This window comes from Coloeus monedula (genome assembly GCF_965178545.1).
Source record: "Coloeus monedula genome assembly, chromosome: Z".
NCBI classification, from domain to species: Eukaryota; Metazoa; Chordata; class Aves; order Passeriformes; family Corvidae; genus Coloeus; species Coloeus monedula.
The window spans coordinates 62,153,821-62,297,999 of NC_138822.1; the positions used below are offsets into that span (position 1 = coordinate 62,153,821).

The 144,179-nt window shown below is 40.5% G+C and overlaps 2 protein-coding genes across 2 annotated transcripts; both read left to right on the top strand.

The window, feature by feature from the left end:
* The first annotated feature begins 22,115 nt into the window (after positions 1 to 22,115).
* TENT2 (terminal nucleotidyltransferase 2) lies at positions 22,116 to 63,034 on the top strand. The gene is made up of 15 exons (XM_082302005.1): positions 22,116 to 22,229; positions 23,810 to 24,001; positions 24,615 to 24,752; positions 25,985 to 26,237; positions 27,298 to 27,412; positions 27,525 to 27,616; positions 28,266 to 28,332; positions 33,834 to 33,903; positions 37,468 to 37,544; positions 40,762 to 40,890; positions 43,053 to 43,096; positions 49,009 to 49,145; positions 55,586 to 55,677; positions 60,343 to 60,422; positions 61,893 to 63,034. The coding sequence occupies exons 2-15, from the start codon at positions 23,847 to 23,849 to the stop codon at positions 61,965 to 61,967; spliced, it is 1,524 nt and encodes a 507-aa protein (XP_082158131.1). The 5' UTR covers positions 22,116 to 22,229; positions 23,810 to 23,846; the 3' UTR covers positions 61,968 to 63,034.
* A 3,602-nt stretch (positions 63,035 to 66,636) lies between these two features.
* Positions 66,637 to 113,907, top strand: CMYA5 (cardiomyopathy associated 5). Its single transcript, XM_082301227.1, has 13 exons — positions 66,637 to 66,876; positions 74,566 to 85,711; positions 88,474 to 88,569; positions 89,227 to 89,460; positions 91,256 to 91,278; positions 93,660 to 93,781; positions 97,773 to 97,922; positions 98,907 to 99,053; positions 102,419 to 102,563; positions 110,317 to 110,450; positions 111,239 to 111,338; positions 112,297 to 112,473; positions 113,312 to 113,907. The coding sequence occupies exons 1-13, from the start codon at positions 66,713 to 66,715 to the stop codon at positions 113,562 to 113,564; spliced, it is 12,891 nt and encodes a 4,296-aa protein (XP_082157353.1). The 5' UTR covers positions 66,637 to 66,712; the 3' UTR covers positions 113,565 to 113,907.
* Positions 113,908 to 144,179: the final 30,272 nt, after the last annotated feature.

The window sequence follows — 144,179 nt, forward strand, 5'->3', positions numbered from 1 at the left end:
ACATAACTCAGTAAAAACTACTTCAGATCTCAAGTGGCCCATTAAGATCCATTGTAAGAGACATGGGCACCATTTACATTCAGATGTGAGGTTATCTTAGAGAATCTAGTGTTCAGTGCTCATTTCACAAAATTCAGCCAAAATAGACCATTATATAATCATTACTTCAGCACCTGTGTCTTTTTCATGAAAACTTCTGAAAGATCCTGTGAATTTTACTATCATGCATAGCCAGACATGCTGAGCTGTGCAGTGCTTCTGAGAACCATGAGTACCTAGAATTCAAATCAGCAGGACACCACCTATTCCCAAGCACTGCTAACTGTTTCCTCATAGAAACCAGTTCCTCCATATGTCTAGATGTAGAAAAGGGACATACACTTGATCGCTAAAAAAAGCACTTGGAAATCAGTATGCAGAAGCTGAATGTAAATTAATCCAACAGAAGTGTTCTTGTCTAATTGCAGGTTAACTTCTTAGTCACACACAGTCAGTGAAAACCCCAGTGCAAAATCACAGGTATTCTGGTTAAAGCCAATCATCCAAATATCTGCTTAGGACCCCAGTTTGCTGCATACAGTCATTTGAAAACAGAGATACACAGCACGTATTATTGCATATGCTTATTTTTGTAAGCATGAAAAGTACCCTAGGACACCTGCCATGGCTGCGTATTCCACAGTAAGTCATACTGGAGAAAACACTGTTTTCTCCAATATCACACAGTACATTCTTTTAGAATTTTGTACAGGCAAGCCAGGGCTAGCAGTCTGTTGGAAATTAACAGGCCTAAGAAGTAGGAATTGTGAGAATACATGTCAAAGATGATTTATTTCACCAATACTTCACTGTAAAGTGTTGACCATTTAAAGCTCATTCCTCAGTTTTCAAAACTCAAAGAAGATCTCATCATATGTCCTATTACAAGAAGAGTTTCAAGATTGACTGTGGATCCAAGACTACAGCATACTATTTACAGAATAAGTAGTTTAAAAGCATTTTACAAACCCGAATTCTATACTCAGCAATATTACCTAGTACAGTTTGGGCTTAGGGATTTTGTTTGTTTGGGTTTGGCTTTGGTGTTGTTTTGTTTTACTACAAAATACACTATTCAAAGGGGAAAAAATAACATTTCTCAATAAGCTGAGATTCAAGCTAGTGAGCAATCACAAAAAACCTTTCCAGACCTGAGCTTCAAGGCTGAGGATCAAAGTTCAACACGGGTAGATCTGAGTTCAGACCTTTTTGAACATTTCCCACCAGAATAAACAGACACTGCTGTAGTAAAAGGTAGCTCTATCCTACCTGTAGTGGCCCTTCCCTTGTGCACACCCCTGTATTTGCAGTCAGCTAGGTTACAGTACTGACATAGTTCACTGCACAAACATGGGTGCTGTAGCAGACAAGTGGAAGAAGCAGTGCTTGACTTCTGTGGTTCCCACCATTTCGTGGCAGGATCTGTGAAAATTTAACAATCAGGATGTTGGCAAAGAGCACAGCCACAAACATCAACAAAACAGGCCTGTGAATCATTTGCATGTATGTGGAGGAAGAAGAAAAACCTGAAGGAGCTATGTATTTCAAGTTTTCCTCTCCTGTTACAGCAAATGAGTGATGCAGTCTGCTTAAGTTAGCTAACTTGATAACTGTAACTAAAAAAACCCAAAATCATGACTAGTTACTGCAAATGTCAAAATATGCTTGTATCTGGCAATCCACCATCATCTATTGCATGTTTAAACAGTATCTTTCTAGACTAATTTTTTAACAATGACTGACATTCATCACTACTTGCCACCAAAGAAGTGTATCAGAGTGCATTCTGTTGCCAGAAGCATGACTGTGATGCAGTTCCCAAAAATCAATATAGTATTGAAACACAGTTCCATTACTTCACAGAATGGAGTAATGCCACTACCAGGACACTGTGTAGACAAAACAGAGCTCAACACTGCATAGTGCAAGGCCCAGGTAGAATAAACCCACAGCTCCCTCTAGCCTCTTCTCCCCTCTAATCTTTCTGTCCTGAACACAATACTAATTTTGATGGCTCTCACATGGCTGAGCCTTGGGAAATTTTAAAAACTTTATACAGAATGGGGAAAAGAAGCCTACCATCAAAACTGGATATAAAAGCAGATTTTTCACAATGCAATACTTTCACACCCATTACACCTTACGTTTAAGACTGAATATATCTGAAAAAGCCTTGCAGGAAAAACAGCACAAAACCCTGAACTAGAAAGCATGCTCTTCGAAATTTTTTTTACAGAAAGCTTTCACCTAAGTAGGGCTTTTAAATAGGGCATTTAAATACATGTTTCATGGTATCTTTAAAAAAGAAGAAAAAAAAAAAAGAAGAGGTGGATTCTGGGTTTTTCTCCACTTTAAAAAATACAGAATACTTTGTTTCTTTGTTCACTGTCACAGTTACCTGCTATTAACACTATAACTACACACATGGAAAAGCCTGAGATTCTTCTTCAATGCAAGACTGTCTCTGATACAAAGTGCACATTGTTAAAACACAGGCATATAGATACAAACTCATTCAAGGTCCTTTCCAGACCTAGTCTCAGCCTGGCTGGGTATCAATACACCACGCTGGTTTCCTTACTAAGCATCTCTTAACTTGTAACTTTTGAACTAGCAGAGACCTTGGTCCTTGGTAATTACTTTAGGCCTCAACAGCTTCAAAATTACCTATAAATCTAAAGGTGAAGAAGAACTAAGTTCTAACCTGGTTTAAGTATCTGTAATGTTTAGATGGTCAGTGATCTGGAATACATTGGAAAACCATAGCCTCAACTAAAATGATGTCCAAGGCAATCAGAATATATACTAATCAGAAACGACTGGTAAATTAGTGTTACATCATAAGGTAATGCTCTTCTCTGAAGTACACTAATGTCTAGACACAGATTTGAAAAGCAATGATTTAAAGAGTGACTAGCTAAGACATTTAAATCAAATTAGTTTTAAAAGACAAACATATTTAATAAATGTTTTGCAACAAAAATTCCCATTAAAATGGTATCTAAATTCTACTTAAAACTTTTACTAACTAGCAGGCAGAAATACTCTGCTTACCTCTAGTTAAGTGTCATTGCCTTCCCTGATCAGAAGTGCTGACCTGTTACAGAATTACAAGCCATTGCAATCTCTGTGGCTCCAAGACTCTGTATTTTCTCAGATTTTGGCTCAACATCTAATTGAGCCCTGCAAAGATAATGGTTACTGTGGTAGGGCAAGCACTGTTTGGGAAAAAGAAATCACAAGAACACACACACACAAAGAACACACACACATCTGATGTTTGCCTTGAAGCACTGAGAATAAAAATTATCTCAACATGATGAATGGGAAGGACTTAAATGTTTCTTTTCAGCAGAGTTAGGATTTTTCCTAAAGGCTTGGCCTATAAAATCCTAATAATGTATGGAAGTACCAAACCAGATTAATTGAAACCGTAAGTCATTACAAATACCTTCTCTAGATCAGCAATCATACCCTCATGATGATCACGACACTCATTTATGTGTTGCCAGGCCAGAAGATCTGGTTCAGATTTCTCATGCTTGTTTTGCAGTCATAAAATGACTGTGACCGAATATAATTTAAGCATGGTAGAGGTCTACACATATTGTTGCCTGAAAAGTAGTTTATTAACCATTTCAGGCTGATTTACATACAGTCTGTCTTGGTATCTATACATTACTAATTCTTTACAGATAATCAAGTTTTGTTGGTGTTATCAGTAGAACTTGTTAAGACTCTCCATTCTGCTACAGAAGACAACATAAAGTATTTTGCTGCCATTGCTTTCACACAATAGGCATCTTGTTTTACCTCTGAGACAGCAAGATGGCCAGGACTTGCAGTAATGCTGAACTAGTGCCAAGATGCTACACTTTCTGCTCTACTATCTGCAGTATTTGTGTCAGAGGAGCACAGCTGATGAAAGTGTTGCTAAAACAAAGTTTTGGGAAAGCTACCATCAAGTCTTGTGGAAGGAAAACAGGTTAAAGAATTTGAGCCTAGACAAATTCAATGATCAGTAATGCTTCTGGCTCTCAACAGCTTTATAGTGTTCATGTCCTGCAACGCAGATCCAGAAAGCAAACAAACATTTCAGGACCAGGCTGCAGTTTGTCCTGTTTAAAGAAATGGGTTTGACTAACTCCACATACTTCAAACAGTGTAAGAGCTAGGAGTGGATCAACCAGCTGCAGATTACCAAAAATTAAAATACTTATTTCTAAGCAAGTACAGCACCAAAAAATATACCCTAAGATACTAATCTTTCTCAATAATCTCCAGCCATTTTAAGAACCCTAGTATTCTAATTCTGCCATCTCAAACTGACACATTTCATAACCACCTTTATGAAGATAACATACTAAATATAGTCCAACAAAACTGAAGATGAAGCCTTTATAAAGACACCTTAATTAACATGACATGACAGAGATGAGCACATCTTACAGAAGCTTTTACCTTGTAATTCCTTATAATCCAGCATGAGTGATGGGAAAAGCAAGTAGCAAATTTAGATATTTATCCACAGCCATCATGTAAAGGCCACCATGTAGAGAAATTATGGAGAGACTACCCATTAATAAATCAGGAATTTATACTTGAGATTATGTCTAACAGGACATGAATGTCTGCATCCCTACCAGAATTCACAGCTGTGCAGCTTCCCCACTGTGTCTGGCAAGAAGTGTATTCATTCCAGCCTAAACAACAACTGCATCACAGTCCACTAACAAAATCTCTACTTTCCCTGCTCACAGGTCGAAGTACAAGCAGTACCAGTGACAACAAAAATATGGCAATGGTTCCAGTTTTAACAGTACTTACCTGGTCAATGCATACAACAGCTGAAACTGCCAATATAAATCCTGAGTATGCTTTAGAGCTGTTTCTTGAGGATTTTTAATGCAATCAGACTTCTGCTCAAAGAAGACTGATTGTGCAGTACTGACAATGAATACATGAATACATGTTATCAACCAGGACAGAACATAGTTTTTACAGAAAATTCATGTTTCCCTATTAAAGAATGCTATATTGTAGCTGGTCAACCCAACAAAAGGTTGTCCACTATGGTTATACCACTCAACAGTAACTATTGATAGGAACTTTTCTTCATGCAACAGGAATGAGGAACTGGGAGAAGTCAGACAGACTGGCAGATAGAGAAACAAAACTGGACATTCTATGTGTCTGGCCTATATAATCCAAAGGGCTTGGTTCACTTACCTTCCCCTGTGAGACGAGAGACACCCACAGACATACAGAATACAGCAGTATGAAAGTGTCATGAACTACTCTACAGACCATTTCTCTAGTTTCAAGTTGCCCAAAAAAATGTTTAATAGCAGCATGGCCCAGAGCCCAGTTACTCACCAGCTGGTTTCCATCACATACCCAGTGCATAATTACCTGGCTTGCCTGATGGTATTCCACGTGCCAAACAGTCTGAACTACACCAGCAAAACAGTGAATTCTTCATTATATGAAATCAGACTAAGAAAGCCACTGCTGGTTTGGCAAGCCAGCTTCCCCACCCCAAATTTTCTGTGTTCTAACCATTGAAATAGGTAAACTCTCCACCAGCCAGGTACTACAAGATCACTCTACAAGCTTACACAGCATAGGAGTTTCCATTAAGTACTGCATATAATACACAGACCCTCATGTGACCCAGGTACATTGAATTATCAATGATTTTGCAACTTTCTTCTAGAACACTCAATTTTTAGACCTTAGTAGATTATAGAGTATCAACTGCTGAATTAAAAGGCCAGTGCACCTTGGTGTAGAAATACTCTGAAATCCATAGGCACTTGCATTTAGAAATTAATAAAAAACAGCTACTGAATCAAGACCTGTGCTCTGAACAGTAACAAACGTCTGATATGCAACCACAGATCCACTAAGTGGGTGCTGGCCCTGGCTTGGGTGTGCTCACTCAGATTTAGAGAGATGGGGGCTTACCAGTTACACATTCCTACATTTCAGGGTCTATTGTCCCTTTTAGAAGATGATCTGCAAAGGAATTCTATATTGCAATACCCCAATGTATACTGTCTAAAATGTCTTTAAGGTATTTGCTAGTAAATTTCGTCTTCTTGACCTTAATGTACCAAGATACTACTCAAGTCATCAACAACTGTGGTTCTTAAGATTATTTCAACTCTCTAGAGATAGGGATTTGTACTGTTTATTAAGAAGCTATGACACTAAAACACCAGCAGAACTGGAGTTCTGGAGACAGAATGTTTGCTCCTCTTCAACAGTTCCCTGGATTTGTAATATGATACACTTAACTCGAATATCTACAAACACAGTATTGATTTTAAATAAATGAGAGGGTTTCCATTATTTTAATTTCACATAATCCTATGTCTGACTAGCAGTTTTAGGTATATATCAAAAAATTATAATATCATTTAGCCTTTTGACAGAGTTTTGAAACATCATTTTCTTGGATATGTAGACAGCTGCAAGTCTGAGTTTATTCTCTTTGAATTTTTTTAATGGAAGAGAAGACACCAGAAAAATAAAAACTAGCCTAAGGAGTAAGGAGTCATTCCTTCCTACATCTTGTACTGCGACCCACAGTGATAGGGCAGAGATAAGGATGCAGCTGTTATCACCACACATGCAAGGAAGTTAATAAATTGAAGAATCCAAGTGTCCTAGACAGCTTGAGGAAACAGACATCTGTAACTCCCATACTAATATGCCAGTTTCACATCCTAATTCCTAAGTGACCAAAACACAAAGGACATGATTTGTAACTTTTGTAGACTTTGAACTACTGTCATAAAATCTAACTAAAACAGTGTCTTTTTAATGCTCTGAAAATCTGCCTTCAGCTTGCAGTTTGCCAGATCATACCAGGTTTCTGTTGCTTTGGAACATGTATGAGTTCCATTCCACTATCAGATAAGCTCGGCAGCATGGATTATTTTTTCATATCACTATACAAATTCCTAAGGATACGACTGTGCAAAGTTTTCATAGGCATCTATGTCGCTTTTTTATCTACCAATTTCTATGAGATCTGACTAATTTTACAGATTTTATTCCTTCTCATTTCACTAAACCCTCAAGCGGATTCCCCAGTTTACTAGGGAACCTGCTGTGAAGCCGATTTCCTTAGAGCCTTCTTCAATTTATTGAGAAATTCACACGTTGTTCGATATTCTCGGAAGACTCCAGAAGAGTGAAAGCGAGCCTTCGCTGTTCTGGAATTTCCCCCTAGCGCACTGAGTTTAAACCACTCGTTCTCAGGTCTGAACATCGCCTAACAACCCAGAAAAGGTCCTCACGGTGGGGAACTGGGAGCCGAGACGGCTCTTCCAGAATTCCGATGTGGCTACTACGGCGGAGACAAACCTCTGCAGATCGTGGTGCGCCCCTCACGGATCGCGCTGCTCTCCCCTCACCGGGCTGATGCACGGCACCGACTGCAGCAGGATTCCTGCTGCTGGCGCACCCCACCAGTGAGACCCCTCGGCTCCGTGCGCATCCAGCAGCGCCCACAGCTCCGCGGGCAGCCGCTCCCACCCCCAGCCCCGGCACCAGCCCGGCGGCCCCCGCGACATCCTTACCCCATGGCGGCCGGCAGCGCCTGGCACCGGTGGTGCCGCGTCCCCGGGGCGCTCCTCGCCGCGCCGGCAGCTCTGCAGCCCCGTGGCAGCGGGGGCCGCTGCTCTGGGCTCGCCGCAGCTGCCGGGGGCCGAACGGGGCCGCCCGCGCCCTAGGGAGCGCCCCCCGCGGGCCGGGCTCCCATGGCCACCGGCTCCGCCGGGCGCCCGCAGGCAGCGGCTCCGGGCCCCGGGCGGGCGGCAGCGGCGACTTCGGGGGCTGACGGATCCCCTCCTGCAGGAGAACGGGGAGGCGCTCGCCTTCTCTGCGAAAGGCTGGCGGCGGCTGCGGCGCTTCTCGCCGGGACGTGCGCGGCCGCGGAGGGCTCTGTGTGCCTCAGAGGCGGAGCGGGATGGGGCAGGCGGTGCGCACAGAGCTCCACGCCACCGCTCCCCCTAGCACGGCCGCCAGCAGCGTGGCGGGCACGGATGCATTTTCCCCAGAAGGCAGAGCGAGCCGTGGCACCGGCGCTGGCATCGGACTCCCGACAAGAGGCCGCTACCGACGAGCTGCGGCCGCGCGTCGCCCGCGGGCACCGGGGCGCCGCGTTCCCCCGATCCGCCCGCCCGCCCACCCCCGGCTGCGGAGATGCGGGGCGCCGCTCCTCCTTCCCGCGGCGGCGGGCCCGCTCCTCGCCGTCACGCCTTCTTCTGCAGCGAACGGGCGGGCATCGTCCTGGGGCGCGGCGGATCGGTCACTGACAGCGAGCGGCGGGAGGGGCTGCCGCCGTCGAGCCCGCGCTGTTCTGCGGCGGGGCCACGGGCTCAGCCCCGCCAGTGGGACAGAGGGAGGGAGCGATGGCCGCTTCAGGCGGTGCCCGGCTGCTCCGGCGCCACCGAGCCGCTGCTTGCGCCCGCTCGCATCCCCCGCCTCCGCCTCACACCTCCGCCACCGCCCGCTCGTCCCCTCGCGGCGGGCAGGCGCAGCCGCCGCGCGGAGCCCGCTCCTCCGTCCCGCTCCTCCTTCCCGGGGAACGGGAAGGGAAGAGGCGAGAGGAGCGGAGTGGAGCCGCGCCCTGCCCTACAGCCCCGCGCCGCACGCAGCCAGCGAGCTCCTGCCCGCGGCGGCACCTGCCCGCTCTGCCTCCATCCTCCGCCCGGGGAGCTTTAAATAGAACACGTCACCGCGCTCCCCTACGCACCGACGTCACGCCCCGCTCCCGGCGCTGACGTCACCGGGGTGCGGAGGATGATGTCAGAGTGGTTCACGCCGCCGGAAGCTCTTCTATAATAGGGAACGGCGGCGGGGGGGGGAGCGGAGCGGGGAGGGCTCGGGGAGCTGGCGGCGCCCGGGCCGCCTCCTCCCGCCCCCGGCCCCTGCGGCGCCGTCTCCACGGCAACGCCGCGCCCGGCGGCTCGGGCCGGTGTCACGGAGTCACGAGCGAAGGCGGCGCGGAGCCCGCTCTGGAACGTGGCTGCTGCAACTCCCCAGCCCTCTGCCTTACCACAACACGGGCCCGCGTCCCTCTGCTCTGCGGACATTCTGCAGACACTCAACACAGACAGCGTTACCGGAAAAACGAGGAAGAAACACGGCAGCCATTCTAAAACTGTCCCCCCAAAAATGCAGATTCCAGCACATCCACGCTAGTACTATCGCAAAGAAAGAGCCAGCACTGTAAGCTGGATAGGACCTACAATATTTGGCTCAGCTCTTCAGTTGCGCCATGCAAACAGCATGCTTCTAATCCATCAGAGTTGCCCAAGCTCCAGCACCACGTATTATCTTGCAGGGATATACCTCATCTTAGGTTCTGCAAATACTTCCATTAACTCCCTGAGATTCCCTAAATTTGTAAACATTAGGTTTAATTGCTCCAATACACTGCCAGGGATATTGGGATGCCCCAGGTGGAACACGCTGCTTGCAAGGATGTCTTTCAGTATTTTCATGGTATTTTCTGCTTAAGTGAGGTTGTAGCTACCAGAGACTTATTAAACTACAGTGAGCATAAGAGGAAGATATTGATACAACACTAGATGCCAATCTCCACATAAAAATTGAAGAAGCCCGGAGTACTACCAATGTATATTACAGACTTGTAAAGCACGACAAAAACAGCCATGTTAAAGATGTTGCTTTAACAAAGGGTTGTTTGTCCTCTCATAGAACCTCTACTACTTGGGACCAAGTGTATCCCAGGAAGAGTCTGGAATAAAAGACAGCTAAAGCTGTCACCTAACAATCTGATTTCCCAGAGTCAGGGTGCATATTTCCAAAAGTTAATTTACAGATGCATGTTTTACAGACTCTTGTTTCAACATTTTGACCTCTAAAAGTAATCAGCCATGGGAAAAGCAAGGATGAGAAATTAAGGCAAACCTCTTCCAATCACAATCAACCATAAGAAACCCAGCATGAATCATTACTATGGGAGTAGCAGCAAGGCATACTGCCTCCTGAGGCAGAAAAAACCAGCTTCCTCAGTTGCCCATTTCTCATTTCCCACACACCACCTCATAAGCTACAGCAAAGGCACTGAGCTAAAAAAACTTTAGTCTGAGTGGCAACAGTCTAAGGTTAGTTGTGTGCAATGCTCAGAACCTGCATAGTTACAATGAGGCTGCGTTACTTAGCTGGATGGCAATTGCTGTGGTTGGGCTTCACCTGCTAGCTCTGAAATATGAAGTTCTATGTATTTTCCACTAAAAATCAAATCATGTGTACAGGCTTCCATCATAACACCAAGGTATTCTCTGGTGTTGGAGTCGGGGTGGGGGGGTGAAGATGAAGTTCCACAACAGCTCCTTCTTCTATATCATTAGAGTGAAAAAGATCAAAATTAATGCAGACTAGGCAAGCGCAAACAAGTAGCTTATATGTACATATTCATTCATTTAGGAGTCTATATTCATTAGCTTCTAAAAGTCTGAAATGATACTCTGCATGCAGTAATGACAGGTCAACAGCAAGGAAACTAAGGCTTTAATTTCACATATGAATAACTGTTGCATCAGCTTTAGTCTTTCAGCTCAAGCTCACACAGTAATGCAAATGCTTTAGTATTTCATTACGTTCACAGTTTTTTGTTTAGATATCACAAAGATGATTCCATCTGCCTCTGCATTTCACCTTGTTCACATATTTGTCTTGCATGAAGTATACTTTCTACAGCATGGGTACAAACCCAGAAATCCCCAAGAATGAAGATAAAAGAGAAAAATATAAAAGAAGCCAAATACACACTGAACCCTGGGGTGTGTTCACTTGAGAATCAGAGGTGTGAACAGAATCATGGGCAAAGAAACATGTGGAATACCAAGACTGTCCTTATTGGCTTGTGAAATAAATGACCTGTATATTTCATGCTCTTCTATAAGTAATAAAATATGAGTACTGGGAAAGATAAGATCCTGAGTAGGGGAACAGAGCCCTAGGGACAAAGAAAGCTTCACTCCAAGAAAATCTGATGATTCATCTTTTTTTTTCATTCTTAATTCTTCACTTAAACAGTGTTTATCTATTAACACATATAAGTGTAGACAGTCCACCTAATTGATTACTTCTCTTCCATATTTATTGTTACATTTCCTCCAGTTCTGACAGGTTTCTCTAAGATTTAAGCTTTGTCTCAATTACACCCTTTTATAATTTTGATTAGTTTCCAGGTTGATTTTGTTGAGTTAACATTATTTGTCTTGTGGGGAAAGTCTCTGTTTATACTTGCCAGGCTTACTGAAATCCCTTTTCTGTCTTGCCATTCCCTAAATTAATATATGATACAAAAACATGGTGATCTATGTCAGCTAAGGTGGAACTGTACATACAGATACAAAGTAAGCAAGGTGATTAATCATAGATATTAACAGGAGAAATACACAGTCACCTCATCTTGAAGCCTGAAGTGCTAAAACATGGAGAATTTTAACGGTGATAACAAGATTTTCAGCTCTAAGTTAGTTGTTTTGGGGTTTTTCCCCTGCTATTTTAGAACACTTCTTTGTCTAGAGCACTTTGATGGAGGCAGACTTGAGCAAGCTTGGAAACCATCAGCAGCTCAGTGCCTGCTCCTTTGCAAAAATACCAAGTAATCCAACAATCAAATAAGAGATGGATGGCTTCAGGCAAGGCAAAGCACAGGGTGGTGCAGGAGAAAGAGTGTTATTTTGCAGCACTGAAGTAGCATATTCCTGGCGTGTATATTCATAGCCAGCTATTGAGCTGCCAAACCCTGTTCTGATACCCTTGCCCAGGATGGCCAACCAGTTGGGACAACACCTGTAAACTTGGCAGGAGTTATCGGTATCTCTTAAAGGAATGCTACTTTGAGTCTCTTGGTGGGATACCTGTAGATGGAAAAAAACCCTAGATGGCTGTGCTGTCTGAATCTCAAGCCTCCTCTCAATCAACATGGCCACTATCCTGCTCAAAGTCCTGGAAGAGCAGCAGTACAGAGCTGGAACATCAAGAAGCACTACAAAGGTCTGCATTTTGCCTAATTTTGCATGGTACCTGTTTTTCTCCATGTAAAACCAGATCTGTACCAGTTGATTGCACACTGGCTAGGAGCTACCATTCCCATGGAATAGACAAGGGAATCCCATTCAACTATATTAAGCAGTGAAAAGTTTTGAACTGCAATTGTTTGTTCAGGTCTAGTTGACACATTCAAAACAAAGGAATCCTAGCTGCACCAAAACCAGAAAGAAACTCTTAGAGGGTTGTTTAGGCAACCTTGGAGCAATTATGTGAGAATAGAAAATTAAAATTGGCTTGTTCGGTTCATGAAAGTAAAATCCAATATGTCATATTATTATGCTCTCCAAATATTTTGGGTGAGGTTAATACAAGCAAGGGAGCAAAAAGTGCTATTAAAGGGCAAAAGAATTAACAAGCATAAACCTTCTATAAATGTTTTTTCTGGTACTCCGAAGGTTGTTGCTCTTCAAGAAGCTCATAGCTTCAGGAGTAGCTTCCCTAAACAAGGACTGGGTGCAAAAGAAGCAATGACTGAAAAGTAATCACAGATGGCAGCCATCACTGACTCCATGTGGAAGAAAATACAGGTAACTAAGGACATAGGTATCTTCGCTAGAGCAGCTCACAGCCTGCAGATACGACTTCTTCCACAGCTCTCGGCTGGGGTACCACTGCTCCTCCCTTACATCAGCGATTTTGTTCTGTTTGTTTGTACTCTTTGTTCAGTACCAGGTGAGTTTAAATTCCACAATCTCTAAGGAAATCAAGGATGTTTATTCCTGTTGAAGGTGCGGGAGCCAGCACCTCACACTTGCCTCACTTCTCATCCATTGGTGCTATTTAGTGTCTCTTCCCTCCTCCTACTCCTTTATATCTTCTCCTTGCCCTCTTTTCTCCTGTCTAATCACAAATTTCCCTCCCCACACACAGGATTCTTTCAGTGAGTGGGATCACTTCTCCATCATTTTCCCTTGCAGGATCTGCATTTAATATGTAAGTGGAGAAAAGAGGGGAGGAGAGTAAATGTCATCCTCTTCCCTGAGCCCAAGGTTTTTGTCCGCATTTTCATCAGTCTAGAAAAAACTTCACTCTTACATCAGGTGGGCTTGGAGGGATTCTGGACCAATTTTACAACCGCTATTTTTTCTCCTGGAATAGATGAAGAAACATAAGTGTTACCTTATATTCAAGTAAATGTGGTACTCTCAAACTAAGACTAGATTTAATTTTGAAAGCAACTGTATGACATAATTCCCTGAGATGCCTTATGGTCCAATATTTCTAAACTCTGTCCTGTTGCCAGTGAATGCTAATTTTCCAGCACCCACTTCCAACATTTCATTGTCTTGCCACCAGAAATGTATTGCACATCTCCTACACAGCTCTGTAGCAGTACACCCCTACTGGAATTTTTAAAAGATACTGATCCCTGACTAATGCTTTTATTTCTTACTTAGGTTTATCAGTGGCTGTTATTTCCTCCAATGCTTTTTCTGACCATACAGAAAGCACAGTTTATGCCACTAGACTGATTATGTCAACTTGTCATTTCTGTTTTATTACACCAAGCTTACCTAGAGATATCACTCAGCTTTGGTTTTGCAGTTTCAGCTGAAGATTATAAAAATATTGTAAAATAAACAGTGTGTTTTTTACATGTGAGTGCTAAGAGAGTATGTATGAGAAGGAGGGAGGAGTGGGGGGAAGGCGTTTTTAAGATTTAGTTTACTTCTCATTATCCTGCTCTGATTTTTTCAGTTAATATCCTTAAGTTGAGTCTATTTTGCCCACGATGGTATTTGGTGAGTGACTTCTTCCAGTTCTTATCTCAACTTATGAACCTTTGTTGTATTTTCTCTCCCCTGACCAGATGAGAAATGGAGTGGTAAAATGGCTTTGGTGGGTGCCTGACATCCAGACAGGGTCAGCCCACTACAGATACTTGCTTGCACATTTGTAGCCTTTTTTTTTTCAGCTATCTAGGAAATAATTGCCAATGAAAATTGTAGATATAAAGATCTACTTTATCTGAACATCCTGCTCACCTGTTTTAATGTTTATACATTCTAGAAGTACATTGACTATTACACAAACAGTACTGACAAAACTGCTACCAGCAGTTTGAGAAAGAAAAACTGCATGATGATGCTTATTTTAACATTATTCTCATGGTGCATCCTTTTACTTATGCTATTTTGATTGCAATCTTCCAAACTTTATTGAATGTACTAAAAACTTTATTTGCAAGTGTGCCCTCTCCTGAAACAGGTCCTCCCAAACATTATATGAACCTCTGTGATGGACAGAGGAGTTTTCTGAGCAGTTTCCACACCTTTCCAATTACCATACTCAAGCTGCTAGCTTGCTGGCAGGTCTCTCAATTTCAATTTTCTAATGTTCAACGTCTGTGCATTCCTTGCATATCATTTGAGAATAGCCAATTAAAAGAAGACATAACCGCACATAAACCTGCCCCTTTATCTGGCAGATGCAGGAATTCTGAATTGGGTGAAAGAATATTCAGATTTGTAGCCTAATGCAAGCTTTGCAGAGGTTTGATACTGCTCACCAAGTTGTTGGGAAGGAAACTGGAGGGGAAGGAGAAAGAGATATGTTCTGTGAAGTAAAATATGAACTGCTGGAGGGAAGAAGATGCATTTGCAAATCACAAATGTTTTATTTTCACACCTTGTTGAAGAGTGTACCACTATGCTGGTTAAATTGAAGTATACTGAAGTTACTGTTTTCAGTTTACCTCTTGTAGATTAATTCTGTTTTCTAAGATTTAGTTCTTCATGTGATGATACTTTGAAATGTGATGGCCATACTGTGAAATTCTAACTCAGAAGATGTGCATTTTAATTCCTTGGCCAATAAGTTAGCCATAGTATTATTTTCTAGATACAACTCATACAGTTACTTTAATATAAGAGTGCCAGATAGAATCAGCCACAGCTAATATCTGATTTCTGATGTTTGCTGAGTAGCCAGTGCCATTAATATGTATTGTAAGTAGCACTCAATATAATTAGAATTCACATAAAAAAAGGACACCTATATAGAGTTGGATAAAGGGGAAGTAATTAAAACCATAGTATTCTACCTGCCTAAAGGTGTAGAGTTAAGGCTTCCATGGCAACCTTAACTCTGTATTTCCTGCCTTTAGTGATTTCAAAAGCTCAGCTTTACCTCTTCCTTTAATACAGTATTTCACACTGAATACTTTCACGAATAGAATGGTTATTCTGAAACCTGATGTTTCTAGAACTCCTAATACTAACCCAGTTTGCACAGCAACAATTATAAATTATTCAGAAAAACTGTACTGATACACAAAGCCTGAACTTGCCTCAAGCTGGTGTAATGTATTATGGATATGTGGTAGCCTCTTCATAGATAAGGTGCTGGCAGCTTCCCTTTGGATCTCTGTTTCATTTCCTCTCTGACACTGGCTGAAGAAGTATCTGGCCTGAAAAACACTATATTAAAACTGAAGACGAGAAGGAACATGCCTGCAAAAATAAATTGGGAAAAATTATTTTATTTGAATTACGACTCATGAAAAAACATTTGCAAGTGCGCCTTGCAAAAAATGGTGGTTGTGAATATAAGCAGCACTGTGGATTACTGTTCAAAATTGTTCCAGTTTGGAACTTCTAACTTTTGCTTAGACTTCTGTAACTTATTTCAGGAAGTTTGTATGGGCACAGATATATATGTCCATCTCTTGGCTACCTGCATTTTAACATGAGCGTCAACTTTTATGGCTTACTAGTAACATAAATGCTATCAACTTGAGAGAGGCACCTGGTTTTCAGAGCCAAAGTACATAGGACCAAATCTTTATAGCATGCTTTTCTTAAATGGTTATTAAAAACTGTATCTTCAGTTATTCCTATTGTAAGTCTTCATTTAAAAGTTTTGAAGAAAACATATATATACATACTGCAAAGTTTAAGGTAATCTTTGGCCTTTTTAACAAAAATGTTCTGATTTCTTGAGCGAAACTCCTAAACACTAGTACATTTTATTTCAAAGCTTTTATGGTACAGGAAAATGCTATTCATTCATCAATGTCTATAAGTATCTGACTGGCCAAGACAATGGAGCCAGGCTTTTCTCAGTTGTGCCAAGCAATAGAACAAGAGGCATACACAGGAAATTCCACCTGAACACGAGGAAGACCTTTACTGTGTGGGTGACTGAGCACTGGAACAGATTGACCAGAGAGGGTGTAGACTCTCTCTCACTGGAGATATTCAAGCACCATCTGGACACAGTCCTGTGAAATGTGCTCTGGGATGACCCTGCTGGAGCAGGGAGGTTGGACCACAGGACCCATTGTGGTCCCTCCCAGCCTAACCCGTTCTGTGATCTGCCAAATGTATTTGAAATTTGGCAAATTTTAGAATAGCTTTTGTGTAAGTAGACATGTAATACTCAGAATATTAATATCATTAACAATCTGCTCCATGGGGGTAAGATTAGGATTAAGGAATTTCTTAGTTGATAGGTACACTCTTTGAAAACAAAGCCACTATATAAAGGGTTTTTTTTCATAAAATACTGTCATCATTTACATCCAAGTGACAAAATTTAGTTATTAAACATAAACAAGCTCATGAATCAAATAAAACTGAGCATTCAGATGCATTTTCCACAAACAAGTAAGTGACCGAAACTGGAGATAAAAACCTGAAAGACAGTAAAGAAATATAATACAAGAGAATTTATGTTAGCCACGAACAGATAGCTCTTGCACCCTACTCAGACTCTGGCAGTGCACACAGGAGACGTTAGGAAAGCAGAGCACAGGTAGGAAGTCATATTTTATTTACTAATTCACAGCAGGACCTTCCCAATTTGTTCAAGTCTCAGTATGCTCATTGAGAAGTCATAAATTCTAAGTGCATGCTTAGATGTATCAATTTTAAATCAAATATAAAATAGAGATAATACTTACTTTATTAAATGTTTAATTCAGGAGAGAAAAAAAATTGTATCTGTCTGCCCAGCAGTTTGGGGATGTTACTATATGCGTGAAGATAAGTTGATGGGTACATATTGCCTCCAGATCCTAACCTGAAGTCAATTTCTTTCAACTACTTATAAAAACTGGGCAACAGTGGATTATCTACTAGACCTTTGTAGCAACAAGAAAATTCCTATTTAAATCTTAACCCTCAGAAACTGACATGTCAGGCATGTCCTTCGAAAGCTTAACTGACTAGTTTAGGGCACAAATGAATATCCTTCTAAGGGTACAATGGGTTAATACAAAACTAAGTGGAAAAACCCCCAGTTTTGTAGAACTGTGCAGAATAAATGGCATTATCCACTGTTTTCAATCAAAATTCATGACCCTGTGTATTAATTTTAAGACATGGCTTTCTTCACATGAGAGAGAAAAGATTAAAGTTTAGGAAAACTTAGACCTTCCTTTAAAACACTTGCATTTAAAGGAGTGTAATTACAAAATTTACAGAAACAAAGCACTGAAGTAATAAAATGACTACCAATTACTCATTAATCTAACCAGAGCAGAGCATTAACTGTATATCCTAACAACTTAACTCTTATCAAATGCATATAGTACATTTTCAACAGTAATCTAAACGGTGCACTACAAAATACTCATCTGAAAAAGATACAGGGATAATTCATATGTATACATCCCAAATAAAGATAACCATAAGTACATATTTTGCTATAAGTCATTATTATAGCTTTATTAAATCTGTATTTTATCTGGATTTTACAATTTAAAGCTGGAATTCACAGATTTAACATACATGTTTGCAGAGTTCTCTCACTTTTTCATTTTGATACTAATTATGCCTATGATATTAATTACATTTAATAAATTAGGTAGTGTATATTATGGGATATCTATATGCATATAAAATTAGCATACTGTATGTAATAAATATATCAACTGATCTCTCACTTAAAAAGCACTAAAGAAAGCATATAAAGGCATACATGAGTATCACTGAATGTGGCTGAAAGTTGAACATCAGAACTAGAATGCTGCACAGTGGGGAAAAAATACTGCATTTGTGTAATTAATTATTAATTTTTCATTCAGCATTTACTTGTTAAAGTTCTGAATCTTGCTTTTAATGCCTTTGTGCCTTTTAAATACTGTTTTCTAATGTACATCAACTTATGGTCTTTGTATTATTATTAAAATCTTGTACTGTTTTCCTGGGGAAAGCTGCTTTTTCTCTGGTACACAAAATTTGGTTTAGAACTAAGTCTCTGATTTGGCTTCAGTCCCAGAATATCCTGATTTCTAAATGAAATGCAAAGCATTTCATATGGATATCATGACTAAAAAGCTTCAGTCTTCACAGTGGATCCTGCACTGTTTTAATCCCTGTTACAGTGCCATTCATTTCATTGCAGTTACATTTTTAAATTTTAATATATGGGCATATATTTTTATTTAAAAGATGTGGTCTCAGTATCAAATATGAAAAAGGGGTACTTAGAATGAAGCTTTGTATTGACATAAGTTTCATTATTTCAGAACTGGTCCCGGAGACTAACAACATTATAAATGATCATATATTATGGTGGTTTTTAAACTTAAAAAAAGTTTCAAGTACTTGAAATATTCTCCCAGTAGGGAAAGGGTATACGTACACACATTTTTCATCACTCTTAATGCATGCAGTAGTATAGGTGCTCTTTAATAAGGCTGTTTGCTATGGTAAAGCAGACTCTAACCATGCACCTGTTCAAGTTCCCATAGACGTTGTCAGGTACCAAGAGGCAAAGAAGAGAGTCTGTAGACTTTTTGAAGATTAAGCAAAGATTTCCATAGATGAATTGGGTTTTATTCTTCATTTTTTCCTCCTTGAACTACTGACAACTGAGATGCTTTGATCAAACTTTCCATCACTATTTACCTTCAGAGACTAAGTAGCTGGAGCACTTCAGCTCCAAAAGTTTCAGGAAATTGCAAAAAGCACCAAATAGGGAGTTTAATGCTGCATAATGGTTTTCATTCTATGCGAGAGATTGCAGATGGCTCATCAGAGTTCTCTTTGTCAATTACTTCTGGAAACCACTCTCATATTATGGGGGAGCTGGGTTTTTTAGGATCAGAACTAAGTATAATTTGTAGTTTATAGAGGCTTTAGACTCTGCTTCTATTATAGATCACAATTTTCCTTCATTGATCATTCAGTTTCATTGCTGTTGTTCAAATAAATTATTTTTAGAAATAGTACCATTTTTATTCTAATGCAAGCATCTTTTAAGGCAGAAACACAAGACTAGTCCTAGTGCCTTTCTGTTTGGGGGAATCTGTTGGAATCACTAGTGCAAGTTCTCAAATTCTTTGTTGTATGTTGTTCAGTTGAGTATCTCTTGACCAGCGGTCTGATTCCCAGCTAAAACCAGGAGTAAGGCTTTGTATGTCTTTTCTAACAGAAGAGTATCTGTAAACTGTCTGAGATCACTGTCAGGGTCAGGAAGAAAGACAGCACATATTGAAAAAATAGAACAGCTCTCAGCACATCAAAGCACAGAGATTTGTCTCAGAAGGCTGTTGGCAATTTGTAAAATGTCAGGTTATTTCAGGTGCCTCACTGAAATGTGTAACTATGTTGACAAGCGAATGCAGGTAAGACATGGGAAAAAATCCTTCAGAGTGAACAGTCTGTGCCAAAAAAAAAAAAAAAAAAAAAGGTTACTTAGTATCTAGATTGATGCAAACACAAAATCAGCGTACCTTGTGCCAAGGAGCAGAGGAATGAGAGACCAGGAAAAAACACAGCAATGCAAGTTACTTCAATCAGTAAAGATCAGTAAAGGCATTCCTAAATATTTTTTTTCTTTCTTTTCTTTCTTTTTTTTTTCATTTCTGGTGTATAAAAAGATGTTGATTTTTAATACTCTGCTATAAACACTGCCTGCTGCCAAGTATATTGACTGTATTAGGTTAGATTTATTGTAGGCCCCATGGCAAATATGAGAAACCTAGAAGCATGACATGCTTTTGTTTAATGGATAGATTATGGTGAGAAGAGTGGTCAAATGGTCTGGAGGACAACATCTGAATGGGGCATACAGGGAACTGCAGCTGTAAGGAGTTGTATCGCTGACTTCTAACAGTTATGACACAAAGTTTCTACCTTGAGCAGAAGTAGAAAGTTAAGTCTTGATTCCAAATGAATAGCCCAGAAAGATTGTCATGGTTTAATCTCATCTGGCAACCAAGCACCACACAGCCACTTCCTCACTTCCCCACTAGCAGGATCTGTGATAAAATCAGAAGGGTAGAAGTTAAAAAACATGGGTTGAGATACAGACAGTTTAATAGAGAAAGCAAAAGCTGTGCACGCAAGCAAAGCAAAATAAGGAATTTATTCACTACTTCCCATAGACAGGCATGTGTTCAGCCATCCCCAAGAGTGCTGGATTCCATCACAAGTCACGGTTACTTAGGACGGCAAACAGTATAATTACAAATACCCCCCTCTTCTTCCTTCTTCCTCCCGGTTTATATACTGGGAATGATGTCACATGGTCTGGAATATCCCTTTAGCCAGTTTGGATCACTGTCTGGCTGTGTCTCATCTCAGCCTCCCAAGCAGCCCCAGTCCCCTCCCCAGAATAAAAAGTTCTTAAGGGGAATTTCTTTGTGGCTAAACTTTGCTTTGCATATTCATTCCCAGTATGCCATTAGGATTTGTCTCTCATAAATGTAATGCTAACCATAGCCACAAACTGACCCTTATATGAAGATCCCATATCATAGCCAAGATGATAAAGTCCTTTCACAACCCAAACTTTCCCTTGTCAGTCCATTTGCAGTCCCACTTCACTAGGCCTCTGTGTTTTGTCTCCTTATCTATTAAGTCTCTCTGTGAGTAGCCAGAGCCTTAAACCATAACAACTCCAGCTGTGGCTGCTCTCAGCTGAGAAAGCCCTCAAGTCAGAGTTTTGAAGTTGAGCAAGCCTTCAACTTACCCCTTTCCTCTCAAATGTGGGAGTTTCAACAGTGTGTGTGTATGCACAAACTCACTGTTTCAGTACCTGCTCATACCAAGAGCTCACTTATGGTAAGTGCTCTCCCTGAGAAGGAGTCACATTAAAGAGGACATTGAGGTGCTGGAGTGTGTCCAGTGATGGGCAACAAAGCCAGTTGAAAGGACTAGCAAATGTGTCATATGAGGACTAGCTGGGGGAGCTCGGTGTGTTTAGTCTCAAGAAGAGGAGGCTCAAGGGGGACCTTTTCGCTCTTAGAGCTCCCTGAGAGGAAGGTGCCAGGTGGGGAGCTGGTCTCTCCTACGGTGCCCCAGACTACAGGAAATGGCCTTAAGCTGAGACAGGGAAGATTCAGGTTGCATGTCAAAAATTTTTTCTGCATTATTAGTGTGGTCAAGCATTGGAATAGATTGCCTAAAGAGGTAATTGAATCACCTTGAGATGTTCTTCAGGTGTTTGGATCTGGTGCTGAGTGATAGTTTAGTAGTTTAGGGGTTAGTGCTGGATGGATGGTTGATGGACTGCATGATCTTAACATCTTTTCCAGCACTGATGATTCTATGATTCTACGATTTTGCTTCTGTCATCCTTCAGGGACCAAGCATGTCAATCTGTTTGTGACCTCCGATTAACCCTAGCATGCCTACAATCCATGTTGGCCAAATCCTAATTCATTTAGCCAAATACAATACTTCGGACACACTTCTGAACAGTAGCTCAATTACAGTCGGCCAGTAATTACAGAAAGCAAACCAGCCGCACTGTCATGTCTCTTTCGGCGCCCGCCAGGACCAGGCGTCGGCAGAGCGCTGTGCCTGTCACGGCCGCCTCTCACTCGTCCCTCACGGAGGCCGCTCGAGCGCCCTCCCTGCGTCCGGAGCCGCCCCGCGCATGCGTCCCGCCGCACCGCTAGGGGGCGTGAGCCTGGAAGGCGGCCGCTAAGTGGCCCAGGAGCGGGTGGAGGGAGCGCTTCCTGCGGCGGTCCGGCCGCTTCCTGCCGCTTCCTGTCGCTTCCCGTCGCTTCCTGCGGCGTCTCTGCATCCGGGGGACGGGGACGGTGCTCAGCTGCAGGAACTGGTCTCCGTTGCCCACTCCGCACGGTGCTTCCCGCAGGCCCGTCCCGCCTGCCTCCTCTCAGGCCCTGCGTGAGTGTCCTGTGGGGGTCCCGCGTGGACGTGACAGGGAGCAGCGCCAGGGGGTTGGGCTCTGGCCCCAGGGGTGGCGGTGGCCCCGGACGCCTCTCCCGTCACTGGGGCCGGGGGCTGTTGGGCCTCCGTGCGCGCGGGCTTACCTGCACGGTTCACTTGTGTGACTCTGTGGGAAGCACACGCTTGTTTGGAAACAGTGCCCACGGGGACAAAGGTACCTGAACTGTAAGTTACGAAACTGCTTAAGAGAGCCTGGCAATTCCTGGCGAGGTAAACAGTGCTGAAAGTCGCTGTAAAGGTCGTTGTCACTATTGTGAGCCAGCTGTGTTACTGCATTGTTTCGGGTTGGGAAAGGTAACTCCTCCATTCTTCTCTTCCTGATGTTTACAGCTTCCAAGGCTAAACCGAACTTGTGTTTCTTCTGCGCCTAGCTCTTATTCTCATTCATCGTTCTGTTGCCAGCTAATTGTATCCATAAACTGCTTATGTGTACGGTATGCTGTGGAGAGTGCCTGGTCTCCTCAGAGGGGGCGGATAAGGCATGTTAACAGTTGTTCTGTCTACTAGAAAAGGAAAAGTTTGGACAGAACATAAATGCTCATTCAGACTAAATGTCAAGTAACTTTCTTTTTATGCAACTCGGTGTCATTTCTTTGGCAGAACTGAAAGTGAAGATCCATTAATGCATAATGCTTCCCCTCACCCACCCCATCAAACGGGAAAAAAAAAAAAGGGAAGAACTGTAATAGCTTTTTCATGGAGCTAATGCAGCAATGTCCATGTATTTACTATTCACTACTGTGGGTTGTCATCACAGGAAATAAAGAGCAAAGCCAAACCCAACCACATAAACTCCTCATTATTCATTTTCCTATGCTCTGTGCTAATGCTGCCTGCAGTGATAGAGCTATCTGGCCAGTTGCCCAGAATCAATTTTTGATTTAACAGATAGTAAACCAACATTTTTCTATGACAGAATCTATTCAGTTAAATAATACTATATGGGTATGATATTCTTAAAGCATGCTTAGATTAGTTGCAAGTGGTGTCATCATTTGGCTGATTTTTTACATGTCATGTCATGAAAAAATACTAACTTCATGAGATAACGTGTAGTTCATTATTAGCTGCATCTTCATGCTCTTATGAGGTAGTCAGGAATTTCTTTCCATATATTGTGAACCTCATTGTGGAATATTTGAACTATGAAACAAATTCTACTGTTACATGGTACTTTTCCCTGAGATTAAAACTTTTATATCTTGTGACATTTAATTTTTCTAAAATTAAATGTAAAATTGTGGGGACTAAATAAAAATTCACTTTTAAACATAAATAAAGTAAGCAGTAATTAGACTTCAGAGTATACAGTATTTTTATTTAGTGTTTTGTACTGAAAGGCAATAAAAGCTACCCTGTGATCACCATGCTCTTAAGCAATTCCTGGAAGTATATTCTAGATTACTTCAATTTTTAAACTACGATCTTAAAAGGTAACCTATAAAGTATTTCTTTTTACCTGATTTCAATTTCTTTCTTTCTTTCTTTCTTTCTTTCTTTTTTTTTTTTTACTGTAGATAAAAGAATACATGTTCACTTCAAGTAGAAAGGAGCATGTTCCCAAATTCTTCCAACTTGGGTCGTCCACCATTCCCTCCAAAGTACCAACAACAGAGTACTTTTTTCACTAAACTTCCTCTAAATTTACCTCCTAGTCTTCTTTCTCACCAGCAAATTATCGTTCCTCCGATTCATTTTCGCACTGCAGTGTAAGTACAGTAAGATTTGATAGCAGGGGTTGGGTCTGAAAGAAATATTTCTGTTTATGGACGATGGTTTTCACTGTTTTTAACATTGAACTGCATTGAATGTCACAAAACATGAAGATGTCAAACGTATAAAAAAGAGCTGTGGCATTTCTCTTACGGACCTGCAAATCTTAATGCTCGCCTGCATTGGGCATAATGCATGAGATGCCATTGCACTGATTAGAGCTGTTAATCCACAGTTCATTTTTAAAGCTCTTCAATTGTATTTGTTTATTGGGGAGCACAGAGAGGAGATGAGAAGGGGAAGAAAAGTTTATTCTTGGGTCTATATTTCAAGACACCATTGTGTTCTTTAGGCTTTTGAATTTAACATCTTTAAGTTAATTTTTTTGATAACCCCTTCTTACACATATGCTGTCAAGAATGACCATTTTCTGTTTTTAATGAAATACATATTATAAACTGAAATATGTCTTCATTTTGAATAGAAAGATGTATTACTTCTAAGAAAAAAAAATGACAGGACTTGTAGAGTTTAATATTCAGTTAACAAAAACTACCAACTTATAAAAAGCATCTTGGTTATCTTATGAATAATAGTTATGGACTGTAGTCTTTCTAGAGCCCTTTTGAGTGGGAACATTGAAGCTACTCCAGCTGTTACTCCGGTAGTTACACTGCAACCAGTGACTTATGGAAGTGTCAGTCCAGTGTCTACATCAGATGCCGTGACATCATTTCAAGGAAGAAAGTAAGTTATTTGTATATATCTGACTACTACTGGTTATAATGTACCCATTGTGAAGCTCGTCTGTTACCAATTTCTTATGCAATTTGAGTTGTGTTAGAAATTGTGATACTGAATACTTTTTTGTTTTTGATGGAAACAGGCCATGTATTGGCTCTTTAAAGCATTATACCTGTTTTTGATAATCTTTGTACTCATAAGTGACTTCCTGTACCTAGTTTTCCTCCTCCAACAGCTGTAGCCTTGCAGAAGTGATTTAAGTGATTTATTGTAATACTGCAATGGATTGCAGTCCGTGTGGGATTGACTTTAAGAAGGTTTGTGTCAATGAATGTTTTTTTCCTGTTAATTTGTCAAGTTAAGGGTAGAGTGCACCCTCAAGGTTTTATGGGAATTTTCATGTTTTCCTGATGATACATGAGGTGTTTTTCCTTCTTTTCTTAATTATGTGAGTATTATTTTTCAAATACAAAGTGTTAAATTCAAGCATGTATAAATTCTCTTTTTTAAAGACGATTTTATGGAAACCTAATTTTTGTTGTTTTTTAAAAAAAATTAACTTGAATTTACGTTACTACCTTTGATATTTTAGTTACCACAGAAAGGGAAATTTTACATACATGTAGGATTTTATTTTCCCTTAATGCTTTAGAAAAAAAACCCTGTTCTCTTTATCAGTTCAGATATACTAGTTGATAAGTGTTTCTATAGTTCTGGGAATCAGCTGATTGGAAGGAGGTTCTATGTAGTCTGTCTTCAGTACTATCTCCTGTATGTTATTTCTGTACCAAATCTAACATGAAAAAATACGCACAACCAAATAGATGCTATTAAGTTACAGTTGAGTATGTAATTATTCCATGAACTAAGGAAATTCCTGGTTTCATACTGCATGCATCTTTTCCTTTTGAGAAGCTGTGCTGTGTTGGGAGATTTGCAGTCAATTTAACCAAACTTGTCATTTGGGTTTCAGTTGGTTAGTGCAGATGCTTGCCTTAAAGAATTGCATCAATCCAATTCTAGGCTAGCTTCATTTCTGCAATTTTATGTTCTCTTTTCCCATTCCAGGTTTGTTTCACTTAGTACCTAGGATAGGCATGACTGTTCTGTAGCACACTTGGGCTTAGCGAAGTAGTTACGTCATTAAGTCTTAATATTTAAACTTTGTAGAAGTGGTCTTTTAATCATAAGTTGGAGCTTGTAAACTAGAGGAATTACACAGTGTCTCTCTCTAGGAGACAAAGTCAACAAAGCATTCCAGATGATGCCAAACGGCAGCGGATTCATTCACATGATTCTGACACAACTGTAGTTAACCAAGCAGTGCCTTTACCAGAACGTAGACGCTCCTTCCCATCACCAATTTCGATTCAGTCTCCGGTGTTGCATGCACATGGCTCACCAGCTTTAATTGGATGTGTCCCTCCTTTGCAAGATAATTTGTTTCCAGACCCTGCAGGAACCAGGCTCCCTGTTGCCAAGGATGAGGTAATTGCTTTCTGTGCCTGTGCTTTACTTCTGGCTTCTGAGTAGGCAGAATCCAGAGGTGCTGTGGGAGACGACAAAAATTTCTACAAGGATTTGTAACAGTGTCATGGGATATCTATTGCTAAGCTGCCATTAGAAGGAATATCAATAAGTGTAGCAGCCACTGTGGTTCTATATCACCTCCTTGTCTGTGCTTGGGTTTGAAGTATTTTTGTGGGGACAGGGGAAGTCAGGGTATTGTTTCCTTGTGTTGTTTGATTTCCATCCTGATGTCAGGCTCTACTAAGTAAAAATTGGAGAAATAGTCCATTTCTCACATGAAATGAGGTGGGGAGAATCCTGACTGAAAAAACCCCACCATAGTAATATGAGAGAAGCCCATTCTGAATAAATGCAGTATTTGGCCTCTAAAGATGTTCTCTGCCTTATTTCAAGAAAGCATAAAAGTTGCTGTCATAGCTGTTCTGGAATATAGAAGAGAATGGAATGTAGTTTAGAACTGTTTCTTGTTCTGCACGAACATGACAGAAGGGTTTGGGTTTTTTTAATATAAATATGCCTGTTTGTTATAGAATGTAACAGTGTTGTGAAAGGAGAACAGTTAATACCTCCTTCCAACAAAGAGCAGACTTCTTCTTTAACAGTTTTTGTGGGATGAAAAAGAAAGCTAATTTAAATCAGTTTTTATAATAAGCTTTTTTCCTCCTGTTACTGGCAGGCAAACTGTTGACATTAAAGTCAGCAGATGATGTCTCTGGTCTTTCCAGTTATTCCCTGAAAGGCTGCATGTACTGATGATGCAGAAATTATTTTCTGTGGTTTGACATTTTATAACAAATGGAACAAATTTAAATTTAAAAACTTAGCAGAAATTTCTTCTAGGGAATTATTCATTGTGAATTTAAGTGTAGTAAAACTGTAGACAATGGAGTAGGCCATGTGAAATGGTGCTGAGTTTTGCATAAAAAAATCCAACTTTCTCTGTTTCATGTAATTGCATCTCTGACCAGAAAGAACGTTCACTTTGCTATGTCTTTACTTTTTGTATGTGTGTGTCCAGTTAAGTCAACAGATTTTGGAGTTGTTTCAAGTGTGTCGGCAACAGGCCTCTGATTTGGACAGAAAAGAGCTCTGCAGAACTGAACTCCAGAGAGAAATTCAGCTAATTTTTCCACGTATGTTTAGAATTTGATTACTTAGTATCAGTTTGAATGCTCTTCCAGTTCGCGATTCTTCCTTCCTCTCAAACTGTAATATGTCACATTTTCTGTTACTCTTCTGTTACAGAGAGCAGACTTTTTTTGGTTGGATCCTCACTGAATGGATTTGGAACTCGTACTAGTGACGGTGATTTGTGCCTGGTGGTTAAAGAAGAACCAGTAAGTAATTTAAAACATACATAGTTAAACATAGGTTTTATGTGTGGGCTATTAAAAGGCTGGATCCTGAAATGATAAAGAAGTGCTCAAATCTTTTTGATTTAATAACACAGTTTTGCACTCATAATAGCTACAAACTACTTTTTAAATCTTTACCTTCAATTCATAAGTGAAAAAATACAGCAAAAGGAAAGAGGAGGAAGAAAATTGTTTAGAGAATTCTTTTAAATGCAGAAACAACTTGTAATAAGTAAAGTTTCTTATATTGTTGTTTAGATTCATAGCTACCAATTTTAGTGATCAGGCATTTAGTATTTAATATCTGGAATATTTTCAGTGAAAAAAAATGTTATGAGTAGAAATGAAGTTAAAGGAAAAGGATATCTACAGGAAATTTAAATAGACCATAATCTTGAAAGAATTGCAGTGTCATTTAAAGGGCAAAAGAGGACATTTTTGTGTAAGTGGGACTAGGTTTTCATCTAGGTCTGCGATTTTTAAATGTATATGTAGGCTGTAGAACGTGTTAGTGTACATGTTCATGTCTTATTCTGAGAACTAATTTCATTTTGAAAGGAAAGCATGCTTACTTTGAACATTTAAATGAGAGATATCAATTCTTTTCATTAATTTTAATACCACATTTCAGGTGAATCAGAAGACTGAAGCGAGACGTATACTCAGCTTAGTCCAAAAACTCTTCAGTACTAAACTTTGTAAGTTACTGTCTAAAGTGAGGTGGTAAGATTATTGGCCATTCTGGAAGAAGTATTGATGCACAATTGCAACTAATATATGTAATTGCATCTTGTCTAGGTTCTAATCACAGTACTCTTTGAAGAAAAGCTATAAATATTTAGTGATGTTACTCGATGCTGATCAATGGTAATCAGAAAAACAGTTTTTCTTGAAAACTAGTGGACTTCAATAACGTGTAATATCTCAGATGACTTTTGAATTGTGGAACACAATGAGAAGGGAGTAGATTTCTGTTTGGGAAACCTCTGTTAGTAAACTCTTGCTAATATCTTAGATTGCAGTGTCTTCCTGTGAAAAATACTCTTAAAAATTTGTAAAATAAGATGTCACTCACAGTAGACTGTATAGAATTGATTTTTTTCTTTTGAGAAGTAATTAACTTAGGTGCCTAATGAAGAAAGTAATAAATGTTGACAGTACCAGTACACACACACATAAAACATGTAAATTCACAGTTTTTATAGGTTGTTGTTTAGACTCCCTTCAGATTAAGAATTCACATGGGCAGTTCTTGACTTAAATGTGAAAACCTTCTACTTCAAAGCGGCTTTTGTATCATCCTTTGAATTATAAAATACCCTGACATTTACTGATATCAATGACTTTATCACCCTTCATCCCAGACCTGTGATAGAATCTTTGATGCTACTCCTTATAGTGATGTTCTGAACGGTCCTGCAGTGCTAAAAGGAACAAACTGTAAATTTAAATGCAGACTTCAAAATTTCTTCATTGGCAAGCATGCATGCACAGATTTTAACAGCTCACTTTGAAGAAAGACTTGATAGATCTATTGCTGAATAGGCATCTGATATTTAGTGCTTATATACTGTATATTGACATTTGTGTAAGTCTGAAAATTATTCTGGGTTTGTCTGTGGTGCAGCTCTCTCCAGTGCTTTCTGATAGCACAGTGATAAAATAGGTGTGTTTTCAGGGATCAGAAAGGGAGCTTCTAAATAAGCAATCTTTTTCAAGAGCTTTTGTTCTGTGACAGAGCGTTAGACAAAATCGAGTCAGAAAGGTATGATGGTCATGTGCAAGTGATCCCCAAAGGTATTTGTGCCTTTGCCTGTTTTTTTATGCTTTCGTAATTCTCTGTTACCTTTCAAGTGCATTTGGTCAGCTTGATTTAATCAAAATGTTCTGTGGAAGGTAAGGCAGGACAAAGCACTGGTGAGATTACCATTCCTGTCAGGCGCTCTTAGTTGTGGTGTGTAGACCTTCTCTTCAGAATCTTGAAGATTCTGTGGCATTAATTCCTATACCTAGCAGTCTGTCCTGTGTCTGTGTATGGATGTTTTGTGAATACAACTAACAGGCAAAAATTGTTTGAAAATGTTTGGAACAAAAAGGCTTTGGCACATGGGTCTTTCCATTTAGATTTAGCTAATTTACAAGCTGTAGCTCAACTCTGCCAAGGTTTAGTACTTCTGAAACAAGAGATGTCCTGGTTTCAGCTGAGATAGTTAATTTTCTTAGTAGCTGGTACAGTACTGTAATTTGGATTTAATATGAAAAGAACGTTGGTAACACTCTGAAGTTTCAGTTGTTGCTCAGTAGTGCTTACTATAAATCAAGGACAGCCTGTCTACCTAAAATGTATGAATCTGCTTCTGATAATTATTTTCAAGTTTTATGCTGCCCTGTTAGCATTTATGATGCTATCCTATAATTTTAAGGTAATACCTCTTTGACAATATTAGTTAAGTATTTCTTTCTTCTGTAGAAGAGAGACTGCAGCATGTTCTCAACAAGTGTGTGAGCAGTCAAAAAACTTATTGTTGCTTCACATGAGAGAACGGAAATAAACATAGTTTGGGCCAAGCATGAAAGCTAGCAAAGTGTGTGCCAAGATGTAAGAGAAACAACAGGAGGGAGAAAATATAAGATGCTGTTTGAAATTAAGTTCTTGCTCTGGTTTTATGAAAGAGTTAAAGGACAAAAAGAAATAAGGAGGATGTTTGTGGCATAGGTAAAGTTTTAGAGCTGTTTTACCTTTTTCCAGATCAGTTCAGAAACTTGGGAGTTTTTTCTGTCTGTGCCTCTCATAACAACTCCCTCTTTGTTCTTGCACTCTGCAGTTTTGCTGTGCATTCCAGTATAAGGACAGTAAGCATGTGATTCTGTGCTTATTTCACCTTAATTTTATGATTGATAAATGAAGAAGCATTCCAAGTGCAAATTAGATCACTCTCTTTCACGATTTGTTTTGTCTTCAGAACGTTAAGTGCTATCTCTTTTGTCCTTGTTATAGAGTTGAATGTGATTTCTAGATTAGTAGGTTTGGGAGGTGGATTCAAAATTTGTATAGCTTATTTCAGTTTCAGATTTGTAAATGGTTAACAAGTGTGAGCAAGAAATTTTAGTCCATCAGATTCTAAATCTTTTAGCAGAGCCTTTTCTGTGTTGTCATTCTACATCTAGAATACCAGCTGAAGTGAAAATGTGTTCTCTTCTGAATAGTCTAATCACAGAGAAAAGTGGGAGAAAGCTTCAGGTATTTTATTCACTGTTTTTGTGGGGTGTGTTAGTCTTAAAGGTATGTATTGTGTTTCTCCTAGAGAAGAGAGATGTAGGGATAGCAAATACATGATCCGTATCAAAGGATAGCTGATCATGTGTAACTTCTTGGCTTATTTGTTCAGGTACCTGTAGATGTATTTTTTTAGAAGATTGGCTGACATTCCCAGAACTATATGCTGAAGTCAATGTCTTTAGAAATGTGAAGCATTAATTTGGGGTGATAACTGAAGAGGTTACATCTAAACTGCTGAGAGTAAATGTCAGACTGATTCCTCACTTCAGATTCATCTGTGTGGGATTTGTTTGAAAAACACCTTGGTAGTGTTAGGTTGACAGGTATTTACTGTCTACATAAATAACAAAGAGGTGCAGTAGAGTTGAGACTAGGGTATCAGAGTGGAATCTGCCTAATAGTGGTCAAGTGGGAAATGTGTAACAGCTGGGACAAGCAAAGGAATTTGAACTCAACTGAATGACTTTGAAGGACTGTGCAGGTTGTTGAGTGAATTCCAAAAAATCAGCAATTATTTCATCCTGTGGTGGGTTGTACCTTTCTAGATTCTTCATGAATGTGGATTCAAACTCCTGTGTTGCCCAGTTTCTCCTTCTATAGTATAACCCAATCAATGAGAGCAGGCTACGTGCCCAGGATGCCAAAGATCTTTTTGGCATATACCATGTTTGGGATTAATATTCTGTACAATTTCTTAATCTTTCATTCTGTAAAAGAAGAGAGAGAATTAAGCTGTTCAGTCTGAAATTCTGAATGAATAAGTTACATATGAACCAGTGCTTAGTCTTCTTTGAAGCCATTATATTCTTCTTTTCTAAGCTGTAGTGGTGTCCGTGACCTTTTCATAGACATGCCCAAAAGTGGGGAGCAACTGTATAGATTTCTTTTCATATATTTTGATGTAGCCCTCTGGTCATAGCTTCCATTATCACACAGTCAGTTTACTAAGGCACTTACTCAACCTGTATGTATTTCAGAATTCCACATCCTCTATTTGTGACTATTTCTTCCCAGTATGTATGTATAAGCTACAATATAGATTCTGCTAACAGCCTCATTGGTCCGAGCCAAGAAAGAGGATACCAGCAGGAAGTCTCTGCCTTCTAACTTCCTCTTTGCTGTTCTAACTTCCTCCTTGCTTTTTACCACCCTGTGAAACAGATTGGGTTTATGTTTTGGGCTGTATCTTTTTTTCTTAGCCACCTAATTTGACACAAGCATCCATCAAGTGTAGGGAGGCATTTGCAGACAAGGATGTGTTTGGAAGTGGATTGTCGCTAGAATGAGTTCAGTTAATTTCTGAAGAGCATTGGTAAGGGTCATAGTGAGGAAAGTTGAATTGCTATGGCATACAGAAAGACATCCACTGTTGTCTACCATGTGCTAGTGTATTGGGAATCTTTGTCATAAATTTGGTAGTGAAAGGAAAGTAGTCAGAGATGCAAACTCTCACTTTAAAAATGTTCTGGGGATGCTGGAGGAGAGATGCCTGGATGTGTCTGAAGGTTCAGCTAGAGGCAATGCTTGTGTAAAGTTTGTAGTCAGTGAACATGAATTGAAGTTACTTATTTAAGATTCTCCCATTAACATCAGTAAATTAGTAAGATTTTCTTTTGTTCTGAGTGCCAGTCTGTGTGTTGCTTAGGCTTGTACAGAGCATTAAAATCCAGATAAAAGATTGCCTCTGGTCAAATTGTCTGGACGTGCATATCCATAAAACAGTTTCAGAAAGTCTCAAAAAAAAAAAAAAGAAAAAAAAGAGAAGTTTGTTTTAATTGAGTATTTCCCAGCAGTGTTCCACAAAATCTGAATTTGTCATCCAAAAGCAATGGAGATGATGCTGTTTAATCAAGGTGGCTGTTCAGCTGATAGAAGTACCTTGTTGCTTTCTCTGGGGGGAAAGAAATAATTAGAGTTTATTCAAGGTTATTTTTAGTCTGTATTACTTGTACTGTGCATGCTTATTAATGCTAATCTGAGGTTAATTTGTAGAAACAATGGGAAAATGTATGATGTTGGATATGGACAAATACAACTGGTCCTAGATTTGGCAACACAAGTAATTACTAAAATCATGCTTTTTGCCCAAATTCATGTCATGTAACCTACAGGCTATACTTTTCTTTCTTTTCCATTACTTTCTTGGGCACAGTATTCATTCAGGATTATGGGAAACTGCTGAATATACGCTGAGGTATTATGAAGTATAGGGAAATCACAACAATATGGCTGATGCAACAGTTTTGGGGAGCCAAGTGTGGAGGGTGCATTTGGTGGCTTTTTGTGAGCGGCTGAGCTTAGTATGTGTGAGTTTGGACGGTCTAGCATTGAGCCTATGTATGTATACTGTGTAGATAATCATCTGATAATCATAACCAATGTGGATTTATTGCATGTGCTATTACTATTAAAGAAAAGGCAGATAAAGGTTATCCCATCTTTGATAGAAAGCATTGTCCTGTTTTCAGTAGCATTTCCTGATACGTACTTTGTCATTCAAATGAACAGTTCTGCAAACAAGTTTTAAGCCTATCACTAGCCCATCCTGGTTGGATATGTTCTTGCTCCTTTATTGTTGTACCTTAATTATAACTATTCAGGATTTCTATTACAAGTACTGTTCCATGAAAGGATTGTAGTACTGCATTCCTTATGTTCAAATTTCTGGAATGTATTTCCCACAGAAAACTATGTGTTCTACTTTCTTCTCTAATGTTTTGTGTGGGGGGCATTTCACATGCTTTCCTAGGTTGTTTTTTTTTTGCTACAGTTGCTAAAGTTTACTTAGTTTAGCACAACTCTGCTAAATATAATAAGCTGCTATTTGCTATAAATCAGTCTATAAGATTGTATTACAGGATATTTTACTAAGATCTGCATCTTGCATGAAACTTAATTGCATGTTTTTCTCCATTTCAGCAAGCTACATTGAGCGACCTCAGCTGATCAGAGCAAAAGTGCCAATAGTAAAATTCAGGGATAAAGTCAGGCAAGTATTCTCTTCAGCATAATCTTTTAGACTTTGACATGGGAAAGTGTTCTATAGATGTACTGCCCTTAGGAGTAATCCCACTGTTATGTGTGTTTATTTGTGTGGTGCCATAGTTGTATTGCAGATTTGTAGATCTAACATGCAGTGGTAGTCAGCTTATTGCGTTGATGGTCTGAAGTACCTCTTGTGGTTGAGATGCTTTTTTGATTCCTGTGATGTGAATTAGAAGCAGTACATCACATATTTTTGTGGGCTTTTTGTACATAGTGGACTCCAAGTTGACAAATGGTTGGACAGAAAACCAGTGGTAGGAAGAAAACTGTTGTGAAATAGAATTTTGCTTGCTGTGCAGACATAACTATTGAGCTATACAAACAACACTGAAACAGACTAGTTTGTGATTATGTTTTCTTGTATTCATTGTCTATTCATTATGAAGACATGAGAATAATTTAGAGGGATGTGCTAGGATAGAGAATGATGTATTTCGTATTGTGTATGATGAAAATACCTGACAGAGGAAAAAGTCTTGCAAAGGACTGAAATGTGTTGACAGTCTGAGTAATATTCATATCTTCCTCTGTTCATTGGCTTAGTTTTGTAAAACTGATATGTATTAGCTTCCTATAGTAACGTAGTTTCATTCTTCTTTGTAGATTGGACTTTGAACAACTTTAATGTAGCTGTCTTAACCTGTCTATATGGTTCTGAAATTTTACAGACCTGTATCTGTATTTTAAAAACAAATACGCCTACTTTTCTGGCCTCTCCTTATGAAAGCATATCACAACATGTTTTTATGACGATTTAACTTTATCATCGTAAGGTTCCTGCCCTGATAAAACTAAATCAGTCATGTTCACAAAACGAACTAATCTATATCATCAATTTAACTTTCTGTTTCATCTGAGATGATACACACTTGTTGGGTTTTTTGCTTTATACTTTTTTCTTCATTTACACCCAATGCCATATTTACATGAGTATACTTGCCTACCTTTTAAAAATTTGAATGTTTTTTACTTTCTCTTCTAACAGTACAGAAGGTTGTTTCTTCCATGCTTTCTGAAAGTTTGATACTTGTCAAGCGTTATATGGATTAGCTACATATAACAATGCTAGTCTTTTTGTATATAAATGAAATGATAAATTCCTGGCACAAATATTGAATGAGTTATGGGATTGTAACAATATTTTTTTCCCAATTTAAAAGGAGAAAATAAACTTTAAAAAGAAACCTTAAGTATGGAACTGGATGGAAGTGATTGTGTGAGAAGATTGAAGTTGTTTTGTAAGCACTTACAGTCCATAGTACAGTCACTTTTTAAAAAAAAAGTCATGATAATTATATACCTTACAGATAGGATTTAAAGAACTCTTTATTTCCCACTAAATCAAAGTATGATTGTCTGAGACTAGAAGCAGCACATTATATTTTTGCAGAGTAAAACCCAGTATTTTTCACCATCTGGTTTTCTGTATTGCTTTTGTGGAAGAGAGGAGTGGTGGGGAATGTAATGATTTTGGGTTAGGATTTTTTTTTTTTAATTGTTGTTTGTTTTTGTTTTGTTTTCTGTCTTTACAGTTATCTTTCTCTTACATAACCTGTCATCTCCATCCATGTTTTGTCTTTTTGTTTAAGCATTTGTCTCTTTCCAGTCTCTTACTGGCCTCTTGCCTTTTGTAGGCTCAGGTGTACGACGAATGCGTACTCATGCATTTTTTCAGAGAGGTCTTGAAAAATTGATTGGCTATCCTGTACCCAGGGCCTGACTAGGCCTGACTTTGCCAAAATTGGAAACTAAACATTACAAGCTTCCTGTAAAAGCTAGTTTTTTGATGCTCAGCTGCTGAGAGAAGGTGGTTGAATTCAGTGGGTGTTATCTCTGTCTGGAGATCCACATTCTAATGTGTTACCAGTGGTCCATATATACCTGCAAATGGCGGTTGCCCCTTACTTTGGTTTGGTGAATGAGGAAGCATTCAGTTTGTATTTGTTCTCTTTTATTTTACTAAAACTTGGGAGTTTATAGTGCTGTAAAAGTAAGGGAAGATCCATTGCACTTAAAGACTTACCATTTTTGTTTTGGTAGTCTTTCCCAGGAAATTATTTTAATGCTGGCTCTGCTTCCCAACAAGCCTTTGATCAAATATCTTTATACTACAGAAGATACGAAACCTTCCTCTTCTGCTACAATTGATGTGCAGTTGATTCTTTTCCTCTCCTTTTGTGCTTTTTAGTAGAACTTGAGTCCCAGCAGTACTAACCCTTTTTCACTTGCACTACTGCAACAGCTATTAAAACATGCATAGTAAAGTGCAAAATAACTGCAATAGAGCTTGCTTCAATCAGCATCTGGTAAATAGTCCTCTTGTTAATTTGGATTAATTGGAATTACACATGCAATCTGACATTTTTTTATTACATTTGCACATGCAGTTAATATTCTTATGGGTGTTCATGCTTATATTTACAACTGTGAAGTGGTAGCTGAAGCTTGTTTATTTCCTGTACTTTTATGTACTATATTCTTAAAACATAAAAAAGGCCCTGCTTGATACTAACTCAGGTTTAAAATTATGCAATGGTGGTTTTGATGCAAAGAATGTTTTAATGTAAAAAAATGTTTAAAAGATGTAAAAAATGTTAAATGTTCAAAATATGCAAAAAATTTCTTATAGACCTCAAATTATTGTCTTTTACCAAATTTAATGAACTTCGGGTCCATGTTCCCTTATATAGTCAAGAAAATCCTAAGAAGTATTTGAGCAAACAAGTGCTATGTGAATGCAGCTTGTGCATGTAAAATGGAAGTAGCTATATATCACAGACAACTCCTTCTTTATCTAATAATAAGCTCTTCTTGTTGTGAGTTAGTGTTGCTGTGGCTTATTTACCATGAATGCAATATAATTTCTTGAGTTCTGTGAGTAGTTAGGCTCTATATGCAGTAGGAGATTCAAACTTGGGGGCAGGTTGTGTTGTAAATAAGGCAGTTAGTGCTTGTTTGCCTTATTTAACCTTAACAGAATGAAAATTATCAAAACTGTTTTATTGCAAAACATGCAGTGTTTACTCAGAATTGATTTTATTCTGAAGTACTGATTCTCTCTTATTGTCATTGCAGAAATGCCTCTTACCTTCTAACCTCTTCCTGTTCTCTTTCTCAGTTCATTGGCATAATTTCTTAAACTAATACCTCAGAGAATCCTTCCTGGTATCAAAACTTACCTGTAGTAAATAATGTAAATCATATTTAGTTGGGAGAAAGATTTGGTAAAAATTAAAAAAGGTATGTTAAGTTGTCCTAAAGTCTAAATTTGTATCTACATGTATTCTTCATGTAAAACAGCAATTACATTTTTATAACAAAGGAGTTCAAGTTTATAAGTGGCTCAGGTGATATAAACAAAATGATAGGAATCATGGCATTTAAAGCTCTGAAGAACGTTTCTAGGGCTTTATATTAAAATTATATTTCTCCATATCTGTCACATAGTAGTAGTAAACATTCAGAAATTGAATACCATGATGCTTAATTTTTTTTTCCTCCCTAATAGCAATGTGGATTTCGACTTGAATGTAAACAATGTTATAGGTATAAGAAATACATTCCTTCTGAGAACCTATGCATTCAGTAAGTTTTTATTTTATCTTCTTATTTCTTTAAACTTTGCTTTTTGTGTTTGTATTTTGGTATTGATTTGCTATGAACATATAATTTAATACATGGTATTACTATGTATATATTTACTTCTTTAGCTACATTAAGCAGGTTTAAGATAAGTTCTTGTTGCTCATTCTAAATATGTGGAGAAAACAGCTAGGTATGTTTTTAATTGAATATTATAATACTCAGAAGATAACAAAGATTCTTCATATTAAGGTTCACGTATCTACTATAAGGGCTACTTCAGGTATTCTGCATATAACAAGATCATGATAGTAATGGTCATCTAGTGGTAGAATCTCCAGTTTATTTTTTTTCCTTACAGCCAATGACAGCCAATTACTCATGGCTGATAGCCAGCTGTGTCTGTATGCTGTTGCAGAGACTTTCCTTGGAAAATTCAAAATACTGCTTCAGTATTTATACTAATCCCAAATCAAAATTGGATTGTGTCTGCTCAGGAGTTTGCATTTTAGGGAGAGATTGTGAAACAGCCTTGTGAAAGGAAAGTAATAAGAACAGCGCTCCTAGTGGTAAATTAAGGTTTTCTTTCTTAGCATTGCAATGTCATTTGGCAGTTAAATACATAAAGGAGCGTGCCTCAGGCTATTTCTTTAGGGCATTTGCATTTGTTCCTTTACCACCTTCTTCAGTTCTTGCATAAAGGAATTTCTTTCTACTTAGGGTAGGCAATTACCAATAGAAGCTGTCTTCACTAGTTAATTTTTACTACTGTTTCAGTCAGACTAGTTTGTGTTCCATATTTGTGTTACTAGGAGAGTCTACAACTTGTCCTGGGTCAGTTGGTTAACTGTGACTTCTTCATACATTCAGGAAGTTGTATGACTGGAAAAGGATTTGCTTCCAAGTTTAAAAATATTAGGAAGTAATCATTGTCATTTACAATTGCGGAAGAGCAGTCACTCCACTAGGTCTAATGTTGATATAATTGTTCATAGCTTCTGTCACAGATTGTCGTTACTGTTCTCAGAAAATCACTGTAGGGCACACAAGTCCAGATGTGAAAAGAGCAGTGGAAGCAGTCCTAGTATCCCACCTTTTCTTCTGTTCTGCTGTGGTGCTCACTTTTATAAGGCCAGCAAAATTAACTTCATGTTTCCTGATGAAGGCTAAATAATATTTTCTTGAGGTCAAGGAGTGAGTTAGTAGTGAAGGGAGACTTGTGATTGAAAATATTATCTTCTCAGTGTTCTGGACCTTTCTAAATGTATCAGGCATACAGCTTGTCTGTCTTGTCTTCCTTGGACCAGAAAACTCAGGTGACATAAGGCAAACAAAACTAAATGAAAGCTTTTATCAGACTATCTCTTTCCATACCTTTATAAGTTGTATCAGCAAGGGTAGATAGCCTTATATGTATTAGCCTGCTCAGTTAAATGTGTAGTTGAAGGGCTTCAGTTTGCAGGGGGAAAAAAAATTACCAAATTACCTCAAATGTGGAAGATGCATTGGTCTATTTTCCATTAGAACAAATGAGATGCTCAGGCAAATAAGGGACTAATTATCTTAGTGAACATGATTAAAAAACTAAAACTCCAAATATTTCTGTGGATGCTCTTCAGTCTGTTTTGAAGTTAACTCTTCTGTGTTGGTGCATGGGTGCTCTAGAAAACATCGAGGAGGATGAGGCAAGGTGAAACAAAAATGTCCAGAGGAAGTGTGGGTAGATTAGAAGGTGAAGTCTGAGCTGTTACCAGTGGTTTGTTGAAGGAGGCAGGTCTGTGATTAATCAGCAATTTTTGCTAGATATTTTTCAGTTAGTGGAAGCTGGACTTTTTAGCTTTGTGCAAATAACATTACTGAGCATTTTCTTGAGGGGTAGCTGGTATCAGAGTACCAGACAAAGTTTACTGGTCATATTGCACAGTAACTTTATTTTATACAGATTGCAGGCACTAGCAGACAGAATTTAATATCTCAAAATGAGGTCAACTAAAAAAAGATCTTTTCTACTGTGACACACAAAGTAGTTGTGTTTGAAACTGGAGCCTATTTACATTTTTCTCTCACGAAAAAATGCTATTTTAATTAATGCATCTTCATATGGTACAGTACTTTTTTGGCATCTCACAATTAGTGTACTAAATTTTATTTTTTTGGTTCAACCACTGGTGAACAATGTCATGAATAAGGTGATTAGGGATAAGGAGTTTGATTGTTTCCAAAAGGTCTTCCAGATCTAGTAGGACACTGATTGTGAGAAGAGTACCGGTTACATGGGCATGTGTGCTGAACTACTCTGAACATGTTGTGAAAAAATTGTTCTTGCTAGTTTTACAGAATAACAGAGAGCACCCCAACTGGTGCAGTTGTAGGATGTCTTTTGTCCTCATGTCCTGATGAGCAGAATACAAAGCTTTGTAAAATTATGTCAGGTTAGAAAGATACTCCAGAATGTATAAGCTTTTAAGGCACTGTAAGGCACTTGACTGAACTGATGATCTGCATAGCTGCAAATAATAAATTAAGTATGCTACAGAGTCTACAGAGTCCCAGGAGTTTGTGGTGAGTGACATCTACCTAGAGTAGATTAATACCTTAATTAGAAGGCTATCTATATTCATCAGAAATTCAGATGATGATGCCTGGAATATGCCTGTTATTTATGTCTTTCCTCATGAAATGCATATGTATTGATTTAAAGAGATACTGTATCTAACATGTCATCTACATAAAAAGCTATTGAGGACAAGGCCAATTTAAAATTTATGTTTGTATGCAGGGATTACTGCTCTCACGTATCCTGATGTAAACTTAAGAATCAGCTATCCTCCAACCACAGGAATACTTTTCCTGTTAGTATAGCCTAAATAAAAAAATAACATAGGGTCTGTCCTGGCAGCAAGTTAATTCAGGGGAGATTAGTACCATAACTGGAGAGACCTTAGAAGTAGAAAGTGACTTTGCAAATCTCCTGGTATACATCTTGTAATGTGTCTGTGGATCTTACCACTCAAAAGACTGTTTTCAAATGCAAATTATTTTGTTTCGATTTTTATAGGATGGATAGTAATTCTAGAATAACTAAGTAAATTCTATAAAATATCTGCAAAAGGTAACCTTAGAATACAAAACTACCATGTTGATCAAGTAGGAGCAAATGTTGATTAATTGCTGTCTAGTTAAATGTAATTTTTTTGAGATGTGTTTATTTTACTTGCAGTTGAGAATCGAGTTCGTCCATTAGTACTTGTTGTTAAGAAGTGGGCAAGTTTTCGTGAGATAAATGATGCCAGTCGTGGTACTTTAAACAGCTATAGTCTTGTCTTGATGGTTTTGCACTATTTACAGAGTAAGTATTTTTTACATGTTGAAACTGTCCCTTTTAAGTTCATACTTGTGTAGTTTTCCTCTTTAATAAAATAAGCAGTAGTCATCTTCTACACAGAAATATTTAAAAATAAAATGAGTTTGCTCCCATTTCCTTAGTGTTGCATTTAACAAGTGGACCTCTCTTTGGAGGCAGAGTTATCAGCTTTAAAAAGGTTTGAAAAAAAAAAAAGTAACTGCTGGACACTGTATAGCTATAAAATAAACTCAAGTACTAGTTCACAAAAATGCATAAGGACATTTGCTGTAATCATCTGTGGCAGCTGCCACAGCTGTCTAAGGAAGGGTAAGAAAAGATTCAAATAATCCTTTTCATACAAAACTCTGATCAGTCAGCTGTCTGGGGAAGATCAGCATTCCACAAACAAAAGAGGAGCCTTCTACCTGTGCTTCCTCAGCCTTTTCTGTGGGGAAAAAAAAAGGGCCAAAAAAAAAAAAAAACCTGCCTGCGATGTGGCCTTGTACACTGTACATGCATCTAAGCACCAGATTTTGAGGTTCTGATGTTTTATTCACACAGTTTTTAAGCTTTTTTCCCTGCTATATGCAGGGTATATGATCCTGAAAGCCTGTGTCCTAGAACTTCTAACAGTGTTTTTGTTGATGATACTGTGGAGGGAAAAAAAGAACACCTTTCTTTTGCACGAGTGTCCCTGCCTTCACTATGCAAATTTCTTTTCTATACTACTTAAATAATTTCCATATTCTTATTCTTGTGTGGATGTCTTTGGACCCAAGTTTAGTGTGGCTTGAGTTTATTTTGTAGATACATCAGTATCTTGTACATGAACTTTCTTCCAGATAATATGGCTAACTAATTTGTACAGTAAGAAAAGGAAACTCATAGGGCAAATGCAAGTGGGAAGTGGTAATTTTCCCCCTGCCATCCATCCTCTTAGTAAAGCTTAGCAAAGCATACACACCTGGGTACAATACCTTGGTTGCTCAGATTTTGTTGCCTTTTAATTTACTGTGGTGGAGATCTGGAAATTATCCAAGATGTTGCAGAAATATGACCTCTTTCATATTTCTCAACACCCACAGGAAAAAAAAAAAGTTATAGAAGCAGCTGTGATAATTTTCTTAGCAGTCCTAACAGTGTATTCTACTCTTTGAAGACACCCCAAGCACATTCTGAGAACTCTGCTGTTCTTAGTCCCTCTGGAAACAGGATTCTGTAACATCTCTTCTCCTGTAAGACCTTTTTGAAGGGTGAACTAAGTCCCAAGTCCAAGACATATGTACTGAATTTATTTATTATTTTCCCTAGTGAATGATGTAGACCAATTTCTTAAACCATGCTGAAGATGTGATGGTAAAGCTTTAGTTTGAGGAGTGCTCTGACAGTTCTGTAGCTGCTTCAGTAGGATGTGAATACTTTTGGATTTTGGTCTATCTATACGACCATCTAATCTGGGTGATTTTTTTTTGTCTCTAATTTATGTTGTTCAATAGATGAACTCCCAATCCATGATTTTCATAAAAGTGACAAATATTTAGATAATTTTGTGTTTGTTAGTATCATTAATGACTGCATGATCTTCCTAACATGTATGCTGTTCAGCAGACCAGCTAACATTATTAGACCATATTTATGTATTTTATGGGGATTTTGCTAGCAATGCCTATAAGTGTGTTGGGCATTTTTTTTAATAGGTTACATTTGGAGACTCAGTATGTAATACTTGGCAGCTGAAAAACAGATGCTCTTGCAGTAACTGTAGACTTGTTCATAGAATTGTATTAGATGTAAGGAAAAAAAGATGAGTGAAGCTCTGATTTTTCATTTAGGGAATCTAGATAATTTTCCTATAGCCATGAGTTAATATGAATTTCAGAAATAAAGCTGTACCCAGCTGCTGTAGAAATTTTATGCCTTTTACATATAGTAGTATCTTGGTAAGACCTTTCATTAGCTGAATAAAGTTCCTGTAGTACTGTATAGTACAAAATACAGTAATAGAAATGTTTGCTGAATAACTTGTTTTACAAAATGCATGAAAGTGAAGTTCTTGATAAATGTTTTTAAGATAGAATTTTGATGCAACTCTTTGATGTAGTTGATACGATATTGTTTCCTGTGAATTACATGAATCACAGCAACTTTAAACTTTTTTTTTATAGCCTTACCTGAACCCATCCTTCCATCCCTCCAAAAAAATTACCCAGTAAGTGTTTCTTATGGATTTACTACATCATGTATGTGTGTGACCCTGCTTATCTAAATACGTGAATTCTTTAATGTCTCTAATGGATTAAGTTGAAGACAGTCTGTAGGTCAGGTCATTGATATGATAAACCTAAGTGTGAAAGGGATTATTTGCTGCTTTTGATAATTTCTTTAATGAAAATTCTGTTACATGTGAGAAGATTTCACACACAGTTAGAAGAAAGTTCTAATGAAAACCACTGACCTAATTCTCTTTATGCTGGCTTGGAAATATCCCTGTGTCAGCTGTAACTTTCTGGTTCCTATTTATCAATGTGTTAAGTAGTGCTTTTTCATTCTGCTCTGGTGCTTCAGAATTCCCTACACTCCCACACCTGTTGAGTTGCGTGATATTTCTGTGTGCAGAAAGTAAGTGGTACATGTTTACTAAAGAAACTTGAGCCATCACAAAATTTGACTTCAGTCCTACAAGAAAACACCTTTTTGTGTCTTTGCTATTATAGTCAGATCATACTCTGTTCATTTCTGGAGAACAAGGAATCAGTATGCTTTGGTGCCTCCAGGGTTAGGAGTGTTATTAGTGAGATTTAATCTAAGAAAAATTATCTAGAAGTAAGAACTGCCCTCCTAAATATTTGTCTGTGCACAAAAGTGCTATTTGCTGAATAGTTCTATGCTGTAATTTATTTACAGAAATTCCTTGGTTCCTTCCTCCTTACCTGTCTTCATATCTGTCACTTAAAATTTTTCTTTATTCATAGTTGACATAGTTTGGTGTTCCTGTCTACTTCTGGGGGTTCTTTACTGGTTGCTGACAATTGTGCAAACCTAGTATCAGAAAGCCTGTCTGTCTTCTGCATGTGTTTCCCGTGATGCTGAAATGGGAATATTTAACAACACTGAACGTCAGGGAGAAAATACTGTGGTGTCAGCCATTTTGGGTAATTAAGATAATTGAGAGGCAGAAGAAAGCATTGAGCAATAATTCACTGCAGTTTTATTTCTGTGTTGTATATCTGCTTAGGAATACCTGTGCTATATTTTTATGGCCTTTATTTTTTCCTCTAATTTTCTTATGGTACTCTATACCTTCTAGTTTCTTCATTGGGAGTGCTGGAAAGCATTTGAAACCATCTTTCATTTCTTGTACACTTAGCTTTATCTGATAGATTTTTGAATTGCTAAATTTGCTAATTACATTTCCTTAAAGCTTGTGTGCTGTAGTGTTCCAAGTTTTGTGTAGCATGTTACTTAGAAAAAAGTGTTAAGAACTGGCAACTTTTGATTCCTCTGTATTTATAATGCAGACATTTATATTTGTAGTGTTCGGACTGTGTAAAGGCCTTCAGAACACTATACAAATATTAATGCCTTAAATCATTAAAGCAAACATATACAATACCATAAGCTGAAAAATCTAATGAATCTGCATGCAAAATTTTATCTTGTGTTGTGTGAAAATGGTAAATCACTTGCAGGTGAGCACAGCTGTAAGAATTGCATTTTTGCCATGTTCTGATATAGATTTTATTTTTGGTTTTTTTGTTCTTGTTAGTTATCTTATATTTGGAGAATGGACTAAATATTCTAGGATTGCTAACAAAATATTTTATACATGCTTACTACAAAACCAATTGCGAGTATATTTTTGGTCTGCTGTCTCCATTAGGAATATAATTAAATGTTGAAAAATTGTGAAACTTAAAATTTCTGAATACTGGTATTTCAAAGGAATTTAAAAATGCAGCAAAACAATTTTGGTCTTGTGGCTTGGAGTAATAATTAAAAAGTACAGGCAAATTTCAGTATCAAAAGAAACCATGTTTTTCTTGTGGTTGTAGCTGGTCAGAGTTGTCTCCACCCTAAAACTACACAAGCATACTCCATCTCCCCTACATACACCTATCCACAGTTTTTCAAAATCCAATCTGCAGCCTGAAAATACTTCTGTGATCTGGAGGAAGCTGCTTGTCTTAAAATGTTGGTACCATATAGGAGTGACATGCTTACATTGTGGAGGAAACAAAAGACAGATTCTGTGTCTCCGTATATCCCTACTGCAAATGTGAAGGGTGGGAAGTCCTGGAAAGCCACCAGATTTTCCCACTTTTGCATTCTATTGCCATGGGGGAGTTTCCAACCGGCACTAAGCTGATGTGTTTTGCAACCACTAGTTTAGAGGGAGTATCAGACCACATCAGATGTGGGGTTGTATTCTGGGGCTTCCCTTGCCCCCTAGCCAGATAAGGTAGATGACAGTAGCCCACAAAGTGTGTTCATCATTTTTGAAGTCTGTATAGTATGTGCCTCCAAGTCAGGACTTCATGGATAAGCTCTAGAAAACCTGTGATCGCTTAAGCCATTATGGCTGGTGAACATTGCTGTCACTGGGACTCAGAAGGAAACTTGTGCCTGACTCTCCAGTGTTCAGGAAATCTGGTGTATTAGTTTAAATCAAGATGGAATTGGATTTCCATGGGTGCTCTGGATGGTGAACTTCAAGGACTCTAGCATAAGCACATTTTTGTTTCTGCTGCCTCAGCTTTGTATCATGTCTTGCAAAGGGTGGGGCAGAAGGTGGGATGGTGCTTAACGTGGGAGTCAGTCCTTGGAAAGACACCATTTGCTTCACACTAATTTGCACTTTTGAAAAATATAAACATGAGTTAAATATTCATTTTTAGGACTGGGGAAAAGGGTATTTTATGTGTGTGAATATACAAAAATGTCACGACACTATGCTGACTCACCCACCAAATTTTTTTGAATGAAGAATTGTGTACATTCAGAGTTAAACTCACTGTACATCAAGATATTCAAATATAAATTTTATTTTGATGTACAGACATGTTCCTTTCCAGTAGGTAAGGTGGAATGAGCATACTTAAAAGCATTATGTCGCTTGAACATGAAGCATGTTGCTGAATATTGATGTTTCTTGAAAAATCAGCCAGTCAAGGTAAAGATTAGAGATTCAGCAAAAAAGGAAAAAGACGTTGGGGTCCCTTTTTCTGGGATATCTTAAAATAATGGAGAGCTCATTCATATTTGTTGCTCAATCAGATCCTGAATCCAGTTTCTGTCTTTTAAGATGGCTTGAGGCAAAGACACCATAAGCAAAATAGGGACTAGTTTTAATAGAAGCTGAATTTTTTGCCTGCTAGAGCAATTTAAGAAAAGAAAATGTACTTTGAAGGATGTTTTGTAATTCCATTTTTTTTAGCAACCTCACCTATCTGCAAAATCTGTAAGCTGTATCTTGTCTTGTTTATCTAGTTCTTCCCTGAGTCCCTCTAACAGGAAGAAAAACACTGTTATCCTCGTTTTAAAACAGGTGAATGGAGCTAAGTTGAAGCTAGAGGATTATCATGAGTTGTCTGTGGCAAAGCCAAAAAAAGTCTAGGTATCCCATAGCTGGTCTGACCTCTTGTTCACTGGACACTGAGTCATTGCTTCATTAAGAAATGATCTCCAATTACATTGTTGGTTATTGAATTATTGAATATTGGTATATCTTGACAGGAGTTTTCACTAAATCTTGCTAATTTGAAGTAGTAATTAATTTGGTTTTACATGTAAAACTTTTTAATATGGTAATAGCAACTTCTTACACAACACGTTTTCTGTATTTCAGAAAGATAAAACACTGGGTTTTGCCTTCTCTGTGGGGTGATCAGCAACCGACAGTGCTTAAAAAATAAATCTATAAGAGTATCACAAACATGTGATTTAACATTGTTTTAGTTACCTTTAATGAAAAGCAGTATCAGTTATGCCTTCTATTTTGCAATACTGAGTTGTCTTTTTAAGAGCCATTTTCATAGTGACGTAACTACTAAACCAAGTGGAAATGAGAATTATTTATGTATGTCTCTTAAGCTAGGGGGTTGGGGGTTGTTAGTTACTGTAGACTGTAACCTGCGTTTTTACTACAGCACATGTCTAGAATAATATGCATGTATTTTCTGGTAAGCAAAAGCCTTTCTGAATAAGGAAACCTTTGATTTGTCTGATATCTTACTGCCTGCCAGTAAAAAAAAGCTTGTTTTTATGAAAAATAATGAAGTGTAACTTTTTAGCTGCTGAGGATGTCAACCTCAGTGTGATGGCAGAATTTTCTTGCAGTTGAGAAGTTCTCAGGCATTCAAATATGCAAAGTGTAAAAAAATTGATATTTACTACTGCCTCCAAACGTTTACTTACTAGTCTTAGTAGACATCTGTTGTAGTAATTTCATTGCACTTCTTCTCTGTATTTTTTGTAGGTCAATGGCCCATTTTCTTCTTCCTTTCCCCTCCTCCTTTGTATCTTTCCTCATCAGCTGGTATACTGCTAATTCTAAATTCAATTCTTCTGACTCCTTAGCTTTCTGTGGGGATGGGCAAGGAGTGACTTCCACTGTAGTACCTTTCTGATTAACTTTAGGGTTAAAACTGTATATACTGTGTGGCATAGGAACAACTGTTCCCTTTTTAGATCTTCATATACTGCATATCTGCTTTTTATGTCTGTGTTTCCATTGTTTTGGTGTCTTCTGATGAACTATAAGCTGTTAAATTCTGAGCTCTTCTAATTAAAATAATGTTTGATGTATAGCATTATATCATATGAGATCAACCATTGAAATTTTTATCTCTAGAAGAATGGCTTTTTTTCCCCAAAAGATGTTGCACAAGGTTCCAGGAAGTTTTTGCTGGAGCTGGCAGAAGAGGATGGGAGTCTCAAGCTTTCCAGTCCTACTGGTTTTATCACTAACAGTACTTTTCTCAGAGGAAGCAGTGCCAGCTGTGGACGTGGAAATAATACTACACTGTGTAGTGCTTCTAGTGCTATTCTAGTACTATAAAATTTGAATCATGCCTGATACTATTCTTAAAAATAACAAACAAATGGGTGGAGAGGGGAAAGGAGATACAGTAATGAGTGAACAGGTTCCTAAATTTACATAAATGTTTTTCTTTATGTGAACGTATAGTTTGTTCCTGTGTATCTTGAGTTCATTTTCAGTAAAATACACAACATAGCTGTAAAACGGTGTTAAAACCAGGTATTAGCAAGTTATAAAAATTATTTCTGTAGCAAGAGGAGGTATGTTTTCTTCTATGTCTCCCGGTCTATCATAAGAACCTAAAGTATGCAATGGACACTGAAACGGCAGGGCAGTTCTAAACCCATGTTTATTTAGTCATGTATAGATTCCTTTTTAAGGTGGCAGTAGTAGTTTGCTTCTTTTCATCACAAACCTGATTTTCCTTACCCCATCATACCCACCCTCTACCCTCACAGAAAAGCGTACTTCAGCTGAAGTGTAGTGTTCTGTGTATTGTATAACTTCACAGCTGGGCTTTTTTTTCATTCTTCGCTAGAGGAAGTGCTACCTGCAGTCTTCATGCTTATTACGTGGGAGGATGCAGGTTGATTTTATAGCCAGTGGGTTTCCTATGCAGTTTTTAACTCTATACTGTGGGAGCAATGTCAGGCCTGCCCTCTGGATTATTTCTGTACTTCAGTTCAGGTATGGGAAATTGACAATAGGTGCGTTAACTTCACATACATTTTTTTCCGCTGAACTGCAGTCAGCTCAGTGCAGGCTACCTTACTCAGCTTTTGCTTTTGTGGTTTTAGATGCAAGTCCAGTCAAAGATTCTCCCATGTTAAAGTTTTTTAGTAAACAGAGGTCAAGGAATAATCTTGTATGCTCCTGTGCAAGATGATTCTACCTGAGTTCAGGGGGAATAAGTAGTATTTAGTGGGGCAGAAGAAAAATAGTCCTTGGCTTGTAAGTTGTCCTTGAAATTCTAATAAGCAAACAATAGGCAGCTTTCTTACTGTGAAAAATACATGCATCTGGGTTAAGGCTGTCTCTGTGTATATAATACATATATATACACTCTGATTTTATTTTGACAGGAATGTTTTGATCCTGCTATGCAGTTGCATCTTGTTCATCAAGCTCCACGTACCATTCCTCCTTACATCTCAAAAAATGGATCAAGCCTTGGAGATTTGCTAATAGGCTTCTTCAAATATTATGCCACAGAATTTGAGTAAGTAATTAAGCTCATCTTAGTGGTTTAGAAGATATGAAACTTTGATTCCTTCTATTCAATATAGCAACACTTCATAACCCTTGAAGAGAAAGAAAAGCAGCAATGCAGGAGTGGTAACTGAGAGAGAGGAAATAAGTGGAAAGGCTAAATGACAACAAGAATGCTGGTAAAGTGTCCGATGTCTTCTGCTTAGCTAGGCATTCTTTCCTGTAAAATAGCTGCCAAAAGTTAGAGAGCTTTGTCCTTTAAAAATTGCTGGGTTTTGTTATACAGTTACATTATTCTATAACTGCCTATCCATGTGTGAGAAAGATCTGTTCTTAGTTGTCATTTAAGGTATCAGTTGTGATATGAATTATTTGTACCTTAAGGGCTGTGCTTGTCTTTTGTCACCCTGAGTCAATGGAGGTAACTGGCTAGGTGGCTCCTTACTTCAGCCAGAATGTACATCTGTATAGGCTTCACCTAGTGAAGAGTTCTCCCATGTGTAGTTGTGGCACTCACATTATTGGTTTGCTAGAATCTGAGTTTAATTTTGACATCTGGACTTATATAAGAGGAGAAGCTAAAGTTGTGAGGGCCTCTGAGAAAGTCTTAAGTTACAACTGTTTTGCTGAATTGTTACTCATTATTTTTGAATTTCTTAGAAAAAAATGCTTGTTCATATAAAATATCAAATAGTTGTATCTCAATCAGCTTAAAGATGTTCGAAATAACTTCTGAGACAGTTGGTTCATGCATGTTGCTGTCTTGTATTTGTGCATCATCTCCATTTCTTGGAAGGAGAACAAAACATACAATTGGATACTCGTAATTTTGGAAGTGTTCATATTTTACTTTAATATAAGAAGTGAAAGACCATAAAATCATTAAAACATTTCTGGGGTGTGCATCACATGTGAAATATGTAATCTAAATCCCTATGGCCTTTAGTAATGCATGAACCAGCTGCATCTTGTGCATGCATAAGGCTGACAGAGATTTTCACATAAGAGATTGTCTTTCAATGATCTCTGCAGATAAGAGAATGGTCTTTTGTCTTAAATGTTTGTTCTGAGTACATGTCTTTTCAGCTGACAAGGTGATGTTTGCTAAAGAGGCAAATGACAAGACACTGCTGGAGGATAAACTCAGGTTCTTAATTTATGTGGGCCACTAAATGAATCTTTTACTACTTGACTGTACAACAAACTTAATCTTCTCATATATGAAAGTAAATATCATTTCCACTAAGGAGTTTGCTGGTTCGCCTGTGCAAAGTAACAGAGATGATATTTTCTCTAATTGCAGGAAAAATCTAATTTGACTTCTTGGGTTTGGGTGCTTGAGAACATAGTCAAGACCAGATTTCTGCCTAAGCTGGTGGCTGGTCCAGAGTGACCTCATTTTTGTCTGCTATTAGACAGGATATGCGAAGACATATGCAGACCAAAAATTCTGCAGTATCACTGTTTGAACTGATATTTGGCAATCCCTAAATACTATTTTTGTGATGATTATAAACCAGGAAAAAATACTACCTAAATTTATTCATAGGTGCACAGAGGAGCTTCTGGGTAAACAAAGCTCAAAAAATTATATAGTGACAATAGAATAGTTGCTAATGTCAAGGGAAGAAAATGTTTCAAAAAAACAACTGAATAAAAAGAATACCTGGCTTGTTCTTCCATTATTGAGCATTTATTAAGTATTTAAACATTTCTGTGATACTGGTGATACTCTGTTAAAAAAAAAAAAAAAGAAAAAAATACCAGTAAAAATAGCCATTAGAATTCCTATGTTGAAAATGCTGCTACTTAGCTGAGAAGTGATTTAAGGAAATGATGCACTTAATGCAGCAGTCTATATTATTTTTGACTCTTTCTGCTACGCTTTCTGAAATAAAATTTAGTCAGTTGTACTCTTTATCTTGTGTTTCCCTGACAACTATAAATCCTGTTTGAAAGAAATAGGGTTGGTAGTAACATTCCATATAGTTTTATTGTCTGGTGAAGACAAATTAGTGCACCATAGGGAGGAATATGAACGTGGTACTTAAAATGTTTTGTGTCTGTGACAGTCAGCCAGCGCAAGCAAAAGTAGCGTCATAGTAGCCACAGGATCTGTTATCTTTGCTTTGAAGTTGCTGATGGAAACAACGGTACAAATGAGAATGAGGGTAAGAATTAAATACATAGAATCACAGAGTCATAGAATATGCTGAGTTGGAAGGGACCCATCAGGATCAGCTGAAGTCCAGCTCCGGGCCCTGCATGGGATCATCCCTGAGAATCACACCATGTGCCTGAGAGCATTGTCCAAACACTTCTTGAACTCTGTCAGGCTGGTGCCATGACCACTTCCCTAGGGATCCTGTTCCAGTGCCCAATCACTCTCTGGGTGAAAAATATTTTCCTAATATCCAACCTAAACCTTTCCTGACTCAGCTTCATGCCATTACCTTGAGTCCTGTCACTGGTCATGAGAGTGAAGAGATCAGTGTCTGCCCCTCCTCTTCCCCTCATGACGAAGTTGTGGACTGCAGTGAGGTCTGTCCTCAGTCTCCTCCAGGCTGAACAGACCGAGTGACCACAGCCACTCCTCCTAAGGCTTCACCTCAAGGCCCTTCATGATCCTTGTGTCCCTCCTTTGGGCACTCTCCAATAGCTTTGTATCTCTCTTACACTGTGGCACCCAAAGCTGCCCTCAGCACTTGAGATGAGGCTGCCCCAGTGCAGAGCAGAGCAGGACAGTCCCCTCCCTTGCCCGGCTGGCGATGCTGTGCCTGATGCCCCACAGGACATGGGTGGGCCTCCTGCCTGCCAGGGCACTGCTGACTCATGTTCACTTGTGAATACACACAACACAGGGCTCTCTTAGTTCCGCCTTTCGTGGAAGAACTAGTATTTTACTCCAGAGTATATTGAATATTTTCTTTGTAGTAAGTAGTTTTTTCAGTGTTTGTTTTCCCTGTGAAACATTTACTAGTGTCTTTATGCACCGAAATTTTGAGATTCTGTTTCAGACACTGTGACTGTTAAATTAGGCTATATTTATATAATCTGTACTGGGCCACTGAACTTTCCCTATTAGACTTTCACATGTTTGATGAAAAGATTATTACAGTGTGAGACTTCAATTTTTGTAAAAGTGATTTTTGTAGGCTCCTATATGTGGAGTAGGATGCACTACCAGATTTGATATACAGGAACCGTTTTGCTGAATGAACAGCATGCCACCAAGAATGATCAGATCATGTGTGAAGATCATAATTTCAAACAGAATAAGTAATTGAAGCCACCTACCTAGAATGTTTAACTACTGATCTATTTTACATGTAATGGTCAGGAAGATAAGAGAAGGTGGAGACTTAATGTTAAACTTCTCCCTCACTCTAGCAAAGGCCATTAGGTATTTCAGTTAAAATCTGTGGTTTATTTTACTTGGTGTAGGACAGGATGGGTTGAAAGAGTACAGCAAAGGAAGAAACAGGAGCTTTGCATCCTGTGCAGTCATGCATAAGTCCTTGTGCTGTGTTGATTTTCCCTTATGCTTTTAAACGGTTTTGATGTTTCAGAGAATTCTTTATTGCCATGTATTTATACAGCACCCTTTCCACAGTCCTATTCTAGGGTTTTCAGTGTGTCCATGAGAAGTAATTTTTATATTCCTTCATCCCTGTCCCCAAAGAAATGGGGTTTGGAAATTGCAGCATGCACTGGAATAACACACCATATATGCCAAAGCTTGTTTTGTCTTTATGGTTGTAAAATTATCTTGCCATAAGAGTTTAAGTCTGTGTAATGTTTCTTATGATACAGCTGGCTATGGTTATGACTTCATTTTAACTTTAACTATTTAAAATTGTCCACTGATTACGCAGTGACTCTGATCAGGTGAAAAATTGTAGATGTTCTCTAAAGCAAGTATTTGGAAACATGTTTACCAGCCCATCTCAAGGAGGTGTCTGATTTCATCTCTGCAACTTTGAATGAAGGCAGCAGGTTTTCACTTGGCTGTCTCCTTACAAAGTGAGACCTTGAAGCAAGGTGTTGCTCCCCTGTATTCCTTTGTGATTACTTCCCTTAAATTTACTGTTGCAAGTTAAGTAGCAGTTGTTTAAGATGACTGATTTGTATTTGGTGGATGTGGTAAAAGCTTTGGTTACATTTTAATGACAAAATATAAAATTGCAGTGAAAAGTTGCTTGCAGCTCTTTTCATGATAGAATTGGTCAGGTAATAAAGGGATCATTTTTAATACTGTGTTGAATCAAATATGTTTGCAACTTGTACCCATCTTATTGTGTTTATACAAGTGGCTTTGATTAGTAAGAATGCTCTGGAAAAGATAAGCTTTTTATTCTGTTCGTACTGTAGTCATGCACACACCTGAAAACGCCTAGTCTCTTTCTTTCAAATACTTGCCTTTGCCATGAAGCTCACATACCTAGTGCAGTCAGTGACAGCAGAAATAACTGATAATTGAAATAGCTGTTTAAATGGCATTGTTAACTTAGGGATTGAAAATGTGTACAGGGAGAATATCTGCTTTATGTTGGCAACAATTAAGTTGCTATATGCAAGCCAAAGTGGTTAAAATTGACACACAAATAATTTGCTATTCATAATTAATTTCTAATTCAGTATGATCTTGGTACCAAGACAGTTTTGGGAGACTGGCAGATAAGAGTTGTTTTCAAATTTAAATTTCAAATTTAAATAAAAGGCTTTTAAATTTCAAATTTAAATAAAAGGCTTTTTAAACAGCAAGAAATGCCACTTTTTTGTTGCTTTTTACTTAACCAGTGTGTTATAAATGCATTTATTTTTTGCTGAGGGATCAAGTATAGCCTAGGAAAAAAAGAATTCAAGAGAAGAATTACTGTTTCAAGTGAAGGACATGTCTTCTAGACTCTCCCCCAGCTCCACTGGCCTTCTTTGGACAAACTTCAGGACCTCAGTGTGTTTCTTGTAATAAGGGGCCAAAAACTGAACACAGGATTCAAGGTGTGGCCTTACTGGTGCGCACAAGGGGGGCAATCACTGCCTGGTCCTGCTGGCCACACTGTTGCTGATCCAGGCCAGGATGCCATTGGCCCTCTTGGCCACCTGGGCACACCCTGGCCCACGTTCAGTTGCTGTCACCAGCACTCCCAGGTCCTTTTCCTGTGGGCAGCTTTGCAGCCACTCTGCCCCAGCCTGTGGCACTGCCTGGGGTTGTTGTGACCCAAAAGCAGGACCTGGCACTGGGCCTTGTTGAACCTCACACCATCGGCCTCAGCCCATGATCCAGCCTGTCCAGATCCCTCTGCAGAGCCTTCCTGCCCTCCAGCAGATCAGCACTCCCACCCAGCTTGGTGTCACCTGCAAACTGACCGAGGGTGCACTCGATCCCCTCATTCAGGTAACCAGCTGGATGTTAACTCCACAAATCACCAGTCTCTGGGCCCAGCCATCCATTTTATCCAGTGAACAGTGCACTTGTTGACACTATCAGCTGCCAGTTTCTCCAGGATAATGCTGTGGGAGATGGTGTCAAAGGCTTTATTAAAGTCCATGCAGACTACATCCACAGCCCTTCCCTTACTCACTGTGAGGCTGGTCAGTCAGGATGTGCCTTTCACAAACCCCTGCTGGCTGGGCCCAGTCTCCTGACTGTCCTGCATGTGGCACATGATGGCATGCAGGATAAGCTGCTCTCTTAAGTTAAGAGCAGCTGAAAGGTGGCTGAGTAGATAAGAACATAAAACTGGAAGTGGTTTTTTTGGCTTCCATTATGTTTGGCATATTGTTGTGCCAAGCATCATAAAGATGGTGGCACGTCATAAAGACTGCCCTGTAATCTGCCTGCTGTTCCTGTTTAAATGTGATAATTTCCTGGTTTTGTTATTGTAAATCTGCCTGCAAAAGATGGTAGAGAGTTGTACTTGCAGATCTAAATTCAGCGTATATGAAGTGTTGAAACTTTCTAGTAATAGGTTCCTTGCACAGGAAGGCCTATGAGCAAGTTATTTCTACATATCTTCATACTATTATTTTTTAATGGAATGCAGTATGTGACTTTTCTGCACTTATTCCTTGCATTCCTTTCCTTCACAGAAAATTAGGAAAGATGTGAGTCTGTAATTTCTTTTGAACTTAGAAATAAATGCAGGTGACGATGAAAATTTAGTTTGACATTGTTAGTTGAAAAAATTATTTCATTGTGAACATATGTTACTCATGGATACCTGTGATGCTCTGTTTTGGAGATGTTTTTTGTACTTGAACTTCTGTTAGTGGAAAAATTTGCTTGTTTCCTACCCATGATGTTAAACTGAATTACTCATTATTATAAAATACTGTGTTATCCAGGCTTATGACACTGCAATTTGGCAATTTTTTTCATGTAAACTGATAGTTTGAATTTAGAACTAAGAGTTAAAATTTCTTGCAAATTGTTTTCCTTTTCTCTAGTTGGAGCCATCAGATGATTTCAGTTCGTGAGGCCAAGGCTATTGCAAGACCTGATGGTATTGAATGGAGAAACAAATTTATTTGTGTAGAAGGTAAAATGTGAAGCTGCATTATGATTTTTAACTGTTATGGCATTAAATACTTAAATCTATCAATTAGGCTTTACCTTGGTTGTGTTTTGAGAAATATATTGCATGTGTGCATTATGTAGAGAAGGAATTTTAACCAATGTAAATGGTTTGTTAACAGTCCCGTCAAAAACATTTGAGATGGAAGCCTTAAGATCTATAGGGTTTAAAAATAGTACTCCTGACCTTTTCTTCAAGAGCACTCATTGCCCTGTTACTTTTGGAACAGGGATTAGAACTTTGATAAGGAATGGCCTTTATGCCAGTAGTGTGTGTTTTTCTGCTCCACAAAAATAGTTGTCAGTTTTGCCAAGTTTGAACTTCTGAAAAAATACAGTAAGCACATACTCAGATTACTCTCAAAGAATATTCTTTGTTCTAGAACTGCTCTGGCATTGCAAGTCCTAGCAGTGACCAGGTTATGTGTATGTTGATGCCCTTGTGGGTACTATTTTTGGCTGGCTAGTGAACGTAGACTTTGTGCAGACACTGCATGATGCCTTCCAGAACTGGAGGGTAAACCCAGGCTACCTGTTGGAGTTGCAGGTCTCAGGTGTCTCAGTGCAGAACTGAGCAGAAGCACTATATGGAAGGTGAGCAGGTAAGCTTATATAGGAGGTGAAGCTTGCACTAAGGAAAGAGATGATAGACCAAGAGAAGGATCGAGATGTTAAGAGAATGAGAAGAGAGGCAAGGAAGAGACTGAGAGTTGCTGTGTAACTGGAAACAGTTGTCATAAAAGGAGAGGTTGCCTGGACCCTGACTGCAAATGAATGGAGGCTATTAGGATAAGGATATCAAGGGCTGAAATCTCAGGATGAAATAGGAATACAACTTGAACAGGAGACAAATGGTATGGGGAAAGTTCTTAGACACTGGGAAGATTTTGCTGGGGGAGGAGGAGAATAAGGCAGAAGTCCTGTGGCTGAACAGACATCCTTCAAGATTGCTGAGGTTTAGAGTTGGGATATGTATGTACTTTCCTGCATTTGTGCTGCTCTGTGCAGAGAATCAGCTTCAGTTCAACTTCACCTGAACTTGGTTATTCTGTGGCCCAGAACTCACCAACTTGGCCGTAGTCCTATGAATGTCAGTGTGAAGCCATATGATGGGATTCTTGTTCTTTATTTGACCCTTTTTGGAAAAATCAACAGTTATAGGAGAAGAAGAACGTACTGAAATATGGTTGCACTGGACTCTGTAGTCTTAGAGTTGAGAAATGTGAGAATTAGAGCATCTGCACAGCTGAAATGATTCAGGATAGTGTAGTGAGGCATTGCCAAGGCTCTGGTCTGAATGTGGGAGGTGGGAATGCTGGGCAGCTATGTTTGCTGCTGTCACGTGATGCTGATCCACTGGGTTGCTGGGGGCTGTGTGTTTCAAGCTCTCAAGTATTTTATGACATTACAAAGTGGTTGAATAATTAGGCTATCTTTCTGCCAGGCTGGAAAATGGAATAAACATGAACATACAAAATAGACACTCTAGATTTTGCATTTAATGGTCTTGATTACATATAGCTTTTCCTTAATGCATTTTTGTTTGAGCTATTAAAAAAGGCAAAATTATCTGTACGTGACACATCTGATTCCTTCCTTGGTTCAAGACTTAGTGGGTTTAGCCTCACATACCAAGTTTTTACTTCTAATTTGGGAGGGATGAATAAGATTTCCTACTTTAACTCAAAGTAGACTTCATGTTTATAACAGCTGTTAAGCTGAACTAGGTTAACAAAGTATGTAGATAAATTTCTGTGTACTTGAGAAGATTTCAAAAGTTAGCTAAACATGCCAATAGATTCTGTTTTCCAAGTATTGTCAAATTTTCCTGTTTGCAGAATAGAATTTCAGTAATTGGTACTATTGCATATATTTTTAAATATCTAAAATATATTTGCTGATAGATAACACAAGTCTGGGTTTTTTTTAATATTCTCATCTCTCTGTGTGAACAAAATAACTTATAATAAACTCTTACTATCTTGACGGTTAGAAAATGTGGTAGTATAAAGAGTAGCTGATTGTAAAATTAATCTTGCTGTGCTTTGGGGAATCAGTTTGTCTTTTGACAGTCAGTAAATATGCAGAAAGGTTAAGGGGAGATGTAAGTTAGCTTTTGTGACCGGAATGCCTTTTTTCCACTGATGGTTTCAGAAGATTGCACTGTTCAGCCCTTGTTGCTTTAAAATATAGATATATCCTGATTCAACATAAAGGTCCTTGCATTAAAAAAGCAGTTACCATCACATTTATGATACACAAATGAAATACTTAACTTCTTCACATAGTAAGTGACACGGAGTTCTTAATTATATTTGATCACTCTCCCAAATAATGGGACTGACATTAGAGGACTGTGTATGGTATTATTTGATTGCCAGTTTTTGTTCTAAACTGAAAGTATGATGCATTCTAAAGGAAATCTGCCTGTAACTGTCAACTGAAAACTAGGTAGTTTGAAGAGAATCCTTTCAGAAAACTGCTAAATACAACATTTATTGTATGAAAAAATTTCTTTGTGAATTTAAATAGCTAGCAGAAATAAAAACCTAATGCCATGGAGCATGTTCCAAATTTGAAATGCCAGTCTCCATAAAGGCACAAGCCTTTCTGGTGTCTGTGTAATGCTTTGTTTTACTATACATCCCTATCTGAATAAAAGTAATTCATAACCAACTAGACAAAAAAAAATCTACCTGATCTAACAAATACATCTGTGGTTCTGTGGCCCTTAAGGACTTGCATACATTCTACCAGTGTGAAATACAGAATGTTACTCATTCTCAGGTTTCTTATACTAGGTTCTCTACTAAGGAAGAAAAGACTATAAAACCTCTTTTGTAGCACATTAATACATAGTACCTGCATCATAATTTTTTAGTATCAATTGCTTTAATGTTGTCAACCTTATCAGTAGCAAGAAGTACTTTTTTAATCTTGCAATTTCAAAAGTTCCAAACTATTAAGTATGTTAGGATGAAAAGGGGGGGAAAGATCACATTAATTAGTAGTCAGCTAGAAAGTAAAACCCCCAAATGGTCAACTTCTGAACAAACATTGCAGAATAGGTATGAAGTGATAAAATATATTTTACAGCAGTTAATATGTCTTATATAAAAATTTATAGTAAATATTTTGCTATATTCTCAGTATTTCACTGAGAAGCTGTTGAATGAGGTGAATCTAAAGTGAATAGTTCCAAGATTCTCATGTGTAATAAATTTCAAAATATTTTAATATGCAAAATCCTAGTCTGATATGTTATCACAGACTGTTGAGCTGTAGCAGGTAATTACTGCTGCATAAATGCAGCACCATCATAGTGTGCTTCAATAGATAATAACCTGAGTTTATTATGAATTACATATCCTTAGAGCATTTATAGAATCATAGATTGGAAGGGACTTTAAATATTATCTTTCACTAGACCAGTTTGCTCAGAGCCCCATCCAACCAGGCCTTGAGCACTTCCAGGGATGGGGCATCCACAACTTCTCTGAGCAACTCTTCCAGTGCCTCACCACCTTCACAGTAAAGAATTTTTCCTAATACCTAGTCCAAGCTTGCCCTTTTTAGTTTAAAGCTATTCCACCTGGTCCTAGCACTACATGCTCTTGTGGAAAGTCCCTCTCCAGCTCTCCTGTAGGCCCCTTTTAAGTACTGGAAGGTGCTATGAGATCTTCCCTAAGCCTTCTCTCTGGATAGACTACCCCCAACTCTGTCAGTCTGTCCTCATAGGAGAGGTGCCCCAGCCATCTGACCATTTTTGTGTCCTCCTCTGGACTCACTCCATGTCCTTCCCGTGCTGGGACCCCAGAGCTGGATGCAGCACTGCAGGTGGGGTCTCAGCAGAGCAGAGCAGAGGGGCAGAATCCCCTCCCTGGCCCTGCTGGCCGCGCTGCTTTGGATGCAGCCCAGGACACGTTTGGCTCTCTGGGCTCTGAGTGCCCATGGCTGGGTCATGTCCAGCCTCTCACCCACCAGCACCTCCAAGTCCTTCTGGGCAGGGCTGCTCACAGTGACTCTCCCAGTCTGTAATCTGTCTGGGACTGTCCTGACCCAGATGCAGCAACCTTGCACTTAGACTTGCTGAACTTTCACGAGATCCTCATGGGCCCACTTCTCGAGTTTGTCCAGGTCCCTCTGGATGGCATCCTGTCTTGTTGTGTCAGCTGCACTGCTCAGCTTTGTGTCATCTTCAGACTCCCTGAGGATGTGCTCCATTGAGGGATTCAGGGCATTCAGAGAATTCAGGGTTTGGGGCTTTTTTTTTTTTTTTTTTTTGCTTCTGTTTTTGCTTTTTTCCTCTTTTTTCTTTTTTTTTTTTTTTTCCTTTTTTCATTTTATTGGTTTGTTTGTTTTGTGTTGGGTTTTTCTGGGTTGTTATTTTGTTATTTATTTTTTGTTGTTGTGGGGGGATTGTTTTGTTTTGTTGGTTGGTTTAGTTTGGTTTTGGTTTGGGTTTTTTTTTGGATAAATGTTATGTAGAAAGTAAGCTTGAGAACCAAAGAGGAATTGGCTACTTAAAACACTTTTGGGAAGCAATGATATGCTTGACCCTACTTGGTTGGTGGAGACAACCTAACTCTAGATTTTTTACCAGTTTTCATGTTTGCATTTGATCTTGCAGAGCCCTTTGATGGGACAAATACTGCTAGAGCTGTACATGAGAAACAGAAGTTTGATACGATCAGAGTTGAATTTGCACAGGTAAAAAGTACATCTCATGTAATTTTTCTGGTCACTTTGTTTTTCAAGATAGTTACACAAATGCTAGTCATTAAACCTGCCTGTTTTATGCTTTTTATTATAAGTAATAAAAAGGTGTGTTATTAAAAATATTGTGGAAAATCATTTCATAAGAGTATTCATTAATGTCTGCCATTAAACTTCAGGAATACACTGAAATGGGTACCCGAAATAGTAAAAAACTCTCTTAGATTTTCTTGTGTGTGTAAAATTCTAACAGTGGTTAATAGCTTTAAAATTACGTCTTCATTCATTGTTTATTCCTACATGAATTTGACTGGTAATAGATAATGTTTTATACTTCTTACTATCCCTTTTTTTAATAAATATCACCACCAAAATAATGGGGGTTTTCTGATTTTTGATAACTTATTTAAATAGGTACTTTTCTTTAGGGAGACCACATTCATAATTTTAGAATATGAGTAGATCAAACAGGAACTTCCACTGTTCAAGTCAGAGGAGGAAAAGACACTTTGAAACAAGGAAAAATTGAGACCTTAGTTAAACATCCTTTTTCTGAAAATATTTGCTACCAACTCTCTTTTATGCTTGTCTCCTATCATAGGCATTGCACTGGAATTGCAACTCAAATTCTTGTTTTCTGAGATCTCTGACTATTTGTTATGTAGTTATGACTAGGGATTAGTACATAGAACTGGCTTCCAGCTTTAACTGGTTAAGACTCGCCTATTAAGCTGTCCGTGAAAGTTCATGTTTACTCCAGTTACTCAAGTCTTCAGGTATCTTGAAGGCTTCTCCAGCAAAAAGTAATTCAATGCCAGATACTTGTAATAGAGCAAATACTGTAAGAGATACTTTAGTCAAAAAAGGGTAACATTTTCTTTGTAATTCTGCTCAGAAATGTTTGTTATTCTTTTTTTAACCATGTTAGCATACAAAATACTGAATGTTTCACATACTTTTACATAAAATAGTTGATTTTGTGAATCTGCTAAAGTCACGTTTACAAAGTGGTTTAGGCTCTCACTGTACTGTGAAATCAGAGTGAACTTCTCTTTTCAGAGTTTTCAGTTAACAAAATTTGTTTCAAATCTCTGTGGTTTTCTTAAAAATGCAAAAGCACATGTTTGATCCTAGCTGTCTGGAAACAATATAAGAGAGTGATAGAGTCCTGAAAAAATGTCCTTTTTACCAGGTACTGTAAGAATGACAGTTGCTCTAAAAGTGCAAGTACTTTTTAATATCTTGCATTTTGGGTACCTTTTGGATTTTACTTCCCTTAAAAAATCCCAAAAACAAATGAACCAAAAAAAAAATCTTAACCCACAAACTTTCTTTTCAAGAAGGGGAAAAATATCAACCTTAATTTTGTGGAGCTGTGATGCTTATTGCTTACAAGAGTATTTAAGTTTTAATGGCAAACATTATATAGCTGTTTTTTAAGAACCTTGTGGTTTTTTTCCTCAGGCTTGGCGGTTATTACGAGACAAGAAAGACCTGAACTGTATATTACCTTTAAAAGCAGCCAAACAGAAAAGATAACCAGCTTCTTTCGTTTTCCCTTTTTTTTTTTGGATCCTGCTGAAGTAAAGAACAGTGTCAAAATCAGGAGGCACTTACCCCACGGTTTTTACAACCTGTTTTTCTCTGTAAACTTTTGTTAAGGAAATGTTTATAAGGATGGGGCATATTTTATTATCAGTATTTGTTAATACAGCTGTTCATTCAAAGATACGTTTTCTGAAAATGTTTGCGTTGTTGACTTCTAGAAGAAACTCAGAGCAAACAACAAGAATACATCTATTTTAAGGAAAGTATGGGGATATATGGACTTGCTTCTTGCGTGATCTGTGTAACCATTAATTTAGTCAGATTTAACCATGAAACAGACATTCAAAGTTAAACCATGTGCAAATCTGACTACATCCTTAAGACACTGTGCACTACCAACTTCTTGATGAACAGGGAGCCTGTGCTTTACATCTGCTTAATTGCAGTAAGCACTTCTGTTCAAGTTAGCACTTTCCAGTTTTATTTCACTTTTACTTGGAATAACAAGCAACTGTTTATGAAAATCAAGATAGATTATGGTTGGTAGTATTCTGAATGTCAAGAACTATAATCTAAACTGGAATTTTCAAGCAACAGTTGTACTATGAAGAAGTTGAAATAAAAAAACTCGATTCAATGCACATAAATGTTTCACATGCACACAGAGTAGGCAGGAAAATTTTTAGTGCTTCCTTTTACATATCTGAAGTAGTAGTAATGTCTGTTTTGGAGAAAAAGACCAAATCAAAATCAAAACACCTCACATCAGTGCTAAAATAAGGTGGGTTTCTCATTTGATTGTGTGTAAATGTTTGTAAATTGGTCAGCCACTGTAAATTGAATCTAAATAAGTAATATTGAAAAAGATAGCTCTTCCAAAAAAATTGCAAACCTTCTCTTAGACCTCTGATAGCACAATTTGTGTCTCTCATGTATTTGTTATTGAAGACCAATCAATTTTTAAGACTGTATTTACCACTGATGTCGAATTCGTACTTCCATTTTTTTAAGTTTAATATTTTATATGGTGTCCAGTAAAATAAAGTTTATATATGGAAGATACGGGTTATTTTTCCAATTTTTGTTATTTTGTACCGCATATTTAAGTATTTCCTATAATTAAGTAGAATAGGAAATGCCCCAAAAGGGAAGACCCATGTTGCAATTCACCAAGATCTATCATGGCTATTCTGCAGTACATCTGTGAATAGGCAAAAGTTTAATTTATTACATTCTTTAACAAGATTGTGAAAACCCTTATAACTGTAAAATAACAAGCATTGTTACTTTTTATGCAAACTTTCAAGTTCTAATTTATTGAGAAATTCTAGGTACTGTAAACTATATGCCTGATGTGAGATTATTTCCTACACACTTCATCATGATCTAGTCTATGTAGAATTTTGATTTGTTTCTGCAATTGACTCTTCTTCTGCAATTTAAACAGTCTTTCAGTTTTAATATGACTCTAGCAGTCCACTGAAATGTTCTTCCTCCATGCATATGTTCACCTTCACTGCCCTTCCTCTGTAGGATGGTACTCTTGGTGTCAGTGAAACATCCACTTTGATTCACTTTATGTAAAACTGAACCACAAGATTTTAGGACAGAATGGTCTCTGGATTCAGAGATGCTCTACAAGCTCTACGTAGATTTGGGGGAGAGGGGTTGTTGGCTATATCTTCTTTAAAAATGTATTGGTTATGTCTGTGTCTAGAAAATTTAAAACTTTCCTGACCTAGGATAAGTAAGAAGGGACATAAATGTTTAAAGCTGGTAAAAATATTTTTTAAGTGAGCTGAATGTGAGGAACAAAACTTAATAAAAGGCATAAAACTTTCTTAAGAGTTTGCATTGTATCACCTAATGTGTTAACATTTCTTACACCTTAAATTAATACTTCATGTTTGAAACCATTTCTTCCTAACTGATTTTAAAAAGTTAGTTTGAAAAATAATGGTATCTCTGAGCTACTCTGTAAAAATTGCCCTACCAATTCAGTGCTATTTTTAATACAAGTTAAGGTCTGTAACCACAACAGTGTCTTTCAAAAGGATCCTTCTGTGGTTTTTTTTCTCAAGTTTATGTCCCTCTGATAAGCCATATCTATAACCAGAAATTCTAGATGGTCGTTTTCCCCAATTTTTTTGGAACAAGCCTGTTTATGGTGTATTTGTTAAATAGCTGGCTGCAACTTTGGTCAGAAAACTTCAGCTATAATACCACAAAATAAGTGGCTTGGGGAGAGTGGGTAGGAGCTGGACCTTAACTTTGGATTCAGTTCTGCGTAGTCTGAAGTTGTTAGAGGTTTAATGACCTGGGTTTCCATCTACTCTGGGCAAGTATCCAGAGGGAAAAATTCACTAATGGCTATCATAAATTTTACTGTTAGGGTGAAGTTACCACCTTTCCTCAGCTTCAAAATAAAAACCTTTACCTACTTTGCATACACCCTAGCAGGAATAGTTTTTTCTGAGAGCTCTTTGGTAGAAGGTTTTTCACAACTGACCAAGGTTTCAGTGTGTGTACAAGATGCTCTCTTCTCTGGGATTTGTTACTGCCTTGAAATAAAACTGCTTTAGTTCAGGTCTTTTATTTATTTATTTTTAAATTATTATTCTTGACTACTCTTTGGTGTTGGGTTTGCTTGTCTTTTCTCACCTCGTGTCAGAAACCACTAGTGTCTTCTCTAGGATTTTAAGAACTCTCTTTAGTCCTTCAGGAGTGCTTTTAATTAACAGGCTCCGAGGTGCACAGTAGGACCAAACGTTGGCAAGAGCTTCACATTTGGTGACAGTAATGCAGAACTGGCACAGGCTAAACACTGTGAAACTTAAAGTTTCTCTTCTAGCTCTTGCTCTCACTTGTCCTGAAATGTGAATGTGTAAGTGAACTTTCTGTACCTTAGGTATGTTGACAGTATGAGGCATTATTTTTTTAAAAATCCCTTGCAAAGAAATCAATATAAATCAATTTTAAAACTCACATTACAGGGTGACATGGTTATTGGGAGAAATGGGCAGCGATGATAAAAGGATGTAGAATGATTTGTAGAAAACTTGAAGTTAGCATTTGTGAATAAATTACATTTGTGAATCCCAAACATTATTTGGAACTAGTGCTTTACTTGAACTTGGGTTACTGGACTCAATTCACAGTATATTTGATGTTAAATTTAAGTCCATCATAGAATGTCACTCTTGATTTATTGTACTGTACTTGCTACGGGTTGTCTTGTATTTTGTTGTTTATTTTTGTCTGCCTTGTCCTCTGTAATCCTTGCGCGTTCAGATAAAAATATTTCCCTGGATTTTACTGAGTATGATTCTTGTAGGAAGAGCATGAAAGAATATGTGATTTTGGTCCATTTACAGATCAAATTCACTTGTGAGAAGTACAGATGGTTGCCTTTCTCTTGCTGTGCTGAAGACTGAATCAAAACTTGTGCAATGTATGTATGTTTCATAGATAAGCATTTCTAGAAGACTTGTAATGCTCTTGCCTTCCACATGAAATGTAAGGAAGAGTACTTCATATTCTTTACATTTTGCTGTGTACACTGTCTATGCTCATGATGGGAAATACACTTTTCAAAAAAAATTACATTGTCACCTTGTAAATTGTGTATGGCACTGCGTCGGTCAAGAGAGCAGAAAGGTTTTACCTGTACATGCTGTTTTGAAATGTCAGGAGAATTTTAATTTAGCATGCAGAAGCAGTTTGTAGTCAGAAGTATGTGGCTGGGTGTTTCTATACTTACAGCACAAGGAAGCGTTTGCTGATTTGTTTATTTATTTGAAGAATGACAAAAAAACCTAGGGGCATTAGAGTCATACTGTGTATACAGTCATTTATACTTGAGATATCTTCGAAGTTCTTAATTGAGAATCAGGGGTTTAATGCTTCTCCTCTTCTAGAAATATATTTTTTTTAAGTAAAGTCTTTAACTTGACTACTACAGATTGGAAATATTTCTGTTTTGTCTGGGAAAAGCACTGCATTTTGTGTAAAATGCAGAATAATAAAGGGTAAATGTGGCTTAACCTAAACTCTGCATGGTAGTATAGTTTGCCTTTCCTTTAAACTATAATTGGTTCAAGTCCACTCAAATAGGAAGTTTAAAATGTCCTGTGATTTAACACATTGACAGATTGAGGGTTTAAATACATTCCTTGTGCATGGTTAAATACCACAGTGCATCTGATACATCTTACAGAACAATATTAATAATTAAATGTGTTTGTTGGAGGCTCATCCACTAGTTACTGTATTTGACCTTTCCAGCTTGAGCTTGAGGTACTCTGGGTGTGCTCAAGGGCAGAACTTGTGAAATGCACCTTCTCTTGGGGCCACAGGAAAACTCTCCTTCTGCTTCATCCATACCATCCACCCCAAATTTGCTAGAGGTGACCGGGGGAAGGTCTGCTTGGCCCCCTTCCTCCCTGCTGCTGCCTGTCCTGTCGCCTGTACAAGCAGCTCTGGCAGCGGCAGCAGGCGAAGGGGGCGAGCAGCTGGAGAGATGGCCATGGGGCCACGTGTCCTGGCACTGGGTTGGTGCTAGGAGCCAGGGTAGGAAGAGCAGCGACTCTGCGCTGTAACTTTGCTGCCTTCTATTTAAAGACTGTCCTGAGTCAGGAGAAGTGAGTGTTACTGGGGATGACAGTTGCTTCAGGCAGCCCTGGGGAGGACAGGGTTGGGGGTAAACATCACCGGCGACGGCCTGAGCAGGGAAGGGAATGGAGGGCTCCCACAGCACTGGGTGCGACAGGGCATCTGAGACCTCGTCCTTCATAGGAGATGAAGAAGAAGAGGAAGAAGAGGAGGAGGAGGAGGAGGAAGAAGAGGAGGAGGAGGAGGAGGAGGCTGTGGACCCAGAGGAAGCAGAGGAGCTGACTAATAGGTATGTGTCCCCAGGGACTCAGAGCCCCACAGTGGGAGCTGGCAGCTCCACCCCAAAGCATCATCCCCCAGGAGGTGCCAGGATTGGAGTCCCATGCTGGTTTAGTGGCTTTTCCCCCTTCCCTTACCCAACTGCTGCAGATAAAAAAATGGGGGTGTTAGAGGGCTGTAATATTTTTTTCACATGAGTATGGCTGTAATTAAGTTTTGTGTGGTAAGCGCCTACCCTGAGTTCCCTGAAAGCTTTTCTATTTAAAGATCCTCTGATGTGCCAGCTCAAGTGGCATCTCCTTCCACTCCTCCCTCTCTGGCTGACTCTTTGTCACATATGGATCTTAAATGCTCTGCAGATTTGCTTGTCAGGGAGAAAATGCTCAAAGATTATAATGGTGCATTAAAATTTGTTCCTTTTTACGGCCCTTTATTCCTTCCCACTTGTCCCTCCCTCTTCAGTTTTTTTCTTTCCTAAAAAAGGAAAAACTTGTTGTACGTGCCTGCTATTGCTGATCATGGTTTGTATGGCCGATTTTTGTGGTGGAATGGGAAATATTCTATCCCTCTGATCTTTTTTTTCTTATTTTTTAGTATTTTTGTTTTCTTAATAACTTCCACAGAAACAGTTTACTGTCCTACTATTGCTCTCCTACCATTAGGAATATAACAAGGCTGTGGCCCAGTGCCCTGCCCAGTGGTCCTGCGCAGGATGTGGAGGCGTCTGCAACCTGATCCATGCAGACAGACTCTGGCTGTGCCAGCGCTGTTGGTTTCATAAAGAAACCATGAGGCCTGAGAGTCCCCTGGCACATACCAAGTCTCAAGATTTCTTCCTTGTCTTGAGTAGACCCCATCAGTTTTAAGTGGATATTGCAGGAAGAACCTAAGATGTTAATGTTGTTAGCTTAAGGTTTTTCCAGAAACCCATTTTTTAAGAAGTGTGTCATACAGTTCCTAATACCCTCAGTGCTGTGAAGCCATCCATGTTTACCCTCACTCTGTGTGTATCACAGTTCAAAGTGCTTTCTGACATTGCTGATGGTCACTGGAGAAAAAAGATGGCAGAAACAGGGTGGGGGGCTCTGTGCAGTCTAACCCACCCAAAGTGCTTCAAGAACAGAAGCCAAATGGGTAAATGCATCCTATGACTGCAGGAAAACCTTCCCGCAAGGCAAGTAGAGAGGTAGTTTTCCACAATGGGGGCACAGCCTGGTGTGTAATGCTGCTTTATTCCCAAGGCATGTGTTGGCTTTTCAGTCCTGTGCTGGCAGAGAGGGATTGCATGCCAATAAACACTGCTTGCACATTGCTGTAACCCTGCAAGAAAACCAGCTGAAGTCTGTGGAGTGGAGCTGCTCACTGCAGACAGCTAAAACACAATTGACTAGATAATTTTTAATGGAATCTGCAATTAAATGGCTAATAATAAAACTCAAATTGCAAAACACAAGTAGGAATTGCTAAAAATGGAGGGAAATCTATGTAGCCTCACAGTTATTTACTACTTGTGCTGAGAGGATGACTTCTCCATGGGTGCCTGTTAGCAGCTCCTCATAGCTGGGTGGGTCTTGCTTCTGGCTGGCAGCCTCCGCAATGCAAACTTGAGCATTGCATCTCAGCACTTACTTAAATCACAGCAAACATTCCCTTTACCTCCCAATTATATTAACACAGCAGAGCTTATCCTTAACTGTCTTACTAATAAACAGGTCAGAGTCTACCAGACAGGTTAACTGCTATGCTAAGTGGTAACTGAGCATATTTAAGCTGATTCGTTTAATTAGGTTAAAGGAGATGTAAAATTTCAGGTTTGGCACAAATGTGGTGACTGCACCAAGCACTCAGCAACAGCTTAGAAAAGTTAAATAAAACTGACTCTTTAATTGCTTAGATGTTGTCACAAATACCAGCAGGGTTGTTGAGCTTCAGGCCTCCTCCTGTGGTGAATGCCTGGGCAGAGCTCCTGGCAAGAACAGACAGGTTGAGCCCCTGGGACATACCTACTCAAGCTGTGAGCTAATTATTTGTTGACAAACAGGTTTTCAAGCCCCATTGCAGAACAGATTTTTTTGAGTGCATGGGCTTTGAAAACATATCTTAGAGGAAGTGTAACTAATATGCAAACTGAAGGCAGCTTGTCCTGGACCCTGCTGTCATCAACTTATTTTTAACAACCCCAAGTTCTCTGTTGCTTCTGCTTTTCTCCTTTGGATGCAGTTGAGCAGCACCTGGTTGTGCAAATCAGTGGGAAAGTCCCCACTGGCTCCTATTTCCACCTTTCAAGCACATTAAATAGCCTCATACCTATTTTATATGAGAGTCATGCAGCAAGATGACTGCCCCAAGGTCAGGAAGCACCTCTGTGAAACAAGAAGAGCCCTGGTGTTTCTCTGAGACACTGGCCCCTGAGCTCTGACCAAACCGCTCTGCTTCCACACTGCACAGCAGCTGCAACAAATAAAATCCCAAAAACTGCAGCAGAACTTATGTTACAACTTGTCCCAAAATTACAAGGCATGCATGTAAAAGGCAGAAGAGTTTGGGTTTAATGTCTTTATTACCCTTATTAATGCAATGTTTAAATAATTTGGTTTCCTATAATTGTTTTTTGTATAAATAATGAAACTAACATGCAGCCTCAGAACCTATTAAAAAGGTGAGATAAGGGCTTCGTATCCTTGTCAGCATAAACCCCCCACTGATCTGTATAGGACCCGTACAATATTTTCTTGCCTTTGGGCATTTTTCTATCTGGGATAGATGATCGTGGCAGATGACTTCTGTTCCTAGCTCCATGTATCCAATTAATCACCTAAAAAGGGAAAATATTTTTAAAGTGTGTACTGTGTTCTTTAAAGCAAACATGAGTATGAAGTTAACAGTTCTAATTTTTGTGTTGGTAATGGTGAAACTTAAGTCTAACAATAGAAAAATTGTTTACCATTTAACTGGTTTACATACCCACTGGAGTATCTGTATCTCTAACAAATGTATGATGGGTGAGCTGTTCTGACACAGTTCTGTCTTTCAGACCATTCTCAGCTGATTTCCTTCTACAGTGGCAAGGTCTCTAGATGTGTCTTTGTGCAGGTTTTACATAAAAAAGGCTCTGCAGCTAATTTAAGTGTTTCCAGACAGCTTGTTTGCCTGGAATAGGTAAGGGTTCCTTTTATCTGCTCATTTAGTGGTTACCTATAACCAGTAGGTGGGGAGAAAAATGGGGAGAAAGTCCTTGAGTCCTTGAGTTTTTTCTTTAATGAAGCAGTCATTCCACAAGATCAGAGATATGTAAGCTTTAGAGACAAGTCTGCTTTAGAATGATTGATGAAAATGGGTGTAAAGGAAAGCACAGTGGAGAAGGCATCTTCCTGCTATATGGGGGATGGTGCAGCATCTAGGAGAGCAAAAGACTGGAATGATAGCAAAGGGATGGTGAGAAGAAAGGGGTGGGGATTTTTCATCCAAAAAAAGTTACCATACCCTACCCAAAGCAGAGAAAGGCATGGGGAAATGGTGTGTTATTTTAGATACCTCTAGATGAGGCAGTGCCTGACTTGGGCCAGGGTGGAAGGGGCTGGCAGGGCTGTTTTCTGCCACCTAGAGCAGGAGCATGAGCTGGGAAGGCGAGAGAGGTGGAAGTGGGGCTGTGCAGGCCATTTCAAGCATGTCAGGGCAGAGGCTTGAGCAAAAGGTAGCTGAGAGCAGGTGAATGGGGCAGAATGCTGAAGTGGGGGCATTGCAGAGAGGAGGGGTGCAGCCGGCCCCCACTTGCTCCTGCAGTTGGGCACTCCATGTTGTGTTTCTCTTAACCCTTTTGGATAAAACCAACTGAGTCCTTAATAAAGACCTATATTGCAGTAGAGCTCTAAAATAACACTCAGAGGTCAAGAAGTTCCCCATTGGGTCTCACCAGTGATTAAATAACTGTGTAAAGGAAGTGTTCCATCCAGACTGAAGTGTTTGGTACCTGTTCTCCCTCTACAACATGGTGGAGAATCCAGAATGCAGGAGCACAGCAGACCTCTGGGGCATGGAAGTGCTGTGGTTTCTCAAGCAGCATCTGATCCTGCAAATGGCAATGCCACTAGGACATACCATGACCTGGTGTCTGGAAAACAGACTAGCACTGCAGCAGGTTGTGTCCCTTCGTATGAGATGGAACAAATCGTGTGAGACTGGCCCAGGTCCTGGCTCCCAGTTACTCATCGTAAAAACCAGCTTTGTAGATGGACAAGCAGCTGTCTTATGCATTTAGATAATAGTTCCTTTGAATTTGGACAGATGCATGAGCCACTCTGTTGCCACAAGAGGAACCATTAACACTGAAAGAAGTTAATAGTAGCTTATCAAGTGGAAGGCTGGGTTTGAAATAGTGTCTTTCTGTAGCTCCCCATTCTCTTAGCCTGATGAGCTATAGCCCTGGGAAATGCAGAACAACAGGCAGAGACCTTGCTGAGCATCCTGATTGCTGTAGGGGAAAAGGGGCACCATGGTAAAGGCAGAAACTACAGATATGTACAGAATAAAAACACAAGCACAGAAAAGTGTTTCCTTCAGTTGGGAAGACAAGCTGGCCAATACCAATTTCCACCACTCCTTTACTGTGACAGAAGTAGGAGCTTTCAGAAAATGAGATCTTGTCAGTGCAGACTACTGACGTAGGTTGACATCTTGGTCATTTCAGCTTGTGAGGAATTACGCAGCAAACAGCTACATATTTTTATGATACCAGCAGTGGCAAGGTATGATACGAAGAGGATAAGGAGAGGCTGGGGAGAATTTTAGAAAGCTGATAGGCTGGCTACCTCTACCTGTCATAGTAGTGGACAGGTGGATAGACCCCACTCACTGTGTGAACACAACCGCTCCAGCAGCTGGGGGGGTGAAAACTCTTCCCTCATATGATACATAAAAGAAACATCTGTCCAGCCTGCCAGGCTGGACTAGAAACCTGAAATCCCAGTGGACACAGCACAGAAGTCACAGGGCTGTGACAAGCAGGAGGAGGCAGTAAGAAAAATCTGGGTTTGAGCTATTATGGCAGGAGGCATAAAACTGGTTGGCAGTGTCTCCAAGAATAATAAAAGGTTTAAGTCAATGTCCTAGAAGTGAAATAACAAGCTGACAATATACATGCCAACAGGAATGGGTGGCAAATGTCTACATGGAAAAAAGACAGCACTGGCTTTTGCCCTGGATGTCAGTGGCTTCATATCTACATTTACTATCTGAAAGACTGCAAACATCTTTCTGCAATAGGAGACACTTCCTCTGACAAGAGAGGGGTCTTTCAGCTACTACTGTGCAGCTTGTAAACAGTTCACAAAAGGGCAGCATTTGGAAGTGTGTCGGAAATAAATGTTTGAGTTCCATGCCTCTCATTCCGGTCTTAAAAGTATGAAAGCACTGTCTCATCACACTGTAGAGGAATATGAACTGTGACAAGTTTGTGACCATGAAAATGAGATAATGATGCAAATAATTCAAGCTTTTTGCATAGGCAGGGCTAGGGCAACCTGTTCGTATTCATTAATATCAGCTCGAGTGGGAGTGCCGCTCGTTCCGCATGAAGATTTATTTAATAGCACCAAGTAGTGCAGAAAAAATAGGTTTAAATATATGAGAGTTATTTAGAAGTTGAAAAATGTAAAAAAAAAAAATTAGTCATCTGTTATTGTGGCCTTAAATAACTGAAATCTTCCTTAGTACTATTGTTATTGGTTTTTCTTTTTTTTTTAAATTTAATTTTATTTTGCCACGTCCAAGTAAACTTAATGCCAACTGGCAAAGGAAAAGGTAAGAGAAAAATTGGTATAGATGTGTTTTGCTGTACCTCTTTCTCCAACCTGTAAGTTTTCACCTATGGAGCTAGAGAGTACTACAGCAAGGCAGATAATCAGCTGTACATCCTGGGGCTTATATCTGTTTGAGGGCTGGGTTTGACAGGGACAGGAGGGCATTGGCTAACATGCAATTATTTAGTACTGCACTGTCAGACATGCTTTGGATTGTAGGCCTTCAAGCTGTCCTGGTAGTCACCAACTCCACACCAGGCCCATCACCACAACTGGGTTTAAGCCCCATCACTGGAGTTTGATACTGTGTTGTCCCACCATGGCCCGGTCAGGCTATTGTCCCACAGGGTGACTTCAGTCTTCAGTTAGCACCGAGGACATCAGAGATGATCTGTGCATCAGTCTGCACATACCTGAGCATGGACCAGCCCAGCACAGCCCTTCTTTTTCTGGGCTCTGGGAAGCAAATTCATGGAAAGGTAAGGGCAACACTGCCAGTAGCAGGATTATGTTTCTGTTTCTGTTAGGTACTGAGCAGTTTCACCAAGTGTCCTTTACAAAAAACTTACAGTCCAGAGAGTTTGCTTGATGAAGTGGTTATGACTTTCCACAAGATTTCTTCTCCTTCAAAGACCTCTGCCTTCTGACTGACGCATGGCACCCTCTGGCGCCATGCCACCTGCTCCTCAGGGGTGTCCCCGTGCCTCTGCAGCCTGCAGTTATCTCCGGCACCTGTGTGGTGCTGGGCCACAGCCTCTGGCAGTTGGTCAGATGGGTTCTGCTTCTCTGGTCCCTGGTCAGTAGCTAGACTTCTTCACTTTAGCTGAAATACTTTATGCTAATCAAGGGGAAAGTGACCCTTCCCTCTGTTCAGTGGAAGCAGGATGTTGTATATCCATAGATGTGTGTTCTTCCATGGGCGTGACAGAGACTTCACTGATTCTGCTCTACTGAAGGCTATGGCTTGTCCAATAGATACTCTGCCTTTCTTTCCATCAGCTACAAATTTCCATAAATGAACTACTGTCTACTCAGGAAATATTGGGGTTGAGTTTTGATCACCTTTTCTGTGTTTTTTTTTGATAAATACTGCAACCCAAAAAATACTAAATGCTCTACACATTTTCTTTTAATTGTTTTCGGTAATCTTTACACTCTTAATTTGAAGACTTTGAAGAATTTGAAGTTTTCTTTTCTAAAACTTCTCAGAAAAGCTTTTATCTAGCCTTTTTACTTTTTTAGCTGAGAAATTTGGTTGCAGCATATGATAGTGTATTGATTACACATCATAAGGTTTAAAACTAGCTTTATGAAACACTGCAGCTTCATTTGGGGAGATGTCAGTATATTTTAGTGTTGAATGTATTCTAAATTACTTTGTTAAGTATCTAGAGTGCTTAAAGGATGAAACATATGAGAAGACAGTAACAAACTAGTGGATAGACACTGCTGCTTTGAGCATTGTATAATCATTCACACTTGCGCAAAGCAAGTGTGGGTGCTATTAAAACACTGACAGTATCTTTGAAGTGTTTAATGAAAGGTTTAATTTATACTGTGAGATAAACACACCCTGGAGAATAGCCCCAGAATCAGCTCAATCTCACACAGGCAAAACAAGGTCAGATGAAAGACTGTTCTTCCTGCATTGTCAAGATCATTTAAACACCTCGCCTTCATTGAACTAACCTTGCAACATGCAGTTTTACACAAAATCGTCTAAAATATAGTTGTGAGATGAAATATGACTTTTCTTATGCTTGTACTTCAAAATTTATGCTTATGCATACAACTTTGAAAACTATTTTTGCTTTAATGAAAAAGTTCGACATTTTCCTGCAATAATTTAATTTGTTGTGTGTTTTTACAGCTTTTTTTGTTATTTGTTCTTTTGTTTGTAGTTTAAAAGACCTTATCCAAAGTGAAGATGTGAAACCCAAGCTGCAGTACATCATGACTAACCCTTCCTTTTCTATGGTAACATGCCAAAGTGAAGACAGTGGAATAACCTGGGAAACCAACTCGAGCAGATGTTCTACTCCCTGGACCTCAGAAACTAGTACAGCTTCTGATCTTTACAGTATGGAAAGTTCACCAGTAGGTTCTCCTCCAGGAAAAGTTATCTTTATAATGGATGAAGGCAAGATTGTTCGGAAAAGGACACGCAAATCTTCAAACAGGGTGCCGATGGCTACAAGACAGAAGGGAGGCCAGAGCAACAAAAAACGTGACTCTTCTGGAATGCAGAGGCAAGAACCAAGAACCGTTCTAGGAGATGTGCAGGCCTCCATGTTGAATGTAGAGCAGGTGGAAGTACAAGACACAGATGAGGAAATGTTGGACAACAAAGAAGATCTAGAGAATATCACAGAAGAGCCCGTAAAACGTGCTCCAATAAGATCAATATTTAGGGAGAGCAGACTGAGGAAAGTTGGTCCAATTCTTGGAGGACCAGTACAAGCTAGAATCCAGCTGTTCAACTCAATTTTTGGAGGTACTGGGCCAGCCCCTGAAACACTGGAGAAAAACAGAAGCCGGAGAAGTAGCTCAGCTTCAGGAGATTCTGAAAAGTTCCTTGAAACATCAGTAAAAGAAAGACTGCAGAAGTTTGGTTCACTCTCAGAAGCAACACATCCGAAACATTTTCAGGGAGCAAGAAGTAAAATTCTTGAAACACCTTCTGAGAGAAGAAGGAAACAAAGACAACAACTCACAGAAGAAGCAAATCAAAGCTTTTCTTCACCAACACCACCTCTTGAAAAACAGCTTACTAAGAAAAATTACATTTCATCTGAAAATACTGAATCTTATAAAATTAAAGAATCAACTCTTCAACATGAAGAAAAAAAAGACAGACAACCTCTTTTGGAGACTCCAAATCAGGTTTCAGGACACTTGCTGAAGAATGAAGAAGAAGCCAGGAAGCAGCAAAGTCATTCACCTGTGGCCAAAACATCAATAACAGAGTCAACAACCTCCACGTCACTGAAGTCTGATGAGAAACAAGTGTTGCTTCCCTCAGCTGAAAACGCAAACAAGAAGCCAGACCAACCCCTGCTGACAGCATCAGATCATCTGGATGAAGTGAAGAAGCAGGAAGTTCAGCCCATTTCTGCATCACAGTCTGTTTCAGCAGATTTTGTTAATGAACTAGATAGACCACGCTCCCAGCATATTTTGCCTACAGAATCCACATCAGAACATCCTGAGAGGGAAACAGAGAAGCCTTACTTACCTGATGATCCATCAGCTAAATCCAAATATTCCACTCTAACTGAAATAAGACAGGAAGATATTATTCCTCAGTCATCAGAAACTCCACAATCTGAGTCTGAACATGAGCTTTTAAGATATTCTGGAAATGAAACAGAGAAGCAAGAAACCAAGTGTCCATCATCAACAACTGCACTGCCAGAGTCAGAGAGTTCAGGTCTAATGTATTCAGCTGAAAGAGAAGAGGGTCAAAAGATCCCACCCTCAGAAACTCAAAGTGTTCATTTGGAGAACCAAACAAAGTCTGAACAAGACTTTTCCCTTCAGGAAACAGATAAGCAAGGAATTAAATTTAAACCACCAATTCCTGAGAATATAGATTCCAAATATTTCAGCATTTCATACCCTACTCATACAGAAACAGAAGAAACACAGAAAACTTCAACTATAAATAAAGCAGTAGATTTCAATCACTCTGATTTTTCCATTGAAGAAAACAAACAAGCAGAAGGTGGGCAAATGAAGATGGAACATCCAGACCTCTCATATTCCAACGAAGAAACTGGAGAATCAGAGACAACACAGATGGAGACAGAGCATCTGGAATTCTCTTCTCCCAAGGAAGAAACAGAGGAATTGAAGGGTGAACAGATGGAGATGGAGCATCCAGACTTCTCCTTTTCCAGGGAAGAAATAGAGGAACCAGGAAGTGCACAGCTAGAGACAGAACTTCCAGATTTCTCATATTCCAAGGAAGAAACAGAGAGATCAGAGAGTGCAATACTGGATACAGACTATCCAGAATTGCTTTTTTCCACAAAAGACACTGAGAAATCAGGGACATCACAACTGGAGACAGAACATCCAGAATTTTCTTCCAAGGAAGAAACAAAAGAACGAGAGCATGCACAGCTGGAGATGGAGCATCCAGACTTTTCTTTTTCCAGGGAAGAAATGGAAGAATCAGGTAGTGCACAGCTGGAGACAGAGCATTCAGATCTATCATATTCCAGAGAAGAAATGGTGGAATCAGAGAGTGTACAGCTGGAGATGGGTCATCCAGACTCTTGTTTTTCTAGGGAGGAAGTGGAGGAATTGCAAAGTGCACAGCTGGAGACAGAGCACTCAGATCTATCATATTCCAGAGAAGAAATGGTGGAATCAGAGAGTGTACAGCTGGAGATGGGTCATCCAGACTCTTGTTTTTCTAGGGAGGAAGTGGAGGAATTGCAAAGTGCACAGCTGGAGACAGAGCACTCAGATCTATCATATTCCAGAGAAGAAATGGTGGAATCAGAGAGTGCACAGCTGGAGATGGGTCATCCAGACTCTTGTTTTTCTAGGGAAGAAGTGGAGGAATTGCAAAGTGCACAGCTGGAGACAGAGCATTCAGATCTATCATATTCCAGAGAAGAAATGGTGGAATCAGAGAGTGTACAGCTGGAGATGGGTCATCCAGACTCTTGTTTTTCTAGGGAAGAAGTGGAGGAATTGCAAAGTGCACAGCTGGAGACAGAGCACTCAGATCTATCATATTCCAGAGAAGAAATGGTGGAATCAGAGAGTGTACAGCTGGAGATGGGTCATCCAGACTCTTGTTTTTCTAGGGAAGAAGTGGAGGAATTGCAAAGTGCACAGCTGGAGACAGAGCACTCAGATCTATCATATTCCAGAGAAGAAATGGTGGAATCAGAGAGTGCACAGCTGGAGATGGGTCATCCAGACTCTTGTTTTTCTAGGGAAGAAGTGGAGGAATTGCAAAGTGCACAGCTGGAGACAGAGCACTCAGATCTATCACATTCCAGAGAAGAAATGGTGGAATCAGAGAGTGCACAGCTGGAGATGGGTCATCCAGACTCTTGTTTTTCTAGGGAAGAAGTGGAGGAATTGCAAAGTGCACAGCTGGAGACAGAGCACTCAGATCTATCATATTCCAGAGAAGAAATGGTGGAATCAGAGAGTGCACAGCTGGAGATGGGTCATCCAGAATCTTCTTTAACCAAGGAAGTAGTCAAGGAAATGCAAAGTGCACAGCTGGAAATGGATCGTGTTTTGCTTTCCATGGAAGAAACAGAAAACCAAGCATTCAGTTCTTTTGAACTGGAACAGTCTGAAGAAGATAAACAAGAAGAAAAAGAAGAGCTTGCAGTGGTACATTCAGATTTATCATCTTTGATGGAGGAAGCAGAGAAAGAAAACAGTATAGAAATCCAGTTGGCACATTCAGATATATTTGATTCCACCGGAAGGGCTGAGACACAACAAACAGGGTATCTGGAAACAGCATTTTCAGATTTACCATATTCCATGAATAAAACAAAGGAGCAAGAACTGTCACAAAGTGACAAAAGAGAACAGCCACAACAGGATTCACAGTCTGGAGGTAAGCTGGATTCCTCTGCCACAGCAATGCAAGGAGAAACTACTCGGCTGCAGTCAGAGCATCCAGTTTGGCCACATTCTACCAGAAAAGAACAGGAACGTAAAACTTCACAACTGAAGGTGGAACAGCCAGAGACAACATCTTCCACTGGCAAAACAGAACATCAAAAATTGCAACCAAAGCTGGAACAAACTGATTCACTGTATTCCCACGGAGAAACGGTACAAGAAGCTGTACAAAGAAACGTAGAAGGTCCAAAGCCATCATGTTTCACTAGTGAAGCAGAGCAACATGAAAATGTACAAGTAGTTTCAGAAAAGAAGGATTTATCATTTATCACTGGAGAAGTCATGCAAAAAGGAGTGGAGTCAGAAACTTTGGGGTCACAACTGATTGACAGAGCAAAGCCCTGGGAAATGCCACAAATGGAGCAGGAGCAGTCTTTTCCTTCCTGTTCCACTGCTGGTACTCAGCAACAGGAAACACCACCACTGACCGTGCCCCAGCCAGATGTTTCATGGTCCTTTGGCAGAATGGAACAAGATACAGTACAAAGAGAGGTGAAACAGCAGGAAACAGATCGACAAGAAGCTGTGCAAATGGAAACAGAGTATCCAGATATTTCAGAAAGCCTGGGTAAAGAGGAGTCACAGGTTATAGACCAAATTAATTTGGCACAAATAGCTCGACCAGGGTTAGTGCATCCATCTTTGCCATATTCCTTCAGTAAACAAATGGAAGAAGAAATGCAAACAGAGACAGCATATCCAGAAAAAACATTTTATGTAAGTTCAGAAACAGAGAAGGAAATCATACAATACAAATCACAGCAACAAGAAATAGTACATCCAGAGCTAGAGCAAACATTTTTGCCTTCTTCCAGTGAAAAAGAAGCTCCACTGGAAATGGAAATAACTTCAGAACATTCAGATTTGACATGTTCCTCTCATAATCAAGAAAAAATGTTGAAAACCCCAACCTTACCATTCCATTTGAAGCAACGAACCACTGAACAAGTAATGATGGAACATCCAGCTTTTTCATGTGACAGTGGTGAATCAAAACAAGGTGACATTGTAGAACAGGAGTCAGGACATCCAGAGCTCTCATACTCCATGGGAGAAACTCAGCAAAAATCAGAACATTTGGATTCACAAGGAAGCCTGAGTGAAGCAGCACAAGATAAAAGTATGGAAGTAGAATCTCAATACCCAAATCTGTCATGTTCTGATGTCCAAGGAAACCTGCAAGAAACTCCACAAATGGATTCAAAATATTCAGATTTATCATTTTCCTTTGGTGAAGGCAAAGAACAATCAACTCCAAAGTTTGAGTCTAAACATCAAGAATTGCCAAAAGTAGCTAGAAAAAGAGCTTCTCCAGCAACTGCACAAATAGAGTCAAAACATCCAGAAATTGCACCGTGGGAAATGAAGCATCCTGATTTGTCACATTCCACTGGTGAGACAAGCCAGGAAGAAGTAGCACCATTGGATCAAAAACACAGAAAACTTTCTTTTGGCAGAGAAAAACAGCAGAAAGCCACAAAGCAGCAGTTAGAGCAAGAAAAGTTACCACATTCTCCTGATAACATAGAACATAGAACTTTAGAACTTACCCAGGAGGGCTTGGAACAACCAGATTTATCATTTTCCATTGATAGCCCAGATGATGAAATTACACCACCAGAGGCAGAGCACACTGGTGTGGTATCTCCTCTGGACAACACAGAAGTACAACGAAGAGTACAACAGGAAACAGAGCAAACTTATCCCTTTGGACAAATGGAAGAGGTAACAGTTCAGCCAGAAGAGGAATTTTCACATTTGTCACCTTCTGTGGGTACAGCAGAGGAAACAGAAATGGCAGAACCGGGGCAGGGACATCCTGATCTGCCTTACTCTGTTTTCAAAGTTGAAGGGCTGCAAACATCACAGCTGAAATCTGAACACCCTGGTCTAGCACGTTCCCTCAGCAAGGTGCAGGAAACAATCCAGCTGGGATTGGAAGAGCCAGGTGCATTGTATAGTCATGACAAAATGGAGCAACTCCCACCTGCACAGCTGGAGCCAGGCTATGCAAGCTGGGCACCCCTGGCCACGGAAGTGGGGAAACAAGGGACGGAGCACACAACTGTGGAATGCTCTAAAAAGGAACTGTCTGTCTGCAGAGCAGAGCATCCACAAGCTGCAAAGGAGAAACAAAGAGCTCCGGATACACCATCCCAGAGTGGAAAAATGGAGCAAGGAGAAATGCTAAAAGCAGAGGCAAAGCATCCTGATTCATTGCATTCCGTTGACAAAGAAAAGCCACAAGGAACTGCACAACCAGTGTTAGAAAAATCAGATCTGTCATCTTGGCCTGGCACAACAGAGAAAGGACAAACTGCTGAAGAGGAGAAGGCAGGCTTCTTGCATTCTTTCAAAAAAGCTGCACAAGGCGAGAAAGCACGGACAGAATTGGGACATTCAGAATTATGTCATTCTCTTAGTGAGGCAGAAAAAGAAACTTTAAATGCAAAATCACACCATTCAGATTTATCTGCTGGCAGATTAGAACACCACGAAATCATACAGCCAGAGGCAGAAATAATGGATTTATCATGTTCAATTGGTGAAACACAGCAAACTCAAATTGCTGATGAGGATTTGGAGTGCCTGGATTTATTTCATTCCACTGGCACAGTGCAGCAAGAAAAGATTCAACCAGAGAAAGAACAGACAGATGAGTTTTCATCCTCTCTCAGTAAAGCAGAACAATGGAAAGATGCACAAATGCAGGCAGAACACCCTGAGCTGCAGTGCTCTATGGAGGAAACAGAAGGACTGCAAAAATCCCAAGCAAAATCACAATACGCAGATTTGTCCTTCTCTGTTGGCACAGCAGAACCTCATAAAACAACACAGCCAGAGTTGAAAGAACAGAGTTTGTTGCATTCGTTTGTCAAAACAAAGCCATCATGGGCTGCCCTACCAGAGTCTGAACATTCAAATGTCATGGAGGCCATGGGCAAAGTACTGCACATGGATTTGTCCTCTTCTGTTAGTGAAGAAAAACAAAGTGCACAGCTGGAGGTCAAACAGGAGAGGGGAACCTATACATTACAGCCAGAGGAAATAGTACAACTAAAATTGAAACAACCAGTGTTTTCAAGTCCTCGTGGCATGGAACAGCAACGAAATACATCCCCAGTGGAAGGGGAATTCCCAGACTTCTTCTATTCCTCTGGCAAAACACAAAAACAGGACACTGCACAAGCAGAGTTCACGCCTTCTGATTTTTTGTATTCCACAGGAAAATCAGAGCAGTTGCAACCAGAACAGCTGAATTCAAAACATCCAGATTTGTCATACTCTCTTGGCAAAGCAGAGACTCACGGAATAAAGCCACTAGATTTATCATACTCCTATGGCAAGGCAGAGCAACCACAGACTTCCCAGCTGGAGCATCCAGAGATACCATATTTCACTGGTGAAACAAAGTGGAGGGATGGGGTCCAACCTGAACAGCCATGTGTTAGTTTGCAGTCCTCTGAGGTTGAAACAGAGCAGCCAGAAACACCTTCTGTATCACATACCTTTGTCAGGACCAAGGAGCAGGGAACTGCACAACCAGCCTTCAAACAATCAAATTTATTAAGTCCTACTGACAAAGCAGAAAAGCATGAAATGCCCCCACTGAGAGCAGGACATTCACAGAAGCGAGACACTGGTGTTCCTTCATCTTTAAGTGCTCAGCTGGAAAGTGAACAACAAAATTTATCATTTTCCACTGAGGAAGCAGACAGCCACAAAATTCAACCATATTCATCTCTTACTGAACAAACAGTGTCTGTACCTTTGGGTGCTTCACACACTGTTTCTGAAATAAGCCCTGAAGGAAGTCCAAAGTCTTCACCTCTAACTGGAGGCTCATCCCCCAAACATTTAGAAACATCTTACTCCCGCTGTAAAACAGAGCACTCAGAAACTGCCCAGCCTGAGCCAGGATCCTTTTTTGCAAGAAAAGCAGAGAATACAGAAAGTCTTCTATGTTTGCCTGTAGCTGCAGAGTCTGAGGTTGAATGTGAAATTTTGGCTGAAGCTGAGAGAGAACAGACTCCACATTACTTTCACACAGCTATACAATTAGAATCTGAACAACTAAATTTATCATATTCTACAGATAAGACAGACACTCTAGAAAGTCAAGATTACTTGACTGTACCTTCAAAACTGCAGTCTGAACCTTCAGTTCCATTTTATTCAGCTGACGAAACATGTCAGCAAGAAGTTCCACCTTATTCAAAACCAGTCTCTGAATACTTGGTTCCCACACGGTCCCTTGCTGAACAAGAAAAGCAAAGTGTGCATACTTTGCATATGCCCATACAATCAGAGTGTGAAGATGTAATTCCACCACACAATGAAAAACAACTGCAAAAAATTCAACTCAGTTCACCTGAAACAGCAAGCTTGAAGACAGTGCACTTGGAGAGTATGTCTCGAGTGCAAGACCAAGACAAGCTAGAATCTCATTTGTTGGACACCATATATTTGTCTCCAGACCAGCTAAGAAGTTCCCCCAAATTCACTACTGAGCAATATGAACAAGAAATGCAACCCGATGTACAGACAGTGCCAAGGTCAGTGACCACAGAGTCAAAGGTGACCGCTGTAGCAGACCAGCAATCAGTGTCATCAGAGTCATCTCTATCTTTTCATAAATTTCCAGGAAAGTCAGAACTTGAAAAGTCAGTATCAGTGGCTTTCACTAATGATGAAGAGAAACAAAATACCCCACCATCTTTATCTGATGTAGCAGACATGCTTGGAAAGCAATCTAGCAAAGCTTCAGGCCTTTATACTGAAGAGGGGCATAGATGTGAAATGCAACGTTTTGAAGACCAAAAGCATATAACCTTGGAGCATCCGGGAGCAGTTTCATCAGACCTTGTTCATGAAACTGTGACACACAAAACTCAGCATTATTCTGGTGAATGGGGCAGCCCTTCTTCAGCAGAGATTAAGTCCCTTAGCTCCAGTTCTGAAGAAAATCAGAAACCAGATACTCCATCTTTTGGGCTGGCTAGCTGGCTGGTAGAAGAGGTGAAAGCTCGCTCAGCTAGTCCAATAGGGGCTGTGGATACAGACTCACAAGGAATTCGGCTTTCTCCAAATGAAGCTTCTGATTTTGGATCAAAACAATTCCCAGCTGGAAGTGGCACAGAACTTACAGTTCATGGGACTACAGAGACTAAGAGACATAGATTTAGAGTTTCTGAATCAGCGTCAAATAAATTTCCTCCCAGGAAGTCCTCAGATACTAGTCCCAAAACACAAAGGTATGATTTACCATCTCTGGTAGGGGATAATCAAGGTCCAGATAAACTTCTGGACCATGAAACTAGTACTTCAGTCCCGACAAAAATTGAAGCAATGCAACACCTGGAGGTAGGAAAAATGTCTGAAGTGCCTGAACATTACCTGAGAGAAGAGGAAAAAATGCAACATGCAAGTGCTGTAGAAGACAGTCAGCATACTCCAGAGACTACTGAACAAAAAGACCTATTTAATATCATTTCAGAAGGTTATGAAATACTCAATATTCACGCACCTACACATATTTCTTCTGTTGATCAAGAAGAAAGTAAACACATGCCTGATAAATTAGAATACTTGGAAACAAATACTTCATTTAGAAGAAAATTAGGTGATGATGGCCAGACAGCCCTAACTTCTGGAAGAACCACAGAAATTTCAGAAAGCTCAGTATTGGGAAAGACTGAAACCCATGAACTAATAGAATCAGTCAAAAAGGATGATGTTGAGGAAACTGGAGAAACTCAACAAGAAAATCTCCTGTTGCCAGAAAACAATAATTATGCAATGCTGGATCCTAATAATGGTACTGCTGATATGGATTATTTTGAAAAATACACATTGATTGATGATAAATCCCCAATTCAGCCACAATTTGAAAGACAAATTTCATTGTCTCCTGTGACAGAAGATCCTAATGAATCAATGGAAGAAGCCAAATCTTTTAAAGAAAGTACTGAGGTAGATACTTCGGAAGAGTTTTCCTTGCTTGAGGACCTGGATGAAGTCTTTTATGGTACCATAAAAGGAGAAAGCAAAACACAGTTCTATGCAGAGGCTTCAAGACCTTTACCACTGCAGAAATCAATTGATTCTAGCAGTAAAAGCTTTACAAATGTAGAAGAAGAACAGAAGTCACCAGGGACCCCACTCTTTGATTCAGAAGGAGGAGTGCTAGAACGATCTCTCTTGTTCCCTACCACTGTTGCTGCAGTTAACCCAGAGCTTTTAGAGGAGCCACCTGCTCTGTCATTTTTGTACAAGGACCTCTATGCGGAAGCAGTAGGAGAAAAGACAAAGGATGAGACTCCCTCTGATGAAGAAAGTGGTAATTCTAATGCGTCTTTCCCTAGTAGAAATTCAGACACAGATGATGGAACTGGAATGTATTTTGAAAAATACATTCTTAAAGATGAAATTCCAAGTAAGGCCACAGGGCCTCAAAAGGATCAGATACCAGAAGATGAATCCTTTAGTGGAGGAATTTTGGTTTGGAGTTCAGAGAACAAGCAGGAGCAAGGATTTGGTGATTTTCCTGAGGTTCTGTCAGAAAGAGGTGTTATGGAGAGAGACAAAATTCAGGCTGACAGCAACATTCAAGCAACAATTTCCAAGCCAATGCATGCCATTCCTTTTGGAAGCAAAACAGTTCTTTCAGGTGTAAGAACTGATACTGAACAAAGAGAAGAAGAAAACGTATCAGTAGAAACAACTGAAGAGTTGCCAGAGCAGTCAAGTCAACAAGCATACAGTCAACGAGTGGATTATCAGGGAGCCATGTATCAAGAAGCTGGCACTAAGCAGGAAGAACGGCAAGATATAACAGCAGTTCCTCAAATGGAAAAGTACGTTCCATATGTCAGGGCTCCCACTGAAGACAGTGCAGATGATCAGTATACTCAGGAACATCTGTCCTGTGTCCCTACCATTCAGCAAACAGAGAATCCAGACTTGCAAATAGAGCAGCAGCACCCTGATGTTTATGAGGATCTTGCTGAGTCAATGGACTATGATGTGATTACACAAGAAGAGCTTTTGCAAGATGAAATATCGTCTCAATTTACACACGAGGAGCTATTATTTGAAGACAGGGACTCCTTTGATCATGCTGCTGATAGTTATGAATTTGTTAATGAGCCAGAACAAAGAATACCTGTTGAGCTTGAAGATTCAGGCTTTGTGGTGATGTATCCTGAAAAATCAGCAATGAACATTCCTCAAGTTGAAAGCCCACAAAGAGAACTGAAGAAAGCACAAGCAGACACTTACTGTTACCACTGCAAATGCCCAATATCTGCTATTGACAAGCTTTTTGGAGAGCATAAAGACCATGAAGTCACAACACTAGATGATGCTGCAACCAAGATGAAGGTAAGAATTAATCCAGGTAAGAAAAGGAGCTACTAAGGCTAATTTTTTCAGTCCTCTTGCATTGTCAAGGGCAGAGGCTTCAAAGAGCAGTCCAGATGCCAAGTTGCAGTATCTATAAAATACAAACTATTCCTAAACACCTGTTAGAGATCTTGAAGGGAGACTATCTTACTAACGTATTCTCTGGAGTCCCAGGCTTGCCAAGATGGTGTTTTAATTTATTCAGAAGCTTGAATGGCCTGGTTTATATGTAGTTGTTACCAGACGTTTCATCTTTCAGTCCTCTTATCTGTGTAAGTTTGTTCTGATTTTGATATGTAGGGGGAGAAATGGGAAGAACGTTGTTTCTATGAAAATAAAACTTGAGTAACAGCAGCTCACTTCACTTGACAAGGTACAGAAGCCTCCATATGTGGAGACCAGTATCACAGTGTTCCCTGTCTCACCTACATGCGTTGGTTGCTGGGAGGTGTTAGACAAATTACACTGCACAGTTTTGTGTAAGTGCCAACCTGTTTTCTGTTCCATTCATTTTCATCTGCAAGACGGTCTTAAACTGGAGAGGGATGTTTAACAAGAGCATGTACTGACAGGACAAGGGGGAATGTCTTTAAATTGAAAGGGGGCAGGTTTTTGTTAGACATAAGGAAAAAAATTCTTCACTGTGAGGGTGGTGCGACAGTGGAACAGGTTGTCCAGAGACACCACCACTGGAAGTGTTCAAGGCCAGGCTGGATGGGGCTCTGAGCAACCTGGTCTAATGGAATGTGTCCCTGCCCATGGCAAGGAAATTGGAACTACATGGTCTTTAAGGCTCCTTCCAACCCAAATCATTGTGATCTGTGCTAATAGCGTTGTAGTGTCAGCACAGGTAGGAGTTTATGAAGTCCTACTTCTTGCCACTATCTCTAAGCTGTTCCCTCTTAAAAGACAGATAAAATGCCCTCCATTTCGGTAGGCTAGTCCATTGCTACCAATACTAGTGAAAATGCTTTTTCTATGGAAGCTATTTTCATTAAAGTGAAGTTCTACTTGTGAAAACAACATGAGTGTGATAGCTCACTTCTCCCATATCAGATCTGTTCCTGTACAAGTGAACATATCATACAGGTGTTCCTTTCTTGGTTACCAGCTATTTACTCTCACCTCAGTAAATGTGAGGTGAAAGGTGACAGTCTTGGCGACAAATGAAAGCTGAGGTCTCTTTCTTGGCACATTTTCATTTGAAAAAAATACAGATTTTGTGTCATTTCACTGAAATTCCAGAAGAGCTTGTATTGGTAGTATTTATGTAATCTTTATGTTACCTCATATGCAGAAGAGAGAAATCAAAAGTGGGAGGAGTCAATGTGACAGTTTCAAATATCAATACTTGCAAAATACCTCCATGGTGTGCAGATGTAGAGCTGCTTTTTATATATGGCCATTCATGCTTGACTTAGCAGTGATAACAAGCCACAAGTAAGTTAGTAACAAAGTCACAGACCCCAGTCACCCCTCAAATGTACCTGCATTACAGCGAGTCAAGTTAAGCTGCAAATAAACATCCCATGATATCATTCTCTGGCTGGGGAGCATGGACATGAAGCGAATATTAAATTTGGCTGCAACACAGGCCTGGCTTCACATGATTTCTAACACTCAGGGCTCAGGTTACTTTGTATGTCTCGTGTTACTTCTGTATAATTACTGAGAAAACATTAAGATAGCAAAATGCTTATTGCATGATTAAAAAAATTATTTTAATCTTTTTTTATTATTGTTGCTTGAAAAATGTAAGAACATAGCTTCACAGTAAATTAAATGAGCTATGGATGGCATCTGTCAGGTTTTATAGATCATCTTGGCAAACAGAAATTTGTTTCCAAGTCTTGATGATTTCCCCTAAGTATTTTTAAAGTGAGCTTTCAATGGTATTGTCCAATGTGACATTTGTAATTAATGTAAAGTCATGTGCTTTTTTCCTACAGATCTAGCTGTAAAATTCTGCCATAATAAGAAGCTGTTACAAAGGAAGACAACCTTCCTTTTAGATTTATGCCATCAAATTAAAACTAAGCATTTTTATAAATTATGAGTTGCTCCAGAGCAGTTGAACAACTTGTTTTCATAAAAGGTCAAGAAGGACTAAGAAAAAGTTCTGAGTTGTCTCGGATGCCTGTTGTGCCTTGGGCTGCCTTTGTTTCCACGTAACTCCATCAGTGATTTTGATGATTTCTTGCTTATAGGAATTTTATATATATATATATATATATATACACACACATACAGGGATATCTACTTACATATACATACATAAAGGGATATCTATTTATCTATATATCGATCTATATAGAGACAGATATCTATCTTTAAAATTCTAATTTAAGAAGCCATGACACTGTACAATCTATTACCCTCACAACTACCTTTGTTATCTTCCTTTTTATGGGCTTGTTCCTGTGATCTCTCAAGGACACTCATGAGGCTCTGAGTACCTTCACTTTCTGGCAAAGCTGCATGGGAATTCATACCATTCAACAGCTTGTATGGACACAGCACCTTATCAAACTGAGCTCACTTTTTTGATTTGGAAAGAGTTCTGTGACTGTTCCAGTTGCTATTTCTGTGCTTGTTTTTGTAGCCAGGGTGATACTTGAACTTACTTAGCAATTGTTCCAATGGTGGCTCATGGCAAAAGGAAAATATTCACCTAAAATAAATTCTGTGTAAAAAGTTTATAAAACAACCTGCCTAAGTTACTGAAACATTTTAAATTTCAGGATCAGTTAAGCAAATTGCTAACAGCACTGGAAGAAAAGTCAATGAAGATTGAAGAGTTTGTGAGTGATATTGAATTGCGATTTAACTCAGTTGAGGTAAGTCCTGTGTTTTATCACACTAGTTTTCTTTCCCTCTAAAAGATTACTTCTAAGATATGCTTGCCTTGTTGAGCAACTTCACTGCTTCCACTAAAATGGGCTGTTTCTCCAGTCCTCAAACTGACTTCTCTGGAAATTCACTGAAAGGTGTTAACTTTGGAGGAAGAAAAAGATTGCTTTCTTGCGGGTTACTGCAAAGTGGAATATGTAACTGTCAAACACTGAAGGAAAAAGTTCCCTTAATTTTGTTTATGCCTATAAAAAGCTCACACTATGTCTTTATTTAGAATCCCATGTGAAGCATCTAAATTAGCTGGCCAGTGTTTTAAGTTCTGATTGCCCAAGTTCTTAAGCCTTGAGAACTGTATTAACTGCAGTTGTTAAGTATAGATTTTTAGCTATTTCGTAGTCAGACTTCCTATCTCAGTGCTCAAATATTAAAATTTAATTTTAAACCCTAACAGTAAAAAAAAAAAAAAAAAAGCTGTTGTTGGTTTTGATGTATTTCTCTAGAGATATTTCTCTCAGAGGAGTTTGCTTGCAGAAATAAAATTGTCTTACTGTCAATGTGACAGAATGAATCTGGTGGATGGCTCGTGTATGGGTAATTGAGAATTTCTGTATATTCATTAATATTGTCATTTTATTCTGCAGGAAAACTGTAAGAAAAATGCAGACTTATTGGAAAAGCAGAATGAAGAGATGCTCAAGAAAGTGGTAGCTCAATATGATGAGAAATCAGAGAACTTTGAGGAAGTGAAGAAGATGAAAATGGAGTACCTGTATGAGCAGATGGTAAATTTCCAGCAAACTGTTGATTCAGCAAAGGAAACTTTGGAGACAACAGTAAAAGAAACAGATGAAGTGGATGGATTTGTTTTCCTAAATGTAAGTAAAATTAGCTTTCATGCTGTAGCTTTTATGATATTAGTTAGGAAAGGACTTCTGTATCTAGGGTCTCAATGAGTTATTTACTTTTCTTTTTAAGACAGCTAAATCCTGCTAACTCAGCTATTCCACTCTGAAGCTGCTCGATCATTTGCTTTTGATGTGGGAATTCTCAGAGAGAACTGTAAAGATGATGCACAGGACAAAAATGTGATTTACACTACTAAAATGGTTCTGTTCATTTTATAAGAAGGTGAAAAGACAGTTTGATAATATATGTAGAATTAATCACTGAGAAGTAAGAGACATTACCGTATTCAGGTATTTTACTGTATGAAAAATAAAATACATATTATGTATAATAATAAACAACAAGAAAATTACTTTTGAAACAAGAAAATGTAATTGAAAAGTAAAATTGTTTCTGGGTTTTAGGGTTTTTTGGTGTGTGTTGTTGTTGTTTGAGGGTTTTGTTGTTGTTGTTTTGGTGCATTTTTTAATAAGGAGATGGGCAGTATTTATGCACTCAAATTACTGAGGCTGTGATATTTACTATTGAAAAACAGAGAGGGGCTGTGTTGGTTGCTGACTGGGGTAAAACCACGACAGTGGGATAGGCTGAAGGCTCTGCATGTGAGGTGCATGTCTCTAATGGTTCTTTCTGGATGTTAAAAACTTCTCCAGTGAATCTACACGACTGGGCCTGCCTAACTCGTACAGTCATTAGTCTGTATTAAACTTTGTTCAGAGGGTGTTGCAAGTCCTGTGTCCTCCAATACTATTCTTGTGCTGCAAGACTTAAGTGAGCCATGGTACTTTCTTCTCTCTACAAGTGTATTACCTCAAAGAGGTAATGGAGTCTCAAAGAGGATGATGGAGTTTCTGGGATAATAACCTTCCCCCGTTATGGAATTAGCATGTGGTCTGGAAGTTGCAGAGAAATGATCCAGAATGCCAGAAATAAAAACGTCAAATTACTGTCTAAAGACTGATCACTCATGCAAAATAAACCAGCTTCTGAAATACAAGTGCCCAGCCCATATATGCCCTGCAGCTACAGAAATGATGGACCAATATTTGGCTTTCTTCCCTGCTCCATGCCACACAACATTGTAGTATCCTGTAACCAAGGGAATGTTGTGGTAGATTAGCTATTTTGGGAGGGACGAAAAATCTAGATTATTTTCCTGATTTTGTGAGGGTCAGTGCTTTGGCAAAATGATAACTTTGTAATCTGTAATTCTTTTGCGGGGCTATGAAAATTACTAGATTCCCTGCTCCCTTCTGTTAGTGATAAAGGACAGGAACTTTTTTGTTCACAGGCCAGGAAACATTAGCTGAAGATTCCTGGGGCATGGGACAAACTCTCACTCTATAAGTATAAATCTCACATAGCTTTTAGTAATAAGAAGTTATGAAGGACATTTTAGCCAGAATTTGGATTTAACTACTCTTAATGTGCAAGTGATTTCTTTCTCTAAAAGTCCTGGTTTAAGAAAGTACTTGACTATGCTCCATCTTTAAACCTAGATATTGAATACTGAACCCTCAGGCACTTAAAACAAGATTTATACTCTAATACCCTGCTGAGCCAGAGCTTTGAAATGAAATATTCCTAAGGAAACAAATTCTCTGCTGGTGTGAATGCACAGCATTCCACACGACCTCAAGTCAATAAAGCTGTGTGTTTTATGTCTGTGGAGAGTAGAAAGACTGTTAGATGAGCATGATTGGCTTTTCAGCACTTTGGGGGTTTTTGAAAACCGTTAACATTTTTTTTTCCTTCTCTTCCTAGTCATCTAAAGAATTGAATAAAAGGTACATGAAGTATGGGTTAAGTGCACTGTAGTGAGTATTAGGCCTAGCATGCTAGATGCTTCATTCAGTATTTGCAAGCTTTGAAAACACACTGCTAAGTAATCAGAGCTACCTTTATAAACCTTGCAAATAATGAAATTTAGAAAAGTGGCTTTATACTTGTTACTTGCTGTAACTGACTGGTTTTGAAGTGTTTTGCACATGTTCTGTAATGCATTAATTAAACAAATAGCATGTTAAAACATCAGCTCAATTTTAAACCTCTGCACAGACATTTTAAAACAGATGCTCCTTGTAGTTATCACTATACATACGTATACAATAACCATTTTGACCATGTGTCCACCTTTTAGACTGATCAGATATATCACTGATATGTTTCTTTTTTCACTATTCTGGTTCTGTATCACTTGGTCTCTGAAAGGTTATAACACAAAGCAATACAGGTAGTTGGACTAAGTTGGACTATGTTTCTTGAACACAACTCCAGAAAAATGAGATTAAGTAGATTTCCAAACCTGACTAGAAGACTACGAGCTGATGTTTTCCTGTGGCTCTCCACTGGTACTGCCTAACTCAGGGTGTGTTGGAGGGCTGGTGCCTCATCATGGCTGCATCATGGTCTGCCTGTACACAACGGTAAATGCATACAATCACTAACAGCTTTCTGCCATGTGGGATTTTCTCAAGGGAGTTACTTTGGTGAGTCCCATCCTTTATGAGGGAAGTGTTCAATCATAAGCCCATATTCACCAAATAAATTTTCTAGGGTAAAAGAGAAACATTCAGAGCGGTTGGCTCCAGGCTTCTCCCGTGCAAGCCCCCCCAAACTGCACTACCCACCCCACCACCCCTGACTTTCCCCAGAGGGCTTGGGCACTGCGCAGGGCAAATCAAACATACCCTTGTCAGTGCTGCCTCAGCCATCACAGGGATATGCATGCTGACATGGACTGGGGCATAACAGCAACACCAGGGTTTCAGTTTGCAGTCAAATTACAACCCCAGGAGAGAGATCTGAAGAGAATGTGACAAACACCCCTTCAAGGTTTCTATTAATCTCCAAAATTACAACTATAAATCTGGACTCACCTGTTGCAAATCAAACTGTCTGGCCATGTATGTGCACTTCGTTTACTGCGTATGATTAGAGCAGGTAAAATGAGATGAAACGATTTTCCAATGCTTTCTGTCCACTTGATCTTCTTTACTTACACAATACAGTTTATTCTGTTTGGTGCTTGGTCTTGGTTATAACTTTAGTTTGATAATACCTGTTAACCTAAAATAGATTAAGAACAAGTCTATTTAACAATACATGTTTTTCTAAAGAAAGTGTATTTTATATTTGCTGTGCTTTGCTAATATTACGTATAATTAACTACTTCAGTGACTGAAAAAAATGAAGGGGAGAAAGATAAAATTCAGATGCCTTGAAAAAAAATTTCTTCCATTTTCTTGAGGCTGCTTCTGTCCCAGAGTTAAAAAGGTTTTGGGATTTTTTCATATAATGAACCCAGCAAGTATGGGCTAATTAAGTGGAATCTATTTTCCCTCTCATGTTTTTTGGCTTGCCACAAGCAGCTGCTTTATGTTACATCTCCGGAGTCAGCTGCTGTAGTTAGCTCTAAGTTTGTAACCTTTAAAGGCACTGCATTAGCAAGCCCCAAGCCCATGCTCTTGAGAGTCTGGCTGTGAACTTCCACACCTTCACATTCTCGTGGGTTGTGTGCACTCTCACTGTGCTCCTGACTCGAAACTGCAGTCTAAATGTTCAAAATCAGGGAAACAGCTTCTCCTTCCATGCTGTCCTCAAGTTCACAGGAAATATTTAGAGAAGTGCAAGTCACGTGGTCTTTGCTTCTGGCCTTTGGAAAACTATGCAACAGTCCTCCACAAAGAATTTATATGGACAGATAATACCGTCCCTGGCCGGCTCCGTGGGGTCCCGCGTGCCCCCACAGCAGCACGGGTGGGTTCAGTGTTACACTCGGTAGCCAAGAGTCCAGAAGGGCACTTGCGTGCGTTCCGGCAGGAGCATGTATACCTGCTACACTGCCAAAGGTTACAGAGGCAAATACAAACGTGATCCCGAAGCTCACGGTTTTACCTGCGGGTGGGGAAAGGCGGGACCAGGGAATAGGGACCAATCGCAAAGCTCTGAGGGAGTGACGAGAGGTAGAGGCTGACAGCCAACCGGGGAATCCAAACTGGGATAGATTAACCTAGCAGAACAACGCATCCTGGGGGAAGCCTTTCTGGTCACCTTACCATAAACTGGTTCCTGTGGCACTAGGGACTTTTCTTACTGAGCACTCTCTGTCCCTTGTAGTGTATGTTCACTGGCCACGACAGACAGATATGTGTTTTCTTCCAATTAGGTTACTTTCTGCGATGGATACCACTCTCTCTTTAGAGAAGGTGCCCAGTGCTTTTTCTCTGTTCGAGCACTATGCAGACAGCCCAGGACAAAGCAACCAACACTCCTCACAACACGTGGCTGGTAAGAAACTCTGGATATCGTCTTCACAAAACCTGACATTTTGGCAATGCTTTGGAAATTTTAGGAAGCTAAAAATAGAATCTATTTGAGAAGTGTAGATTTCCAAACCATGTAATTAGCAATCAGAGTTGAATGTAAAATGAAGTTTAATTGTGCACAAGTGTTTGGTTTATAGTAGGTACAGTAAGATGAGCAACAGAGGGAGGAATGCTAAATTGGGGGATTCTTGCATCATTTCAGACATCTGTACCTCAGACAAGCTGAAGGTCTCTATCTGTAAATCTCCTGGGGCTAAAAAAGTTGCTTTTACTTGCATGCAGAGGTAGAAGAAGTAATCAATGGGTCTCCTGAGCTCTCTTCCTCTGAGGATGGCAGCCCCAGAATGCCTGGTGTTGGAATGAGAGCAGCGGGCTGGTTGATGGTTGAGGTCCCTGGACTTGTCACAAGTGAATGGAGACACCTGAAACTCCCAAGGGATGTGAAGGGAAAGTGGTTAACTATAGCTGGAAACAGCCTCTGCTTGGCAGGCTGGTAATGAAAATTGCACATGATAAAGGGGTTTACTTATCTCTGTCTGATATTTCATGTCCTTTAAAGAGCCTGACCGAGCTTTCTGCTCTGCCTGTGTATATAGGTGTATTATCGAGATTTGGACAGCTGTCAATGAAGATCTTGTCAGCACCATTTTGTGGTTCATTTTCTTCATAATGGGACCTCACTCCGGGGTTTCTTTTTCAAGAGAACATTGGTTTAGGGATGTCACATCTCATTGTCAGGCTTTGTGGCCCCCCATTCATCATCACATGCACCACTGCCAGCATAGTCACTCCCTGGCTTTTGAAGTGAAGCCCCTTTCTCATGTGTTTGGTCCCTGACCACTGAAACTGGAGCATTAGATTCCCTAAGGTGCTTTGTTCACTGGCTGGATTTTCAAGTGACTAATGGTACCATAGAGAAGTGCCCACCTTGTGCTGACTCTCTGGTGTGTCTAATAAGGGCTGAGTGCACTTAGCAGTGTCAGTATGGGGAGATTGTCTCTCTCCTCCACACCACTACTTTTATTAGACCTGGAGGAACTCAAATATATCTGAGATGTTAATGTCCTTGTCAGATGTATATGAATTTGCCTGTGGCACTTGTAAGCTTCTCAGGTGAAGTTGGACAGCCATTTGCGCATGCAGCATTATCGCAGTGTCATTTTTTTAGGAAGTCAGATAAAACAACCACTTTTGTAACTCACTCTGTCAGTTAACTTGCTGGTGTAAATGTGCTGTGTGTCTTGGCTTAGTTCCCAAACTTCCTCTTGCAGTCCCGTGGGTGCAACCGTTCATTCCTCCTAGGCTACTGCCTACTGGCAAGGTCATACAGGTGGAGAGATCCATGTATTTCTTTTTCCCACAAGCCACTCAAACATATATTTCCCTAAACTGCTGAAGCCTGCTTTCTGAGTTAGTTTGCATTAGCTACTGTGTTTGCTGGCTCCAGACCAGTTTGCTTTGACAAACTGCAGATGAATAACTGTCCACTAGTAAAAGATCTTCAAAGGTCCTTATTCTTTATACTTACTTAATCTCTAACATACCTAGGCATACCTGTCTTCACCTTTACTGCAAAGTATTTAAACTGCTATTGTGATTTTTACTTTGGCAAGCAGTAGACAAAAAAAATTCAATGAGTTTTTTCTTATTTATTTGATAGTTTGTTTTTTCAAGGTTACACCCTCCCTGAAGGAAAATAGTTACATGCATACATGAAACTTGATTAGGAATTGAATGGCTTGAATACATTAATTTTTCACATACTGAAGACCATTTTAAGACACTCAGAATTTTATTTGAATTAAGCCATATGACGGAATGCCTATGAACATGCCAGGTTTCTTCAATCCATGTATTTTCCTTCAGAAAATACGGTGTTTTACTGAACAATTTCATAAAACATTATTTTCACCACTTCAGAAACATGTTTCCTTCAAAATGCCCTCCATTTCCCAATTTTCCATATCCACTAATGAAATGCCCTTTTCCCTCAAATTCTTCCTTCTTTCATGTAATCCATTTCCATTCAGAAATGCATTAGCATAAAAAACCCTTGCAGCATACCATTGAGCACAATGGAACCCAGGTTCTGCCTGGGAATAGAAGAGTGGGAATAATTTAAAAATTTGAAAATCATTCTTTCCAAAGCCCACTGCAAGTCCTGGCCTTTTATACTGGAAGGCAAGGACCTTTGCTGATTGCAAAAAAGTTTCCCGTAGAGTCACAGAGGAATGTGTCTGCTCTCCTTCTTCAACTACACATAACCAAGGAAATATTGTTTCTCATTACATCGGAAAACATATGGATTATTATTTTTCTCCCGGGGCTGTGGAGATTACGTAGCGCAATGGAAAACTTCCTTACACCACAGCACTTCAATGAAAACTGAATTGATGAGAACATATCCCACTTTTCTGTTGAAAAATATAATTTAGTCAAACTCATATTGCAAATACCTCATTTTTTGATTAAAATTCACTTTAAAAGGGACCACTTAAAAAAGTACAATGCGCAAAGACTCTGTTTCTGAACAGTTCAGCTTCTTGTTTCGAAATTGCTTCTTTTCAAATTGTTTCATATTAAGCAAAAGGAAATTAGAAATCAAATGTTTCTCAATGTTGCTGAACTGAATTTCGATCTACGATTTTTTTCCAGAAGTTTCATTCAATAAACTAGCTTCTGTTCAGATTTGGCATAATAATAAATCTTGCAACTGTGGGGTTTCTGTGATCAAAAATAGTGGTTTCTAGGCAACTTCATGGGGAAAAAAAATGGTTTACCCACAACGTCCACTGAAAGGAAGTATTTTCCTAAAGATGATAAATTTTTTAATTGCCAACTCTAGATGCAGTCAAAAGACAAAATGAGGATTGTTTTTAGCAATAAGAAGGATAATTTTTTTCAATGGGAAGCAGATGTAATGCTACTGTACTGGTAGCTCTCTGTATAAATCATAAGGAAACAGCCAGCATCTGCATTTGCCTTGTTCATGCCACAGGGGATCATCATCATTACTGTGGAGATAACTGAAAGAAAGCAAAAGCTTTCTGCTGAGATTCTAAGAGAATTCATGAAATATGGAAATTTACTGGGTGAAGAAATAGAGCCATGTATTTTCGTTCCCTGCAATCACTTTAACAATTATCATCTTTTGGGGCTTTTTGCTTCTTTCTTTCCCATCCCTCTCTTTTATGACATAATCACAGAGGGAAACAATATCTCATCTGGGGTTGGATCTGTGTCGATCAAGAGACAAAGTTTGTGTGAAATCTGGGGAGCCTTTGAAATCTTTGAAGCACTTTGTGAGGAATGATCCTGGTAGCCCCACGGGGTTTAGGTGCTTTGGCAGAATTCAGGTTCACCTGCACACTAAGGATTCTCAGTCCCCTGGCTCTGTGGGGAAGTGACCGTGGCAGGAAGGAGTGCCAAGCTGTGTGTGTGCAGTAGTAGTCCACCCCAGGGTAGGGGTGGACCCAGGGCTGCAGGTACCCTCCTGCTTTCCAGTGCATTTTGAGCCTTCTCTGCCTGAAGGACATCCCTGCTGCTGTTAGCATCAGCAGCACTGACACACTGCATGAATCCGTTCCTGGTGTGGCAGGTCCTTTCCCCTGCCCACATTTCCAGGATCAGTACACAGATCTCTCTCTGGTGGAGGGTGTAGGCACACGCTCTGTGCCGGGTTTGGGTGGACTTAGTACTAGCACTGCATCTTATTTTGTTCAGACTGTGAGGGAAATAGGGTCTTCCAATGCTGAGCAGATACTTTCTTCTGTTCCTGGTTTATGAGGACCTGTTGCTCTAAAACTGCACCAGTATTCTGTTTGTCCTGCTGTACTTGCTCTGTGGAAGTAAGCAACCTGAGTGAAAATAAGCAATTGGGTTGACTCATGAATTTGTAGGTAATTTGGCTGAAAACACAGAACTGTGTTTTCAGTGGGAGACTTTCCTCTCAGTCCCACAGACACCGACTGTCATACCTCAGGAGCCGAACTCAGCCACCAGCACATCCATTGCTGTCTACTGGGCTGTGAACGATGGGGATGCCATTGACTGCTTCCAGGTCTACTGTATGGAGGAGCTGCAAGCCAGCAAAGATGCAGGAGGTGCGTAAGGTCTTGCCTTTGCAATTGCAGGAGTCCTTTCTGCCCTGGCCTGGGGTAAGCAGAGGGGGGAGGATGAGCTGCAGGGGAGTGCCCAGGACAAGGAAAGAAGAATGGCTGTGTAGACATCATGTATAGAACAAAAGATGGGCAGTGGTGGAGGAGATCATGAGGAAGATGCTGTTTCTTCTCCTCCCCTTTGTCCCCCCAAATGCAAGATAATATCACTGTAAAGTCAAGGGCAGTTGTTTTCACCTGTTGAAGTGCCTTTTCATGAAGAGGTCTGACCATCAGAGAGGATGTGTCCATGCTGCCCCATTGGTACTCATGGAGACTGCAGACAGAGTTCCCAAGGGGACAGGTTTCATTGGGTTTTTGGGACCCTGCATGTGCTTCAGAAATATGTCCTCATTGAAAAAGCATTGGGAAAAAGTAGTCAGTATTTCCACATATAGACAAAGATTTTTTTCAAAATATTTCAAATGTTAAAAATTGAAATTTAGTAAAGGGAATTGAAATTCTCATTCATTAAAAAGCTCAAAATAGAACATAAAGTCACTTTTAGTGACCAGGCTCTGCACAAATCCATGTGTGTATATATGTGCAGGCGAAAGGATATTAAGGGCTTTTTGTAATATGTCATTGATAGATAAGTGCTATATAGTTCATTATGAGAAATTATTGATACATAGTGGTGACACCAGGGTTGGTAACTGCTAGTTGCATCTCCCAAACCTGCAGTCCAGTAGGACTGAGGGCAGTAATCTCCCCTTGCCATGAATGGCATTTGCGTACACTCAACTCAAGGGCACATCAAAACCTTTCTGTCAAAAATGAGTCATAACGAAATATGGAGATCTCAGCTAGTGATAATTTCTGGATTTTTAAAATTGACTGGTTTAAATATGTTATTTGAGAGGCTGAGTTCTAAGCCCTACCAGTGCAACCATGAGTGTGATGTCCTGTGCACCTGTTGTGTTCTCCTAGTCTTAGTGGAAGAGTACAGAGTGACAGTGAAAGAGAGCCACTGCATTCTGGAGGACCTGGAGCCAGATCGCTGCTACAGTGTGTGGGTCATGGCTGTCAATGGCACAGGCTGCAGTTTACCCAGCGAAAAAGCCATTTTTAAAACAGGTAAGTACATACTTTGTCACTTGATTATTACAAGTTTCAGGTCCTTAGACCAATTTAGTCCACAGTGTTACTGACACAGAAGGAACTGCTTCATTTACCCCATCTGGCAGATAGCAGGCAGTTCATGGTCATTTCTTTATTTGCCAAGAGATAGTGACATAATTGCTTCTGAGAGGAGACTTGAAGGCATTCAGATTTGAATATTTTCCAGTGTTGGGCCACATGACTGCGGCATCAGGGCAGCACATTGTGTATTTATCTTCTGAGTGTGTTGCAGTGCTCCAGGGAAGCTCTGGCAAAACCACCTGGCTGCTCCCTGCTGCTGCTCCCTCTCCTGCCCACTGTGGAGGAGATGGCTGCATGTTTTGCTTCTCTTCCATCCACCTGATACATCTATGTTGCATTGATTTAAGCTATTAATTTTTGAAGGGAAGGACTGCTTTACTGAGTTTACATGCTGTGTCTTGCTCAGTGGGACACAAATCTCAGGTGTGGCTGAGAGGCTCTGCTGTTGTTTAAGTAGTATAAATTGAGATGCGTAACTAGATGAGTATTGCTTATGAGCTTCGCTTGACTGATAAATTTTTCTGAGCATTAATTGCTTTGATAATTTGTATTGACAAAAATATTGCTTCTTGAATTAAAAGCAAGGAGAAGCATCCTTGTGTTTGAGGCCTTCCTGCCAGACAATTTTTTCAGTGCTACAGGATAAAAACAATTATTCCATTCCTGCAGTCACAAATACCGGTAAGGATATTTAACAATTCATAGTAAAAAATTCTGTACCACACTTGAGTTTCTTGTTGAAATCACTTGGCAGCAGCCATAGCTTCAAGCCTTTTGCTTAATCTACTAGACTGCAAATCTGTTGATAATTCTCCCTGATACTTAATTTGCGATTCATATTTTAACAAAGGTTATTTTCCAGAGAGCTTGAAGTGGAAATTCAAATTTTTGGCCTCAGCAATGCAATTGTGAACATGGTGCACACTTTCTGCCAAATGCACAAATAAAGATAAGTTATTAGTAGCTAATATATCATAATTTTAAAAGAGGGTTTCACCTTTCTGAGACCATTATTTTTTAAGAAATCTCTGTCTTTTGGTGTCACGCTCACCATATTTTTTCCTAAAAACTGAAGCCTTCAATGAAAAGTTAATTTACATGACTCTTTAATGGCTTCCTTCAGCCTGATGCTTTAAGAAAACAAATAAACTAGGTCAAATATGGGCTTATTAAACACCTTCCCTCAAAGCTCAGTTGAACTCCCTCTGGAGCGCATGAGCCCCAGATGGATTTCTGGGGACACTGCTGAGCACTGACTGATGCAAAATTGCTGCATTTCTTCAACAGCAAAGGCAGGGGAAAGAGCACCAGTTCTTCAGTGAGAGTCCAGCTACTTTGATATAAAGATAAAATATTTCAACTCTTCAAGCAGCTGAATGAACTCAGAAGCAAGAACATAGAATTTACTTTTAGTAATTCAGGTTAAGAATTGGCACATCCAAGAAAATAATTTGCTCTTATATGCAATTACAGGAACATACACATTAATAACTGAACAAAGCTGTGACTCTTCCAGTTGATGAGAACCCCCATAAAATTTCTCTGGTGGCACTGCACTCATGGAGGTGTCACTGTAGCCTGGGGAGTTGTGGGGAATGCAGGTAGATGCTGCTTTGGCATCTCCCCAGAACCCCCTGATGCGTGCTCCTCCACCTCCCAGACTCACAGCGTTCCTCTGCTGAGGAACATTCTGTTTCCAAACAGTATTTTCTGTGAGGGAATGATGCTGAAGGCAGGAAGTATCCCTGTACCCCCCGACCCCTCCCCCGCAACTGATCTCCTTGGAATCCTCTCTCCTTGGAATCCTAAAGACACAGAAGTGAATGCACCTTCTGCTGTTGCTCAAAACCTGCGTGATTCTCACCCTTTTGGCTCTTTGCCTCTTCCACAATCGCTTCTATAAGTTCCAGAATATTACAATGAAATTAGATTTTGTATTCTAGCTGCAATTAATTTTAAAAATCTCAGAAGCGTTTTCTGGTATGCTCACTCCAGCTACTCTTTAGACAGATACTTTCAAATTACAGTAAAAAAAGCTTCATGTCCTGTGACATACATAGATGTAGGTATGTGTGTGAGCTGCTGAATGCAAGTATTAGGGGATTCAGCTCTTAATTTTTCATTCTTTAGGAAGGATGCATTTAGAAACAATAATCAAATTTTTCAGAAAAGAATTAAGGAACTATTGCTAAGGAAGCTACAAGGAGGTATTACCAGATGATGCTCTATCCACAAATTCACTGTTCTGCTGAATACGTATATTAGCTGCTCCTGTAGTAAAACATAAAGTAAATCTTAACCTGAACAGCTAACCTCCTGATTTTCACTAAACCAGGAAACTGGTAAATACATGGGGGTGTTTTTCTTTCCTTTTCTAGTAACAGCAAATCATTCTTCTTAAAAACCAGAATGCATCTGGAATGTTTTCTGCAGTTCTATTAGATTACCTTATCATAAAATCATCTAATCCCTACTTTTGTTTTAGGTCTCCTATTTGGAACTCCAAAAGTAAAATTAATTTTTATGACCTTTTTTTTTTTTTTTTAATTAATAACCTTTCTTCTAGAATTGGTATTAGGACTGTGTATGTGAGTTTCACAACAGGTCATAAGGTGTTTTCTGTAGCTATTTCCCAGAATGGGAAAAATGCAGGAGAATACAACTGATCCATTTTCAGTCTACAGCTTCAAATGTGCAGTTTCACACAATAGCTTTTGATTAATTGCAGCTAGTGCATTATTTTACATTCAGTTTTCTGTCTTGCAGTTGGGCCTGTAGCTCATAAACAGAATCTCTACAAAGGAGAAATTATAGGACCAAATTTTAGCATTGCAAAAATAACCAGGACATAATTAAACAGAAAGTCAGCATCTCGCTGTCATTTTTGCAGCAGCACATTTGCTTCTGATGCAGCTCATGCAGGGACTGCTGAGGACAGGACTGAGGTGATGCAGGGAGAGCTGTAGGCAGTGCTGCCTCCGTGCTCTGCTCCTTGCAGATTGGCAGAAATGAGGAAACATTGCTTGAGGAAAGGCATAAAAATCTACCATTATAAGGATTTGACAAATGCACAGCTATTCACAATGACTTTCCCAGCATGTTTTTTTTTGTTTTGTTTTGTTTTGTTTTCCCTGTAATGTACCCCTCTGCCATTTGAATACAAACAAGCAAAAGATCACTGCTGGATGGGGAAAAAACTATGGCGTGGGTTTTCAAGGAGGTGACTGTTCCTTCCCCTGCAAAGATCCCCCTCCGGGCACCCTCCTCGCAGTACAGCTAACGTGTCCTTGTGTCCCCAGCACCCGCTGTGCCCACCATCAAGGCCGAGGACTGCACCGTGTGTTGGGACACAGCCACTGTCCGCTGGCGTGCCGCATCCGTGTCTGCCGAGTCCTTCATCTTGGAATACTGCCGGCAGCACTCGCCGGAAGGAGAAGGACTCAGGTCAGTGCCGCAGCCACTAAAGCCCCTTGGTCAGATTAGGCAGACGCTAATGACCCCCGACCGCGGGTCATTACGTAAGAGATTATTCTGCCTGCAGCCATGCAAGGAAGAAATCTGCTTTTGTGTGCTGAGGCATTTAAGGGGCAGGCACTAATCTGTGAGATTAGGGTGAGACGTAAAAATACTTCCTTTCTATTCTGCTTAACCGGACAATCCCTTTCATTTGGGGCCAAAACCCTGGAGATGTGGTGCTGTCTGCAGTCAGCCAGAAGTTGCGAGGCTGTGCTGGCCGGGGAAGCAGTTGCGGCCCCGGGACAAGGCAGAGCAGGGCAGCTCCATGGGAAGGCGAGTGGTGGAGGAGCATGGCCCGGTTTGCTTTTTGGAGAACAAGACAGAAGTCAGCTCTGGGCACAGCAAGGGCGACACGGGTGTCCCAGTAATACTGGTGACCCATCTGGACGTGTGTGCGGATGCCTCCCAACGCACAGCTGAGCTCAGTGCTGCCTGGCTGTGCAGGCATGCCACAGGGCTTCAAGAGTAGCTTTGAAACTCGGGGTAGTGGCTGTTTATGCCAGACCCTTTCTGGTTTCCCCTATGCTAAGCCTGTGCTGCATAGAGGAGAGGACAGGGAGGGATGTCGGCACCACTGAGCCGTGGAACTATGCACTGTGCGGAAATGCAGAGAAAACTATTGCAGAATCATAGAATCTTAGAATAGCCTCGGTTAGAAGAGACCTTAAAGATCATCTAGTTCCAGCCCTCGGCAGGGAATTACATGGTGGTCTGTATGTCCTTGGGGCTTGGGAGTTTTTGTTCGTTTGCTTTTTAAAAACGGTGACAACAATATTCCAGCAAAATATAGTTGCAAAGGTCTGAGAAGTTTTGGGAGGTGGAGAGGGGTGACTTGCCATACAGGAATCTGTGAAAGAGCCTCAGCCCAGCTGCGGTTGTCTTTTTCACCTCCTGAGAAGCCTGATTAAGGTCTTCACCTATGGGCTAGTTAACATGGGCGTCAGGGAGACTGGGCAGAGAGGGAGGAAATCCATGAAGAGGAGGGAAGGGCTCCATGCCCTGCAGTCATAATTAGTTAAGTGGACTAAAGGGTTCATAGCTTTGTAGGAGAGAAGTACAACTGTGAAACTCTGCATGCCTTGCTCCTTACAAAAGTAGGCTGAAAACTGAAATTAAAAATTTCTGTGTGGGTGGGAGACTTTTTATCATGCAGTACCAGTGTGCTGCATTACTGCAGTCAAGGAGAGGTCTTGCCCAGTTCTCCTGCCTCTCAGAGGGACCTGCTCTGTTTTGTACATATTTCTTGAGGCCACCAGGTCCCTGTCAACCTGCCAAAGTTGCTGTTGGTCAAAGATAATGGAGCTGCTCCCAAAACATATGCTGGTTGTTTGCCCTCAAGTTTCTGTGCTGTTATCTGAAATTGACTTTTTTTCTCAAAACTAAACCAGACACTGTGCTGATTTCTGTAATCCATGAGCAAGGTGTCGGTAACACCAAGTGTTTGCTTGTGTGGTGATAAATGTGGCAAGAAAGCTTCCAGAACAGACCCATTTGCTTTCTCAAGTGACCTTGTGTAAAATGTAACGTGTTTATAATTATACTGAGTCACATTTGGCTTTTTGGCCTTCCTGTCAGCAGAAGCTGGCCTTTTACTGAGACAAGTGTAAAAACTTCCCAAAGGACAAAATAATGAATTTTCTCAGAATTGCTATAGTTTAAAATTCTCTATTTGTAGAAGGGCTCTGGCCTCTTTTTGTGTGTCAAAGACAATGTTTTGCCACTTACTTTCCCTGAAAACAATTTCCCTCTTTCTTTTTCCTAAATCAACCCCCTGAGAATAACCTGGAAATCTTCTGTAGTGTCACAAGTTGTTACAAGGCTATAGAAATTTTTTTTAATATTTCTGTTTAAGTTTTTACATAAATTTGTGGGTAAAAGAGCCCCCTGGTAGATGGAGAACTTGTATCCAAGGCCTCCAAGGTGCAATTTAGAATTAGAAATCAACTTGACTAGAAGCCAAGTACCTATATCTGGTGGAATAAAACTCTGGCTCTATGCACACTCAGAATTTTTGGTCTCAAATCTTGTAGATTCTTCTGGTTTTTTTCCCTTGAAAGCTTGGAGGTTGGCTTTTGCAGGTTTCCTGAGCAACATTCATCTTGGGGATCAGCTAAATGTGGAGCCCTTTCACAGACAGCCTGTGCCTTTTGTGCTTGCAGCAACCCTGTAGCTAAGCAATTTCCCAGTCCTTAGGTGGGAGTTCAAACACATTTCTCAGCAACCCTAGAAGGTTCATTCAGTTGCTGCCGAGGGCACAGTGTGAAAGCGGAGGTCAGGGAAGAACATTCAAGAAAAGTACTGGAGAAGGCAGTGTGGCCCCATCCCATAAGGCTGCTTTAGCAGATGTCATTCTGGAAGCTCACCCAAGGTAAAGGACACTGCCAAGGGAGCAAACAGGGAGAAAGGCCCTCACTGAACAGCTAGAGACATGTGGTCTAAGCCAGCTGCCTGTAAACTTCAGCATGCCACAGAATCACAGGATGGTTGATGTTGGAGGGGACCTGTGGAGATCACCTAACACTCCTGATCAAGCAGGGCCCCCTAGAGCCGGTTGCCCAGGAGTAACTTTTGAATAACTCCAAGAACATCCCTGGAGCAGTCCCAGCTCCCCAGGGGGAGAATATGAAGCACATCTGGAAGTGAAACCTCACTAAAGGTTCCTTTCCAATCCTGCCAAAAACCAAAACAAACCAGCCAACCAAAAAACCACAAAATCCCAACCAACGAAAGCATAAAATAACCAACCAACCAACCAAAAAAACTCTACCCAAATCTACGTTTTCCCTTCTCCATTCTCTCTTCTTGCCAGCTTGACACCTGAGGGACATGATTTCCTATAAAATCATCTTAAATCTTCAGCAAAAATGAGTCCCTGGCCTGCTGCAGTGGTTCTAAAGCTCCTTCTCAGGTTGAATCTTTTTCCAGAATCTTTCTGAGTGATGCTTTGAAATGTTTCTTTCAGTTTAAAGAGCTCTGCTATTTTCTCAGCCTCTTTGTGTTGAGAAGTCAATGGAGTTGTGGGTGGAAGATGGAAAGCTGTGAGAAATGTAGTCCAGGGATTAGGTATGTAGGCTGTTCAGATGGAAAGCCTGTGTCACATCATGAGAAATCCATAAGACTCAGGGAGGCAGAAATAAGTGCAGCATGTGGTGAGCTTGTGAAAGTGGATGTAACTGAATGTCATCCTCTCTGATGGTGCAAGACCGACACTTCTCAGGAATTAAATTTTCAGTCTCCTTATGGAGCAAGTCTAATGCTGGAACAAGAGGAGCAAGTCTCCCTCCTCTTGCATTGCCCACATGATTGTCCTGGTAGCTCAGGAAACAGGGTGTTGGAAACACAGAACAACCTTCCTTCCCTCTAACTCTGCCATCATGGATAGCAACAAGCAGGGGGTGTTTTGATGACCTAATCTCAAAATCAGCCTGAGCTGGAATAGGGGAAGGGGAAGGGGAAGGGGAAGGGGAAGGGGAAGGGGAAGGGGAAGGGGAAGGGGAAGGGGAAGGGGAAGGGGAAGGGGAAGGGGAAGGGAAGGAAAGGAAAGGAAAGGAAAGGAAAGGAAAGGAAAGGAAAGGAAAGGAAAGGAAAGGAAAGGAAAGGAAAGGAAAGGAAAGGAAAGGAAAGGAAAGGAAAGGAAAGGAAAGGAAAGGAAAGGAAAGGAAAGGAAAGGAAAGGAAAGGAAAGGAAAGGAAAGGAAAGGAAAGGAAAGGAAAGGAAGCATGTGGCACAGCTGGGAGCAAACTCAGAGCTATTTGCTCTCTATTTTTAGCTTCAAGAGCTTTTTTCCACTCATGGTGCACCCTTTCTGTGTGCTTCCACATGCATCTTGAGAAGCTTGCATACTTTCACCCGAACTCCATATCAGTGATAGCAGCACAGGAGGTACTGTTTCAGTGGGATCCTGGGGGTGGAAATGACAATTATAGCACAGAGGGTGTTGTGAATCATTGCACGGCATATCATTTGCTGGGTTCAGGCGATATTAAAAAATATCCCCTAGATGTTGCTTCCTTTAAATAAATGAGGATGCTGATGAGAGAAATGAACATGAAAGCACAGATTTCCCTAAAACCAGAGAAATCACAGATTTAGCAGACAACTGCTACTATAATATAAGGTGAAGAAACATGCAAGTCCTTTTTGTTCTGCTTTAAATAGCATATACCTGATACCTGATACTTGGAGATTGGATTTTCAGTCTCACAGATTCCTCTTACAGTGAAAGGGTTGAGAGGAGATACTTAAAATATTTAACTTCAGTGTTTCTTGACTTTCTACACACTAATTTTTGTATCAACGATACCAAGAAATTGAGAGGACAATGCAAATAAGATAATATTTAATCTAAAGACCAGGATGCCTCATGCTTTGCTAACATTATTATTACATTCAAATCATCTCTAAAGTGGGCAGGTGTATATAAGGTAGAAACTATCTGACATTAGAAATGTTGTAGGTGGACTTCTTTTTCTTTCAAAATTACAGTTCGCTGCTTAAGGTGAGCTTGAGGAAGATCCATCTGTAATGCTTGTTACAAGAAATCAGAAATGAAACAGCCTTCCACCAACACAGTCAGGATGCATTTTCCCTCGCCTTCTCCTACACATAACCTGTATGCTGTAAGAGAAGCACTAATCATACCTTCTCCTCATCCTTGCTTTTGCAGAGTCAATTTAAAGCATGATAAACTACTGCGATTTCTGGGGAGCCCTCAGTATTAACTCTCCCCCTTCACCTTGCCCTCTTGACAGGAGAGGCAATAGATAGCAAGACCAGTTTCTCCTTTGTATGCAGCTTCTTTTGCACTTGGATCTGGCTCAGAATGTAGCAAATGAAATTCCTTCTTGTCAGCATATTCTGTTTCATTAGTTGGCAGCAGCAGGACTGTTTTTAAGCCTTAATCGTAGCTAAAATTGATGGGCTCTTATTCTTAGGCAGCTTAAAGCTGGCTGAAATAGATTACCAACCAGACAATGCTTTTTGAAAATCTGATCACTGTTTTACAGCCCAGGTCTGCTTAAAAGTCAAGATTCTTCTGTCTCACTATTAAAACTGCAGCATGCTATTGCTCTCTGATTTAAACATGCATCTAAATTCTAATTTGGAGAATTTCATATTTGTAAGAGACCTAACTCTGCACTTTGATCGCTGACTCTGTTCTGCAAATGACTGGACCCAAAATGTTCTCTAAATACCTATGAGATATCTCTGGGATCCAGACTCCAGAATATGAATACCCCATGTCTACTTATTACACCACAATGTAATTAGAAATAATTTTGTGTTTTATTATTTAATCATCTCATAAATAGTACATAGTGAAAAAGAAGATCTCCTAATTTCTTTGGAAGGATACTGACTTACATGACTTTTTCCAGAAAACAGAAGAAGGAGCTGTACACAGGGCATCACTGTGCTTAAGGCCTGCTGATCTACATATTGCCACAGACAGCTTTCAAGGAATAGTTTAGCATATCTTCCTTTCATCTCACTTGTAACTCTGCTCAAAACTCCTCTCTGGTGGTCTGTGCTTCAGATTCACATCAAAGATGTCAGTGTGCTGCTTTTAAGGAACAGATGGGGTAAGCCTTGCTTAGGAAGCATGGGTAAATTTCTTCAAAGCTCAGGTGCCTACTTCTTTTCCCCTACCTCTTCTTCTATCCTGTTATTCCTTTCTCTCACTTCTTTCATATTTGCCTCCTTTCTCAGTTCCCATCTTGTAGTTTTCTTCAATCCATCTTTTTTTCTCTTGTCCCCTCAAGTACTGTACTCAAGTCTAAAGAGCTCATGTTCTCATCAGTCAGTTCATCAGGTTACACCTCTTCCCCAAACCTTTCAGTGAGAAACAACTAGCCTGCTGTGCTGTCAGTGCCTTGCTGAAGTGGTCTTGTGGTCGGGGCCTTGGTGAGTCATGAGCATGAAGCAAACCATGCAATTTCTGCCATGTTTGCAACCACTTCTCTTTACTGCATCGGTTCCAGCATTAATGTAACACGTTCCCCAAAAGCAGCATAGTCTTGTGCTGATCATGCCGGTGCCCCAGACTCTCTGAAATTCTTTTAAATTGAAAGAATAGGTCACAGAAGCACCCAGTGCATTTTCTTGATGCTCTCAATCACTTTTAATGACAATTGTCAGTGCAAAATACCTGTTACAGACTAATAAGGATGACGCACCAGTCTTTCCCCAAGATGCCATCCTCCTAGAAAGAGATCTGTGTGGTGTAAGCAGGAATCGCTGCATTAAGAGCTGTGAGATTTTTACCTCGATGTGATAAGTGCAGCAGACGCAGGCATGTGAAAAACCCCGATGGATGGGCACTGATTATTCTGCAGTTTGTACTGCTCTCTGGTGGGATATATGCGTAAAAACAGTCACCCCTAATGAATAGCAACGATCTGATATGACTGCTGACTCGCTTGCCTTACCTCCTCTGGGGTCACAGCAATTTGTGCTGGAAAAGGTAATCTGGTTAGTCTAGCTTCTCACAGAGGCATTGCTTGCAGGTGGCAGACCATCATGGGCTCCACTCTGAAACCTGAGGTGGGAGGGAAAGTGTCTTGTTCACTCTCCAAAGGCAGGTCTCCCATTCTTGAATTTAAATACTTGCTTGTAGATTCCTAAAAGCATTTCTGGAAGGAAATAACCTACTTTATACAGATAAACAGTCTTTACCTGCAGGCATACAATGCAGAGCATGTGTATTGTCTGGCTTTGCTGTTATCATATGAGGCAAAAAATGAGGAAAATCAAGACCCACGCGTGAGAACTTGTTAAGCCCATCTTTCATACTGCTGTCAATGTAGAAAATAAAATGGCATCCTTCCAACCATCTAAAATAATTTCACTGGTACTTAAAAGCACCTGTAAAGCAGATTATGTAGATGCTGACTCCTGCTTTCTAGCAGTGTGTCAAGACACCAGGGGTACAGGATGTGAGGGCTGGAGTTTTTGAGGCACAGCCCAGGGAGCATAGTCAAAGCAGGGCACTGTGTGAGGGCAGCTCCTCTGCTCTGCCTCCTGCAAAACTGCCCTGATAGAGTGCATGGCACCACAAAAAACAGAGCCCAGGCTTAGCTGTTGAAGGATTTGTGAGTGAGGGGTTCCTAATAAGAAGTTAATCACCATTCTTTGATGATTATATGATGAAGAGCATGATTTCTGTGCCACCTCAGATAAGGGTATCGATTCTTTTGGACTTGTATGTAGCATGTGCCCAGGTAGTAAAAACACGAGTGTATTCACTGTCATGCAACTGAATTAATTAAAAGGTGGGGGGGTTTCTTCAGAAACTTACTCATTTTGTAAAAAATGCGGACTTTTCGCAGGAGGCAGAGGAGGATTTGACTCTGAGCTGCTTAAATTTTATATGATGAATTATACTGCAAACTGAAGTGATCATTACACCAAATGACTGCACTGGGTGATAAGGTGGTGCATGAGCAAAGGCCTCAAACTTCATCAGACAAAGTGAAGACAATCCCTCAAGTGAAATGCTGAAGCTCCTACATAACACAGTTGTCAGTGAAGACAGTGTTTGCCTTTCTCATTTGGAGTTTCTGTATGTTGTCTGTTGTTTCAGTAGTAAACAATACTGTTAGGGGACTTAGCTGTTGGCATAAAATAGTCTTCCCTCATTTGGATACCTGCATACATTTTAATGTATCTTCAACATTTGCAGATCTTTCGCTTGTATAAAGAAACCTGAACTGAAAGTATCCCTGGAGCCCAATGTGAACTATTTCTTCTACTTGAGGGCTGTCAACCCATTTGGGACAAGTGAACAAAGTGAAGCAGCTCTCATCTCAACTAAAGGTAGATCATAATTTCCTGATGTCAAAACAATGGGATGAAAGGGCAAAGTAGCCAAACATTTTTCTATGGAAATTATACCTGAAGTTCCCAATATGGTTGTAACAAAGTTATTGAAGTTTTTATTTCATTAAATCAAATTTATATCCATTTTTTTCTGCTTAAAATTAGCATAATCAGGACTACTTCACTTGAAGTTTGTATATTTATGTATTTATGTCCTATGTAAAACTGGTGTGACCTCAGAAGCAAAAATGTTGAATTCTGTCAGAGAGATTAAGTGATTAAGTATTCTTCAGGGATCTCAGTTTGCTTGAATCTGACAGAGCACAATCAGATAAAAGTTGTCATGACCTAAAGAAAACCTCTCACAATTAAAACCTAATGGAGTTTGAGTGATGGGGAAGCATGTAAAGCAGTTTTAAAATATAATGGATTATTCAAACTCCAAGATTTCCAGATAAATAGTGTTAAATTATGTATGGTTCTTCCAAATCAGCCTCAAAATTCAAATTTGCTGTTTTGAAAAGAGCAGTTGATTGAAAATTATTCAACCTTCTTACATAGTCTTAAAGACCTCTTTATCACCTAGCTGCATTTCTGTATATTAGACTGCTGTCCCAGCTTGGAAGACTCCTTTCATTTGCATCCAATTTTCTGTCACTCCTACCTGCCACCAGTCACAGCTCTGTCCAGCTAAGATGGCCGTAATTGTTGCTTAACATTTTATGATTCATCTCATGTTAATGTAGCCAGCCTCTCAGATCTGGTGTTTCTTTGAATTGTACCAGGAACTCGATTTCGCCTGCTGAGTGACACAGCCCATCCTGCATTGCAAATCTCCTCTAATGCAACAGTGATCCACCTTCCTGAGAAAACCAAACTCACTGGGTGAGTAGCAGTATGATGGGCACAACCATTCTGTGGGGTTCAGGATGTATCTCTCGCTTTAATGTTTTTGCCAATAGGCATCTTTCACATTACACTAATTTTGTAGATGAACTGAATCATTTTGGTCATGCAGCCCCTGGACTTTGTGCAATTGAACCCCCCTTTCAAACACTGCAGCATCTCAATAAAGTCGGTGGTGGGATTGATGTAGGTGCTGGACAGAATTCAGTGTCACACTAAGGAACGGCTAGGAATTCAAAAGCAGAGCTACCTACTTGGACTGCTCGATTTTTTCAGCCCATGCTCACTGCTTAATTCTTCAGAGTCTTAAAGCAATTTTTTGCTGCCCTGAAAAGGTCAGAGTTGTGGGTTTAGTTTTTAATACATTGTGGATAGAAGTAATCCATCTTCCATAGTTTGCTTCTCTCCTGAGGGCATTATTGGTAATGTTTTCCAAAGTATTTGTGGCTTTGGAGAACTAGGAAATGCTCCTGGGATATGTTAACATGGTTGTACCAGGCTAGCTCTATCCATTGAGAACATTGCAGGGGGATTGACATATTGCTATCAGTCCCAGGACAAGCACAGGTCCACTTGTATAACTTGTGCCATACTGATATGGTTTTTTAAAAGGTGATGAGGATTTACTGGTTTAAGCATTTCTTGTTGCTGTTACCACTGAATGTACACAAGGTGTTTGTGACTATGTTTACATAAAACCACCAGACTTTCTAGTTTGAACAAGCCTTCAAAATTTGAGGTCCTTTAGATAAGTCCATCTCAGTGCAAAGAAGAAAAGACTCTCAGTTAAATCTTTGATAAAACTCTGCAGTTAGAACAACAGAGTGCAATTCATTGGTAATTTTACATGATGCTTCATGATGTGACTGAAAGAAATATCACAATATGGTTTGTCTGCCACCACACTCTCTTTACTGTATGCCTCTTTCACAAACAGGTTTCCTTCAGTCCTGGGTGAACTGCTGCCTGCTCAAGGATGTCATTACTGGGAAATTGCTGTCTCTGCCTGCAGAAGCTACAGGATTGGGATTTGCTATGAAACAGCAACACAGAACAGTGTCCTGGGGTTGAGTGATACTTCCTGGTGCATGCGATGCTGTCCTACACAAACCAGGTAGAGAGGAGTCAGTCTGGCTGCTTGAGAAGTTACTTGTCCTTCATGAAAATAAAGCTGGCCAGCCACAAGAATCATGAGAGCAGAAAGGATTCTTCTGCTTTCTTTATGCAAATTCGAGTAATAAGAAAAGGACATCTACGTAAGATCTTTAGACCTCCTCTTAGTTTAAAAGGTCTTATAAAGCACCTTAAAATTTATCTCAAACAGATGATTTTAACACCCTTCACCCAGACAGTGAATAAAACTTAAAGAACTAGTTTGTTGCTGCTCATATCCTGATTTGCTTCACTAAACCCCAGCACGTGTATTTATTTCCATAAATGCAGCCTTTTTAGAACGTGCTTCCATCTGCAGGAAATGTCAAGCCCTAACAGGGAATGTTTTCTCTTGCTTTGTCCTTCGCAGCAATAGGCGCTCGCCTGCTGCTGTGGAGGACTGCAGGGTGCTGGGGTAGTCTGTGGTAGCAGGCCAGCGCCACAGGCTGCTGGAGGTTTGTAAGGCACCACCCTGATACTTTGTAAAGGTGCTCTCGATCCAAACAAGAGTGCTTTTTTCAGTGTGAAATCACATAGATGTATGAGCATAACTAGCTAAATGAAACATCCGAGACGCTTTTTTTCTAAGAGTCCAAAGACGCCAAATGAAAAGGCTCATCAGGGTGCCAGGGAGGGCTTGAAGCAATGCCACATTTGCTTTGCCTATGTACTGAGCAAAATGCTGTTGCCATGTGATAGGCTGCTGTATGCAGCCACCTGTTAATAGATTGGAATTAAGGTTATTTCTGGTAAATTGCTATGGGGAGGCTCATTGTATTCTGGTTTCCATTTTCCCACAGCTTTCTTTACAGATTTCTTCACACCGGTGTGATGAGTGATGTCCATGTGACGGAACACCTGGCCAGGATTGGCATCCTGTTGGATTACAGTAGTGGCAGGCTATTGTTCTTCAATGCAGAGAGAGGACTGTTGCTGTTTGCCATCAGGCACAACTTCACTGCTGCGGCTCACCCAGCCTTTGCCCTGGAGAAGGCTGGAGTGCTTACCCTGTGCACGGGAATGGAGCTGCCAGAGTTCGTGAAGCACAGCTAATCTGCTGCTTCACAGTTTCCAGAAAACAGACAAATAACAGCATCAGGGGATAGAGAGAAGAAGAGGTATGCCAGGAAGGGATAACTAGTCTTCACTGATGAATGCTATGTGCACAGCTCTCCTTCACATTGTCAGTAATTGTAGTTACTGCTCAGACACATAATCACCCTGAGCCTGGAAGAAAATCGACTCCTCAGATGGAGCATGCACCTAGTAATACACAGAGCAGTACTTCTAAGGGGATACAGAAGTTTTGTTAGATATGATAGTGCTAGCTATCTTTTTAAAGTTAATTATGAACCCGTGTATGAAATAAATGCATTTCTCACTGCAATACATGAAAGTTACTGTTTCATCATTTGCCAGGACAGCCAGAGCCTGAGTCCAAGATGATGTGCTTGGAAAATGTATAAAAATTTCAACAGCTGAAACATGCTGCAGATTAATATATCCTGTGCCATTGTTTGCTAATTCTTTAATGCACAAATTAAGAAAAGTTGGACACGCAGAGATCCTCATGTTTGCAGAATGAGGGAGTCCCAAGCTAGTTCTTCATATCAGCCATATAGAATCTGAGTATGCCACATCTACTGAAGCTGCTCACAGCAGACTAATGGCTACCTGACTGTGTTAGTAAATATCTGTGCTTGTGAATAGCTAGTCATGAAACATAGGTATAAGGAAACTTGGTAGTAGTGGTAAAAGTCTTCCCTTGTGGTTTTCATCCTCAATTTGTTGGGTAAGTGGTTTTGAAAGTGAAAGGCAGATTGCTACGCAGGACCTTGTGGATCACCACTTTTCTGTCACTGCTTTTTACCTGTGCTCTTACAGATTTGATGCTCCTAATTTCAGATTTGTGTCCATTTTCCTGCATCTGTCTTGCTCTTTCCTGTTATCCAATCTAGTACCAGCACCATGACAGGAAGCTGCAGTGTTTCAGGGACACCAAAACAGGTGGGCTAAAATTGGTATGTGTCAACACAGGAATAGGATGCTGATTTTTCCCTGTGGCTTTTTCAAACCATTTTTCCAAGCACTTCATACGTTGATGGTATGGCTGTCTTCCTGCCTGTCTCAAGGGCCAAAGGCCCACATGCCAGTAGTGCTGAACTCCAGTGAGTGCTGGGGGAAATTAATCTTAAAGCAGGCAGGCAATGTTTTCATGCTGTGCCTGCTCTGGAGATTTCTGCCTCAGGGGAGTCTGTTGCCAGACTCATTTTTGAGCTCAGCTGAAGAGCTGTACTCTCCGAATTAAAACAGGTTTCAGGAGTGTAACAGAGAGAGTTTGCAGCTGAAAAGAGGAGTTAAATGAGTTACAATGACGCTTCTGCTTTTTATGCTCAGAGAAGGTGCCTGCTGCTGTTGGTTTATTTATGATTTAACACCACCAAGGCATGTGTTTTCTGCTCCAGTCTGCTGTATGTTTGTCATCCCAGGAGAGCCACAGTCCAGACTGTCATAGCAGGCTCAGGCAAGCCTGAGCTTGGTTAAGGCAACACAAAGAGGATCCTGTGACCACTTATTTTAAGCTGGAGCTCTTTCTGGCATTTCAATACAAGGGTGCCAGTTCTGAGTCCCTGTCAGGGAGAGAGGGGAATAAAATAGCAGGATTGTGCCCTGTTGGCTCAAGTGAGTGTTTTATAGAGGTGTGGAGGATGGTGAGAAAAGGTCCAGGATTAATTGGGAAAGAAAGACAGAAAGGGTATTGGAGGTAGCATTACTCTGAAGGCTGAAGAGGAGGAGGTGACAGAAGGTAGGCTGGAAACTCACACAAAGCAGATGGTGATAAACTAAGAGGCGGGTCAGTGGTGTCAGCAGGGTGTGTTCCTCAGGCTCCTGCAGCCAGTGAGCTCACCAAAGGTTTGAATACCCCCAGAGCTTAATGTGGTTCTTAGAAGTAAGCCTGGAATATCCCAGTACTGGGCTGATATTACCTATGCCACTCACCCTGATCTCTGCCATTCCAAAAGTGGGATTGCTTCATGGTCATCAGTATGATATATTGACAAGGGGGGAGACAGTGATAAAAGGAGAACAAAATGACAGGAAATTTTCTGGATGTTTTCTTCAGTGAAGGCAAGAAACAATTGCCTTGTCAAAGGAAACTATGTATTAATTGTTTTAAATAATTAGTGGTTTTAAAATGGAAAGTGAAAGCTTTGTCTATTGCCAGACATTATCACTCAGGTACTACCACAACACCTGAGCTTGGCAAAATGTTTTTATTGGAGGTACCTACCTCATTCTTAGAAATATTTGGTTAATGTCAAAAAATGGCCTGTTTTTTGATTAATTTTATATAAGGTCCAGCTTTTAGATTGAGCAGTTTCAAAAAGTGTATTTACTGTTTATGTGAAAGCTGGGTAAGTTATTTTAAAATGAAAGTGTCACTCAAAGAGCTTAAACAGTACTAATTTGAATGTCTAAATCTGGTCTGCTTTAAGATATGCCAGATGAAGAAGTCCTGTTCAGAAAGATGGAACAAAGTGCATGCTAAACAGAACACTATATACAAGTTAAGTATAAGGAAAAACTCATGTTAATGAAGAAAGCAGACCCTGAAAGCCACAGCTAAGCTGGTAAGACTTACAGTATATGGTGCAAACTCTCCTGCCCTTGGAAAGCTTAGAGGTACATCTGCTGTGATATCTTACTTGCCTGATGGGCATTAAGTCCAGGAACTTACTTTCCAGAAGGTGGCTGTTCCTAGACAATGTACAGTGCAGTCCATATAACTTTGCATTCAGATGAACTGAGACTTGGACATTTGTTGCACTCACTTTTTCCTGACCATTGTAGCTTGTATAGTAGAAGAAAAAGACAAAAAACTCCCAATCACTGTATTTTTGTTGTGCTTGATGAATTTAGCATTTAGAAATACCTCAAAACCAGCAAAGAATATCACTAAGCTTGGCTGATAGTCACTAAGACTTCATGAAAATATTGAAAGGGTTGTGTGGTATCTGTACACAACCTAGTCATCATTCCATGCTTAGTACATTAAAATGTACTTAGTACATTTTAAAAGTTACACAAACATCTGTAAAAGAGTTCACCAGTAATTTGGGGTTTATTTTCATTCTGAAGTACAAAAGCTGATGCCTAATAATGTAAGCATTGTTAATAAATTGGACTGACTTGAGACATATTGCATTAAAAGGAACAATTTCCTCTTGCTTCAGCAGATTTTAGATTAGGCTTGTAAATGCCTATGCACTGTGATGAGAACAGAGGCTTGACTGTAAAGAGAGAAAGATTTATTTCTACTGTCAAAATAGGGCTGAACTGAAATGTTGCTGGTATCAGTGGTATTGATCCGCAAACCTTGCTTAGGTCAGTCTGCCCCAGAGAGTTTCATGCTTCTGTGTGACATCAGGCAGACACTGGCAATGCGTCTGCAAACCACAGCACGCATGCTGTGTGTGTGTGCAAGAACAACTCTGCTCTTTAACTAGTGTTCTTTCAGTATGATTTGTACGGAAAATGGTCAAGTAATGTCTTACTTTAGAAACACGTACATTAACTCCCCCCAGACCACTGTTGTTGAAAACTGCGTGGATATTATCACTAAATCTGTTCTAAGACAGATACTCAATAAGTTGTTGCTAAATCCACAGTCCTGTGATATTGCCTGTGAAAGACATGTGAAATATTATTTCTATTAGCATTGCAGGGGGTTTAATAGGTATGTAAGGATTGATTTAAGAGCAATGTGAATCAGGATCTTTCAAATAATTCTCGCTTCTGACTAACAAGTAGGACCTGTAGCATGTTGAAGTTTGATTTGAAAAATTACCTTCTGTGGTGTAATCACAGCTGCATTACTGTCATTTTCCTGATGGATTTACTAGCTATGGAGAATCCCAGTGTGCTCAGACAGTCACAGAACCACCAAGGAAGAGAGAGCCACTCTTCCACTTCCCACCTTGTGCTGTGGAAGAGATACTGTACTAGAAAAGTATCTACATTTTTCATGGTGAGTTTGTCCAGTTTTACGGCACAATGAAAAGTAGTATTTGTTAACCAGAGATTATTCTGCAGGACAGTTCCTGCAGGACACAGTCTGGAAGGAAGTGGAACAGATTTCAACCCTGGACTTCGAAGATCATCTAGTTTCAACCCGCCTGCCACAGGCAGGGACACTTTCTCTAGACCAGGTTGTTCAAAGTTCCATCCAACCTAATTGGAACACTTTCAGGGATGGGACATCCAGAACTTCTCTGGGCAACCTGTTCCAGTGCTTCACCCTCACATAAAGAACTTCTTCCTAATATCTAATCTAAACCTTCCTTTCTACAGTTTGAAGCCATTCCCCCTTGTCCTGTCACTGCATGCCCTTGTCAAAAGTCCCTCTACCAGCTCTCTTTTAGACCCCTTTACATACTGGAAGGTGCTGTAACGTCTCCCCAGAGTCTTCTCCAGGCTGGACCATCCCCACTCTTGTCCTGTCCTCACAGCAGAGGTTCTCTGTTCCTCTGATTATCTCTGTGGCCCTCCTCTGAACTCACTCCAGCTCTTCATTAGAAGGGGCCCCAGAGATGGGCAGAGTGCTCCAGTTAGAGTGCTCACAGTCTCATGAGAGTGGCAGAGCAGAATCACCTCCCTGGTGGACTGTTGGCTTTTGATGCAGCTCAGGATGTATCTGGCTTTTTGCGCTGCAAGTGCACATGCTGAGCTTCTTGTCCATCAACGTCCCCAAGTCCTTCTTGTCAGGGCTCTTGTCAGTCCATCCTCCACCCAGCCTGTACTTGTGCTAGGGATTGCCCTTGACCCAGGTACAGGGCCTTTCACTTGGCCTTGTTGAACTTCATGAGTTTCACACAGGCCTAGCCGTCAAGCATGTCCATGTCCCTCTGGATGGCATCCCCTCCCTCCCTCCCAGAAATGGCTCACACCTTACAGCTTGATGTTGGCAGCAAATGTACCATAAGCAAATTTTCAAGTGAATTTCCACTCTGGAATCAGCTCTGCAGAAACAATATTGTCCTTTTCAGGACTTATTTTACAGATACACTCTATTTCTAATACATGCTCTTCTCAACCTCGAGGAAGCAGTGCTGCAAGCGGAGGAGTCACTTATGGTGCTGTCAATGCAGTGGTCAGCTGAACTTCCTCCTACCAGGCTGGTACCACGCTGCTAAGGAGTGAGGGATGGAGAGCTGGGCCTGGCCACAACAGGCTCAGGAGAGAACTGGATTCTGATGAACAGGCAAGGACCTCGAGTAGCTGTCTTTGTCTGAGCATCACTACACACAGCCCAGCCTTCTGAGGTTGTAAAAGTCTGTCTCATGTCCTTTCATGAGCCCTGCTCAGAAGGCACAGTGCATATGTAGTCCCATGATTCTTACTTTCATTTTCACTGAGTAGAACTACATTTTGAAGTAAAATTAACAGAGATTATTTTACCTAATTCTGTATGATGTTTTAGATATGTATATGTCTGGTTCCTGCTGTCATTAAAAAATTAAAAAATAAAAATGAAAAATTATACTTATAGCAGCCTTTGGGAAAAAAAAAACCCAACCAAAAAAAAGGAAAAGCTGTAAGAAATTATATCTGAATACTTTATAACAAAATAAGGGAGCTTTCCGTCTCTTGCCACAGCATCCACCAGTGCTGGTGTCCCACACTGGCTACCAGTATCACTACCTTTTGCCATGAAGGGTTTTTTTCTGAAAAAAATATTAATAAAAATATTTTGAACAAGATGTGCAACTAGCAGTGTAAATAACTAATAAATGACTGCTAGTTCTTAGGAAGTAATCTATGTCACTATTTCCTGTATCAAGTGACAGCTTTCCTTTCAAAGCAAAGAATGTGTGTTAAGATAAGTAAAGAGCCTTCTGTGCTGTGACCACAGCAGAGCTACACAGAAACACATACTTACAGCCTGCCCAGGTACAGAAACAGAATTACTGTCTAAATTATAAAAGCAGATTTTGGAAGTTAAACGGGGGCATTTCTTGGGTGTTAAAAAACCCAAATAAATAAGTAAATAGTGTCACTAAGCCCCAAGTGAAAAATTTACATTTTTAACTCAAAGCCGTATACATCTATTATATGCTTCTCTAGCTTAAATTGGTACTATATTCTGTGATTTCAATGCAGAAGACTCAGCTTTGCTGCCTGGCACTGTAGTTATTTTTGCACACATTCAGTAACTTCAGTAGAGCCTGAATAGTCTGGGCATGTTGATCACATGTGGCTCATCTGGGCAAGTAAAAAGCAATAAATCAAAAAATTCATGAAAGTGTGAGATTTCTAGGACAACTGCATGGTGTAAAAATTCTACCAGCTTTCCTTCCAGTTGTTTGTCCACAGTTGCTGGACCCCAGAAGACCCTATTGAAGGAGCATAGCAGTTAGTATCTATCTGAACAATATTCCTGCTGCAGAAAACATTCGGGCTCTAAGGACAAAGGCAGGTAAGTCACATTGAATTTACCAGGGAAAAAACCCAAACCACTAAAAAGGTCCTCTTCCTCAGTTACTCTGCCAAGTACTTCAGGGTTGTGACCCACTGTAAGGAAGCATTTGATGTTCTGCTACTGAATGCTGTCTTTCCAACCACTTTGTAGTGTATTTCTCATCTGTAGAAAAGCAGGATCTCTGCTAACAGCAAAATGACTTACAAGAAATCCCAAGAATTTATACAGAGCTCTGTCTTTGGGTTAATTTTTATACTATTGTTTTTCAAACAAGACCAGAAATAATTTAAGATCTTCACATTAGCGAAACTCTTCCCTTAACTAGTATAATTTTGATCTTGAGTTAAGCAGGCTAGCTTTAGCTTTCAAGGCTTAAAATAGTTATCTGCCTTTTACAGTTCAGTTTCTGTGTTTTAAGGTGGTACGCATGCTGTGTTCATATAGTAATTGCAAGGCAGCTTTATTATCTGTAGTGCAGTGGTTATGCAGGACATTAAAGATTATGAAGCAATGGGTAAAGGCTGTAACAATCAAGAAGATGCAAAAAAGAAAAGAAATCCATGACTGGCACTACCACCCATGTGTAAACATTTAAATATTCCATAGGGAAGCAAAAGCTTGGAGAAACTACTAAGTATTACTGATATTATCCAAGGAAGATGTGAATGCTGACTTTTACTGCACAAAGAAAGGAGTGAATAGGAAAGAGAGATATACTTGATGGTAGGACCAGGTCTGATTTTTGTCAACTTGTAACAGAGATGTAACAGCACATTAATGGCTTCATGTGGCACTCAGTGCCACGGTTGACAAGGTGATGATCAGTCAAAGGTAGGACCCAATAATATTAGAGGTTTTTCCCAACCTAAATGATTCTGTGATTCTGTGAATGCCTCTTTTTAATGTACAGATAATTAGATCTGTTAATTAGATACCAGTAGATCATATATGTGTGCATTGGAAAAGCAAACATTTTGTCAGACTCGTGGCACTGAAATTAATCCAGAGTGACAGTTCCTACATTATGGCTTTACATAGTCTGGTTCCTTGGATACCCCACTCCAGCTGACAACTGTAGAACAGCCATCCTTGATTCATTGCCTGCTTCAGCTGAGATTTCCAGTCTGGTTTGTGGGCAAACTGGAGAAGTGAGGCTAACACCAAGAAGAGAGACAGATGCTGCCAGCAGGACCAGCTTCCTTGGGACTGCCATCAAAGTGACCACTGAGAAGGACAGTGATTCTGGAGTGTAGTTGTACCTCCTTAGCCCTGCAGAGGTGCAGCAGAGTAAGCTGTTAAATCACCCCTCTCAGCCCTTGGATCGTATACTTAGGGCAAAAGAAAACCTGGAATGACAGAATGGCAAGTTCCAGATCAGGTAGCAGAAAGACTACAGAATGTGCTGGCACGTGGGAAAAATAGTCTCCACCAAGCAACAGCTCCTAACCACAGCTGAAAATGGTAACTACGTGTGATAATGTACTTGACTTAACAGCAATTTCACAGCAACATGTCTCTTGCTGTAATTCAGTGAGAGTGCAATTATTGTTCTTCATGTCTTACTGAAATCTGTACAGTCCAGCTGTGATAAATAGGCATTTTTCTTTAAATGAAAGAAAGGATTTTTTAAGGAAATTCTTGACTTGCTGTGTGCAACTCGCGTTCTGTAATCCCTTCTATGAGCTTCCCTGTTCTCCCCTGGGGGGAGAAGGTGCTTGTACCATGTATCCAGGCCAGCTCTGGCATGGTACCGGAGTATATGGTACATCATCCCCACTGAATTGTGCCTGCTTGTGACTATCAAAGACTGCTTGGTTGGCTTACTGGTGTGGTAAATCAACCAGTAACTTGTTCAATCCCACCTACCTTTCATGATAGGATGAGCCTGTATATACCTGCATTTTGCTTTTAAGTGTTTATACTCTGCTTGCAATGTCCTTGCTCCCACCGATACTAATATCTTGGAAGATTCCAAGGCAAACTGCATGGACAGATGTGCTCTGGAGCCAAGGATTGTACTGAAGGAGCAAGAGGAGCTTTTTTAAGCTGGCAAGACCTCAAAACTAGAGCAGAGAGAGGTACACCAGCTCCCTGTGCCCTGAATGGGAAGCAGTGGAGCCCTGACTCAGAGGCAGCTCTGACTCAGTGTGGGTGGCACTAAGAGTAACAGTGGCCCCCCCACACATACAAAAGTCATTCCCAGGTAGTGCAAGCAACCAGAGCGTGGTGCAGCAGCTCACAAGGAAGGGTGCAAAAGGTGAATGCTGAGGACTGCCAGCTCAAACACTTAGCTCAGCTGGTGGTCATTACTCTCACTGAAGAAGCTTGGTTTCCACTTGGCCAAAAGTTGCATCTTCTTTGTGCACCGAAAAGGATGGGGTGGCCCAGATAGAGCTCCCACAGAAACATGGAGCTGTCCAGGTCTCAGGCTGCAGGAAGTGTCAGAGCCTGACACTGCTCTTAGAGGACAGCAGAGAAACCAGTTGTGGGAGTTGTGATCATGTGGACAATCTGTTCAGCATGAAGAGCTGGAAGAGGAATGAGAAAGGCTGGGAAGTGTTGGGGGCTCTGAGGAGGAGATCGACTGGTAGAACTGTACTCTACCACCCCTTGGACACACACATCTGCCATCCAAATCACAAGAAGCAATGGATCCTCTATCCTCTCACCACCAGGCAGAAGGAGTGGACATCAGAGATGGACCTTAAAGATCATCTCTTTCCAACCTCCCTGCCAGGGAATGCCATTCATTAGATCAGTCTCCCATCAAACCTGACCTTGAACACTCCCAGGGATGGGGCATCCACAAGCTCTCTGGGCAACCTGAGAAATGCATCAGCAACAAAAGGAGAGCCAAGGAGAATCTCCATCCGTGGTCATTTGTGGGGGAAAGAGTGAGAAAGGATAAGGAAAAGGAGGAAGTACTTAATGCCTTCTTTGCTTCAGTCTTTAATAGCAAGACCAGTTGTCCTCAAGGTACCCAGATTCCTGAATGTGGAAGACAGAGACAGGGAGCAGAATGAATCCCCATAACCCAGGAGGGAACTGTCAGTGACCTGTTATGCCACTAAAATCTGCACTAGTCCATGGTGTGAGATGGGATCTTCCCAGGAGTCCTGAGGGAATTAGTGGAAGAGCTTTACCAAACTACTTTCTATTAATTACCAGGAATTCGAGTTAGCCAGGGAGGTCCCAGGTGACCGGAAGTTGGCAAATGTGACACCCATCTACAAGGAGGGTTGGAAGGAGCATCAGACCAGAGCCAGACCTCACTAGTGGGGAAACTCACAGGAGTTTCTTATCCTGAATGCTCATCCTGAGTGCCATGACATGGTGTGTGCAGGACAGCCAGGGGCTCAGACCCAGCCAGCAGGAGTTTGTGAAAGGCAGATCCTGACTGATCAACCTGATCTCCTTCTGTGACAGGGTGTGCTTCACAGATTTGGGAAAGCCTGTGGATGTAGTCTGCATGGACTTTACTGAAGCCTTTGACACTGTCTCCCACAGCGTTATCCTGGAGAAACTGGCAGCTGATAGCTTGGGAGGTGCACTGTTTGGGGTTAAAAACTGTCTGGATGGCTGGGCCCAGAGTGGTGATTTGTGGAGTTACATCCAGCTGCTGTTCAGTCACCAGCGCTGTTCCCCAGGGCTCAGTACTGGGGCCAGTCCTGTTTTATACCTTTATCAGTGGTCTGAGCAAGGGGATCAAGTGCATCCTCAGGCAGTCGGCAGGTGATACCAAGCTGGGTGGGAGTGCTGATCTGCTGGAGGGCAGGAAGGCTCTGCAGAGGGATCTGGACAGGCTGAGCATGGGATGAGGCCAATGGTGTATGTCCTCTGAGGAGCAGTTGAGGGAGCTGGGGATGTTTAGCCTGGAAAAAAGGAGGCTCAAGGGAAACTACAACTCTGCAAAAGGAGGTTATAGACAAGTGGGGGTTGGTCTCTTCTCCCAGGTAACCAGGGACAGGACAACAGAAAATGGCCTTGAATTGTGCCAGGAGAGATTTAGATAAGATAGTAGAAAAAAAATCATGGAAAGCATGGTAAAACTTTGGAACAGGCTGCCTACGGAAGTGGTAGAGCCACCATCCCTGGAAGTGTTAAAAAGATGTGTGGATGTGGCACTTGGGGAAATGTTTTAGTGGTGAACATGATGGTCGTTCTGGATTGATGTTTGGGCTTGATGATCTTAGAGATCCTTTCCAACCTAAATTATTCTAATAATTCCATGACTCTCTCTACAGCCAGTAGATACAACACCTACAAGTAAGGAAACTAGTAGCCATAGCAAATCTTAGATTTTCTCTCATATTTCTCCTTCAGCATGTAGTGACAGCACTGATTTCTCTTTCTGCAAGTGTCTAATTCAGTGACTGCAGCAATGTGAGAAGCATTCTCACTTTCTTCTGTTTTAATCTACAGTCAAAGCATGCATGTGTGGGAGTATATCATGCAAGTATGGCTTCACAAGGACTGACAAATTCTTAAAACACTTTCCTCTGATTGCATTCCTGGAATGACCCTGGTGCAACTGATGAATATTTGGACAATTTTATTCCAGCTCATTAGTTCTTGTGACTGAGATTGAGGAAATGGGAAGAGCATTTAATTAAAAAAAAAAAAAAATGCTGTGTGGAACTTTCAGGGAGAACAAGAGAAGACAGGGTAATGTTACTAAGCCATATAATTCTGAGCTACACAGTAACTCAAAAAAGATGGGTCTGTATTTTTCATTATATATTCTGCTTTGGAATAGAGGGCCATTTCCTATTGAATCACAAAGATCTACCAGTTTAAAAGGTCCATCACCTGAATCATAGAATCACAGAATGGTTATTGAGGTTGTAAGGGACCTCTGTATGTCATCTTGTCCAACCTCCCTGACAATCAGGGCCCTTCTTGCTGACTGCCCAGGATAATGTCCAGGTGGCTTTTGAAGATCTCCAAGGATGGTGACTCCACCAGCTCTCTGAGCAACATGTACCATTATTCTGTCACCCTCAAAGCAGCAAAAATTTTGCTGATGTTCCCTGCCACCGAGCCCTGTGGAGCCCTCATGTATTGTTTGGATATGCAATAGCTGGGCTGCTGTTTTAGAGAAGTGTCTGGGAAATGTTTGGAGGGCTGTGACTGGAGGCTGACAGAAGTTATTTGGTTGCAAAGGCACGAGCAAGAGAGTCCAGCATGGACAGGGCTGTCAGCATGAACTCTGTCCAGGGACCCTGCTTCACAGGTCTTCAGGACAGGTGGCCCAGCAGATGCTCAAGATGCTTAGACAGCTCTGCCCTGGTGGTTGGGAGAGAGAGGTGAGGAGACTGGAAAGCATTCCCTGCAGTAGCTTGTGCTTTGGTTCTGAAACAAATGCTATCCAAAAGCTTCTGCATCTTTATTTGAATTCCTCTCACCACTGCAGGTCATAGCAGCTGTCAGGTTTATCTGCTGCGGTCTCCCCTGTGGTCTGCTGGACCAGAGACATTGGGATGCCCTGGAGCCGCTTGGCACCTCCCTGACTGCCCCTTCTCTCAGTGGTGGGCTCACTGCAGGGGCCACGGCCTTTGGCACAGGGTATAGTGCTGCTGCAAAGATCTGCTGCCCACCTGCTCCCTGGCCACAGCTTTTTTCTGGCAGGAGGCCAGGTTGACTATGGCCTCCATGTAGCTGCTGACTGCCCTTACAGTGTCCAGGAGGCAGCTGAAAGGCTGCGATCGCACAGCTGCCATGGCAGAATGGCATGGCCTGACATGTCACTGCGGGATGCAGTGGAAGCAGAAGGTGCGGAAGCATCCATCAACAAGGGCTGCGTTTCTGCCGTCGCTCAGGCAGCTGGAGCTCGGGTAACATGACCCTGCTTCCCAGCGCCCTGCCCACCAGCAGCTGCCTGGTGGTGGCTGTTGGCGGCAGAGGTGCTCAGCTTCTGGTTGTCCTCAGCACACAAAACCATGTTCTGCCAAAAGGATGTTCAGGGATTTCTTGGCACTACAAGTGGAAAAGCAAGAAAAACCCAGAAAAAAGGTGGGAGAGGAAAGTCAAAAGCCTCACAAATGGTTTGCTTGAAGGCTGAAAAGTGGCAGCAGAAGCAGCCCTGTGGGACAGGCAGCCCCAAGGACTGCCCTCCCCCCTCCCTGTCTTTCTCAGCTCCCCCCAGGTAAGCTGCCTACAGTTCAAGAACCCCCACTTCCTCTGTTCATCCCCCAAAAGCATCATGACTTGAGCAAGGGAAGGGTAGTGAAGGAGGCAGCCAGGGAAGGCAGAGGAACAGGCTGGAAATCTTCAGTGGCACCTACAGTCCTGGTGTAGCTGCCACGTGGGACTGCAGCATGTCACCAGCCAAGGCTTGGCACAGAGGCAGCATTCCAGGTAGAGGTACACAGTCCTGATAGACCACCAGGACCCACAGGTCCCTTTCTGTGTAGCTTCTTTCCAGTCAGTCAGTCCCCTATGTGTACTGGTGATTGTTCCTCCCCAAGGGCAGGACTTTGCAATTCCCCTCATTGAACTTGATGTTTCTTTCACCCCAGCTCTCCAGATTGTCAAGGTCCCTCTGGCCAGCAGCCTTACTTCTAGCATATCAACCACTCCTCCCAGTGGTGTGTCATTGGCAAACTTGCTGAAAGTACTCTCTGCCTCATCATCCTGTTCATTAATAAAGATGTTGAACAATGTTGGACCCAGTATTGAGCTCCTGGGGTACACTGACTTCCAGCTAGACTTAATACCATTGATCACCATGATGAATCCACCTGCTCAAGCTTGTAACAGAAGTACCCTTTGTAACCCCTTCAAAAAATTATTTTAAGCTGCTGCAGTAAAATTAGCACTATATAATGGAAACTTCGCATGTAATCACATCTCAGTGGGATGTTTGAGCTTCACCATGACATTCTGGTGAGGCGGATCCCCAAGATTTTGTGGAGGTCTGATGCCCACATAGATACTGCTTAGCAACCAAGAGCTTCTTTAGGAGAAAGCAAATCCTTTGCAGCCTGGGAACTGGTTGCTGTGACTTCCATCCAGGAAGGAGGAGGAGAGCTGACACTGTGTAGTGAGTGGCTCACAGCTCATTCATCTCCAAGAAGATACCAGTGGCTTTGTACCTCACCCCATTATCTGTGTTGCTTGTCTGAACCAAGCACACTTCAGAGCCAACCACTGCCTTGCAGACTTCCCTGGTACTCTGAGGACATGAGGAATGCTCATTTCTTTCCTTCAGATATTTTTTTCTTAAAGGTCTGCAACGGGAGTCCTGCTGTCAGAACCTAGACTGTTCTGAAAGTCTGTCCAAAATGTATTAATTTCCTCAGCTCAGGTAGCATTAGCCTAGCCTTAAGGAACACTGGCCATGAACCTAGTGAGGAGCTGGGGCCAGCTGATGCTCAGTACTTGCTTGTCATCATGAGGATCTGTCCCTTCACCTATAAAATTGCCACAGGAGACTGGCTGCATAAGGTGCAGTGTCTGCTGAGTTCTCAGAGCTCTAGAAGTGGCTTTGCAAAGAGACAGATGAAGGAAAGGAGAAATTCCTGAGCCAGACCAGGAGCAACACTTATTTTCTAGTAAGTGATGGGCACATCCAGAGAGATGTGTCACAGTCCTGTCTGACACAGTCCATTCAGATTATGCTGCAGCTGCGGGACCACTGGCAAAGAGATGCTCATCCTGGGTTATTAATGCTGCCTGAAGCTGGACTCCCATTGGTACTCTGAACCTTTTCTGGAGGGTAAAGAATACATCCTCTTTCCCTCTCTTTGTTATTGTAGCTTTCCCAGCCATGGGAACAACACACTGCATACAAGGAGGAGACAAAAGGGGGAAAATATGCTGTGTTTCTATGTTAAAAGCTGTTTTCTATGTTAAAAGCTGACTCTTAAGTCTTGGATAGCACCTTCACTAACTTATCTCATGCTTCTCGTTTTTATGTAATTTTCGTTTTATGTAACCTTCGTAATAGGTCCATTCTGATGTGGATTTACATTGCTCTGCCTCTTCTTAGGGTCATTTCTGTAAATATTAAGTGGTTGCCGTGGAATTCCTTCTATAAATATTAAGGCAGTCTTAACCAGCATCTTATATGATCTGTGGCAACATTTTGGAGCTATTTTTAGGGCCACAGTCTTTAAGGATGGTGTGCAGAATTCACAATTGTTTTTCTCAGGGAAGTTCTCTTGTCCAATAAAATTTTAAATTCTATAAGCTCTCCGAAAAGCAATCTGGTACTTGATGTTCCTTGTGGCTCCAGATTTTTTCCTTGTGCCAAATGTAAATGTTCCCTGCTATGCTATAAGCAAGTGACATGCAGAAAGATCTATTTCTTTCCATTTTGGAGATACTTTTTCACATCGTTGTGTCTCTGTACAATATTGTCTTTGCATAAATCCGACTTGTAATCTGTTTTCTTACAAGTTATGTTTCCACACCTCTGAACAGCAACTTTTCATTTTCTGTATGTTCCCCAACTGCTGTACTCTTTTTGTAGTTCGGTTTTTTCCTGACATCTACTGACTAATGCAAGAAATAGAGACCAACTAGCACTGAGTCAAGAAGATAATTTTCCCTGAATTCTTACTTATGTTTGCGTACTCCCATGAAATATATGCCTTTTGTGTAATAGTACAACTTATGACACAGTGAAACCTACAGACCCATTCCTGAACTACTGCTGCCATCCATTACTGTTCCCACCCTATGCCGGTGTACCTATATATTCTTACCTAAGGGTTTTTTCTCTTTTTCTTCAGCTAGGGTAGGGTTATTCTGAGCTCTGCTTCTGTCTTCCAACAGCCTTACACCACTGTGACTGTACCCAGGCTCTGTTGTACGTTCCTGTAACAGCATACAAATCACTGAAGTTACGAACTTCTGAAGTTCTGAAACAACAGTGAAGTCAAAATTCCTTCTTTCTTCTGGGTATTTTGGAGATGAGAAACATGTATTTTTCAATTAAAAAACTTATAAATAATATCTTTTTTTCAATATTAAATTGAGTTTCTGGTCACTTATTTTTTATAACAGGACAATATGTGGCAAGAAGAATTGATCTGCACAGAAATTGATCTGTTGTTAGGACCCAAGACTAGGTGCGTTTTTGCCACCCAATTGTCTCTGCTTTTCTTCATCAGACAAGAAATTTGAAGGATCTCAACCTATAGCATTATTGATGCCTCACAGCTCTTGAGAAGCTAATTTTATTTTACGCACATATGGCCTTCAACTGGGACAGTTGTGCTGTATTTATCTTCAGAGATAGAAAAAGTTATATGTAAGAGAAAATGGCAACTTTTGTTTTCCTTTTTGATATGCTGTATGAAGAACAGCATAGTAGTACAAATACATTGTTCAGCTGAAGCTATACAATTTTGGAAAAATATTTTTGTCAGAAATGAATGAGATTTCAAGAGGAATATCCTGTCAGTGGTGTTGAAGGGGAAATCTAGGTCCATTCACTGGCAGTTCATACACCTTTTTGCTTTCATAGCAGTGCTCCATATAGAAGGGGGAGAAGGAAAGATAATTTTCCAGCTCATATATGACTTTGCTATTCTTGGACCAGCCTGATCCTTCAGATAAAATTAAAAAAGCCTTATGGGCAGAAGCCACTGATGCCCAACATCTGGGATTAGCAGAAAAAATGATGTTCCAGACATATCCTGTTTCCTCTACCTGTGCCGCAGTCTTGGAGTGGAACTGCCAATAGCACTCTTGTGTATGTGGCACCCACGGTGTCTGCCTGTGCTGGTCATGGCTGAATATTTTTGGTGGAGCAAAAGTGGTAGTGAGGTCCTCTGTGTGTCACAGTGATGTGCACTCGCACAAGCAGTTTACATCATTCTTTGACAGATGACAACAGTGATCATTACCTGTCCTGAAAAACATGTAGGATAAGATATGCAAGAAGAAACACTGTGTGATAGTTCCAGAAGGAAAAATGTACAGAGGAGACCCTGGTAACCTCATTGACTTTTCTGTTAGTCATAGACTGAAAGAGCTGAGGGGTAAATCTGTAACCAGATCCACTAAGCTGAGGACAGTGATTGTGAAGTGGGGGCTAGGACTTGCATCTGTTAAATGAGTCTCAAATAGGTTTTGGTTGGTTCCAGCTGCTGTCATCTGAAAGACATTCTGAGTAAATTGTACTATTTAAGTATTTTGGTGTATGGTAATGTTTCTGAATGTGTTCCAGGAACAGTGGCAAAAAATATCTTCATGCTGCTAATGAGTAAAGTTTTTAGCTTCTACAGAGGCCAGCTTCCCAATATCATTGAAATGCCAGGCAGTCTGAGTCAGTCTTGATCATCATTTTGGGAAAAAAATTCACTTCTTTTCTGAAAAATAGCATGAGAGAGGCGTGACCTCCCAATTACTCTGCCATTCCTTGGAACTGGGGAACTTGGTGTGAAGCACAGCAAAACTTCCTGAGGCTTGGGATGGGCCATGTGACAGACAACTCTTTTATGCCCCAATGCTTCAGGTACAGAAAAAGATATTTAGGCATCCATGGTGCTAAATGTCCTTTCTCTTCTGCACAGTCAAAGCCTGTTTTTGTTTTCTGCCCCTGTTCCTTCCCAGGCATGGTAACCACCACTGGTGGAGCTCAGATTTACTTCTCCATTTGGCTTTTCATTATGTCAGTTTTCATTAAATGCTTCAGAAAATCCAGGCCAGGCTCTGTGCTGACAGAAGTTGAGCCCTTATGAAGAGATATTTGGTGGATTCATATTTGTACAGCCTGGTCTGGAACTTTAGCTCCAGTAAAACGTTATGCAAAGTAGTTGCTTCTTCTTATTTGGCTTGTCCTATGGCTACACACATGTTCCTGCCTCCCACCAGGTGGGATGGTGGGCCTCTGGAGACCTCCATGTGAGATATTGCAAAGCTTCCCATCACACTGCCCCTGCTGTGGCTGCAGAGAGCACCAAAGCCAAATGAGCACCAAAGGACTTGGGTCCAAAGGTGTATCCTTGAACTCTAAGCGTATCCAGTCTCCCTAACTGGCCACATAACTCCTTACTTCAACATACTCCCTGTCTTAATATCAAATATATCTCTAAAATTAGAACTAACAAGAATACTAAGGAAACAGAAGAGGGAGATAAAGTGATTTAAAATTCTAAAACTGAAAACATTTTTCTCTTATGAATTTGATATGAAGAACAGATGGTCCTCTACAAAAAAACAAAAAACAAAACAAAACAAAACAAAACAAAAAAACAACCAAAAAACCAAACAAAAAAACAACAGCAGAAAAAAAAAACAGAAGAAAGGAGCCTAGAATGAGCCTAGAACGAGTCTCCCACTGCACCAGGACCATGACCAACTGAAAGGCTAATGCAATTGATTGTTCTGTACAATGGAGATGCCCATCCTGTCTGCAGAGAAATCAGCTGTTTGTGGGGGTCTTTTAATTCATAGTTTCTCCTTATAGTTTTTTTTTCCCTAGTGTACAAGAGAATCACATTATGTGATACTCTGTCAGTTGGAAGCCTTATCTGGTCTTCTTAGGATGCATTTTCATGACTAATCTATATGTGCAAGAGCTAGACAATCTCGCTATAATGATGTTTGAAATGGGATTGTCATTGTGAAAACAAAGAAGCAAATAGTAAGACCTCTTATTTTCTTGATCCTAAAATACACTCTATTTCCAGCCCTCAAGACATTTGCTTAGTAGGTCAGTGTGTGTCTAAGAAGCTGAATTTTTCTTCCCCAGAAATTGCTCTGAAAAGCTCAGTTGTTATTAACTAAAACCACTGCCACCAAAATGGAAACCCCATTGAAACAGGTTTGGCCTGTAAGAAATTATTTTTCTATTTCAAAGAATCTAGTATTTCTCTTTTTAATGAGAACAACTGGTAACTGAAGGACCAGCTAAACTTTTCTTGAAGTCAGTGCATTACTTGCCTTGGTAGCCACCACAGAATCTGTCAAAAATCCAGACCATCTTGTCTTCTTTTTCTTCTGAATTCACTGCTCTCTTAAACTGCTTTCTATTCATATGGAAATAATTTTGAAAGTGGAAGCCAAGCAAGTGGTACTTTTTTATTTAAAACAATTGGGTCATTAGCCATTTATGCTTGCTTGGTCTCCCACCATTCTTCTGTGGCAGGCCTGTGATGCTGTGTTTACAAAGATGTTTGCTTCTAAAAGTAACATACAAGGCCCATTTCAAATTGAACTAATTAAAAACTTATTGTTTGCCAGGTGCCAATGGGAGATTTGAGGTAAACAAGCATTTGGACCCTTCACCTTGCAAATCAAAGGATGTTTCCTCAAATCAAATGCTTTCTATTCCAGCTTTTTCATAATGTTTTGTACCCTTCCTTAAATTTGTTTAATTTGGCAGGACTGTAATTAGAGGCCAGACATGGACAAGTGTTCATCCGAGGCAATGAACAGTGAGTGAAGCACAAGAGTCTTGTTGAATTTTCAAGAAGCATTTTTCAAGGATGAACATCCTGTTCTTTAAGCCTAAATACTCAGGGAGATGACAAGGCTCTGCTTTTTCTAATTGATTCTGTTCTCCTTTAAAATTACTGCAATCAGTAATTTTAAAGGGGAACAAAACAGAACAAGTTCATTCCAATCACATCACAAAAGAGGGTAAGACCTCACTAGAGGGGCATCAGGCAAATTCAGACTGCAGCTGTTACAGACATAGACATCGAGAAAATATTTCTTCTCCTCTGCAGAATCAATGCTCTTGTATCACCTTTATGCCATTGTAAGACTTTGACTTTACTAGACTAACTTCTGATTTATTCCCCTTGTTAACAATGGAGAACATAGTTCCTCATGTTCATGCATCCAATGTTGTAGGAACAACAGGCCATAAAATAAAATTAATCAGTGGAAAAAAATTAAGAAGCATCCTACTAACAAGAGTGTTTCCCCAGAGGCAGAGAAAACTGACTTTGCTGAAGAACAGCTTCTGCATGTTCTGCAGTTTTCATCCTTTGGCTGCTCCAAGTATGTGTCTGAAAAGGGTCTTTGTGCTTGAAATGAAGTACTCAAAACTGCACTTACTATCACAAAAAGTATGCTATAAAAGTTCCTACCCTGTATATCTACTTGTTGCTCTTACTGCTTTCTGGTACTTCTGCATGAGGAAAGACCATTTTTGTAATTGGAGTTGAATAAAAATAACACTTGAATGTGAAAGATATTTGCTGGGCTTTAGAACATTTTGATTTCTGGAAACAGACCACCTGCTGCGTAGGACCTATAAGTCTCCTAGCTAATAATCTTCTCTCCACTTGGACTAATTTTAGCTATTGCCACTTGAAACTTTTAATGGTTTCAGCCACCTACTGCCTTAACATAACTTTTACAGCCCCTCTCTAGAACTCTGCCTGTTCATATATCTGAGGATTATAAATAGTTTTATTTGGAAAATGGTCACTGGAGATGGAGGTGGAGAGACAGGAATCATCTGAGAGTAAATAGATTGTTAATTCCCTTCTGAGCACTGAGCTGCTGATTCATTCCCAATCAATTCCCACACAGCCTGCGCTGAGTCAGCCCAGAGGGTGTTGAATAGTCAAGAGCAAAGACAATTCAGAGGATAATGGTTCTGCGAAGTCCAAAACAGAAAAGTGATTCAGAAGGGGTAACTAAAAGAAGAAAAATATGTAGTGGAGACAGTAGGGAAAAAAAAAAAAAAAGAGAAAAAAAAAATATTAGTAACCCCCATGCTGCCACCTCTGTGTGGGAAATGAAGGTGTTCAGGGAGCTTAGGGAAGAAACAGGTAAATGAAAAGGAATGGATGGAAGAGGTGAAAAGTCATTAAAAACCAAAAATAGTATTGGAACAAAATCATCAGAAAGAGACAAAAATGAAGATGGGTGTAGGCAGAAAATGGACTTGAAGCAGGAACACACTTCCAGGTATGTCTCAGGCTAGGCACTGATTTCCCATCCATGTAAGTATGCCCATAAAAGCTTGCATCTGTAAGTGTCATACCGTACACATCCATGGGGAGGAAATAGAAGAAGAATGGCCCTACAGTCAAGGGCTTTCTATTCTTTATAGATCAAAGAGCATGAGATGGAAAAATAATAAGATTCATATGAGAGATGGACACTTCAGAGATATATGAATGTATTGGGGAGCACATCCACCCAGATTAAAGTCAGGCTTCTCCCTTGGAGTCTGCTGTCAATTAAGTGAAGAGGGTGAAGCTCATCTGGATGCTCTGAATCAACCTGTGAGACATTTCCACAGCCTTTGATTGCTCTAACACTTCAAAAATTCTCTAAGCCTCCTGAGTCCTCATACTGCAGTTCTCTTAAATCTGAAGTTCAGTGCCACAGCCTACTTGGGCTCAGGACAGAGACTTGGCACACTGGAGAGTGTCTTGTGTCATGCCTTGTGCAGGAGCCTTCTCTCCTTGCACTTTGTTCACATGAAAGGCAAGCAGCTGCCTCCCACAGCAATAAGCTCCCTGCTTGCACTCAGCCCTGCTGAATATACATTATGCCACAGTAATATAGGCTCTGGTTTCCTTTTTCTTAAAGCTTCTTATTTTAAAATAGTTTGTATATATTTAATCTGGGGTAGTTTAAGGAGGCCATAGGGAACGCTTCTCAACAACTACACAGAAAGAGATTGTTAGCAAGAGAATATATTGCCTTGTATCTAGCAGATTAGAGCACAGTAATGGTTAAGATTTAGGCACAAATTAGTAGTATTAATCCCAAAGTTTGAGGACAAACACTTAAAGCAAGACATGTCCCTGGGTACATCAGCACTAATCTGTACAGAACTACAGGGATGATGCAAGGCACACTTGAGTGAGATGCCTAAGTCAGAAGTGTGTTTGCCCAGTGAAAAGTGTGGTGTGAGTGGAGAGAGGTGGCACCTGAGAAGATGATTTAGCCAATTCAGCCTCTATAGGTTCTCCACAGCTCCTTTAGTGAGTCAAAGAGCACTTGTAATGCCAGCCTTATCAACTCAGACAGATGATTAAAGGGGTAAGACCAAGTCTACACCCCCTATTCAGACACTAATTAGGTGTCTGAGTGAGGATATGCAAGTTCCTCCAAGAACATATTGGTTATTTATATGCAGAAACAAGCCCCAAGTAACTGTGATGGGAATATTTCCATGACAGTTAGTCCCATCTCATTCCTCTAGGGAGCTGAGATAGACTTAGCATTGCATCTAAGCCTGCTGTGTATTGCTCAGACACCCAAACACTTACCAGAACTGATGAAAAATAAAATTAACAGTTCTGGTATATTGTTCATAATGCCACACTCTTCTGCCAAAGAGAGAGACTCGTATGATTGCGGTTTATGGTTTGGTAAGCTCTTGCAGTATTTTAGAGAAAGCTGTTTTGCTTTAGTTTTGTTGTGTATTCACATAGAGAAGGAAAGCTCTAGAAAGCACTCTTCACACTGAGCAAATACCACTGAGTTTTGAGATGCTCCCTGGCTCCTGGCATGGCTGAAGAGCAACTTCCACGGTGTCAGACCAGCTCCAGAGAAAGTCTTATCTTATGAAACGGAGGTGGTTATTATATCTCTGAGCCACTGATAGGCCTCCAAAGAGAGTATTCTGGCTGCTGACTGGGAAAAATTACCATGTGGTGGCTACACCAGGCTGTGCTAGTGTGACAGAACAGAAGTCCTGTGAGCAGTCATGCTGCCTGTGTCAGGACTAACCAGGCTACAGACTCTGCTAGCGGTAGCAGTGAGCTCCGCTGGGTCAGCTGCAGAGCACCTGGCTCAGCCTGGCATTGACCTGAGTCAGGATCACTCCACAGGCACTGCTCAGCCATGTGGGCTGGAGACCTGAAGCCTTAGAGAAAAACATCTGCTTATCTCCAATTCCGACAGAGCTCTCTGTCAGGTACCTCTTCATGCATTACCATGTTACAGGCTGATGGCATTCCTTGCTCAATTCCCTCTGACACGTGGATGGCTCAGAGTCACACAGTGGTGCAAGGAGCTCCAAGCAGATGTGAGTCCTGGGCACTTCTCCCCTCCCACCATTGCATGGTGTACTTTTCATTGCTTCCTAACACCCTGCTCTAGGGCCTGCCACAGTTTTCTTTGCTGCTCTCCCCACACGGTTGTTCTGGATTGATCTATTACCTAACAACACCGGTGGGGATACAGGAAAGGAAATGGAAGTATCTTCATCTTCTGAAAAGCTCCAACGGTAGGATAGATGTCAGCTTGAATTGTTCCTAGCTTCAGAGAGTCTTTGGTATTATAGCTGTTGCACTGTAAACATGACATGCATTTTATAATTTACACGCTTGAACACATGAGTAACTTCAGAGTACTGTTCCCATAATTAAAGTTAAGTCTGTATTTAAGTGTGTTGCTTAATCAGTGACCAAAGGCTAATGCAGAAACATTGATTCATTATATAAGAATATAATAAGAATTAATAACACCTTAACACACTAATAAACTCCTAATTGGTTTCTGCCTATTTGCACTGATAGGATTTAAGAAAAAAACAGTATACTTGCAAAACTATTTGGGATCCTTATTAAGCAGAAATGAATGGATTTGCCTCAACTCATTATGTTTGACTGGAAAAATGATGTTTGTTTTTACTGATGTTGTAGTCAATAGTGTCCAGGTGAGGTGAAAAGCTTTTTATATCAGCTAATACCTCAACATATCAAAAGAAAATTTTTATAGCAAGTTTTATCAACAGCTCACTGTTCAGTGGCATGGTTCTGTGGATATGGAATCTTATGGGGTTTTCTTTTGAAAAAAAAAAGCTGGAATAATGACATTTAGATTTTTTAAAATATATTCTGCCCAGAAAGAAAGAAAAAAAAAAAGTTTGCTGAAAGCATTAATTTTTTATTCAAAATGGAACATCACCAGAGTTGCAACAGTACAGCTAACAGAGTAAGAAGGTAAGAAGCACTTTAACATAAAAGCATGTGGAGACCTCAGAAAGACTGAGTGGAAAAAACCACTCTTCAAGGCAAAAAAAAAGTAAAAAATTACATAGTAAACTAAGGCACAATCAAGTTAACGAAGTAATGTATTGAGATAATCTCTTGTCTATTAGCAGCCTCCATCTGGAAGAGACTGAGTCCAAACCTTTTGTCCACAAATATCTGGCTTGGAATATGTTTTAACTGTTCTGTGGGATTAAATACCTTATGTGGGGAGTGTCTCTTACAACCTGAGGTAATGTTTCATATCCTCTGGAAAACAGAGGATTGGCTTTGAGGAATTTGAAGCACCACTATGTGCCAGATGTTTGTTCATCTGGGAACTCAGCTGGAGAAAAGAGAGATCATAGAATGATAGCATTATGCTGGGTTGGAAAGGACTCATCAGGATCATCAAGTCCTACCCTGGCCCTATGCAGGACACTCCAAGAATCACACCCTGTGCCTGAGAATGTTGTCAAACACTTCTCGAACTCAGATACTCCTACTACAGACTACATCAGTATGCTGGACAGCTTAGGCTGGGGAATAGGTACTTTAGCTACCCAATACCACACTGGAATTAAGAAGTCAGCTAGAGTTTCATGAGAATACTTGAAGGAAAAATATTTTCCTTCACTTTATTCGCTCAGTTCAAGTCTTAGGATATCAGACAGTTGAGAAGAGCAGAATAAACAAGATCAGAGAACTGAGCTAAGTCTTCAAGTGATAACAGTGGGTGCTCTGGGGATCAGAGCCAGGCTTGAGCATCATGGCATTTGGAAAATCTCAGTACAACTTTTATCCTGGATACCTTCTGACAACAACCTCAGACAGGGATTGCATTTGGAACTGGAGTGCATTATCTTTTGAACAACCTTACTTTCCAAATGCTGAGTTTTCTCCAAACTGTTGTACCTAATGAATCACATCATATCAATTACTGGCAATTCTAACAGGACACTGACTGAAATGGTAGCACACTGAAGAACAAAAGTGCTCCTCCCTTTGAACTGGTGCAATATACAGCAGGCCCTTTACTAATAAGTCTCTTTCACAACATTCCTGTAAGGGAGAAATAGTTTGTAGGCTTCTTTGTTGGTTGGTTGGGTTTTTGTTTGGAGTTGTTTGTGGGTTTCGGTTATTTTTTTGGGGGGGAAGCTGTTTCATTTCTTGAAAAAAATAGTTAACTCTCTGATGTACTATTTCTTTACTTGTTTTTCTCCATATTAAATCACACCGACATCACTTTGTTTTTTACTTCAGTGTTGCACAGACTGGGCACTTTTTAACAGCCTGTTTTCCTCACTAAATTGGAAAAACTGAAATTTCTAGCTGAGAAATTGATGCTATTTCTAACAAAGGATATTGCTTAATGGGACAGTGCTTAATGGGAACACCAGCAGCTTATGGCATTGGCTTACCTCACATTCCAGGTGGTGCTCCAGGTTCCTGGAGACTCTGTTCCCTTAGATGCCAGCTCCCCAGCTTTCCTCCAGACTGAGACAGGCAGAAAAGCTCCTCTCTTGTCCATTGAGCACTGACTATGAGTGCAGAGGCACTAAAAGCTGGATATTTTATACCTGTTACATATGATCAAGGGGGAAAGTCCTCATCCTGTATCAGCCAGGGCACACTCACAGTTTCATCCTTATGCCAGTCTGTGGAGCCAGAAGCTGCTCCTCTGAGATCCTGCTCTAGTCACACAGTTTATGAGTTTATACCATCTTTCTGTGCTGTTTTCCTTTCCAGTGGGAAGGGGGATGTTTGGAGCAGAAAGTGGAATCTGCATGGGTTTAAAATAGTTTCTTCTTGCAGAGATTTAACACTGAGTTCCAGCTCTCCTACCAAGATAAGCCAGCTACCCCATAGCAGCCTGGATCAGAGTCTAATCCTGCCACATCATCAGTTTAAATGGGGAACAAACAGACTTTATTGAATTGGCTAAGCTTTCAATTAAAATAATTGGAATGCTAGAACATTACAAATGCTTAAGCAGTGAAGTGAGGACTAGATAAAAATGGTTTTAGAAACCACCACTGAGAGACAGGCAAAAGAGCTCTTAAAGAAACCCAAGAGTATAATGCGTCATACCTACCAGGGAGGAAAATAAGCACTAGGAAAGAAAAACATATTATTATGATGATAAAAGGACTATGTTGGAGTGATTGTCTGCAGACTCCAACATCAAAATTAGAAGAATTTCTTTTCCCAGAACTGCAAAGGAGCTGATTCTCCACATGAATAATGTGTTTACCATGTATTTTCTTGTGCTCTTCATTACTGAGACATTGCAGAAAAGAACTCTTAATTTTTTTCTTGGAAGCCAGTAATTGCCACATGAACAGCTGAGGCTCCTATGACCCATCAGTCTAGAGGTCTGTATATTAATGGAGAAATCTGATGTTCATAGTCTGATCATAATCCAGGGCTTGCAGAAAACTACAAAGTGTTTTTTCTTCCTACATATTGCTAAGGGACCTTCATAATACATAGTACACGCCACTGTGAGCTAGGAATTCATGCTGGGAAGTGAAGGTGGACCCTTTGTAGCAGCATGGGGATGTATCAGCCTAAAACATCTGCCTCATTATAGTTGCTGGGTTTGTAGCATTCATATGAAAAGCAGCGATATGAAAACATTTGAATAACTAGTTTGGGTGACATGGAATATCCCCTTCCCAGTAGAGCAGTCTTTGAAATCTAAAGTGTTGGAGTGAGAGTTCCTCTGGACCCAGGCCCAGAGGAAAGCCAAAGCACAGGGGTTGAATTAAAACCTTTGGATAAGCTGAGATACATGAAGTCATACCAAAGTGAAATAAAAATATGGATTTTTAACTTTTAGTAGAAATATATGCTAAGTGCCTTAAACATTAAAAAGCTGTAGCAGAGACCTTAAACACAGTTCTTGCTGCAGCAGTGTTACCTTTTCACAGAATTTTTTATTTTAGACAAAATATAGATAGAATTATACTGTTCACATTTTTTAGTGTTCACATAAACAGTAAGAACTGATAGAAACTTGTCATGGGTTAGCAAAGCACAGTCCCGGAAGTGATGTTCTTGCAAAGGGGTGCTTACAGCTTCCTCTGTGACCTGACAGAACCTGTCAGCTGGCCAGTTTGAATACGGACAATTCTTTGAGCCACTTAAAGTTGTGACCACTCTGTGATGCACACTTAAGAACAGACAAACCCTGAGGCAGAGCCTCTCTGTCTCATTTCCGGCGCTGGCACAGGTGGCTGTGGGCCCCGTGCAGGGGCCAGCGGGTCCAGCCCACGCCCTGCTCGGGCCGGGCCGGGCCACGGCCATCCTGGAGCCGATGGGCCCTGTTCCACCCGTGGAACCCCCCCACAGCCCTGCTCTGGGCAGCCAGAGCAGCTCGGCTCCCTTCCCCCCTCCACTGCGATAAGCCACATTCCAGCTGCAAGGCCTAGGTGAGATTAACCCTTTTAGTGCTGTGAAGAGCTGAAAACCTGAGGGAAGAGAAAGAGGAGATGCTTAAAGCTGAAATTCTGTTGTGAAGCTATGATATATCAGAGTATCCTGTTGTAATTTCATGAAGATATGGGGGGTGGAGTGTTCAACTCGTGAGCAAAAGCACCTGCGCCGAGATAGGCAGATGCTGACGCAGCTGTAATTTCATGAGAAGTTTGAACAGGGAGAGATGGACCAGATGAGGACTTTTGCTCCAAATGGGAAAGAAGAAAACCTCAGTTCCTAGAGATGCTCCCAGAGATGGTCCTAAAGATGAAGATGAGGAAGACCCTTTGCTCCCAGGGAAGGAGAAGGACCTCTGTTCTTAGAGATGAAATGCTCCCAGAGATGTGTGAAGGGAACTTTTGTTTCTGAATGGTTCAACCTTAAAATTGTACCCCAAAAAACTTCAAGAGTGGACCCTCGAAAGCAGTTGCGGGAAAAGCTGCAAGTCGGGGGAAGGGACTCACATGTGAGCAGAGACTCCTCTTCCTAAATGGACTGAACAAAGTTATTTGGAAGTGGGCGGCTGTCTCCTTGTGATAATGTGTTCATAGCATGGACAAGAGAGACTCCTCTTCCTAAATGCACTGAGCAAGGTTATTATGGAAGTGGTAAACAGACTGAACATCTGAAGGGTTGTCTTTTTACATTGCCACTTGGAGAAGGGAGAAAGGTGGGGGGAGGAGAAGAGTTCTGAAGGTGTGGTATGATTTTTTTCCCTCTTTTAGGTCTGTTAATAAACTTCTTATATTCTTTCAAGTTTGGTGCCTGCTTCACATTTCTCCTAATTCTTATCTCACAGAAGGTAAACAGTAATGAGTATCTTGGACCAAACCACTACACTAAATTGGTGTTTCTGCCCGGTTACAAACCAAACCCACTACAAAATGGTATATGCAAATCTGTGTATGTATTGGGTTGACCCTGAGTTGATGGACAGTCTTTAAGACCAATTACGCTTCTCACAATTTACATATTTAAACCGCACAGAAAGGCGGGACTTCCCCTTTGGTCGGAGCTCGCTTGCTGGGAGGTGGGGGCAGCTCGGGGCCTCCCGGCCCCGCCGGGCCGGGCCGGGGCCACTGCCCCTTTCCCCCTTTCCCAACGCTGTGGCACGGACCCTGGGTGGCTGGGGGGGACTGTCTCAGAGCCACAGGCAGCTAAAACCAGCCATGGACTGCTCACAGCTAAACCCATCCAGCGCGGCTTCTGGGGACCGGCGGGTCCCTCTCCTCTCCACGCGGGGCCGGCGGAGTCAACGGGAGCCGGCAGAGCCTCCTGTCTGCAGCCAGCACACTTCGTGCTGAACTGAAGAAGACACCACGCAGCCAGCAGCACAAAGGGAGCGAGGCTTTCCCCACCGTAAAGCCTGAACAAGAACACCCTTCAACATGGCGGCATCAGAGTCAGAGAGAAAGAGAAGTGAGTCCCGTGGGACGGAGCTGGAAATGGCGACGGGAGAAAAGAGGGTGGGGCCGCGATTCTGGCGCGCAGCTTAAAAGAAACCTTCTTGCATGCCGTGGTAAGAAACTGTAATACCACAAACTGTTTGTCTCTTTAATCCATTTGAAGAACATGGGGGGATGGAGTATCTTCGTGTGCCTGTGAAGATTGTGAAGAATGCCGATGTCAGGCTTTATAGTAGTAAGAGGCTGTTAGAGACTTGTGGCAAAGAAGAGCCTTTGTGTGCAGGCCAAAAGAACTTATCCTTAAAAAGATGAATAACCCCATGTGATGGCCCATGTTTTGCAGTGTGAAGGAACTGTGAGATTTTTTCATGGGAGAGATGTTCTACACACAGCAGATTGATTGTTTCCAGGCGGATCTGCTGTTGGTGGCAGTTTGGGAACCACGTGCAACTGAAGGAAAAACCTTTTTTTCCCTTAAGCATAAGAGAGAGACTTTTCAAGAACTGGAACACTGACTAACATCCCATGTTCTGTTATCCCTTGTGTGAGCTAGGTAAAAGGAGAGAAGTGCTGGCTGGAGGGGGGGGGGGGGGGATTTGTTTTTGTTTTGTTATTGTCTCTTTACTTTTAATTCTATTAATAATAAAACTCTTTCATTGTACTGCAACTGTTTAAGATTTGTGCCTGCTTTGCTTTTCTCCTAATTCTTATCTCACAGAAGGAAAATAAGTAAGTAATGAATATTTTGAACCAAAACCACTACATTTAATTGGTGTTTTCTGCCCGGTTTCGAACTCAACCCGCTACAGTGTAATACCTATGTAACACTTGTGTAAGACTTATGACTGTCAGAATTAGACTGGGGTAGGTTAAGAAAAGGAAAACTAGAATTGTGTGTTAATTTATTGGTCAATGAACAAATATAATCCACACTTCTGCAAGTTTAGAGAAGAAGAAGCTGTTTTCTACTTGCTGTTTGCCTGCTGCTGCTGCTGTTACTGCTTGGCCTTATCATGTAACCCCTTCGAACTCTACCTTCAGAAGACTACGAGACTATGAAATAAAGAACTTTAGCAGGAGAGCAGCCTCCTCTGCTCTTTCACCCTCCTCCAAAAAGGAAGGGTATCCCATCAAAAGCTCAACACTAAAGAAGATAGTTAAACTATACTGGATGATCTAACTAAACTACATGACTCGATAATTGTTTGCATGTGCATGGCAGCACAGTGTGTGGCTACCTCTTGCTTTTGAAAACCAGTGTGCACATATGAATGTTTCTGTATCACCTACCAAGCAGTGAATAGCTGAGCAAGGATGGAGGAACAAAGGTTCCTCTCAGTGTGGTCATTAGAGAAGACTCTGCAGGGAACAAACAAGGAGAAACTGCCTGATGAAGGGTTAGTGAGGAAGTGGGAGTGTCACAGAAAACATCCTTAGCCCAAAATGATTCATCTGATCAGCCTATGAGTACTCTGCTTTATCTAACTCCTCATGTTGCTGTTATATTGGATTAGACTGTCCCACAATCCCTGCTAAAACCTGGAACTGCTCATCTTTTTGCCCCGTCATCTGACAAAGCACAAGCCACAGGCCTCCTGTGACTAAGAGCCTCTCCTTGCACTTAGGAAGTGGAGGATGCTTTCTCACTGGTTTTTTCCTAGTTATGCAGAAACACATCCGCTTTGTGATCTTTTCTTTCCTTCTTGGCCAAGAAAGATGATCTCCTGCTGCAAACCCCCTTCTACCTTGGATTCGGCTGTTGTATGCCCTTATTCTGTCACATCAATCTAAACCAGGGAAAAGCTGGAAGAGAGAAATGGGATCATGCAGACTTTCTCTGCTGTGTCAATTTCTAGCTATTATCCATTTATTTTGCAGTCTTAAACTCTGTTTCACCATCCATGATAAGAAAATATTCTGGCCATAATTTACAATGAATAGGGAAGGAGAATTTTGGTTTCCCCTTACAAAACCAGAAACAAGCCTCAATCTAGCAACGCCTTTCCTACTGACACCAGACTAACGGAGAGAAAATATGTAAAATTATGACCACCTCCTCACCTGATCTCCTCCTATGTCTCTGTATCTTCTGGAAAGCTGTATCCTGAGCACAGTGAGGCAAAACTCGAACCTAAAAACCAGAAGTTCCTCCAAACCTCTGTACCAAAGAAAGGGCACCAGGCAAGACTAACGTTACCTAGTTGTAAGGACTACAAATCTAGTATTTGTATTAGAGTTGAGCATATTCTAGTAGTAGTATTCTAGAATTTTGTATTTGCTTTGCATTTAGGACAGACATAGATATATTTGGTGCCTTGATTTCAGCCTTTTTTTATTCTACTTTTTGAGAGCATTTTGACCAATCCATTCTCTTTAGGAATGCTACAAAAAACTCAAGCTC

Coding starts and splice junctions, on each gene's coding strand:
- TENT2 (XM_082302005.1), top strand. CDS start 23,847: ATGTTCCCAAATTCTTCCAACTTGGGTCGTCCACCATTCCCTCCAAAG. Junction 24,753..25,984: donor ACATCATTTCAAGGAAGAAA/GTAAGTTATTTG, acceptor GTCTCTCTCTAG/GAGACAAAGTCAACAAAGCA. Junction 43,097..49,008: donor CCCTCCAAAAAAATTACCCA/GTAAGTGTTTCT, acceptor TTATTTTGACAG/GAATGTTTTGATCCTGCTAT.
- CMYA5 (XM_082301227.1), top strand. CDS start 66,713: ATGGAGGGCTCCCACAGCACTGGGTGCGACAGGGCATCTGAGACCTCG. Junction 89,461..91,255: donor ATGGATTTGTTTTCCTAAAT/GTAAGTAAAATT, acceptor TTCTCTTCCTAG/TCATCTAAAGAATTGAATAA. Junction 102,564..110,316: donor CCGGAAGGAGAAGGACTCAG/GTCAGTGCCGCA, acceptor CAACATTTGCAG/ATCTTTCGCTTGTATAAAGA.